The sequence below is a fragment of the Vicugna pacos genome, chromosome X (assembly GCF_048564905.1).
Source record: "Vicugna pacos chromosome X, VicPac4, whole genome shotgun sequence".
Taxonomy (NCBI): domain Eukaryota; kingdom Metazoa; phylum Chordata; class Mammalia; order Artiodactyla; family Camelidae; genus Vicugna; species Vicugna pacos.
Genome location: NC_133023.1, coordinates 106,018,808 through 106,157,627, shown reverse-complemented (window position 1 = coordinate 106,157,627; position 138,820 = coordinate 106,018,808). Strand labels below are relative to the sequence as shown.

Below are 138,820 nucleotides of genomic sequence, written 5' to 3'. Positions count from 1 at the left end.
TCTCCGGAGAAGCCTAGCTGATACAATCACTGAAGGTGAACCCTGAGCTCTTGGGAACAGTCCCAGAGCCCCCGGGGAGACAGGAGGCTATTTGTAAAAGAAACCAGAGCATAGCTGGGGCCAGGTGGGAGGAAGAGGAGGAAGAGGGAGGGGAAGAGGAAGGGAGAAAGGAAAGGGCAAGGGAGAGGAAAGAGAGGGTTTGGCTCGCTTAGAGATGATGGTACGATCTGAGCTGCCTGACCCCGTCCCTGGCCCCACATGTCCAGCACTGGGAATAAGCTCTCCGGAGGAGAGCTGACATAGTCCCTGCCTGTATTCTTGAGGGCCCGGGGGGAAGCCCTTTCAAACTCCAGTGGAGCAGCTGCAATGATATTTGAGCTTTCTGGAGGGCCACCTTAGGAGCAGAGAAGTGGGCTTTGTCGGACTCAGGAGCCTGGGAAGCAGGAACCATGGGTTTCTGCCCTGCCGGGGTTGCCAGATTGAAGTTGTATTTCAAATGAACAACAAATAATTTTTTAGTATATTTATGCTCTATGCAACATTTGGGACATACATATACTGAACAATTAATCATGGTTTATCTAACACTCGCATTTAAGTGGTTACCCTGTATTTTTCCTGACAACCCTATACCCTGCCCATCCTCCTCATGGTCTCAAGATTTGACCTTGAGCAAGTCTTTCCTTTCTTTGGGCTTCAGTCTCCTCACTGGATGATAGAGCTAATGATCCCCTCCCTATGGGGTGGCTGAACGTGAGAGCAGTCAAGTCCGCAGAGCTTTGTGGGTATGGGCCCGGGCAGGACCTTGCACGATTGACCTCAGATCAAATTCCCCTCTGACTGCCAACTGGCCTTGACCAGTTGGGGCTTCCTGGGCACAAGGACACTGAGTCCAAGTGCATGCTGAAGCACTGCCCCCTGGTGGCAAAGGACCCTACCACCTAAAGCCAAGCAGAGAGGGTGGAGAGACTTCCTTCCCAATCCCTGGGTCCCTAAAGCCACCCAGAAACCCTGACATTCACCACTTCAGTACGTCTGCCTCTCTTGGATTGGGCACCAAGGAAGGCTGGGCCGTGGGAGACTGAATTTTCGGTGTGACTTTGAAATTGTCCCTTGACATGTCTCTCTAGCATGCTAACGTTTTCTCTCCAACAGCATAATTTCTTTCTGAAATCACCCCAAACTCTCACTTTGAACACCAAAAATCCCCCACTGTCTAGTGTGACAAACTCGGGGGCCCGAAGGACTAGGGCACCTGGGGTACAGAGAGATCTTCCAAGGCTTATGGGAGGCAGGAGGATGGCCCCCGGCCAAATGTGGGTGCGGGGCTGCAGAGGCCTAGACAAGAGGGCCAGGGAGCCCGGAGGTCTTCCCAAGACAAAGGTTACACAAATGACTCTGGGAGCTGGGTGGAGGGGAGCAGGGAACATCTGGCTTAGCTGTGTGTACGTGTTCGTAGTGTTTTACACAAATGAGGTCATACATTTGAGGCACGTTCTGTTCTGCAACTTACTTGTTTTAAGTGAACAGCGTGCCTCGGAGCTCTCCCACGTCAGGGCAAATCCACCTCCTGGCTTTTGAACGCAGCACAGCATTTGTGCTGCAGCACTGCTTATTGGCATGCTCGTGGACATTCAGGCTGTCTAGAGCCTTTGCTTTCATAAACAACATAGCAGCGAGGAGTCTTCGGCATGCCTCTTTGCACACAAGTGTAAATGTTTTTGTAGAGCAAGTGCCTAGAAGGGGAATCGTGGGATTCTAGGGTATGTGTGCTGGCAGTTTTCACCAGTGCTGACAGTGTCCCCTCTGAAGAGGCTGCACCAAATGGGACCCCATCAAGGGGAAGAAAGTGCTGGTTTCTTCACAGCTTTATCAGTGGAAGCTATGATGAAACGTTCTAAAAGGCATCATCATGATGGGTGAGAAATGGTATCCATCTCATTGTTGCTTTAATTTATATTGCTTTAATTATGGATAAACCTAAGCAGTTTTTCATGTTTATTGATCTTCTGTATTTCTTTCCCATGAACTGTCTGCTGGAGGGCTTGGATGTTTATTAAAATAAGAGCTATTTTATTAACAGAAAGGCTTGGAGGTGAAAGCTCTCCCTCCCTTCAAGCTAAGCGACTCCGAAGAAAACATATCATCTTTTTCCCTAAAGGTAATCGTGAGCATACAGCCTCCACTGGGGACTAAACAAACCCAGTTAATTGCATCCAAGTTTGTGCTGAAATCTAGAGGGCACCCATTCCCTCCACCTCCGCCTCCCAGAGCAGGTGTTCAACTTGGGCTGTTGCCTGCCTGTCTGCCTGTCTTCCCTCATCTTATGTCTGTCTGTCTCTCTACCTGCCCAAGCACCAGCCTCAGCCAATGCCTTCCAACCACTGGCCTCTCCCAGCTGCTCAGCCAGCCATGTACTCTACCCGGATTCCTGACTGGCTTGGGGGTCTGACAGCCACATCTGCTACCTGCTCCCACCTCGCTTGCAAACCCAAGTAGGAAGTGGTGGGAACCCAGGCACGGGGTCAGTACACCTGGGAGTGACTCCTAGCTCTGACCTTGGGTCATCTTAGGCAAATTACTTCTTCTGCTCTGAGCTTCAGTTTCCCATCTTCACATGGAAGATTGGGCTACAATTCAGTTTCAAACTGTATTTTATGGTTTCAGGGAAATGTGTCGGGGTTATTCCAGCATCTCTCCACCCAGAGCAGTGCTGCTTTCAGCTTGTCCTTATATTAGGGTACTATGGAGGAAGGCATTCAAAGCCAACAGGCGTGATGGCCTGCTGCCTGCCAGCTCTGCTCGGAGCCCAGTTGCAGGCAGCTACAGTCGCAAGCCTGATTTTGGCTGCAAAGCCAGATCTTCCAGGCATCTGGGAGCTTCCTCTCAACTTGCTAATGAAACTTATGAACCTGTAAACAAGTCTGCTTCCTGCTTCTGGAAGCAGCTGGTACTGAGGTCATCCCTGGATACCCAGGGGCCTCCCCAAGCCAGAGGGGAAAGGGGAAGGGGACTCGCAGATCCTTGCAGCTGTCCGTCCATGCCTTAAAAAGACAGGAAGGACAGAAGAGCAAACTTCAGGGACTGCAGCTGGCCTCGGGAAGGAGGGCCACCTCATCATCAGAGGGAGGGAACTAAGTGGCAGGACCACCTGGGGCTGCCCTAGGGACCCGCCCCCAAGGGGGCAGGGCCATCAGCAGAAGGTTACAGAGCACTTCAATTTGCAAACGTGGGCTCCTGTCACTCAGTTTGGTTGTGTTGAATCAAGACTGCCTGGGTGCCAGGTGCTGGGGATAAGTACCAGGTCCCTGTCCTCATGAAGCTTCTGCTCTAGAGAGCAGATAGAAGCAGACAGACCAGAAATTCATGGGTCTGTGGGGACAGTAGCAAGGGGTTGTCGTGTGGCGGTCCTGCCCTTAATCCGGCCACATTCTGCCTCCCTGGGAATGTGGTAGGTGATCCCTAGAGTTCTGTCAACCTAAGAAAAAGGTCCTGATGGCTGTCCTGGCACCTGTAGCCTCTGGCTACCCACTTCAGGGACAGCTTGCTCTCTCCCTAGGGGGCTCAGATAGGTAGAAAAGTTCTTCCCTACTTTGGGTGGAAATGCTGCTTACAGCCCCAGAATTCTGGTCCAGACTGGGGAGAGCAGTTCTAGCAGAAGTGAGGTAAAGCCACTGACACAAGCCCCAGCTTTGGCTAACAAACCTGTGGGAGGAGCCCTGCTGCTGAGATGCTACGTGCCTTGGGGTCCCTTCAGATCAGCTCCTAAGTGGTGACCCTGCCAGAGGGCCAGCTGCCTGAACAGCTCAGGAGGAGCTTTGGCAAGTTGAGGATAATTGTTGCTGGCTGATTACCCAAGGGGTAATTCAGGACTTCCCTGCATGTGGTGAAGACGCTCGCTCTCTGCCTCCTGGTTTAGCCAGCTGCTGTCCACACTGCCCCTTCTTCCTTCTTGTCTCTCTGCTGGCCCAAGAATCCCTTCCACCAGAAGCTAGCAACTGATTTAGAAACCCAGAGGGGCATAGGTACCTACCTATCAGTCAGCTTTGCCTCTGGTCCAGGGAACCCCTGTAGTGGCTGGTTCCCCAGGGAGGGGGGTGGACAACATGACTTCGCAGAGGCTTGTGGGGTGACTCCAAAGATCATAATGCATCTGCTTTCAATTGTTCCCATGTCCAGTGATGGAAATGTGATGTGTATATAAAATTCAGGAGAATCAGAGGCCAAAGGAAAATGGCCAACATTAAAGAAGAGGCAGGAAAAGTGCTGCAAATGCCCGGGGTGTCAGTCAGTTCACTTAACAATTCAGTGACAGGGCTTCGGTGAGAACTGGTGTCCTCAGACTGGCGGTCCAGGGCTTTTGCTAGAACAGGAGGAGGTCCCAGGAAGGAGATGGCTCAAGAGAGTCCCAGCAAACATCCTCTAGCCCCTGTTCCACTCTGCCCTGCCCTTGACTCTCGGAAGGCAGAGCCAGCAAGCAGGTCATAACACTAATAGTATGCATAACACTTCAGGGGTGGGTCAGAGCCCAAGCTCTATGGTCCGGCTGCTCTCCTCCTCCCGCTGTGTGGTTGGAGTCCTGGCTCCCCACTTAGTGGCAGTGTGACCCGAGGCCATGCGCCCCAGCAACCTCACCTGAAAATGGCGGAGAAGGGGCCGTGGAAAGTAAATCCCTCAGCTCCCAGCAGAGTTAGTGTTCAAAGCTGGTGCTGCTCGGCTTTGCCCTGTCCACAAGGCCTTTGTTCGTTGCAAAGGATAAACTGTCCATGCTGTTGGCAGGGCTGGTGGCCCTTGTGCTTGGGCCCTGGCTGCAGCTCTTCCAGTGACCTAAATCTGCATCCCCCTGGGCCTTCAGCTCCTCCCCTTGCCAGGCTGATGTTCATCAGCACGGAAACACCAGCACATCTTTCTCAGCACGGAGATAGCAGTTCCACAGGGACATGCTGGCTTTGCTGACTTCTGTCTCCCCTGCACTTAGTGCGCTGCCTGACTTGTGGGAGAAACTCAAGTGTTGAATAAAAATGACCAGATTGTTAAAACAAAAAAAACTTCCTGAGGCCAAGGCCACGAGTGGCCTCCTGACAGCTTGATCCAATGAACGCACTTGACCCTTCATCTTACTAGACTTCTTGGAAGCATTTCATACCCTTGTCCTCTCTATTCTCCTAGAAACACCCTCCTTCCATGGTTTCCAGGACTCTCTACTCCCATGGTTTCCCCCACCTGTCTGACCTCTCTCCTGCCTATCCCCAGACTTCATTTTTTGTCTTTGTGGTAACTCATGCAACTTTGGAACCTCCTGTTTCAGCCCCGTCCTCCTTTAGTTCCCTTCAGACACACTTCACACCGTACACTCAACATGCTCCTTCCAACCCACTCTTCCTCTTGTGTGACTCTTTCCAGAGAGTGGTCCCACCACCTAGCTCACTGTCTGAGTCCCCAAAGCTGAAAGTCCTGTGGGACTCCTCCCCACCCCTTCTTACCCACTCTGCAGACCCAGTCACTCTGTGTGGCTCTGGTCCCTCTGTGATTGTTAACTTTGTGTGTCAACTGGACTGGGCCACAGGGTACACAGATATTTAGTTAAATATTGTTTCTGGATGTGTCTGTGAGGGTGTTTCCAGATGAGATCAACATTTTAATGGGCGGACTGAGGAAAGCAGATGGCATATTGCTGGGCATCCTACAATCCATGAAGGGCCTGATTAGAACCAAAAGGCAGAAGAACGGGAAATTGGCACTCTCTCCCTCTCTCTGCCTGACTACTTGAGCTGCACATTGGCCTTCCTCTGCCTTTGAGCTGATACTTACAGCACTGGACTTCCTGGGACTCCAACTAGCAGATGGCATATTGTGGGGCTTCCTGCCTCCACATTTGCAATTGCATGAGCTGATTCCTTACCATTAATCATCTCTTCCTGTATCTATCTCTCTATAGAAATAGATATGTATTTATATCTCTATGTCTATATCTCCTATTGGTTCTGTGCCTCTGGAGAACACTAATACGACCTCATAAATATAGAATTCAGTGTTTGGGCAAAATCTTCTCAGTGGTCTCCTTCTCTCTGTCTCCTCTGTCACCAACCTAGCCAATGGCCTCACTACCTCTTGCCTGGATGACCGCAATAGCCTCCCACCTTATCTCTTTGATCTTGTTGAGCCTGTTCTCCATACAACAGGCAGAGAGATTGTTTAAAATATAATAGGCCTAAGTCATGCCCTCTTGCACCTTAAAGTGCTCCTCAGTGGCCTCCCACTATCACTAGAATGAAAAGCACAACTTTGAGTGTGGCCTAGAGGGCCCTGACTGGACTAGCTTCCTGCAACCTTCTCAGCCTCATCGTGCACAAATCTTTCCCCTTCTGCTACCCCGGCTTCTTCTGTTTCCTTAAAAACATGGTGGCCTTGCTTGCCTTTACGCCTCCTCACACATTGTTCTTCTGCCCGGTCTCATCATCTTCCGTGCTCTTTGCCTGACTGATTTCTACTCATCCTTCAAGCTCTAGGTTGCGTATGGTTTCTTCAGGAAGGCTTTCTCTCTAGCCCCCACCTCCAGCCCACTGGACTCTACCATGAAGTTCTACATACTCTGTTGCTACAGCTTCTCTCTTGCCTCCACCAGGGGAGGGCCTTTCTACAGCTCCATGGTCTGGGCTGAGGCTGGGACCCTCTAAGGTTGTGGAACACTGTGCTCTGCCAGTACTTACCCTTAGAGGCCCTGTCAGCCCCAGGACCCTAGGGTGATGGGATCAACTCACCCAGCCATTGTGCTCCTGTGGCTAAGTGTAACCAGCCCAACCTGAATGCTACCCAGCTTCCACAGCCTCTATTTTTATAGCACACAAAGCCTGGTGAAACTGAATCCACTGTTATTGGATCCAGCAGGCTTGTGATTCATGAAAACATGGTTTGTCTATTAAAAAATCTTGAGGGAGCACAAACACTTTGTCTCTCCTAGAGGCTTTGGATTCTTCCATCACTCTTCACAGAGGGACCCTGGGAAAACCATTCTGAAGCCCACTTCTCCTCTCCCAGCCCTGGCTGCCCTGTGGGGATCTATGGCAGCCGTCCCAGACCTGTCCACTTGTAGCAGGGAACAATCTTCTCCAGGGCATGGTTTGAGACTGGCAAGGTGTCCCTGTCTCTGCCAGCATCTCAGAAGTCATGAGACCCATCCCCAAGCTTTTCTAGAGTGTGTGTGATGTGCTCAAGGTTGGAAGAAGGAGCAAAAAAGACTCTTTCCCCTGCCCTGTCACAAATACAGTCTTATGGGCTGAACAGTGCTCCCCCCACTCCCAAGTTCATAAGTTGAAGTCCTGACCTTAAGTACCTAAGAATATGGTTGTTTGGAGAGGTAGGGTCTTTAAAGAGGTAATTAAGGTTGAATGAGGTCAATAGGGTGGTCCCTGATCCAATATGACAGGTATCCTTATAAGAGGAGGAGATTAATACACGGAGGTGTGAACACAGAAGAAAGTCCTGGTGAAGACACAGGAAGAAGACAGCCATCTCCAAGCCAATGAGAGAGGCTTCATAAGAAACCAACCCTACTGACAATACATTTCTGTCATTTAAGCCACCCAGTCTATGTGACTCTGTTATGGCAGCTTGAGCAAGCTCCTGCATGGTGATTGGCGTATGACTGGAGAATAAAATTGGCTAATGTAGTTCATTTAATTGAACACTGACTGGGAGCCAGGCACTGGGCTGGGTTCTGGGGAAGAACTGGTGAGAAAAAAAGTTATATCTGGTCCCTGCTCTTGTGGAATTAACAGTTGGGCCAGAGAAGAGGCCAGGGCAGTGCTGGGAAGATGAACAGTCAGCACAAAAACAAAAACAAAAGCAAAGTGACCTCCAGAGGAGACCAGCAGTGCCATACGAGTGGCCGGGGGTCAGACAGTCTGGACAGACCTGGCCTCACATGATGAGGCGGGCATGTCTTCCCTGTGAGGCTTTGGTCAAATGGCACGCCTGTCTGGCCTTGCTTCCCTCAGATAGCTCAGGTCTCTTGGGAGCAGGTTCTCAGTTAATGCACAGACAGGGCCTGGCATACACTAAGTGCTTAACAAATGCTGGCTGTGATCATTTCCATGTACACCTCATGGGTCCTCTCCACTGTCCTTCAGTGCCTTCATTCTGTGTGGTCTCAGGCCAGCTGCTCTGAGGGTGTGGTCATGGTATTGGATGGGGCTTGGGGAAAGGGTGAAAAGAGGACTCCCACCTTCCCAAGCCCTCATGCTAACTTGGGACCCTAAGTGACTGCCAAGAATGCCAGTTTCTCGCAAAAAAAGGGCCTAAAGTTCAAAACCCATATTCAGAGCGTGACCCCATCTGTTTGCTGGAGTCTGCTTGAAGAGTCTTCATTGGACTTCCCAGCATCCCCGCTTGGGGCGAGAATGGAAGCCGAGGCCTTTGGCTGTCATTCTTGGCATTTTGCCTCCACAGCCAATCCTCGAAAGAGGCCCTGAATTTCACTGCCATTGTCTCATCAGTGCCATGGCTTTTCCTATTAAACGGTGGATTATTTCCATTCCTGGGGACTGGCACAACGTTCACCAGCAACTTCTGGTGGCCATATCTCACTTCACACCAACAGCTGAGAGTGTTCGGGGCTCAGAGCACACTTCCTCCAAGGGGAGGCTAAGGCATCACTGTACAGTCTCTGATTCTTGCCATCCTCAGAATTCAAGAAGTCAAACCAGGGCAAAACCTGAGTATTATGCACCCCCTACGTAGGTCCTGGGAAAATTTCTGTCTCCCACTTCCCCCCTAGCTCTGAAACCAAGCCAGACATCCTGTTAGCAAAGGACACCTCTATTAGTAACCTGGGATCAGGTGACAGGGAAGTTGTTAGCATGATTTGTGACAGACCTTACTAACCTCATCCCAGGGGGACAGGGCAGGAGATCATTTTACACATATGGGTCAAACTTTAGGACCCAGGACATCTCTGCTTCCTGCTTCTAAACTGGCTTGGGCTGTTTCCTTATCTACAGTCAGAGTTTTGGAAGAAAAAAAAAACAGTTTGGCCCACAACCATCCATGCCCCATGGAAGTTTGGGAGTCAGCAGGGATCCAGGATAGTTGAGGACAGGACACAAGTCGATGCCATTTGCTCTTTATTATTGTTCATTATCTTCTGGTACAGAACGAGACAAAACTTAACGGCTAAACTCAACAATTAGAAAAAGAGAGAGAGAGAGAAAGAACTCAGAAGGAAGTTTGTTGTCCCCAGGCTCTGGTCAAGTCCTGACATATTACTGAATATACAGATTTCCCAGCTGACATGGGTCAACACATGAATACAAGCACAGTTTAAAGTGGTACCAAAATGAATCCATTTCACAGTCATCATGTCTAGAAGCTCAGTTGCACATTGCAGCATTTCCACTGTCACAAATTCACGATCATAGAGTGAAGTAGCAGGTGTGGTCAGGCCTGGGAAAGTGGCGTCCATAAGGGGAGACAGATTGGGAGGCCAAAGCAGCTGTGGGATCTGTCCCAATCTTGAATGTCTGTGTTAATGCTGGGGCTGGGGGCGGGCACAGGGCGGGCAGGCCCTGTTCAGTGGTCACATATCTCAGTACAGTGGAACAACTGTTGAGGCACTGAGCCTGAGGGGGTGTGCTGTGCTGTTTGGATATCTTTGTCAGAGAAATTCTTGCTTGAGAGAGACTCACCGCCCACAGCCCATGAAAGGAAAAGCTCGCGACGTTTTAATATTTGGGGGCGAACAATGGGAGAGGCCAGTCAGCGAAACATCTGCTTTACAGACTATTTAGCAAGATGCACAGTTATATTACTTTAAATTGCAGTTTAGTTCACAATGATTTTATTTCTAGAGTAAATAAAGAAGTCGAATGAAAAGCTGCCCGAGCCAACATCCCCACAGCAGAGAGACAGTAAGAGATGGTCCTGTACACGAAGAGCCTCATGTATGAGAATTGCTGAGCCCCAAAGCTGAAGGCACAGTGAAGGGATCCTTAGCATCGTGAGCCTTTTATTTGAAAAAGGTACTCTTTTTAAACTAGATCCCGCTTAGTCATATGACCCTGAAGACTAACTAAAGAGGAGAATCTTTCAAATATTTCTACTGAGGAAGAATCGCAGATCCCGTGAATTATCTGAAGTTGTGATTTTTCTCTAAGTTTTGAATTAATGGGCTTCAAATTAATGGGCTTTTACCAGAGTTGCAGGGAGTCTGATTACAGTACTTTTAAATGAGCTAATTATACTGATTAGTATGAGTAGAGTTCAGTGGGGAGGATGTGCTTGTTTCTGAATCGGCACGATCTCGATGGAGCTTCGTTGCTTGTCAAGCTGAAAAGCAGCCTAGACAGCAGCTTTGCTGCCCAGCTCCGCATCTCACCTTGAACATGAGGGCACACACAGGAGACACAGTACACACACACACACACTCCCAGAAAGACAGAGCGTAGGTGAGCAAGACAGTCGCTCTTGGTAATCTCTCTCTCTCTCACAAAAGAACAATCTAGAGGCAGTGTTATTTTCTTCTTCTTGTGGGATGCCATTTGGTTGTGGAGATCAACCCCCAGCCAGAGAAGAACCATCTGGCTCCAACTCCTTCACAAAAAAGATGCTTTCCTTTCCTGAATCCCTCATATTCAGGCAACCAAAAAAGACAAAGTCCACCAAATCAGGCCGATTCCTATTTTCCGAAGCACCCTAAGGAATTCACACTAATGGCAGTGGGATTCGCAAGGAGGAGAAGCCCCTGGTCCCTGGGTCAGACCACGTGGCTGCATCGCATGTCCTTCAGCCAGGGTACAACGTGGTTGTGCTCGTGCCACACATGCTGGGCACCTGTGCCCTCCACTCATTCTCTTGTGCTGAAAACCCCAGGTGATGTGGAGGAGTGGGGAAGGGACAAGATTGTGATTCTTGTTTTAAAAAGTCTTAAAAAGAGTTTGGTTGAAAACAAGTGACAGTCACATTCCAAAGAATTGTTTAAAGCCTTTTCTTTTTTTTTTTTAAATGAAAACTATCTAAATAACTAGCCCCGCCATTCCCAAAGTCAATAGTCACACATCTGTCCATCAGGGAAAAAATAAAGCAGTAAAAAGACCAGGGGCACTCAGATTTCCTTCAGCTGCAGGCACCCAGAGACCAGGAGCTGAGGCTGGGGGCTCGGCTCCAAAAGCCACATGTGAGTGGGGGTCCTACAGCAGGGAGGCCCACAGGATGGGCTTCATCTTCTTCCAAAACTTTTCATGAGGTGGGGGCAGGAGGTGGCCACTTAGGAGGGCTCCCACAGCAAACCTCGGCTTTCCTCACTCAGAGCCCTGTCACCAGGCTGCCTAGCCCTGGGAGGTGACAGTCCTCCTTTCAGACCGGAACCCTCCTGGTACAAATATAGCCGCACACACCGGCTATTGTTTCAGATAAGCATGTGAGAAAAGGCAGCGTGCACACGTGTACACACACACACACACACACACACACACACACGTCCAAAAACAACAAAATGTGGCTACTGCAGATTTAGCATTGTATCAAATCCACATCCATACAAAGACAGAGTTGGAAAAGATATGTACAGTGTGTTCATAAAAGCCAAATGTGCACCGTGAGGAGTTATGACCATGGTGTACTGACAGTCTTTTTTTTTTTTTTCCTACGATATACTGCAAAGAACATCCCAGAGGCCACGGGGGCAACCCCACGGGAAAGAAAGCTGCAAAGCACCTGAACCAGGCAGCCCAGGCTGCTCTCCATCAGGCTGGGCTCCAGCTTTCCACTCATTCCTACCACCACCCGGCTGCCAATGGCTGAGTAGCTTGGCAGGGAAGGGTTCAAGGGGATCAAAGTGGGCAGGTATCCCCGGGCACCCTCCCTTTGGCTCCGGTCATCGGGGGCCTGCGTCTGGCTCTCTGCTCAGTGGGTAGGAGACTCACAGGGCTAAGCGTCCTCTCCTGTGCTCCCAGGTCACAGACAGGCATGGGCTCGAGGAAATGCCAGGAGAGCAGGGACTGGCCCCCAAGCCTCAGGCCGCCCCAGGTCCTCCAACATGGCCAAACAGGACTGACCCCAGCATCCGTCACGGAAAAAGCAGCAGCCTTCGAGGCCAAAAATGCCTTTGTGAGGAAGGGCGGGAGCGCGGTGCTAGAGGCCCAGAGGGAGGAAAAGAGGAAGGAAGGAAAGGTGGAATGCCACCTGGTCAGCACCTCTGGCATCAGGGAGCTCTCGGGGGAAAGAGGAGGGGACGAAAGAGTCAACTGGCAGGAGACTGACTCCCCAGGTTGACTCAACATCAGAGTCGTATGAAGGCTTATGATCAAACTGGTCCCTTATAACCTACATATTTCTAGAAGAATCTTCTTAAGGGCCAACTGCACTGGCTTCCTGATACCTCAAGCATTACACAGGCATTAGCTCTGTCAGCCTCCGGTAGGCCTGTGAGGTAGGGGGAAGGATGGAAAACCCCAGCCACAGGGTTGAGTTGTCCAAGCTGGTGGCCTCGCTGGGATAAGAACACAAGCCTCCTAACCTGAAGCATGTTCCCGGGCAAGTGCCCAGGACTGCGGGGGCCTTGAGAAGTCATGTGCGGCCTCTAGGCAGGGTGGCATTCCAAGAGCGAGGCTCAAGTGCCTGCCTGGGAGGGCTGTTTAGACAGTGAGAAGCTCGTCTTCTCAGTGGGTTTTAAACTGCTGTGGTTCCCAATAGACCCTGGCTGTGCACTCTTTTGGGCCCCCAAAAATTTTGCTACATTTTTTTAAGCACCACAGAAGAAAAGTGGTTTGGTGCTGAGGCCAGGAGGATGAAGGTGAGGGGTGGGGAGGGCAGTGTTGACTGTGTTTTGCATGGTCACTGACAGTTAAAGGGCGGGTCACCTCTGCCCTATTGCTGTCCGAAGCCTCACTGAAATGGACAGTGGACAGCTCCTGAGCCACAGAAAGGGGTTCCTAAAAATGCACTGGCACCTCACAATGACAGCCTTCAGCCCCAGGTCATGGGCTTCCCCATCACACCCCCCCCAGAGAAATTTCTAGAAAGGGACACTTTAGGATCTTACCCAAAGTAGGCACCATCATGAAGGAGAAATCAGCCATCTGAAAATCAAGTTCATCTCAACACACCTACTCACGAAAAGGGAAGGATCCTAAAAGTTCAATGGCAGACAACACAGTGCTGAGGAGGCCAAGTTTGTGGGTTTAATCATCCTATGGACCAACCTCAGAAGGAGAGAACTCCAGCTTTCTGCCCCAGCCTGTACTTCACCCGTTCAAAGGCCCTGGGCTCCAGAGGTAGGGTCATCAGCGGAATCAGTTTTCCAGGAGTTATGACTGGGCTAAGCCAGTGGGTGGCGGTTTTTGCACAGCTGGTGCATGTGCCTGGAGAGCCAGAGTCTGGGAGAGACCAAGCACACTGGAACCAGAGCCACCCTCCAGATGGCAAAGTCCACGTGGGCCCCTTGCTCCATCTCAGGGAGGTCAATCTGCCAGCCAGGCCCTGCCCTCGTGCCTCATACACCCCATCCTCCCCCCACGTTGCTCAGAACATCCCTCTGAATCTGGCCCAGAGTGTAGGGGAGAGGGTGTTAGGGGAGTTGAAAGTGGAGTGTCACAGATCTGTGCAAATAGTTTCCCTTGGACCCCTAGGGATGGCCCAGGTGATAACGTTTTGTTTTATGGTGTTCGTTATTTTACAACTCTTTTTGTTTTTATTCGGTCCTTGTCTCTGTCCTCAAATGTGGCAAGGACAGGAGTGCAGGGCTAGGGTGGAAATGGGCACTAAAGGGCTGGTTTCCCTCCCTCATCTCTGTGGCGGGGCTTCTAGACAATAGGTCTCAGCCAGCTGTGTGGCCCCGGGGCCCGAACCCACGGACCTTCCGGCCACAATCAACTCAATGCGGTGACTCCTTTGGCATAAGAGAAGCCAGTCCCTGACCGGAGGACGGGATGGCAGGGGTGAGGGGGCTGATGGAAGAGCGAGGTTCTTGGGACTGAGGCTCTCCCCAGGGGTTTTGATGCATGCGTGATCCCTACCCCCTCCACCTGTCTCTGACAACTGACTTCCTACAAATCCACGGTTAGGAAATTATTTGGCAACGAGGAGGCTAAGGCTGTTTTGTGGTGGCACAGTCTTTAAAAAGTTAAAAAGAAAAGAGGAGGCCCCTGAATGAGCCTTTCACACTGGACAGGACACAAGCCCCACTATTTGTCTGAGCCAGGGTTGGCATCCACTATCTCCTCATACTTTGGGGGCGGGTCACTGTAAGAGCCACTGGCCTCCTCACTGCTGCTCTCCTGGGGGGCAGTCACCTCCTCATAGGACGGGGGAGGGGTGGCACTGGACAGTCTGGAGAGAGAGAGCTCAGGGAGGTAGAGGGTGCTCTCGAGGTGGACCGTGGTTCTGCCCCCGCGACTGGGCCCCAGCACCACTTGTGGGTGGCCCCCTGTCTCCCGGTGCCCAGAAGACTCCCCCTGGCTATGCACAGTGCCCCGGTAGACCATGACCCGGGGGAGGCTGTGCCCCGCGCGACTTGCCAGGTACCGGTTCTGAGCGTACGAGGGGTGGTGGCGGGTGGCCTTCTGCAGCTGGCACCTCCAGATGATGAACAAAGCGATGACAATCAGCAATGCCACCCCCAGAAGGGGCACCACCACGTACATGGCGTCTGAGCTTTGTGCAGGGTCTCGGACTGAGTAGACTGCATTTGGGTACCCCTTCCAGAACTCCATCTGCAAAAGATGAAGAAGGGCAACTTTCACTTTACATACAAGAGCTCCGGTCCTACGTGGACATCAGAGCCCTTCAGCAAGGGTAGTTGGCAGCTGCCCCTACCCTGCCTGGTCTGACTGGCCTCTGAGAGCTATCAAAGAGGCCGTGGTGTAGCACAGGGCATTATATTCAATATCTTGTAGTAACCTATAATCAAAAAGAATATGAAACTATATATATATATATATATGGCTGAACCACTATGCTGTACACCAAAAATTAATACAACATTGTAAATCAGTTTAAATTACAAAAATTTAAATTAAAAAAGAGGCCCTGGAATGTAACAAGGACAAAGGACAACACTCGCAAGTCAGGAGGCCCCAGAGTCTGGCAGATGGGACTTCTAAGGATCGGTTGTCTGTTCTTCTAGGGCCTCAGTGGCCCTGCCTTGAACCAGGCTGCCTTTCCTTCATTGCTCCTGATTCGCCTGAAATACCAAGCCAGGGCCGGCTCTTGGGACTCCTGAGGCCGCCCTGCACCCAGAACCCAGCCCCAGGGCAGTACATGCCGTTTTCTCCTTGTCCTCAAACACCTCCTTGACCTCCTCATAGCTGCAGATCTCCTCCATGCACTCCCGCTCGATGGTGCCCTGGCGTAGCTCCTCCAGGAACTCATTGGCACGAGGGAACCGTTTCAGGACCGAATGGGCATTCTTGGCCTCCAGAAATACTGAGGAGAGAGCCACATTGAGGCCTGGAATGGGGAGGGGCCCAGAGGCAACTTCCAAGCAGACAGCCCAGGCACAGGGGCGCAATGATGGGAGGAAGCAAGACAGAGCCAGCAGGCCAGGCACCAGCCCAGACACGCCTGGTCCTCGGGGAAAGGGATGCAAGGGCTGGCTTCCTGTGATGCCATAAGGTATCTGCCTAGAGCACCAGGACCCAACCAGACTCAGGCCTCTGCTGCTATGGAGGAAAATGGGGCCCTTCTGAGAGGAACAACAGACATGAGAGACTTTGTCATCAGGGGAAAGATACCCAGCATCTTCTGCCTCACCTCAAAAAGAGAAAATCTGAGCCCTTATCATAAGAATGTATTCCTCTTTAAGGCTGATGTTGGCAACCAATACCAAACAGCCCCCTGGGACTCTACCAGGGTGTCATCCCTCCACCTGAATGGCCACCTGTGCTGTCAGATTGCCTGGCACCAACTGCCTGGCCCAAGGCAATATAGTACAAACTCAGGCTGTGGCAGATCAGGAGGCCAGATGCACATGACCTAGGGTCTATGTGCAGAGTCCAAACCTCTGTGGCCTGGGCACAGACACGGCCAGCAAACGTGTCATTGTGGGGTAGCCACATCTACTTATTCCAAAGGGGAAGTCCAGCTACAGTTGAGCTGACTGGCATGATGTGGGCTCTGCACCCTCACAAGCCTGAGCAGATCTTCAAAACATCTTCGAAACCTTTTGAGAGGGTGAAAGAAGAGGTGCCCGCCTGCTCCTGCTGCTGCCCTAGACATGTGACGTCCTAGTTCTCACATCCGGCAGCCCCTCTCGCTGACAGGCAGGCAGGGCTTTGCCGGCAGGCAGGCGCGCTTCCCCAGGCCCCACAGCCTGCTGCACTAGTTTCTCTCACGGGGGCCCAGGTAGGCGCCCATCTCAGGACATGCTCCAGAAGGGAGCCAAAGAGTTGAGAGGGGAAAGATGTTACCCGGCCAATCGAATAAGGGACACAGGAACACCCCAGGGAAGGAAAGCTGGAAGTGGCTTGGAAGGAAAACTTGCCCCTTTCCTGTGAGCCCCTAGGCATGGCCCTTCACCACTAAGCTGGGGGCCCAAAAACCTCACCTGCCATGGTGCTCCTTCAGGTCCCGTGTCTCACTTGCCTGGTAAAAGAGAAAAGCAGAGTCATGGTGAAATCATACCCCCAAACCTATAGGGCATCCTCTTGGTCTTGGAATGTGACCCTACCCTTCACCCACACTGGTCAAAAGTCCAAGCGGCATGGTATGGGACAAATCACCCACTGCACAGCCACTCACAGCTCTACTGCTTCTCATTCTTGTCCAAGCTTTCGCTCGGAGCTCCCTGAGGCCCAGCAGAGCTCAAAGCAAACCTTCCAGCTACTTCCTCCAAAAACATATTCTGAGAGTCTAGACCTAAGGGTGGATGCTTTTCTTTAAAAAAAAGAAAAGAAAAGCTTCTACAAGCTGAGGTTCCTCCTTCCTCCCTGGCTTCAATGAATCTTTGCACTGGAATCTTTTGAGCTGGAAAAGACCTTGGAGAGAAAGAGCACTTATGTGAGGTCAAGCAAATCTGCAACGACAGAGACCAGACCTGTTTTTGGAAGTAATCTTGCTCACAGAAGCAAGTCCCAGATACCTCTAATGACAAGCACGTTCCTGAAACCAAGCAGCACATGTTTAAGAAGTGGGCACTGGCAACAACCACCACCTGAAAAGTCACGGCCCCAACTCAGGTGACCTGTGTTCATCTTCCCCAGGCAGGATGGCAAGAATCTCCTGAAACAGTCTTCTCTCCATGTCGTGTACCTTGGTTTTGACGTCATCAAAACCAAGCCACTAGTTAGATGGGAGCATTGCCTCTAATGCAAACAATTGTCAGGAAGCTCAGGAATTATCTAGCCAATATGCCAACCATGGCGACAGCACACTGCCCCCCACCTACACACACTCTTACTCATGCACACATCCCAGAGCACTGGCCAAGCTGTCCACATCTGGGAGCAATCACCTCACTGCTCCCTTCCTCAAACAGCTCTAGTTTGATGTCAAACACAGGAACAGCGTAACCTGTTGTATTACCCTTTTCACCTAGGCTGCCAGGAAGTTCGGTGTTAACCTTGACCGGGAAGCCCAGGTGCTCTGGAAGCTCAGAGGTTAAGCACATATGCTTCTCCTTTGTGACATGGAATACACTTTTCTATTTATGTTTTCAGTCTCATGCATATTTAAAAGACATCTTCGAAACCTTTTGACCAACAGGTAGAATACAAATCATGAATAAAGTGAAAAGTAAAGGAAAAACAGCAAATCTAACAGCCATCTATAGAAACACCATGGTAAAGGAGCTTTTCTCTTTTGAACCCCACACCAATCCCACCCAAAACTGTCAATATGGGAATCTATCAACAGATGGGTCTGCCAGTGTGAGAAAAGTTGACCCTCAGTGTTTCTAAGAGAGAAGATGGAATATTCTCTCAAAATCCTGCTGCCATTACGGACCTCAGGGGTTCCCCTGGGGCCAGTGCCAGTCATGTATCTAGGGTGTGGGTGTGACATGCCCAACAGCAAGGTTTTTGATTGAAGAAAACTGGAGCTGTTATGTCAGGGATTGAAAAGAATGAGTAAAGGCTTGAGTAATAAGTGGAGATAGAAAAATCTGTTTCCCTGCTTATCAATGAGAACTGCAGTGTTTTTTTTTATTTTTACATGGAGAAATTACATAACAGCTTACATATAGCTATGTCTTGTCCCAAGCACAGCCCACTGTGGTATATGCACACCCACACATATCAGAGCCCTGGATGTGTTATCCTGACACCTGCATAAGTTATTAGTTCATTTTTAAGCTCCAAACAAGCCAGGAACTCCCCCAAATCTCTCACAGGCATGGCCCACTCCATTAACAATTCTGTAGCCACCCTCACTGCTGCTGCCGCTGCTGCCATAAGGCCTCCTCCCCCTCATTCCCCAAAATTTAGCGCCTGCTTCTTCCCCTATAAATACACCATCAATAGGCCGTTACTATGGCAACAGTGAGGAAGCGCGAGGTCTCCACCGCAGAGAATGCTGCTGCAGTCACGCATGTATATGTCCCTCCTGCCCCTGGTGGATACTGTACGGCTGATTGTAGGCCAGAGGAATTTTTAACCCACTCCCCACAGGAACACAGCTGAATCCTGAAGGCCTGGAGAGGAAGGAAGGCAGGGACTGGCCACCACAAAGACCTTCCTTAACCCCACCCCAGGCTGCAGCTTCCTAAGCCAGCTCTCTGAGACAAAGCTCCCAAAGTCCCTGACTGGTGGCCATCAGAGCATCTAGTGTCCCAAGACATGGCCTCAAAAACTCCTCGAAATCCTTGCCCTTTCCATTTCCCTCACTCAGAACTGATCACTAGGAAAGGCTCCTGCGATCTCCAAATCTCATGACTCATCAACCCACCTGGTGACACACGGAACTCCGAAATTATGCTCCTACTCAAACTCTGGGCCCTCCTTGTCCCCTTTCCACTCATGCCAGCCCTGAGAGTGTCTGTCCTCGCCCACCGTCGCCCGCCACCAGTGCCCGCCACCAGCGCGCCCTGCCCAAGAACTCCCACTTCTGGCCCAGCAACACTCTTCTCCGGGTCCGCTCAGGAACCCCCAGCGCCTTGGTCGGGCCGGGCCGGGCCTCTAGATCCTCCCCCAACAGTGCCCAGCGCCCAGCTCAGTGATCCTGGACACAGAACCGTGCCCTCGGGGCTGGGGCACGCAACCCCAACGGCCTCACCGTTCTCCGGGCCCGGGAGGCGGCCGCCCTGTTTGCGCACGCAGCCCGCCACCTCGCTGCGGCGCCTCTTCCAGCAGGGCCCCTGTCCCCGCCCACCTGCTCCCCGTCGGCCAAGCCCCCCGGCCCGGCACAGCCGTCTCCTCCCTCCCTCCCCGCCCCGCTGCCCTCCCGCCGCCCCCGGAGCCCCGTGGCTCAGCCGGGCCAGGGCCGAAGTGCGCCTGGAGCTCCCGCCCCTCGCAGCCGGACGCCCAGGCCCTACCCATTACCTCGGTACCCCCAGACCCTGCTCTCCTCTGGGGGATCCGCCGCTGCCCGCCCCCCACACCCCGCCGCGCCAGGTCTGGCCTCGCGCCCCGCGCCTTGCGCGCCACCCTCGAGCGCCACGACCACCGTGCCCCGATCGCCAGGCCGCGATCGTCGCGCCGCACCGCGCACCGGGCCGCCGGGCCGAGGAGAGGAGAAGGGGTGGGGGCGACGAGAGCGGGCCGAGGGGGGTATGGAGGGCGGGCCGGCAAGCTGGGCCGGAGGGGCGGTGGCGCGCACCGAGCACCGCGCGCCCGCGCCCCACTCCGCCGGCGCCGCCCCTGCCCCCGCCCGTGCCGCTGGGGGGCGGGGCCTGGCCGGCGCGCCCGGGGCCAGCCGGGGACCCTGGGCCCAAGGCGCGGGCCCCATAGTGTCCCCGGGCGCGGGCCCTCGGAAGCCCGGCGCCGCAGCGGGCTCCGGCGGCCGCACCCAAAGCCCGCGCGCCAGGCGTCCTCGCGCAGCCCAGCCCCCCAACTGTCCCCTACCCCGGCTCACCTGTCATTCCGGCCAGCCCGCCCTCAGTGCCAGCCGAGAAAAGAGGGGCGCCGGCCAGCAGCCCGGGCCTGCCTTGTCAGGGCTCCAGCGGGCCTGCAGAAGAAGGGCCGGGTCGAGGCCGCGTTCCGCCAATGACTGGATGACCTTGGCTTCGTCACTTACCTCCCCCTCACCCTGCCCTGGGACGGCGAGCTCCTCGCCTGTCAAATCTGGGAAATGGGGAGAATCTTGCCGCCCTCGCTGGGCTGCAGCGAAATAAAGGAAGAAATGGGCTTGGGAAAGTCTTAAGGCGCCGAAATGGGAGAGGAAAGAATCTTCTGGGCCTGCAAGAGGAGCGCCGGGTGGGGGTGGGGGGCTCTCAGGAGGCCGCGCTGTGGGAGGTTCAGCATGACAGGACAAGACGCTGGTGGCAGAGAGATGACCTTAGTCCGAGGAGAATCGCGGGAAGAGAGAGGGCAGGACAGTTCTGAGGGAATTCAGGGTCTGGTCCGCCAGTCTCCGAAGAGGACGGATGCACCCTGCTGGGTTTTCAGGGCTCTTTTTGTCCTCTGCACCTCTGGGGCCCAGCCTAGCAGGGGAGTTGGCGCCCCTCACCCCAATTTGGGGTTGTCGGGGCAGAATAACCCTGAGAAGGCACCCCTGGGACTACTCCCACCAGCATTCCAGGCAGACAAATACCAGCCTGCCCTGCGAGGTTGGGGAAAATAGGGAGGGAGAGCCTCCATCACCCTTGCTGCTTCCAGTTCAGTTCCAGGGCTGGCAGAAAGCAGCCTTGACCAGGGCAGAGCAGCCCCACTACCTCTTCCCCTTCCCCCTCACCCATTGGTGCTGTCCTCCCCATCCCTGCCTCTGGTTCTCAGCATCCTCCCCTGGCTGGCTTGCCCTCCTGAGGCTGCAGGAGCCTTCCTTGCCCAGGACAGATCCTCTGCACCCTCTCCAATGAAGGCAGCAGGGCTGGCCCCCTGACCTGTGGGGTGGGCTTCCACAGGAATAATCAGGTTCACCTAGGGATGAGAATGGGGCTCCCTTGGGGCCCAATGGGCTATGTATGTTGTAAAGACACCCTCAGGTCAGAGGGTGAGAGCCTGGACCCCGGTTGGTGAGGAAACCGTTTGGGGCTCTTCAGGAACTTACTTCCTGGGTCTCCTAGTCCACCACCATGTCCCCATCAAGACATTAACAACCACTGTCTTCACAGACGACTTCACACAGCTTTCAGTGTGAGGCGGAGTCTGTGGCTTCCACCCTGTTCCTGCACACCCAGCTAAAGCTTCTGGCTCTAGCAAAGCCAGTCTACTTCTAGTTCCCTCTCTGCCCAGAATGCCTTTCCTCCCACTATCAGCCTCTATGCGCTTGTATTCAAGCTTCCCAAAAAGCTCAGATGATATCTCTACTCTTGAGGTCTTGTGGTATTCTCCACCCTGGCTTGTGTTGACTGTTCCATTCTTGGCTCTCTGTCTACAGAGACTGTACACACGGGGGCTTATGCGGATGTCAAGGGCAGGAAGGATTAAGAACAGCACCTCTGTAGCCTGATGTCTGCTTCAACTCCTGGCAGTGCCACAGATCCATTCTGTGAACCTCGGCAAGTGACTTAAACTGTCTGCATCTCAGTTTCCTCATCTGTCAAATGAGAGTGATGATAATGGTACCTGCCTCAAACAGTGGGAAGAGGGCAGATGGGATAATCATGGCAAGTGTGCCTGGAGCTTAAGTATGAGCCTAATACATGTTGGCTTTTGCCCACTTCCAGCTGCGTTGTGATGCTCACTTGGGTTGCACACTTGCCTCCTCTATCTTAAAGCTGGGGACCTTGTCTCTCCATGGGTCCCTAGCATCCAACACAGAACGTCTCCACAGCAGGCTCACTGCATGACTGCAGAGCTGAGACAGGAGAGGCTGGGTTGCAGTGAGAAGCTGGAGTGGGGGTCAGCCTTCAACTTACCGCTAAGATACTGTCCTCAATACCTTCAGCAACTCTGGCCCCTGGAAGCTTTGGATTCCTCAGAGGGCTTTCTACCTTTCTTCAGGATGGCTCCAGGCACTCTCAAGGACTGGCTGGGGAGGGATGCAGCCTTCTCGCCACCAGCCTCCCTACTTTTAGATAGGAAGGGCTTGGCCACTGGTTTCTCTGCCTTGGCTGGGCACTAGGCAGTTTGGTGCACTTAAGAGGGGTTTTCTGTTTCCATCTAATTCACAATTCCTTTATAACCTCACCAAAGCTATTTCATTATCTGTTTCCTAGAGAGATGTTCTATTCTTCCTGGGAACCTCCACTCTGTCTCCTCCATCTCCATCACATTCAATGTGCAGCCCTCTCTTACTCCTGCATTGGTGATCTCAGCAAACACACCTTGGCACACATCAAAATCATACATGTAGGGCACTAAGGATTGTGGGAGGACCCATCTCCCAAAAATGTGTACGATAGAGTTGCTAATGAAAAAAGATGGCAAAGGAAGATCATAATTCAATAAAAATTCCCAATACAGTGCACGAAGATAGACCATCTGCCCCCACCTCATCCAAACTTCTAACCTGTCTCTGTTTCTGACCCAAATCCCATCTGGCAGGACCACCTTCATGGGTGCTGGGCCTATGAAGTTGGACAAGGCCCAATGTCTAGGGGACAAGATGACAGTATTTTTTAATTTAATTTTTTAAATTAGTCTTTTTTTGCAGGGTGAGGCAATTAGGTTTTTATTTTAATTAATTTATTTTAATGGAGGTACTGGGGACTGAACCCAGGACCTTGTGCATGCTAAGCACATGCTCTACCACTGAGCTGTACCCTCCCCCAATGGTATTTTTTAATATGGGAGAAATCACAGCATGGTAACGTGTGTGTGCTAATCAGCCAGTAAAGTGGGAAAAATTGATGATGCAGGAGAGAAATGCCCAGATGCAAGCAGGTGGGAGAGGTGATGGTGGAGCTTGGAGCAGTTCTCTTCTGATGGTATCCATTTTCTCAGTGAAATGGGAAGCCAGGCCACCAGCTGGGAGTGCAATGGGAGAGGGATGCGAGCGCTCTGAAATCGGCATCTGGGAGACGGGGAGGCTGGACATTCAGTGGAAATATAACATGATTGCTGGGCTGCATTAAGGGCTCACTTGAGGTTTAATGGCCATTAATTTAAAGTGAAATTACTCAGCATGTCTGTATGGTCTTCTCCAGCCAAGTTCAGTCTCAAGGATGCAGATCCAGACTAGGTGGAAAGTTGGATTTTATCAGGGTTGAGTTTGGCTCACTGAGTACAAAGAAATGACAGTGGTACACAGGAGTTTCCTGTGGATTCAAGAGAGAAATTATGATAATTGATCATGGATTTTAGGCTGGGTACAGAGGCAAGATGTGGATAGAGTCAGGGTTTGGTGAAAGACAGTGAAAAAACAAAAGCAGTAGGATTGTTGGTTGAAGGATCCTGGTGGTGCTCAAAGGATTGTTGGAGTCCTCGTAGTACTCAGAGGAATAAGCTGTCTTTCAGAGATTGGGATATAGTGGAGACTGTGGAGGGTGGTGGTGATAGATAAGGCAAGGTATTAGGATGTGACAACGGAAGACAGCGGCTGTGGTAGGAAGAAGGGAAAGATGACTGGTGGAGAATAAATCAGTGGACTAGAGGACCAGGGGGTTGAATCATCTATGTGGATGTTGAAATCACCAAGAACACACATATTAAGCAGACCCCTTGAAGCCCTACCTCCTCCCCAACCCTTTCCTCCATTTCTTGGACTCATCGTGAATTTGAGGGGCACCTCATCCCTGAGCTTCACCTCTTCCCAGAGCCTCACCTCTCCTTCAGACTCACTTGTCCTGGAGGTCACCCCACTCGAGCCTATACCCTAGTGAGAGCAACACTCCATATCTCAACCCATCATCCCTTCCCCAAGCCTTGCCCCCAAGCATCTATTGAGTACCTACTGTGCCTGTTGCTGGTGACATAAGAATGTACCAAACACTTATTTCCATTCTGGTTGGAGGAGAGAGACTAACCAGCCAACATGGAGAATACCTAACAAGGCAGTTGGTAGAGGTGCAAGGGAGGAAACCATAGTTGAGGAGGGGGACAGGGACACTGACTCTTACCTCATCCTGGTTCTAACCCCATCCTGGTGGGATTCTCACCCTAGGCCAGCTCATAGTGATAATATGTAGCTTCAATTGCTCCCCTGGAGTCTCCCCACTCCAACCCCTTCACCTCCTTCCTTGAAGGAGTTTGACCTCAGAACAGCCCCAATGACAATGTCCCTCATCTATTCCTCAACTTTCAACTGAGCTTCATCATTGAGCATCATCTGTTCCCTCAATTTCGCCTTGTCCAGAGGCTTACTTCTTCTGGAAGCTCCCTGATCCATGACCCTCAATTCTAGACAGAGCCTCTCCTTAGCTGCCCCTTGAACCAGACCCTATCTGGTCCATGGTCTGTTCCTGAGCCCTGCCCCAATACCACCTCAAACCCACTCAGACTGGACTGCATCTCATGCCTCTCTCTTCATCCTCTCCCAGCTCCCACTCTAGCTCCTATTCTCCATCACTTAAATCACCCTCAGCACCCCTGCCTGTCCCTCACTTCATCTTGCATCTTCTCACACCCTCCTCCCTGATCACATAACACAATCTCTAAGCTGCCTCTATATCCATTTCTTACACCATTTCTGGCTACAGGAGAATAAGCCCTGGAGTCAGACTGCCTGGGTTCAAAGTCAGCCTTTCTACTTGCTAACTGTGTGCCTCAGGCAAGTGACTTTTCCTTTCTAGGCCTCGATTTTCTCATATGAAAAATGGGAATAATCAGAGAGTCCACTTTCAAAAGTCATTGTGAAGACTGAATGACATAACGCAAGTGAAGAGTTTAGCATAGCGCTTGCTTCAATCAATGCTAAGTACACAAATACACTAGTCAAATACACTTGGGCAAATGGTCTGGTGCAGTGGGTGCTTCTGGGTTGATTTCTCTCATCCCAAGGGCGACATTTACCCAAAAAATATGTATACCATCACAAAGGAAGTCCTACCCTCACCAGCACCACCCCCACCCTGGGCTTCGGAACATTTGCAGCAAGCTCCAATTTTTTTCTTCTTCTTTTCTTTTTTTTTTTTTTGACAAACTCTGGCAGGAGAAGTGGGAAAAAGAGAGGCTGTTGATCTTGCAGTTGCAAGACTAGAGGCATCAAGAGCAACTTCTGCCTCCCCAGCTCCTATTTGACCACCTCTCATCAGTCGGCTCAGGTGCTGAGAATCCCCCTCCATGTGGCCCAGGGTGTGCCCTGGGGGGCCAGGGTCTCAGGGTCCAGGGTCCTGGGAGCTTGAGAACAGCTGAGGAAGTACCTGAGATTAGAGGCTGATCCTTCTATAAAGAGGAAGAAAAAGATCCCTCAGTGACTGAAAGGTCTCTGGCACCTCTGCCCTGGCTATGGAATTTCCTCCCTTGCACTGGGCAATCATTTTCCCTTTAGCCATCTGCCCAGATAGTAGAACCTCAGACCAGTATTTCTCAAAGACTGTGATGCACAAGAATCACCTGGGATGCTCCCTAAATGGGAATCCTTATGTATTGTTCTATATCCCATACAGAAATTGTAGGCCTGATGGGGAGCCTGTGGTCTGCTTGCTTACAGAATATTCAGCATGCTAGTGACTCAATGCTGTGGATGCAGGGCCCTGGGCGAGGCAAACTTTTAGAAACACTGCTGTAATCTTAACTTTCTGTTTAGGAAGTGCTTCCTGCCTCTCTCTCTCTCTCTCTCTCTCTCCCTCTCTCTCTCACTCACATGCACATGCACACACACACACATCACAGCACAGGACTCCCAGAGGATGAACTGTAAGAGGAAGCAGCCTGACCTCAGATTTGGGATGTCAAATGAACAAGCACATAAGGTGTTCAGAAAGTCTAGGAGCCAGCAAGGGTGTCTCAAGACCTGGGACAGGGCTCCTGAGAGGTCTGGGTGGGGTTACCTGGGCTGGCCAGGGTGTTTAGGGCTGAGGAACCAAAGCCAGACTGTCCTGTGGCCATTATACAGCTCCTCCCACTCCCTTTAGTCCAAACACGCACACACCCTAAGCCAGGAAAAAGTGCTTAATCAGGTCAGGTCCCAAGGACCTCCTCAGCCTCGTGCACTTCACTTCCCCTGCTGCACTCGCCTGGAGACTGTGGGCACTGTGGCTGCCATCACTATCCCTGGCAAGCACATTCCTTTCCTCTCTGGATACCATTATCACATAGTTGCATCAGCCATGCTTGAGGGCTCCAAACACAAGTGCAAACACATTCCTTGCCCTTGACTCAGGATCGGAAGTGGAGTGCCAGAATCATGCCGGCTTTCAGAAGGTATTGAGCCTCCTGGGGCCACTGCCTTGATTGGAATTGTTCACCAAGCATCAGAGTTGCTACCAGCCACCAGCCTCTGGTCTTCAGGAGTAGACACTTTAGGGAAGAGGATGCTGATGAAGGACCCGAGAGGTCAAATAACAACTGTGGTGGTCAGTGTGGACCTAGCATCTCTTGTCACCCTGCTCAAGCCACAGGGGCCTCCTTGCTATTCCAGGAGCATCACATGCCTCAGGATGTTTTCTCTTCTTTTTTGCTCTGCCTGAATTTCTCTTTGCTTAAAGTGGACAATGAACGTTTGTTGAGCAATCACTGTGTACATGTGTGTTCCAGAGGCTTGAGGGCACAGCAGTGTAAACCAAGTCAACTAAAGGCCTTGTCCTCATGGACGTGACAGCAAGGGACACAGACAACACATTAGTAAAGAAGTACAATATAGATTGTATTCCATCAAATCTAAGATGACATAATGAATTAATTGTGACATACAATGCTTTCTTAGCATACGCAATTTGTATTTTGTGCCAATGGAAAGAGCTCTTTTAGATTTCATCAGACATTGATTTTTTATCATAGATCTCTATGGTACTTACATAAAAATAAAAATATAAGTAAAATTAATTAGTTAAACTTGCTCACATTCTGAGGCCAATTCTCCTGAGTCACTTTTTGACTGAGACTTGTGGATGGCACTGATTTCCCACACAGCATTGTCCTCTGTGCCATCAGGCATGTTGGGGAGGCAGTCTTTCTTTTTGGGATGAGCAGATACTTAATATTACGTATAAAATAGATAAATAACAAGGACCTACTGTATAGCACAAGGAACTATATTCAATATCTTATAGTAGCCTATAATATAAAAGAATATGAAAAGGAATATATATGTATAACTGAGTCACTATGCTGTACACCAGAAATTAACACAACATTGTAAACCAACTATTCTTCAAAAACATAAAAATAAAAATAAAAAAGCACCATTTTTTTTGGAAAAAAAATCCTGCAGGCCCTAAAGCAGACTTTGTAATTCCTAGAGGGTAACCCACTTTAGACTCCTGCTTGGGGAATATGGTTAATCTAGCTGATAACATTGGATTAACTACCTTGGCACCACCTCCCCACGGGTCCCCATGGCAATTGATTCCTAGAAGTTAGAGTCTCTCATTCACTTTCCTGCTTCCAGTGAGGGATAGGACTTCCCACCATGCCCCCTCCCCACCTTAGGGTGCAGCTGCCAGCTATCCAACTGCTTGGTTGCAGTATGGAGTTGGCTCCTGTGCAACAGAGCACTCCATATCTTGTGATGCCTGTCACCTGGTCCTTGTGGAATTAGAGAAGCGAGGAGGTGACAGGAGCTCAGGGGGGAAGAGTGGGAAAAGATGAGTTTATTTATTTTAAAAGAGTTTCTCTAAGAAAATATACCTTTCATTTTTTTTCTCTCACATAAGGGTGATGGTTTCTTACTACATAATTAAACCTTTGCTTATTTTTTTTCACAGCAGACTTTTTAAAACTTTTTTTTTTGATTGTAGTATAGTCAGTTACAATATTGTGTCAATTTCTGGTTTACAGCATAATGGTTCACCCATATATGAACATACATATATTCGTTTTCATATTCTTTATTACCATAAGATACTACAAGATATTGAGGATAATTCCCTGTGCTATACAGTATAAACGTATTATTTATCTATTTTATTTGTATTAGTTAGTATCTGAAAATCTCGAACTCCCAATTTATCCCTTCCTATACCCTTCCCCCTGGTAACCATAAGTTTGCTTTCTATGTCTGTGAGTCTATTGTTGTTTTGTAAATAAGTTAATTTCTGTCTTTTTTTTTTAGATTCCACATATGAGTGATAGCATATGATATTTTTCTTTCTCCTTCTGGCTTACTTCACTTAGCATGATCATCCCTAGATCCATCCATGTTGCTGCAAATGACATTATTTTATTCTTTTTTATGGCTGAATATTATTCCATTGTATAAATATTCCACTGCTTCTTTATCCAGTCATCTATCGATGGACATTTAGGCTGTTTCCATGTCTTGGCTATTGTGAATAGTGCTGCTATGAACATTGGGGTGCAGGTATGTTTTAAAATTAGAGTTCCCTCTGGATATATGCCCAGGACTGGGATTGCTGAATCATATGGTAAATCTATTTTTAGTTTTTTGAAGAATCTCCATACTGTTTTCCATAATGGCTACACAAAACTACATTCGTACCAACAGTGTAGAAGCATTCCCTTTTCTCCACACCCTCTCCAGCATTTATCGTTTGTGGAATTTTTAATGATGGCCATTCTGACTGGTGTGAAGTGATATCTCATTGTACTTTTGATTTGCATTTCTCTGATAATTAGCAATATGGAGCATTTTTTCATATGCTATTGGCCATTCATATATCTTCACTGGATAAATGTCTGTTTAGGTCTTCTGCTTATTTTTGGATTGGGTTGTTTTGTCTTTTTGTTATTAAGTTGTATGAGTTGTTTATATATTCTGGAAATTCAGGTCTTGTCGGTCGCATCATTTGCAGATTTTTTTCCCATTCTGTAAGTTGTCTTTTTGTTTTGCTTATGGTTTCCTTTGCTGTGCAAAAGCTTATAAATTTAATTAGGTCCCATTTGTTTATTTTTGTTTTTATTTCCATTGCCTGGGTAGACTGCCCTAGGAGAACATTGCTAAGATTTTGCCTATATTTTCTTCTAGGAGTTTTATGGTATCTTGTCCTATGTTTAAGTCTTTAAGCCATTTTGGATTTATTTCTGTGTATGGTGTGAGGGAGTATTCTCATTTCATTGACTTACATGTGGCTGTCTAGTTTTCCCAACATCATTTGCTGAAGAGAAGCTGAGTTTAGATGAGGCCCCCTCTCCCCTCTCTGTGTTACTTCCCAACTCCTGGTTTCTTTCCTTTAGAGCATCTGCCACGTGACATTTTCCTGATTCATTCATGTTTCCTGGTGGTCTGTCTGCCTCCCCTACCAACTCCTCTCTAGCCTCAGCTTCTTCCTGCCTTTCTCATCTCGCTTCCCACCACATAGCCTAGGAATTGCACATTTTTTGGTACTTCTGATTATGAAAGTAATATGCTCCTGTTGTGGTAATTTTAGAAATAACCACTCACAATCCCAGTGAAAGCTATTATTAAAGTTTGTATATATTGCCTTCCTGCTTTTCACTCCATAAATTCAATTTTACATCATTTAGTTTATGCAATGCAAAGATTTTTTTAATTTACTTTGTTTTTTACCTGAATCTAAAAGTCATAGTATGCACTTAATAAAATCGTGAAGGCAACACATACATATATAAAATGGAAAGTTAAAAATCACACATAATCTTATCATCTGGTGAGAATCACTTTAGTATTTGGGATTTAGACTTCTGTATGCTTTCTTTTACTACTTTTTCCTCCTTAACAAGATTTCATGATCTCGTGGACATCTCTCCTTGTTAATGTGAGACAGAGCATGACTAAACCAGCACTTATCTCCTTCTTTCCCATGTCTTCCCCAGTTCCTATTACTTTCTTTCCATTGTAAGCAACTCCATTACAGCCTCACTGGAACACACATCCTTGGCATTTGACCACATTCTTCTTTTGCTTTTATTCTGGCAAAAGCCTTCTCCACCCTCAACATTTTTTTAAATGATACCGTTCTCCATTTTTATGTTTTCGTTAGTCAACATGTAAATTTTTAATCAGTCCAGAATTGAATTTGCTTGAATACCTAAGCTAGGGATTAGCTCTATTTTTCTAATTGTTTAATCTCTTTGTGGAACACTGTCATTTCTTCATAGAGGATGGAGAGAAAGAGTGGCTCAGGGGATTTAAGCCCTTAGCATATCCATTAACCATCCCCTCAGCATTTATTTGATATGGGCAACTAACATTCCCTCAGACTTCAAGAACCACCACCTTTACGGACCAGAGGGCCACCCTGAAGATTCATCTCTAAAGCAAGTCCGGAGCCACAGCTATGCCACGGACTGAGGTGCCAGTCCTACCATGCCTTTCTTATATATCCTTGGTTCTGCTTCTGGTATAATCCATTGATCTAACCCATCTCCTCCTATGCTGGTTACACATTGTTAAGACCAGTGTAGCTGAACACACCTGTAATGTTGGATGAGTCAAGTCCCTGTCACCCTTTGTGCCCAATTATATCCACTTCATTCCCCACATAACTCCATTATTGCTTATTTACTCTTCTATCAAAACTCTGGAGTAATTTCATAAAATTACAAAAGGAAAATAATACCATTGATATCATGGTTGGAACTGCATTACATTTATGCATTAAACTTGGGGAAACCTGATTATCTTTCCAGTATAAATCCTGTTAATCAAGCTCATGGTGTTTCTCTTTATTTTCTTAAATTTTGTGTGATGTTTCTCAGCAAGGTTTTCTAGTGTTGTTCTTATAGGTCCTACATATTTTAAGATATCTTATGTATATATATATATATATGTATAACATATATATGTTAACATGTAATATATAATGTTATATATAGTATATTGTATATATTAAATATAACATATATTTATTATATATTAACATATATGATACACCATAGAATGTGTATATATATATAAAATTATATATATGTATATGTATATATTTGTTGCAATTGTCAATGGGATCTTTTTTTCTGGCTAGTTATTGTCGGTTTGTCAGAAAAGTGCTGATTTTGGTAAAATTATCCTGTGTCCATCGGTCTTGCTACAAACGTTCTTTATTTTAACATTTTTTTATTGAGTTATAGTCATTTTATATTGCTGTATCAAATTCCAGTGTAGAGCACAATTTTTCAGTTATACATGAACATACATATATTCATCGTCACATTCTTTTTCACTGTGAGCTACCACAAGATCTTGTATATATTTCCCTGTGCTATACAGTATAATCTTCTTTATCTATTCTGCATATACCTGTCAGTATCTACAAATTTTGAACTCCCAGTCTGTCCCTTCCCACCCACTTCCCGTCCTGGTAATCATAAGTTTGTTTTCTATGTCTTTGATTCTGTTTCTGTTTTGTAAATAGGTTCATTTATCTTTTTTTTTTTTAGATTCCACTTATGAATGATCTCATGTGGTATTTTTCTTTCTCTAACTGGCTTACTTCACTTAGAGTGACATTCTCCAGGGACATCCATGTTGCTGCAAATGGCGTTAGTTTCCAAGTAGGTGATCATAGAATTTGCAAATAATGATAAATATGTCTTTCTTTCCAATATGCCTCCCATTTGTTTCTTGTTCTGATCCCACTGCAATGTCTTGTCCTTGGCTTTCATGGCCACACTTCTAGGGACTCACCATGCATATCCATGTTTCAGTTACCATTGGTTCAGATACATTTGTTATACTATGTTGAGGAAAAATCCTTTTCTCCTTCAATCACTTCTGTTTGTTATTTTAATCAGAAATGGAAGTTGTATTTTATTAAATAACTTGTTTGTTTGCCATATTTTTTAATGAGTAAGAATAATTTCATTTGTATGTATGGAGGTTTCAAAATGTTTTTCAGGGAATTGGAAACAAGTTGTTTCTATTTTTCATCATTGTAAATAATGTCTCAAATGAATATCTTTTAAAAAATAAATACACATCTTTTTTCTTACATGAGCCAAGAGACAAGTGAGTGACCAAGATAATCAAGCATCGCCTGTGGATCTGGTATTGGGGTTGGTGTGTCATGTCTTCTGGTCTTTTTGATTCATCCATGCTTGAATTAGCTGGTGAAAACCTCCAGCAGCTAAGTTTTGGTGAACTTTAGAATGAGTAGGAGGTAGTTAACACAGACAGAGCAGTTAATTGTTCTCTTTTAGACTTCTATTCATTTTTCAGCTTAATTCAGCTCAATAAATAACCAGAGTGTTTCTTGTGAATTAGGGATGATGTGGATTAAAAATAGATTCTACCCAGCCTTTAACTTTAAGGGTCTCTAGGTCACCATGTCCTCATGTGAGTGAGAATATGCATCTATCTCTTTCTTAAAAATAAAATTATGGGTCCCTAGCAGTAAAAATTATTAGTTAAAGAATATGAACATTTACAAGTTCTGATTCTGAAGAGCTGAGTTGCTATACAACAAGGTTCTTCCAAATCTTAGTGCATAAAAGTATTCATTTCACCTTAACTTTGTCAGCAAGAAATATTATAGTTTCATTTTCTTTGCAAAATTTATTACAATATTTCATTGTTTGAGTTTATATTTTTATCATGCTTGATTTTTCACTCACCATTTCCTTTTCTTTTCTGTGAATTATCTGTGTATTCTCATTTTTCTACTGCAATCTGAGTGTTTTTCTCATGGATTAACATGCTTTTTGCAGGTATTTACACACTCGTTTGCCTTTTGTTTTTTTAATAGAGGGACTGGGGATTGAACCCAAAACCTCCTCGTACATGGTAAGCATGCACTCTACCACTGAGCTACACCCTTCCCCACCCCGCCCCTCCCTTGCCTTTTATTGTTGCTTATCTTTTTGTTTTTCCTTTGTAGTTCCTTCCATTTCTTTTAAACATAGAAAACCTCATCCATCCAAGGATCAGAAAGATATTTGATATATTTTTCTCTTAGGTTTTTTTTTATGGCTTTGTAGTTGAAGGCTAAAATAAATACAGAGGCCTAGAAGAGGTGGAAGCTCATAGAGTTAGGTGGGCTATCCAACACTTCCATGGCTCCTGGGCCTTTGCTGTTGAGGTTTCCTCTCCCTGTAACTTCCACCATTCCCCCTTATCCAACTGCTGATGTTCACTTGGAGCTAAGATCCAGTGGAAGCCTGCACAGAAGCTCCCCTTCTAGCTAGAAAGGGTCTTGCTGTTGTTTTTACCTCCTTCCAGCCAACCACCACATACTTCCATCAGAGCATCTCCATTTCTTTCACCTTTTCCTCAATGTACATATAATGCTTGTCCACCCTGTTTCCTGGCTTCTGGAGATAGTGGGGAACCAATCTTGGCTCCCATTCTACGATACTTAGAGTTCAGATGTAGGGGCAGAAGTTAGTAGTTTTTTATTCAATATGTTTAAGTCCATATATTCACTTCATTATTCAACAAAATAATGTATAAGTACACAAGGAGATAATTTGTGTTGTTGTGTGAGTTTATGACAAGGGAGGGGATTTTAGCTAAAATAACATGGTAAGATTAGACCAAGAAACAATAGGTATATATATTGAAAATGATACATTAAAAAGCTGTATCATTATTTGCAAAGTCTATGATTGCCTGCTTAGAAAGCTAAAGGTGATTAAGAAATCTTTTTAGCAAGGCAGATGGATACAAGACAATTTTACCAACAGCGGCAACAACAACTTTATTCATCAGCAATAACCAGTTAGCAAATATAATGGGAAAAGCTCCCACTCACACTTGCAACTTCCACACTCAGGAAGAGATATTGAAACTGAGACCTAAAGGGAGAGATGGAGTCAGCCATGTAAGGGGGTTGAGGTTAGGGGATAAGCGTTTCTGGCAGAAGCAATAACAAGTGCAAAGGCCCAAGGCACCAACATGTTTGACATTCAAGGCCCTTCGGGGAGGCCAGTGTGGTTGGGGCATGGTGAGCAAGGGGCAGGAGCAGAGAGAGGAGATGAGTTCAACGAGAGGGCAGTGGCCAATCTATACAGGGCTCTAGAGGACTCTGCATGGGACTCACGATCTTTCCGAGTACAATGGAATAATGCATTGGAGAGTTTTCAACAAGCAAACAACATGATCAGTTTTATATTCTATAAAGAGCACACCAGATGCTGTGTAGGGGATGGACTATAGGAGCAATAATGGAAGTAAGGAGACCAGTGAGTAAGTCATAGGAGGGAGACATGGAGAGATGGTGGTGAGAACCTCGGGGGTGAAGAGCAATAGATGGAGTCCAGATAGATTTGGGAGGTAGAGCCAACAAGATGTAGCTACTGAGTGGATATGGAGGGTTTAGAAGAAGGAAGTAGTTAAGGCTGATCCCAAGCTCATGAGTACCACAAACTGGATGGCTGTCTTCATCAACTGGGGCTGTCCTAACAAATACCACAAGCTGGGGGGCTTAAGCAACAAACATTGATTTTCTCACAGTTCTGGAGGTTGGGAAGTACCAGACCAGGGTGCTTGCTGACAAATTTGGTTCTCAGTAAGGGCCCTCTTCCTTAGTTGCTGATGACAATCTTTTCTCTGTGTCCTCACATGGCCTTTTCTCTGTGTGAGAGCAGTGAGAGAGGAATCTCTCATGTCTTTTCCTCTTCCTATAAGGATACTGGTCCTTTTGGATTAGTTTCCCACCCTTATGACCTCATTTAACCTTAATTACTTCCTTAAAGGCCTCATCTCCAAATACAGTTATGTTGGGAGTTAGAGCTGCAACATATGAATTGAAGGGGTCAATAATTCAGTCCACAACAGTGTCTTAAATAAGAAATGTATTATCTCACAACTCTGCAGGGTAAAGGTCCAAGATTAAAGTGTGGGCAAGATTGGTTTCTTCCAAGGGCTGTGAGGAAGAATCTATTCCAGCCCTCTTCCCTAGCTTCCGGGGGTTTGCTGACAACCTGTGGCATTCCTAGACATGTAGAAGCATCACCCCAATCTCCACTTCCATTTTTACATGATGTTCTCCCTGTGTGTGGGTCTGTGTCCACATTTCTCTTTTGTATAAGGACACTGGTCATATTGTATTACAGAACCACTCTACTCCAGAATGACCTCACCTTAACTAGTCACATCTACAATGATCCTATTTCCAAAAAAGATCACATTCTGAGATACTGGGGGTGAGGACTTCACCATATGAATATTTGGAGTACACAACTCAGCCCATAACACCAGATTTCTTCCTTAGAAAACTAGGTGAATGAGGTGTTCCATCTACTGAAAGAGGGAAGACTACGGGGCAAGGAGACTTGTGGGGGTATCAAAAATTGTGTTTTGAACATTATTAGGCTTGAAATGCCAATTAGGTATCTAAGTTCGGGGGTTTAAAGTGGGCAGTCGCATATATGAGTCTGGTTCAGTGAAGAAATGTGGTGTATGTGTCTGTGTAATTTAAAGTTATGGGACTGAGTAGGGAGGGTGTAGCTCAGTAGTTGAGTTAGTGCTTAGCATGTATGAGGTCGTGGGTTTAATCCCCAGTACCTTCATTAAAATAAATAAACATACCTAATTACCTTCCCCTTTCAAAAAATAAAGTTATGAGACTGGATGTGATCACCTACGATGTGAAAGGAGGTAGAGAAAAATCCAAGACCCAAGTTGAGGAGTTAGGAGGAAGAACCAGCAAAGGAGAGTGAGAAGGAGCAGCCAGTGAGCTAGTAGTTGGGGAAATGGAAGGGAGGGGTCATAGAATCCTACAGAAGGGAGGTTTAACAGAAAGTGTTGTCCAGTGAATCAACACCACTGAGAGCCAGAGTAACACTAGGGCAGAGAAGTAAAGAGTGAACTTGACAATACGGAGTTCATAGGCAATCATGGTAAAAGCTATTACAGTGGAATGATAGAAGCTGAGGTTGGGTTCAAGTGTGTTGATGACCACAATGGGAAGAGAGAAGAATTGAAGACAGTACCTGCAGACAAGTGAGCAGAGAAATGTGGCACTTTCTAGGGAGGGATGTGGGAATCAACAGATGATTTTTTTTAAGATGAAACTATTACAATATGTTTGCATGGAGATGGGACTGGTCAAGTAGAGAAAGGGAATCCAACGATGCTGGACTGAGGGGCAAGTGGGCAGGAATGGGATCTAGAGCACAGAGAAGGCATCAGCCTTGGAAAAGAGAAGGGAGATGTCCACTGTTTTAGCTTGAGGAAAGGAGGGAAGGTTAGTTATAGAGGAAGGCAGGTTAATATGCTTGGTAATGGTATGATGAGGGGATTTCCAGTCCATATGTTCTAATTTCTAACTTGAATATGGATAAGACAAGCAGGAGGGAAATGGGAAGACATGGGGACTTTGAGGAGCAAGCAAATGACCATTCTGAGGCTGGGACTGGAAAAACACAAAACACAGAAGTCCTTCTGAGCAATGAAATGTGCCTGGGTGAGGTTGGAGGTCATAAATCTATAGCGGCGCACAATATGCCAGCTTGTGTGATTCTCTCTAGTAACACAGAGATGCTTAAGTGCAGACACACAGAGCACAACTAGTTGTGTTCATCTAAGGTTGGGGATTTGCCAGTCAATTGTGAATAAGGGCAAGAGAGGACAGAGAGTGGTTATATAACAGATCACTGAGGGCACTTGGACAGCAGAGAAGGGAGACATGCCAGGGAGCTGACCAAGGGCTAGATTGAAATCTTGAGAGAAGGTTTCTTTCTGGCATAGAGTCTGGTCCAGTGTCAGTGCTCAGGAAATATTAATTAAATTGGTCACAAGGGAGGACACTGAGGAGCTGCAATACTGCAGTCATACACCAGGGGGCAAGAGATGACAAGAAATGAGTCTGACCAAGCCCCACCTAAAGTTTGGGGGCTGTGTGGCCAGAGCTCCAGTGACCCTCCTGTCTGCTCTAAGCTTTCCTAGGGCCTGGGGGTAAATGATGCTACCCAAGATGGAGTCTACTGTACATACCACTAGGGGGCTGGTGGTAGTGTGTAGGGCAGGAACAGAAGAAACCGTGAACTCTAAGACAGAGATAAGGGACCGTTCTTCACTCATACCTTCTTGTGCTCCTGGTCCATGTCTGGGCTCTGGGTGATGCTCCAGCCCTGAGTGATCACAAGAAATGGGCTCTAAGTGTTCTTGGGCATCTTAAGGTACAAAAAACTGGTGTCAAGGAGCCCAACCTATGTGTTGGCCCTGAGGAACCATCAAACCTCCATCCTGAGGCTACTACCATGGTATACAGCCTCATAAGCTGGCCCCAACCTAGAGTTACATTCCCAGGGCCTGGAAAGGTATTTTGTTGAAGCAAGAGCCTGTGAAGTTTCTGGAGGAGAGGAGAGAGGTCACTGCTGAACACATGTTCCCTGATGCTACCTATATGCCCAGCCCATGTTGGGAACACAAAGCCATGTTGACTACCCAACCATCTGTTCATTCATTCACTCCCTCATTCTGTCACACTTTCCTTGCCCCCTACTGCATGTTAGTAGAGGAAACAGACAATGATGCCCAATAGGATAGACCAGGGAAAGGGAGGAGTTGAGACCAATGTCTATTAGCATAGGTGACTGAGAGGATGAAGGTACCTGTCCCTGAGAGGGGAGCTGGTTTCTGGAGATGCTGAAGAGCCTGTTTTTGGCTACATTGACACTGAGGTCCCTGGAGGACACCCACAAGGAGACGTCCAGTATGCAATTGGATCAAAGGGTCTGGAGGCCAGCAGGGAAAGCAGGGGTGGAGTACTGGGATTTGAAAGTCATGATCATTTCCTAGGTGGGGACTGGGGCTGGGGAAGGGAAAATGCAGTGGTCAAAGGTGGAGGCAGGTCTGAAGGGTAGCTTTGAGGGGGCTGCTGTCCTGGGCGTGCTTGTAAGTCGCACAGAAAGGACCCAGTTGGACTGTGGGCGGGGGTGAAAGCAGCAAGGAGGGGCAGACTCTGTAGTGTTGCCCATCCTCTCAGGGACCAGGAACTCCCTCTGTGCCTTCATTACAGCCGAGGAGAGGGCACAGGGGCCAGGAGGGCAAGGGACAGACTGGTATTTGTTTGCTCATTCGTCTATTGGTTCCTGGATTCAGGAGGGCACTTGGGTATGGCTCCACTCTGGAACAGGCCTCTTATCCTTGCCCCTATGTCCTGGAGAGTCCACAGAGGCATGGAGAGGTAAAATGATTTGCCCAGAGTTTCAGAGCCAGTGGGCATCCAACAGAAATCTAGAAGTTCAATGCCTTGCCTTCCTCGGCACCACAAACCTGGATGGAGGAGCAGTACTAAACCGGGAGTCACGTCTCCTCCTCAGGTCCCCTGCTGTCCAGACACCCCTCTATGTATGCAGCCTGGCTTTTCCAGCAGATCACATGCTCCAAGGTTTTGGGTATAAATCTCCCAGGGAGCCAAGCTCTTCCTGAGTCCTGTTCTCAGCTGAAATCATGCCCCACTTGGGTTGAACTTCCAGCCCCTCTCCCGCCTACCTTCCCCCAAGGCTGGCCGGCTAACCTCTAAATAGATTACACAAACACTTGAATGCGTGATTCTAAATACTGCAATTTGTCTGTACTGTCTGTTGACCTTTGCCTCAAGGCCTTTGACATGTTTTGCTTCTCCAGGGTTGTGTGTTTTGTTTCATCAACAAAGTGACCATGTGGTTAATTACTCTTTGACCTCTGGGGTCAGGGTCTCCATCTGGGCAGGAAACAGCCCTGGCTCCAGGAGTTTCTGGCCTCTTGGCATTTAGTTGTCACCACCAATTCCCCCTGAGCACCTTTCCCCATCTCCCTGCAGTGTCCCCGCTCTGCATGTGATCAAAGGGACTGGCCAGTGCAGAGCTTTGTGCTTCATGACTTACATGCCCTGCCTTCTCATCCACCAAATGCCTTCCCTCAGTCCCATAGGAAAGTGGCAATTCTCAGGGACCTGGACTGTACCCCGACTGCAGGTTGTCTACACCATCATCTCCGAGTTCCTCCCTGGAAGATGGCTGAGGAAGGTATAAGGTTCAGAAGCTGAAGAATGCTTGTACTTGAGCTCAGTAGAAGACGAGCAGAGGAGGAAGGCTTTCCTGGGGCCTGCAGCTGGGAGAGTGGGTTACTTTTTGGCCCCAGGGACGGCCTAGCCCCTCCCTGCTGCTGGGATTTTGCCCCAGAAGACTGGAGGGCGTCACCAGCTTGACTTCTTGCCTGAAGATCCTGCCTCAAGCCACTGCTTTTCTTTGTGAAATGTCTTCCAGGTGGCTGCTAGAGACATTGGTTATAAAGACCCTCACTGGAACATCTGCAGAGGAAGGCTCAGGTAGCGAGGTGTTGTTATGGGGCCCCCACATCCACTTGCTGAAACTCAGCTTGGAAGAGGCAATGCCACATGTGCAGCAGGAGCTGGGCAGAGACACAAATGCTCTGAGTGATGCCCAGGTAGGGGTGGGTGGAGATGGAGCTGAGAGAGACTTCCAGCTGGGCTCTGCCTCAAGGCCAAGAATCGGGAACACAGAGATAGGTCGGAAGGATGTTCCTGGTGTAGAGAAGAGTGACAAATCCACGAGGGCAGAAAAGCCAGGGCTCTTGTCAAACCCAATGGTTCCTGGAGGCTGAGGGCAGAGTGTACGAAGGGCAGAGGGCCATGCTGGGGTGGAGAAAGGGTGAGGCTGGACCATCCAGGCTGAGAACTGGGATTTGATTTGACGAGCGATGCAGAGGCATTCAACACTGTTTTGCTCAACCAGGAAAACACTCCAGTTATTTCCTATGCCTTATGGCACATTTCATTGGGTTCCAGTTAGAAACTAGAGTCTCCATTATGGCTGTTGGAGCCCTTTTGAGAGATGGGGATAGAATTTGCTGTGGTCTTTCCTGAGGTGAGAGACATGCTCCAGTCTTGGAGGAGCCACTTCTCCTCTCACCCTGGTACCCTTCAAGGGCAAAGCTGGTGCCAGCCAGGCAGCTGGGGTGAGGGTCAAGGCCACAGCAGTCCCAGAAGCTCTAAGCCCCCAGGCCCACCTTACCCACTTGTCCTCTGCCCAACCTTTCTCCCTCAACCTTTCCTTCCCAGGGAATTTGGCAGAGGTGAGCAACACTCACAGCCCAGAACGTTCTGAGTCTGCCCTCCCTTTCACTGTCTTCAAAGGACTTGGAACCCTCAAGACAGCACAGGGGGCATTTGCATTGTGGTACTGGGTCCCGCTGATGCAGGCGAGGAAGAACATGGACTAGGGTTGGGGTTTAATAACTCTTCCTTCTTTATTATCAAACTCATTTGGGAACAGGAACATGTATAAATTTTTGATGACATAAAAGCCACATGAATATTCAGCTGCTAGGTGTGTGCTTGGAATGTTCTATCACGTCCAGACTGAGTCCTGCTCAGTGAGGAGGTGGTGCTGCCCACCTGGGGATGAGCTGATGTGCGTGGGGGTCATGGCAGCTGTGTCTGGAAGCTTGGCTGAGTGTCACAACAGGGGCACCTCTGTCGTGTTCTTCCAACTTCCTCTGCCCTATCAACCCACCAAGGAATGCAATTCTTGTCCTTTTCCAGACAGAGCATGCCAATTTGGCTTCATGCTGGAGGATCAAACAAATCTGCAGCAAGCCCGCATCAGGTCTTGTGGGGTAATGGTAAGGCAACGATGCTCAGGTTCAGAGGCTGCCTGCTATGAATCTTGGGGCTGCCAACGGCTGTGCTGAGGGAAGGACAGTCAGGGTCTGGAGTCTTGGATCTACCATGTCTGGGCCCCCTTCTGCTGTCAGAGCCCTGTGCCCATGAGATTTCGATGCTCTGGCCACTCTACCTCTAGCCACCCCTCAAGGGCAAAGCTGGTGAAGGCCAGGCAGCTGGGATAAAGGTGAAGGTCACAGCTGTCCCAGTAGAAGTGTGTAGCAAGGCCAGGGAACTCTGGGGATCAGCAGCCCTCATGTCCCAAACCACATACCCAGCAATCAAGTAGTGTGTGGGTCACTGTGCTCAAGGCCTGAGGCAGAAGGCCACTGCTTCTCTGAGTCCACCCTGGAAGGACAGCCAAGTGGCCAAGGCTGAGTGATGGGAGTGAGCATCCCGGGAGCAAGGCCTGCTTTGCCTTGGATTCTCCCTTCCAGTGCTTTTCCCTGGGATCTGTGTGCCCTTGGGCTGCTGGAGGAGCCTCTCTATCTCACTTTGGGCTGGTCAACCCTGCCCCTCCTAAAACCTCAGTGCAGATAGCTGTCTCCCAGGCTACAGTCATCAGGAGACCCTTTGGAGCTGGAGGGAAAATGAATGAAAAGATAAGTGCCAACTAGCCCAGTTAAAACTACTGGTCAGCCCAGGCAGCCAAGTCTAAGATGTTGGCTAGGAGTCCCAGGAATGCCTCAGAGCAGGGATTGGGCCAGAACAACCCGACTTGGGGGGCTGAGCCAGGAGCTAAGCAGTTGATTGAGACAGAGCCATGGACTCCCCAGCTGTGGATCCTTGTCTGAAATCAGAGGGTGATGAAGCCAGAAGTTAGGCCAGATCGTACAAATCCTGACCCAGGCACACTGGAAATAGAGAATTGAAACAAGAACCCCAGCTGAATGTCTACAGCCTAGTCAGCTTTCTTAGTGCCTTTTCAGAAAGCTCTATGATGCCATTTACATCATCCGTTCTGGGAGCCAGGTAGCAAAGGCTTTGTCTCCTCCTCCTCTTTTTTGTCAGATTGAGAAACTAAGCCCAGAGAGCTTCGGTGACTTGTCCATGGCAGAACGGGGCCTCAGGTGCATGTCTTGGGAGTGTTGTGTAGATGGGGGTGGTGGGGGCTTCAACAGACTTTTCTTTCTCACAGTTCTAGAGGCTAGAAGTCCAAGATCAAGATGCCAGCAAGGTAGGTTTGATTCTGAGACCTCTTCTACTGGCTGGTAGGTAGCCCTCATCTTGTTGTGTACAGGTATGACTGCCTCTTTGTGCACACAAGGTGGGAGAGGGAGCAAGCTCTCTGTGTCTCTTCTTACAAGGGCACTCATCCCACTATGAAGACCCCACCCCCATGGCCTCATCTAAACCTGATCCCCTCCCAAAGGTCCCACCTCCAAAGACCATCCCACTGCGGGGTTGGACTTTAACATATGAATTTGGAAGACCCATTCCATCCATAGCACCTGGTAAAGATCAGGTTGCCTTAGAAACGTCAAGCTTCTCCTGTGGGTATGTGGCCTCCTTGCCTCCTTCACTTGAACTTGCTTGGATCTTCCTTTGCCTTCTTCCAGCAATGGTTCATCACTTTAAGACTGACATTCCAGGCACACAGTGGATTTGGGTTAGCTTATCCACACACCCCCCTACCCCTGCTTCCCTCCCCTGTCCAGACAGCTGGGAAGATGCTCTTTTGGGGGCTTGACCCGAGAGCTAACCACATTTCCTACAGGGAGCACACCTGCCCATAATGAGAGAAGGAACTCACATGCACAGCAAATGGGCACCATGCCCTGGAGCCACCAGGCTCAGCTCCGAATGGACACATGAGGCACGGGCATCATCTCCACAGAATGGGTGGCACCAAGCCAACTGTGTCAGGCCTCAGCTCTCCAGAGAGCCCAGGAAGGGCGGTATCGCTTCCAGGTTCCAAAAGCCAGTTATGAGTTCCTGGCGAGTTGTAGTAGAAGGCAATTTTTATTAAGCAATGAAGCTGTGATAATGTTAGCACAAAGTTAACCTGATCTCAGCTTCCCACAGGTGGGCTACTGTCCCCCAGGGGGTTCCCCAACACGACTGTGGAGCAGGTGCTGGGTCCCCAAGGCCAAGGCCTCAGAATTCTTGCAGCTGAAGACAGGACAGCTTCTTACTAGATTGCAATCCATGCAGGAAAATATTTATTGGCAGACAAAAGGTGTTTTAACTTGAGCAGATTCTGCAGCCCAGCTGCCCATGGTGGGATAGGTGTGTGCAAGGCTGAGTGGCGGCTGGGGGCTGGGGACAGCGGTCACCCGCTGTGGCTGGGCTGCAGTCACACTAGCACACTAGGGATCATGGAGATCATGGGCTGCCTTTGTGACACAACTTTCAAGAAACAGGTTGTGCTCGGCCAACAATTACAAAAAGAACTCATCGGGAAAGAAAAGTAACTATCTACCCCCACCCCTTACTCCTGGGGGCTCTGTGAGCCCCACAGCCTCATCAGCCCATCTCCCATTCTTCTCTCAAGGCTTCATGAAAGTCCTCCTGGCGCTGCTACTCTTCCAGCTCATCCAAGTCAGACTGCTCTACAGACATGAAGTAGCTGATTCTCTCTGGCCCAGAGAAAGTCTCTAGACCCAGAAAGCCCTGGTCTTCTCCTTCAGTAGCTGATTTCTGCTGGGAAAAAGGAGGACAAGGTGGAGTCCTTTGCTAGAGTCCCTGGGCCCATTTCCCAGCAGTGGAATGATGCCTTTAGTTCTAGTCAGCAAGCTGTCTTTGGAACACAAGCTTGCAAACTGCTGGTACAAGTGGGAGCTGGGGAAAATGGGGCTTCTCCCTGCTTCTCTCTCCCAACAGCATCTTGGCTTAAAGACCAGCAGCAGAAGCAGGCCTGGGCTCTCCCAAACTTATCTTAACACCTACGGCTACTGGGTCCTGTGACTGGCCCTCCCAGCCCAGGTTCCCTACCAGCCACGACTAACCTTGGAAGGTCTCTCCCCGCCCCTCCCTTTGGACCTAGCCATTGCTCTGCTCAGACTAAGTGACTTCCATGTTGAGCCTGATTGGCAGCTACCTGAGAATGTGGCAGGGAGAGGTAACAACACACTCTGGCTGTGGACAGGGAAGGAGGGACAGACACAGATGGCATTACAGAGAGTGGGCTGTGGGAGTCTTTTCTGCTGGAGAAGGAGAGATCCCTTGGGCTGGGTTTTGAAGGTAATACAAGATTTCAACAAGTGGAACTCAAGGGAGTGGAGGAGAAGGCAGAAGAGACAGAAGGAGCAGGACTGGGCTATGGGCAGATAGCTGAAGGTGTCTGGGCACCCGGGCGAGGGAGGGTGCAGAGGGTGGTAGTGCTGAACCAGAGTGGGGTGTGGGGAGCCCCTGGAGTCCCGTGGATGGGGAAGCTCTGACACAGGCCTACCCTTAGCCGCTCCACTGCGTTCTCCCATGCGGGGAAACTTCCAGGGTCCCGCCTTCCTCACTGCCCTGGAATATCTGCTCAGCCTTGTCTCAGTTTTGTGTCTCAGGGCCAATCCAGAGGGTTAAGTGCCTTGAGAGTGGGCAGGCACCAGGGTCCCCCCAGAGTCTGGCTTGGTAACTAAACCACAGGGCCCACTGGTCGTCGGATCTCTTCATGTGGACAGTCCCTCTAATGGATCAACTTTCTACAGGGCTGGTGGCCCAGTTGGTCAAGGTGCATATGTGAAATTAATTATACCTTTAAAATATCCAAATATTTAAAATACTCAAACTCCTTTATTCTGCTTTAGTTTACTGAGGTTATTTTTCTTCTTGTTAGTTTTTGTTTTTGTTTTAAAAGAGGTTAAGCTCTGCCTTGGAAACACGGCCCCTTCAGACAGTCCCCAAGGTGGAGTCTGCCAAATATGGGGCCCTCCACAGATGGGTACTGAGCACGTTCAACAGAAGATTTCTTGCTTTATGTTCAGTACGAGGAAACACACCTGCACTAGGCCTTGGGTTTTGTGTCAGAACTAAAGATGCAGAAGTTCCAAAAGGGGACTGGGCTGGGGTACTGAGCTCAGCATGTGGCAGGACTCCTTTTGCCCAGGTAACATATTTTTGAGAAGTTTCCAAGTCAGACTGCATTCAGTATCCATGAGGGCAGCTCCCTCTTTCATGGAAGCTTCTCCCCATGATGGCTACCTCCATGTGACTCACCACCCTCACATTTATTTGAGCTTTGAAGTGTGGATTTCCGGCCTGGAGCATATGGGGAATGGGTCCAGGCTCCGGGAAGACCCTCCCTACCTGGGCTGGGGGGCAGAAGAGAAGTAGGTGATATACCTGTGCCCAGGTGACCTGGTCCTGCTGGACGGCCTGCTCACTAGGAGCCCAAGTATTCACTCGGAGGGAAAGGTGACGCCGTGAACCATGCAGCTGCGGCCAAAGTTGGACGTAATCCTGCGGGGTCTTCAGGGTGACTAACTTTGAGTCACAGCTTATGGGAGAATGAGGAAAGCTTGTAGAAGAAAGCATCTCAGAGCCCGGGCTGTGTGGCAGTGGCAGTGGACTCATGCAGGGCCCCTGCTGGGCCTCAGGAAGGAAACTGGAATAGAAGAGACATGTAACAGGGACATGTATCTAGAAACAATGGCCCAGGAGACATTGTCTTGCTCATTGGTAGGGGCTTAGGGCACATCTGGGTTTGGTGGCTAAAGCAGGATTCACCTGCTCCTGCTCGCACTTCGGCCTGAATAAGACTCCATTTGCCAAAACAAAGTGGGTGTAAACGGTGAAGAAAATGAGTCAGTTGTAGCAAGTGGTTTTGTTTCTATTACTAGGACAGTCCTGGTTCTGCCACTGTGGTGACCTCTGTGGCCTTGTGAAAGTCACTGTACCTCCCCCAACATCAGCGACTCACCCCTTGTCACTAAAGGACTAGCAGCTCAGAGGGGCCACTGCTCCTTCTATAACCTGAAGTCTGGGGGTCCTGTGATAAATGGGCATTTCTGAGCATCATCTCAGACTCTGAATCTGCACTTCCACAACCTCCTCAGGTTGATTCGGATGATCAGGCCAGGGAGAAACATGGCACTAACTCACCCCATCTGTCAAGGTCACTGATCCTAAAGAAAGGCCCAGAAGGAAATCCGGAGAACTCCGGGCGACCTGTTTGGAGAACTGGCATTCATTCAAAAATATTTATTGGGTACCAAGTATGTGCTATGCAACCCTTCATTGCTGTGCAGAACCTTCTTTCTCTGGCATTTCGGACCAAATATTTTATCAGTGAGCAGAAAATGTGTTCGTGTCCTCACACTGCCTCCCAGGACTCGGTCCTTCTGTGTTCTTGGCTCTTTAGGGATCCGACAGCAATCTAGCAACTGTTTCACACCCACTTCCTCCATGGTAGATTGTCAATGCAATGGGAACCCTGTCACCTGATCTACTATGATCACCAGATCCCATGAAGTGGAAGAAGGAAGCCAGGAGCCAGGAGTTATCCAGCTGGGGACACTCAAGACTTCCCTATAGACACTCTGTGCCATGATACAGGGATGAAACCAAGTGATTTCAAGATCTGTATGCTAATTCCCTAGCTTGGAGACTTCATCTTCTCTTCCATCAATACATGCTTGGCTATGCACCAGGCACACGGTGGTGGGGGGTGGGGGGTCAGTGACCAGAGAGCAAGATGCTTTGGATGAAGGGACTTTTGGTGCCATGTGGGCAAGTTTCAGGCAGGGTGTCCAACCACAAGCCCTTACTACCATTCCAGGCACTTCTTACCTATGATTCCCATCTTTCTGGCCTCCAGGGTTTTCATCTTGATTGTAGCCAGAGGGCTGTTGCTCTGCTAATAGTTGGATGGGAACAATCATAGGCGGGATCTGCATAAATATAACAGTGTTACCACAGAGGGGCACAGAGAGGCCAGTTTGGCTTGGCATGTGCAGTTGCAGCGTCTGGTTTTCCACAGTGGCATTCTGTTCCTGCGGCTGCTCCTGCAGCCTCTCCTCCTGTGTCTGCTGCTCCTGCTGCTGCAGGTATTGCTCCTGCCCCTGAAGGTGCTGCTGTATCAAAAGGAAACGGAGAGGCATACTTCAGTGCCTGCAGGAGCCTCTCAGAAACCGACCCCTCGCACTCCATTCTCCCAAAACAGAAGACAACAGTAATCTGGCCTCTCTGGGCACAGTGGTCTGGGTGACCATCTACTTGTTTCACTGGGCATTAGTTGCAGTCACACTCCTGGCTGTGAGAAGCCACAGTCCCACCCAATATATACAGGTACCAGTGCATATGTGTCCAGGTCCAGTTTGCCAGGATTTTTTAAAAAATCTCTGGCAAACGAATTGAGCCAAATGAGTAGCTGCTGCCCACTCAGGGGCAACAGGGGAGCCCACAATGTCATGAGAACGAAATCCTCTTTCAGCTACACATGAAAAAGCTACAGATGAAACAGGAGTTCCCTACCTGGATAGAGGCAGCAGAGGGCTCCTCAAGCTCCTCAGGGAATTTGAGAGCAGGCGATGAACCACAGAGACGTGTGGACTCCCTGAGATCTGAAAAGGATCCCTTCATCTGTTCAGTGCATTGTTTCTTCGGTGGCGGCTCCAAAGACTGGGGCCCAGGACTGTCAATGGGGCGTGAGGTGGATGGCTGCATCTGTAAATATACGTATGACAAAGGTCTTATTCGAGGGCCACGGGCCCAGGACTGTCAATGGGGCGTGAGGTGGATGGCTGCATCTGTAAAGATACGTATGACAAAGGTCTTATTCGAGGGCCATGCCTTTCCTTTAAGGCACAAGACACGCTGGCCCGTAGAGCAAGATTGCCTATCAGCAAGCCCACAGGAAGCTTTGGTGACATGTGAGCCACATCTGCCACCCCCAGAGCTTAGCTGGGCCCATCTCAGATCCTGCAGCCAAGAGAAAAGGGGCAAAGCCTTAAGTCTGTGCTGGAGATCATTCCAAATGTCCCAGGCAGATTGGGGGCAGCAGCTGTCACTACTAGCAGGCTCTGTTGACTGACTCCTTGAAGACTGTTAAGGTCCCTTTTTCCTCTCCCTTCTGTCAGTTACATGGAACTGGTCTCTGACCTGAAGCTTGCAATGCTGCATTGCCTGAAGCTGCTCAGTCAACATCTCCAGTGCATCCCTCTGGCTTCTGATGTCAGCCTGCAGCATCTGAGTCTTCTCCTCCAGCTGTTCACTGAACATCTTCATCAGTGTCAGCTCACGTCTGTTGATGTATGATACAATTGACGGTGGTATTTGCAATGACTGTGGGAGGAATCACATATGGTTCATCATACATAAAGCCGCTAGGTGCTCCAAATTCTACCACATTGTTTTATTTCCAAATTTTGAAAGACTGAGAATGTGAATGATGGCCCTTCAACCCTGATTTCATTCATTACTAAACAGGTTGAAGAAATGGTTAGGGAATACAGGAATTCTATATCAGAAATGGATCATGGGGACTATTTAGTGTAAGTTTTCCCTCTAAGCAGAAAGCCTTGGAATTGGCCCAGAGGCATGAAGCAACCTTTCAGAAGTCCTAAGTGAAAGAGTCAGAGTGCACCAGGTCAGATCACAAGTGAGACATGTGGGAAACATCCATCGGATGCCCCTGACAGCAGTGCAAGAGGAAGACTGCTCAATGCGCACTTCCTGGATTCCAGGCACTCATCTAAGCACGGTACAGAATTCACAGATCTGACTTTCATGAGGCCCTATAAAGTAGGTACTGGCCACAAACACTTACAGTACTTGGAGGAATGCTCTCCTATTGGCCCTGGAAATCTAATTTTAACTTGAGTACCAGCCTCAGACCTGGAAATAAACAACTGTACAGGGTTATGAAATGAGAGAATGTGTTGTGGGACAAACTGATGCTTCAGGTTGGCTGGAATGGAGGGGATGAGGCAATCACATGTGGAAGGGAAGCCAGAAAAAGAGACTTGTACAGACCATAGAAATTAAGGTGGCCAGGGAACTTGGATTTTATCCATCGCTCACCTTGCAAATGATCAGGAGGAGTGTTCTAAAACACAGATCTGATTGGGAAAGTTACATGCTCAGATTAATGTTGTAGAACATGCTTTCTGGCAGCAGTGAACTGACAGGAGAAGGTAAGTTTGGAGTCAGAGAGAAACTACTTAGGAGGCTGTGGAGGTAATTCAAGGGGGAGAGACAGAGGCCTGAAACAGACCAGAGGCAAGAGACGGAAAGGAAGGGTCAGGGGAGTGTCCAGGATGGCATGGTAGGAGGACCTTGAGCTCACCTTCTCCCATGTGTACACCCAAATTACAATTATCTACAGGTCAACTATTGATGAGAAAGTCCTGAAGACCAGCAGAAAAGATCTTCTACAACTAAAAATATAAAGAAGGAATGATAAAGAGACAGGAAGGACAGGCAGTCGTAGTACAGTCAAGATCCATATCCAGGGGGGACAACCCACAGATAGTAGGATAATTACAATTGCAAAGGTTCTAGCCAAGGAGGGAATGGTCCAAACCTCACATAGGGCTCCCCAGACTGGGGATCCTGCACCAGAAAGACAAACCCCCAAAACATTTGGCTTTGAAGACTAGTAAGGCTTACTTTCAGCAGAGCCAGGGGCTTGTAGGAAATAGATATTCCACTCTTAAAGGATGCACACAAAATCTCACATGCTCCAAGACCCCAGGCAGAAGCAGTAATTTGAAAGAAGTCTGGATCAGACCCACCTGCTGGTCTTGGAGAGCCTCCCAGAGATGCAGAAAGCAACTGGAATTCACCCTGGGGACATAGAGGTTGGCAGCAGCCTTTTTGGGGAGCTCATTCTACCACGTGGACACTGGTACTGGCAAGCACCATTTTGGAATCTTCTCTCTAGCTTATTAGCTGGACCTGTACTGCCCACCATCTGTTGGCACCAGTACTGGGATGCCTCAGGCCAAGCAAACAACAGGGAAGGGACACCGCCCCCACCCACCAGCAGGCTCGCTGCCTTAGGAACATCTGAACTCCCAGTTATCCCAGGGCCTGACCCTATCCAGCAGAAGGCTCAGTACATGAACCTGACTACCAGTGACTCAGCACTAATCCCAGGACCTCCTGGGCCCCCACCCTGCCTACCAGCATGCCAACATCAGCTCTGGGACCCCAAGGACCCTGCAGCCAGAGACCCTGGGACCCAGATCTACCCACCATACGCTGTCACTAGCCCCGAGAACCCCTGGGCCCAAGCCTTACCCACTGGCAGGCAGACACCAACCCCAGCCCCACAGACTGCCCTGTCAGGACCTAGCCCACCAACCAGCAAACTGGCATCAGCTCTAGGACACCTTGAGCCCCAGCTCTGCCCACCAGCAGGCCAAGACCAACTCCAGGACCCCCAGGGCCCTGCAGCCAGAGACCCTGGGACCCAGCTCCACTTACCAGCAGGATGACACCAGCTCTGAGACATCTTAGGCCACTCAGCCAGACGCCCTAGGATCTAGCCCCACTCTCCAGTGGGCTGACACCAGCTATGGGACATACCAGACTCCTCAGCCAGCCATGTCAGGAACTGGCCCCACCTACCAGAAGGCTGATACTAGATCTGGGACCCCCAGCCCTGCAACCAGCTACCCTGAGGCAAAGTTCCACCCACCAGCAGTCAGCAGCCACTGCACGAGGCAAGGCCTGACGACCAACCAGACCAGGGGCCAGCCATACCTTCCAGACCACTCACAGAAAGTAGGTCACTATAAGATAAGGGACCACACAGCCCACATAGCGGGCAGCCCTGGGGAACATAGCTCTGGTGAGCAAAGGGGAGTATGCTGCTGGGACGCATAGGATGTCTCCTACAAAAGGTCACTTCTCCAAGACTGGAAAATGTAACCAGCTTATCAAATACATAGAAATAAAAAACAGTGAATTAGGCAAAATGAGGTGACAGAGGAATTTGTTCCAAATGAAGGAATAAGATAAAACCTCAGAAGAACTAAATGAAGTGCAGATAAGCAACCCACCCATTAAAGAGTTCAATGTGATGATGAAAAAGATGATTAAAGAACTCAGATATATCTTCCACTTAAAGAACAGGATGGCCCTGTAGCTATTTAGCTTAAGCTGTCCAGTCTCCCTTCTCCAGTGCTTCCACTAATGACCCTGTGATGTTTTCCAGTCCTTCTCCACCTTGCTGCCAATTTTATGGGTACACTCCAGTCCGTCAATCCATGGCACCCAGAAACAAGTCTATCACACCATCACATGCAGAGCCAGGTTACACATGCTCATTGCTGGTTATTTTGACTATTTTAAACTAAAGTTGAAGGGCTGGTACAGGGTTATGGGATTAAAAAAAAGGGTTATTATGGGATTATATGAAACCAGGTGTGTGAAACTTTGTACAATTGTAAAGCACTATAGAATTTAAAGAATCCTTCATTCAATTAAAAACTATTTTTAAAAAAGGTGATCAAAAATTAGCTTTAGCCTTCCAACCCTTAAATCCTTGCTCTACAGTGAAGAAAGAAAAAGAACCCTTAAATATTTATATATGCTCTTCAGGGCTCCTGTGTTACCAAGATGATTAGCAATATACCTCAATTTACACAATGTGTAAATTAATATGATATAGTCCTGAAAAATCAGATCTATTTTTGAAAATTAATTTCTATTTTAAATTCATTAAAGGAACCAGATATTTATGAAAAAAATAAAATTTAAATATAAATTAATTCAAAGGAGAAGAGAAACCTATCAACAGCAAAAGGGGAACCACAATTTCTTAGCATAAATGAGACATGAATAAAGATAAATGTATTTCTACAGAAATTTTCTTTTAAATAATGCAAAGCATTTTCATATCAGTCCAAAAATTCCTGCAAGGCAAGCAGACCATTTCAAGGTAGAGAAACTGAGGCCCAGGGATGTGCCAAGGCCACACTGCTGGGGCCTAACTGTTCTCTAGCCCTCACTTGTCATCAGAAGAGGATGCCTTTGGTACTAGGAATGAAGAGACTTGTCTAAGGCTTGGTAATTAACGAAAACAATTCCACATAACAGACCATAATCTCATTATCTTGGTTGCCAATCCTGATTATAATAATCATGTCTAAAAGAAAATATGATCATCCAAATCTGTTATTATGCACACAAATTTGGACGTAGAAGAGCAACAGAATGGTTAATCTGTTAAATTGTTTTGAACCATAAAGTGGTTCAAATTGGCCTTGAACCATACATTGGTGCTGACAGTTGAAGGTTGGATATATCTAACATTCTGAAAGGGGTGCTTCTAACCTAATAACAATTCCATTGGGGAAACCTAGCTCATAGTAGGGAAGTGTTGGTATAGGTAGGCAGGAAAGCCATCCTCCCATGAGACTCTTAAAAGCATGGCTCTTAAAAATACAGCCTTTTCTTAGTAGTTAAGCTTCTATATGGCTCAAACTTTCTCTCAAGCACAAAGTGTCTTTGCATGTTTTACATTAAGAGGAGAACAGGAATTTGGTCCTACTTAACGAACCTCCAATCTCCCTGTTGACTAGGGCCTACCGGATTCTCTGCTGCTCAGAAAATTCAGTACAACAAAAATGCTGATACAGTTTCAAAAAACAAAGAACATACTCTCTGCAAAGTGAAATTGAGTACAAGAGTGAAAATTCAGGACTTTGCAGGGTTAATAGTACAGACAAACATGTAGAGCAAGTCTCCCAAAGGTACCTCATCACTGATGTCAGTAATCACACTGGAACATGAGAAGATCTCCTGCTCCACACTGTCATCCTGATCTTCCTGGTCTACCTGGTCCACCTCATCCTCTTGCTCCATCTCAACCACCTCAACCACCTCCTCCACCTCATCCATATAATCCACATATTCCACCTCAGGTTCAAATTCAAAGCTCTGCAAAGATGATGTAGCTGAGGAAGAAAGGACAGTGGAATTCATGATCAAAAAAAGCAGAACTAAAATGATCAAACAGATTATACAGATTTCTGTTTATTTCCTGTTATGAATTATAAAAGCAGGAAAGTCCAGTTTTATTCCATGTTAAGGAACAGATGTGCCAGACACCAGGAGGAATTCAGAACTTTACTTAAAAATCTGTTCATATTTGAAAATGAAGTAAAAGGAGGGAATGTCTAACTTTACCTCCACCCACCCAAGTATAAGTGGGCCCCCACCCCATTCATGTTAGGTGTCTTTTCATTATAAAATTTTTTTGGCTATGCTTCTGGAAATTTGATACCTTCCAATTGATAAAACCAAATCAAACTTAGTCATAAATCACTTCTGAAAAACTAGTTTCCGTGTGGGAGGTGGGTATAGCTCAGTGGTAAAGCACATTCTTAGCATGCACAAGATCCTGAGTTCAATCCACAGTACCTCCATTTAAAAAAAAGAAAAGAAAAAGTGGGAAAAAATGGCAAAAAAAAAAAAACCCCTAGCTTCCCCAGAATGTGGGATCTTAGGAGTGCTTGAAGTGCTCTTAGAGTTGCTGCGGCATGACTTGTCTTCAGAAGCCCCAACAAGCAAAGTGGAGAACATTATTTGAACTATGCAAAACTGTAAAGTCACTTTGGGAAATAGTTTCGCAGTTCTCATCACACACACTTCCCTTATGACCCAGTAGTCCCACTCTCGGGAATTTACCCAAGTGAATTAAAAACATATTCACACACAAAAAACTCCATGGTGATTATTTCTAATCACCAAAAACTTGGAAACAACCCAGATGTCTTTCTTCAGATGGATGAATAAAAGAAAAGAAAACCCACTATGGTGCATTCATAAGATGCAGTACTACTCAGCAAGAAAAAAGGAATGAACCATTGATTCACACAACATGTATGAATCTTTTTTTTTAACATTGTTTATTGACTTATAATCATTTTACAACGTTGTGTCAAATTCCAGTGTTCAGCACAATTTTTCAGTCATTCATGGACATATACACACTCATTGTCACATTTTTTTCTCTGTGATTTATCATAACATTTTGTGTATATTTCCCTGTAATATACAGTGTAATCTTGTTTATCTATTCTACAATTTTGAAATCCCAGTCTATCCCTTCCCACCCTCCACCCCCCTGATAACCACAAGTCTGTATTCTCTGTCTGTGAGTCTATTTCTGTCCTGTATTTATGCTTTGTTTTTGTTTGTTTGTTTGTTTGTTTGTATTTGTTTTTGTTTTTTAGATTCCACATATGAGCGATCTCATATGGTATTTTTCTTTCTCTTTCTGGCTTACTTCACTTAGAATGACATTCTCCAGGAGCATCCATGTTGCTGCAAATGGCATTATGTTGTCGGTTTTTATGGCTCAGTAGTATTCCATTGTATAAATATACCACCTCTTCTTTATCCAGTCACCTGTTGATGGACATTTAGGCTGTTTCCATGTCTTGGCTATTGTAAATAGGCTGCGATGAACATTGGGGTGCAGGTGTCATCCTGAAGTAGGCTTCCTTCTGGATACAAGCCCAGGAGTGGGATTCCTGGGTCCCATGGTAAGTCTATTCCTAGTCTTGAGGAATCTCCACACGGTTTTCCATAGTGGCTGCACCAAACTGCATTCCCACCAGCAGTGTAGGAGGGTTCCCCTTTCTCCACAGCCTCTCCAGCATTTGTCATTTTTGGATTTTTGAATGACAGCCATTCTGACTGGTGTGAGGTGATACCTCATTGTAGCTTTGATTTGCATTTCTCTGATAATTAGTGGTATTGAGCATTTTTTCATGTGTCTATTGATCACTTGTATGTCTTCCTTGGAGAACTGCTTGTTTAGGTCTTCTGCCCATTTTTGGATTGGGTTGTTTACTTTTTTCTTATTGAGTCATGTGAGCTGCTTATATATTTTGAAGATCAAGCCTTTGTCAGTTTCACTTGCAAAAATTTTCTCCCATTCCGTAGGTTTTCTTCTTGTTTTATTTCTGGTTTCCTTTGCTCTGCAGAAGCTTGTGTTTCATTAGGTCCCATTTGTTTATTCTTGCTTTTATTTCTTCTAGGAGAAAATTTTTGAAATGTATGTCAGATAATGTTTTGCCTATGTTTTCCTCTAGGACGTTTATTGTATCCTGTCTTATGTTTAAGTCTTTAATCCATTTTGAGTTGATTTTTGTATATGGTGTAAGGGTGTGTTCTAGCTTCATTGTTTTACATGCTGCTGTCCAGTTTTCCCAACACCATTTGCTGAAGAGACTGTCTTTATCCCATTGTATATTCTTGCCTCCTTTGTCGAAAATGAGTTGACCAAAAGTTTGTGGGTTCATTTCTGGGCTCTCTATTCTGTTCCATTGGTCCATATGTCTGTTTTGGTACCAATACCATGCTGTCTTGATGACTGTAGCTCTATAGTATTGTCTGAAGTCTGGGAGAGTTATTCCTCCAGCCTCTTTCTTTCTCTCCAGTAATGCTTTAGCAATTCTAGGTCTTTGATGGTTCCATATAAATTTTATTATGATTTGTTCTAGTTCTGTGAAATATGTCCTGGGTAATTGGATAGGGATTGCATTAAATCTGTAGATTGCCTTGGGCAGTGTGACCATTTTAACAGTATTGATTCTTCCAATCCAAGAACATGGAATATCTTTCCATCTTTTAAAGTCTTCTTTAATTTCCTTCATCAATGGTTTATAGTTTTCCGTGTATAGTTCTTTCACCTCCTTGGTTAGATTTATTCCCAGATATTTTATTACTTTGGGTGCTATTTTAAAGGGGACTGTCTCTTTACTTTCTTTTTCTGTTGATTTATTGTTAGTGTAAAGAAATGCAACTGATTTTTGAAAGTTACTTTTGTAACCTGCTACCTTGCTGAATTCTTCAATCAGCTCTAGTAGCTTTTGTGTGGACCTTTTAGGGTTTTCTATATATAGTAACATGTCGTCAGCATATAATGACACTTTTACCTCTTCTTTTCCAATTTGGATCCCTTTAATTTCTTTCTCTTGCCTGATTGCTGTGGCTAGGACTTCCAGGACTATGTTGAATAGGAGTGGTGACAGTGGGCATCCTTGTCCCAGATTTTAGTGGGAAGCTTTTGAGTTTTTAACCGTTGAGAACTATGCTGGCTGTAGGTTTGTCATATATAGCTTTTATTATGTTGAGATGTGTTCCCTCTATACCCACTTTGGCAAGAGTTTTTATCATAAATGGATGTTGAATTTTATCAAATGCTTTTTCTGCATCGATTGAGATGATCATGTGGTTTTTGTCCTTTCTCTTGTTGATGTGATGTATTACATTGATTGATTTGTGTATGTTGAACCAGCCTTGTGTCCCTGGGATGAACCCCACTTGGTCATGATGTATAATCTTTTTTATGTGTTTTTCGATTCTATTTTCTAAAGTTTTGGTGAGGATTTTGGCGTCCATGTTCATCAGTGATATTGGCCTATAATTCTCCTTTTTTGTAGTGTCTTTGCCTGGTTTTGGTATCAGGGTGATGGTAGCTTCATAGAATGAGTTTGGGAGTATTCCCTCCTTTTCAATCGTCTGGAAGAGTTTGAGAAGGACTGGTATGAGTTCTTCTTTGTATGTTTGGTAGAATTCCCATGTGAAGCCATCCGGTCCTGGACTTTTATTTGTAGGGAGGTTTTTAATTGATATTTCTATTTCTTTTCTAGTGATCGGATTGTTCAAGTGTTCAGTTTCTTCTTGATTCAGTTTTGGGGGACAGTATGTTTCCAGAAACTTGTCCATCTCCTCTAGGTTATACAGTTTGGTTCCATATAGTTTTTCATAATATTCTCGTATGATATTCTGTATTTCTATTTTGTTTGTTGTAATTTCTCCATTTTCCTTTCTTATTTTGCTAATTTGTGCTCTCTCTTTTTTCTTCTTTGTGAGTTTGGCCAGAGGTTTGTCGATTTTATTTACTTTTTCAAAAAACCAGCTTTTAGTTTGGTTGATTTTCTCTATGGTCTTGTTAATCTCTATTGTATTTAATTCCTCTCTGATCTTTTTTATTTCCTTCCTTCTGCTGCTTTTTGGGGCTTTTTGTTCTTCTTTTTCTAATTGATTCAGGTGGTGGGTTAACTTGTTTATTTGAGATTGTTCTTCTTTTTTGAGGAAGGCCTGTATCGCTATAAACTTCCCTCTTAGCACTGCCTTTGCTGTGTCCCATAGGTTTTGAGTGGTTGTGCTTTCATTATCATTTGTCTCAAGGTATTTTTTAATTTCAGCTTTGATTTCCTCATTGATGCATTGTTTTTTCAATAACATATTGTTTAATCTCCATGCTTTCATTTTTTTCTCCTTTGTTTCTCTGTTGTTGATTTCCAGTTTCATGGCATTGTGGTCAGAAAAGATGCTTGAGATAATTTATATCTTCTTAAATTTGTTGAGGTTTCTTTTGTGTCCAAGTACATGATCGATTCTGGAAAATGTTCCATGTGCGCTTGAAAAGAATGTATATTCTATTTTTGGGGGGTGTAATGCTCTGAAAATATCCACCAAATTTAGTTTTTCTATTGTAGTGTTTAATTTCTCTGTTGCCTTGTTTATTTTCTGTCTGGAAGATCTGTCTAGTGATGTTAATGCAGTGTTAAAATCTCCAACTATGATTGTATTGCCATCAATATCGCCCTTTATCTCTGTTAGTAATTCTTGTATGTACTTGGGTGCTCCTATATTGGGTGCATATATATGAACGAGTGTAATATCTTCATCTTGTATCACTCCTTTAATCATTATAAAATGTCCCTCTTTATCTTTCTTTATGGCCTTTGTTTTAAAGTCTATTTTGTCTGAAATCAGTACTGCAACACCTGCTTTTTTGGCTTTTCCATTTGCATGGAATATCCTTTTCCATCCTTTCACTCTCAATCTATATGTGTCCTTCTCCCTAAAGTGGGTCTCTTGTATGCAGCATATTGAAGGTTCTTGCTTTATTATCCAGTCTGCCACTCTATGTCTTTGACTGGAGCATTTAGTCCATTAACATTTACAGTAATTAATGATAGATGTGTGTTTATTGCCATTTTGAACTTATCTTTGCAGTTGAATTAGTATTTCCTCTTTGTTCCTTTCTTCTTCCTTTTGTGGTTTGGTAATTTTCCTTTGTATTATCATGGATTTTATTTAACTTTTGTGACTCCCTTGTAAATTTTTGACTTCTGGTTACCCTTTTTCGTAAATCTATTAACCCATTACTATAACTGTTTTTATTAAACTGATAGTAACATGATCTCAAACCCATCCTACTGTTAAAAAAAATTTAAAAAAGAAAGAAAAAAATATTCTATATTTCCCTGCCTCCCTCTCCCACTCTCAGTGATTTGTATGTCTTCTTTTATAATTTCTTGTTTTCTTTATTTGTAAATCATGAGTTATCACCTTTCCAGTTGTGAGTTTCTCATTTCTGTAGCATCCTGCTGCTTTTCTATTTAGAATAGCCCTTTCAATATTTCTTTTAGCGTGGGCTTAGTGTTGCTAAACTCCTGCAGCTTTTTTTTGTATGTGAAACCCTTTATTTCTCCTTCTATCCTAAATGATAGCCTTGCTGGATAAAGTATCCTAGGCTGCATCTTTTTTTCATTCAGGGCTTTGAATATATCTTGCCACTCCCTTCTGGCCTGTAGTGTTTGTGTAGAGAAATCAGCTGAGAGCCTTATGGGGGTTCCCTTGTAATTCACTCTTTGCTTTTCTCTTGCTGCGTTTAGAATCATTTCTTTATCCTTGACTCTGGCCATCTTGATTATGATATGTCTTGGTGTGGGTCTATTTGGATTCTTCCTGTTTGGGACCCTCTGAGCTTCCTGTACTTGGATATCTGATTCCTTCTTTAAGTTTGGAAAGTTTTCAGTCATGATTTCTTCAAAAACCTTTTCAATCCCCTTGGATCCTTCGTCCCCTTCTGGGATCCCTATTATGCGAAGATTGGGACGCTTTATATTATCCCATAGGTCCCTTATGCTATTTTCATTATTTTTTATTTGCTTATCTTGTAGTTCTTCTGAATGGGTGCTTTCTATTGCCCTGTCTTCTAGATCACTAATTGGTTCCTCTGCATTATCTAGTCGGCTTTGCACAGCTGTTAGATCATTCCTCATCTCTGTCAATGAGTTTACCCATTCTACTTGGCTCTTCTTTATAGCTTCAATTTCATTTTTGACATATTTTATTTCTCTAAGCACTATCTCTTTTAATTCCTTCAGCAATTTGATCACTCCTTTTTTGAAATCTTGATCTAGTAGGCTATCGATGTCTATTTCATTGATCTTTCTTTCAGGGGATTTCTCTTGGTCTTTTAACTGGGAAAGGTTTCTCTGCTTCTTCATCTTGCTCATACCTCTCTGGCACTGTGGTTTATGAAGTATCAGTTGTCTATTTTGGATCTTAAGGATTTTATCTATTCAATGCCTATTTATGAATAGAACTTAGGAAAAAAAAAGAAAGAAATGATAAGAGAGAGAGAGAAAGATTTTTAAAAGAAGGGAGAAAGAGGGTTTGAAAACAGTGTATAATGAATAATAGAAGAGCGAGTTGAAGCAGAGTATTAATCAGGTTGAGAGGTCCTTATAAAACCTTAAAAAAAAGGGGTGGGGAGATGAATAGATGTATTTGAAACCTGTGTCTAATCAATAACAGGACATCAAAACCCAAGAGAAATAGAAATGAATTAAGAAGTAAAAATTAAGAGAGTAATTGAAAATAGAACAGGTAAAAACAGATTTAAAAACAAACAAACAAAAAAACCAAACAAACAAACAAAAAAAGGGTTGTCGGTGTTCTCCTGGAGTCTGTGTGCTTTTAATGTGAAGTTCCTTCTGTCTTCGTCCTGTTTTGGAAGCTCAGCTTGTTTTCAGAGGCCCTCCGTTGGCGCAGTCTTCTGTGCTGCTCCCAACACCTGTCAGCAAGCAGATCGCGCCTCCTCCTAACACGGGGTCAGGTGCAGCTCTCCTCTGCTGCGGGCGGGCGGGTCACTGCCCCTCCGGATGCCGCAGTCGGATGTTGCAGACTGGCCAGGCAGGAGGGCGGGTCATGCCCCCTCCCAGCACCTCAGTCAGGGGCTGTGTTCCTGCCCGACAGGCAGGGGGCCACTCTCCCTCTGCCTGCGCCACTGGTAGCTCCGCTGCTCTGTGAGGCTGCGCACTCCGCCCTGGTCGCGCTCCGCGGGTGGGCTCGGGGAAGACCGAGGGACATCCTTGTCCCTACTCCGAGCCAAGACCCAGCTCCTTGTTTGTCTTTGTGGAGCAAGTTCTCTGAGGGGCCAGGATGGAAGGATCCTATCTGCCCCGGGCTGTAGGCCCGTCTCAGTCTGGCCCTTGAGGCTGCTGAGCCCTTCGGTGTGGATGCAGGTTTCGCCCCCACCCCCGCCTGGGTGCTCAGCGCCAGAGAATATGGTGGCTGTGCCTGGGCCCCGCCTCTCTTCCCCTGAAAGTTTCCACGGGTTTTCAGAGATGGGGGTATGCACCCTTCCCCCGAGAGCACATCAACCTTGCTGTTTTATGGAGGGCCCAGGTTGTTCTGTCCTGTACACCCACAGCCCCGGCGCCCAGCCCTTGCAGTTCCCCGGAGCTGCCTCCGTGCAGCCACCCCCGTGCTCCGCCCGGCTTGTGCAGCCTGGCCCTGCCCGCCGCTGCCAGCCCGCGTCTCAGGCTGGGTGTCGGGGGGACGCTCTGTGCCCGTTTAACTTAGTTCTGTCAGACAAGGGTTGCTCTGTGCAGATCCAAGCCTCGGAGGCTCCCCCTCCATCCCGCTGGCCTCTCAGTTGGAAAAGGGAGACCCAGCGAGCGAGCGCCAGTCCTCCTTTGCCGCTCCCTCCCCGTGGGACCCGTCCTGTGCTGCTTTGTCTTTTGTTCTTTCTTTTTTTCCTTTTCTCCTACCATATTTTTGGCGTCTTTATCTTTTGAAGAGGGCGATGTTCTGTCGGAGTTCCGCAGGTGCTCTGGTTGTCTGAGTGGGTCTGTAGATGTGGGTCTTGGTGTATTTGTGGGAGAGGGTGACTTACGAGCGTCCTTCTACTCCGCCATCTTGCCTCTTCCTCTACCCAACATGTATGAATCTTAAATGCATTTTGTTAACAAAGCCAGACCAAAAAGTCTAGACATTGTGATTCCATTTATGTTACATTCTGATGAAAGGAAACCAGAGGTGGAACATAGATCAATGGTTGCCAGAGGATGGGGCACAGCGTTTGAGTTCAAAGAGGCAGACAAAGGAATTTGAAGGGGTGGTAGACCTGTTTGTAGTGGTGGATATTTGGCTCTTTGTCAAGAACCTGTACACTTCAAAGAGTGAATTTTCTTGTGTGTAAACTAAATTGCTCTTTTACATTTTAGAAATCCCACTCATGAGTTCATGGACTTGGCTCCCTCTCCACCAAAAACAATTGTTTTCAAATGATTTTTTTATTTTCTTTTTGGGGGTGAGGTAATTAGATTATTTATCCATTTATTTTTTTATGGAAGAACTGGGGATTGAACCCAGGACCTCATGCATGCTAAGCATGTACTCTACCACTGAGCAATATTCTCCCCCTGAAAGGATATTTTAAACAAAGCTTTGAGATCGACAGCAATAATGGGCAAATGTTAATTGGAATATTTCAAAAATAAAGGTATTATTTCTATGTATGGAGATTCCACACTACAAATTATCTATGATGAGAGCAGCGGATTAGAGGACATAATTTATATTTTGCATATACCACTGCTTTAAGTTTTGTACTTTTTATACCATTATATTTATGAAATGTCTTTAATATTGAAACTTCTGTAAGTAAATAACACTGTCTGGGGGCCACTATCTCTTTTGCTCTTTACTTACAATTCTTCTTATAGTACAGATTTTAAAAACAAGAGGTTTCTTTGGACTGCAACACTATGCCATAGCAGCAAAGGCTGCATAAGTATGAAAAGAGAAGATGCTACTCCTCCAAGGACTGAGCTCTAATACCAATCTTTAGCTTAAAACTAAATGAGAGAGAATAATACCATGCCCAAGCACTTGAACCATTGATGAGATATTCATTTTCATTGCTCTTAAATCATCATCTCAAACAACTTACAAAAGATGAAGCAAGTTAGAATTCACTCTTGTGATTTCACACAATTATACACAGACACCATCTTCATTTGAAAAACTGTAACTACTCTGTAGGCCACTATTTTTCTTCCAATAGTCCCCATCCAAATGTCTGAATGTACCCACCTGGCACTTCATATATACTTTCCAGGGAAGAGATGCGGGAGTCATTAGATGTATCAGACTCTATTTCAATTTCGTAACTGGATTCTTGTGATCCATACTGCTCGACTGCTACAATATCAACTTGATCCTAAGAATTTCCAAAAGGGAAGGATGACATTTCAATATGAAGATGAACACACATACACACACACACAAAACAGGAAATACAAGCAGAACACAAACTTTGAAGCATTTCGCATCATTTCTAACATCACTTCAATACATTCAATACGTAACATAAAACCATCATGAAACATGTACTTGAAAATTATTGCTGTAAGATAACAACAAGCAAAAATGATTTTGGGTGCCACAATGTCAAGACTGAGAAGAGAAACACAGTACAGATATGCTAAAAGCATAAGCATAAGAAAATTATTGCCAGTCAAAGGCTGTTTCAGAGATATTGGTGAGACGCTGGTTCAGACAGGTGGGAAGGCTGTAGGAGAACTACACCCCCATTGATGGGGCCATTTTTCTAGACATCCTACATGTGCAGCCTAGGCTTAGAGAAAGGAAAAAACTACTGGGGGGCTGTTTAATCACTGCTCCACATTTTTTATGCAAATTCAATTGAAAGTATTATTATCAAATGTTCTTTTACTATATAGCAGCAGAGAGATGGAAACGGCCCTGGAGAGCTTCTAGTGCAACCTCCCCACTTGAAAGCATCAAAGAGGAGACGCTCAGACAGCAGGTTAGGAGCAGAGCAAGAGATATAATCCAGCGACTTCAAACCCAGCACCCCTTTCCCTCCCCCAGTACCTCAATTTAAACCTTTTGCTGCTTTAAACCATATACATTATATTTCTATTTAGTGATCCACTTCATTTCCATAACAACTGGATCCTTTTTTAATAGTCTAGGGATCACTGCTTATATGAAATTTAAATATCTGGTTTAATAAATGAAAACTTTTAGGTCTCCACCAAAACATTAAGTTTGTGTGTTTGTTTGTTTGATTTGGACTGGATTAAGACATAGACCCATGCTGATTTTTCCTCAAAGAACCTGTTTGTTGCAGCACACTTGTCCAGATCAAATCCCAGCATTTGAATTTCAGGAAACTATGCAACTTCACTGTTCAAGTCACTGTATTTTTTACTCTTTAAAATAATATGTTGCTGGGGAGGTGGCAATCTTTTCCTTATTTAGAAAAGATATTCTGCTGGATGGTGTTCATCAAGAGTGGGTATGATCTTTCTCTGTCTTCTTGCTTCTGCTTTTTATCATAGCCATCTATCAATTTAATCACTAGCTCCTCCTTGTTTCCTGGCTGATTTTCAATAGAAATGTATATACTTGGGTATTAAGATGTCCACTTTTGTGCCTTTGTAACTTTTAGCCTATCAATATATATGCAGTGAGCTTAAATGATCTTGAATGATGGAATCATGGGCAGTAATGATACTTGGCCTGGGAAAAACACAGAGCAAAGAGACTATTTTGGAAGCAAAAAGCTACAGTCTAAAATGCAACTAGGATGAAGACCTGAAGACAGTCTTTCAAGAGAGGCAGCTAGAAGCTAAAAAGAAAGATAAAATGAGCATGCATACATGGGGACAGGAAGGCAATCAATAAGCTTTTACAAGTTCAGGAGGAGTTCTGGATTCACTTTTGTTCCATAATTGTTTCCACGGATAGTTTGCTAAAGGATTTGAAAAGAGAAGCATGGCCTTTGAGGCTAGACACAAAGTCGGCTTTAAATGCGACCTCCAAAGCCTGATGATTCTGTGACCTAGAAATGAGTGTACCTTGTTGGGGCAGCACTCAAGAAGTATGCCCCTCAGTCTTCACATTTTCCCCATGATTAGCTTAATGTCAAAAGTGCTCTGCCTAATTGTTAAGAGATCCTTGCATTTTACTGTTTTGGGGAAAAAAGTGCTACAGTGCATTCTAGTCAAGACGACAGATTGAATGGACGCAGGGGAAATGCTAGGTAAAATAGAATAGAATTTTAAAAATATACTCTGTTTAAAAATTCTCTCTGGGTCCCACCTCTCCTCCACCTACCACCCTGTTTATGTGATTCCCTTGACAGCAAAACTTTTCAAAGGGAAGTACTCAGTATCTCCAATTCCACTATCCTCTCTTAAACCTCAGTCAGATGTTATCTCTTTTGTCCCCATCTACACTAGGTCAAAACTTTTCTCAAGGTCACAGTGGTTTCCAGGTCCTAAATCTAATGGTCACTTCTGAATTGTCAACCCATCTAAACTATCAGCAGTGTTTGACACTGTTCACAACTCCCTCATCCTGGAAGTACTTTCTTCACTTGGCTTACCTTTTACCTCACTGGTCTCTTCTCAAGTCTCCATTGCTGATTTATTCTCTTCTCTCTAATCTCTTAACTTTGGGGATGCTCCAGGCTTAGTCCTTGGTCCTTATCTCCATCTATACTTACTCCCTTGGTCACCTCATCCAAGTTTATAGCTTTAAGACCATCCATGTTGATGATTCCCATATTCTTATCTCCAGTCCAGCTTTATATTTCCCCTCAACTCTCTAATAGGCATCTCAAACATTTTCAAAACTGAGACACTGTTATTACACCTCCCAACAAACAACCCTAAGCCTGCAAATCTTCCCACAGTTTTCTCCATCTCAGTGAATGCAACACTCTCCTTCCAGTTGCTCAGGTCAAGCACCTGACTCCTAGTCATCCCTAATTTCTCTCTTTTTCTCATACATCTCATCCAATTTCAGCAAATCCAAGGGCTCTACATTCAAATGTACATCTATCATCTGACCACTCCTTATAACTTCCACTGTTACTACCCTGGTCCCTGCCATCATCATCATCTCTCACTTGGATGGCTGAGATAACCTCTTAACTGGGCCCCCAGCTTCCACTCTTGCCCCTGCTCCCAACAGCCTATTCTCAACATAGTGACTCTTTTAATAAACCAAACATAATTGCATCATTCTTCTTTGCACAATTCTCCAATGGTTCCTGATTTCATTTAGAGTAAAACCCTAAATCCCTGCAATAGCTTCCAAGACCCTATTTGACCTGACTGCCATCACATCTCTGACTTTATCCATACCTACTCTCGCCTTTGCACACTCTGCTCCAGCTATTTCTCTAAATACCAGGCACACGTCTACCTCAAGGTCTTGCATTGGTTTATCCTCTTCTTGAGTCTTCCCCCAGATATCATCATAGTTAGCTTTCTCACTCCTTCAACCTTTGCTCATACTTAATACTGCGTTCACCCATCTGTTGCATTCCCAATCCTTCTCATTCTGCTTTACTTTTTTCAGCAGCTCTTCTCACCTTCTAATATATGATTTATTGATTTAATATATTTCTCTTGTTTATCATCTATCTCCCCTAGTTGGAATGTAAGCTCCTCTAGAACAGAAATTTTTCAATTTTGTTAACAAGTGTATCTATTCCACTCACCTAAAACAGTGTATGTTTAAAAATAGATATTGAATAAATATTTTTTCAATGAATCTAAAATGGCCTTTAAAATAACATGTTTTAAGTGTTCAAAAAATAAAGAAAAGGAAGTCATAAAACAAAAAATAAGGCAATGTGAGAAAATAGGGAGTTTTGCTTTGAAAGTAGATGCCTCACTGTATAGTAAGAAACATAGATATTGGGACCAGACAGGCCTAGGTTTGAATCTTGGCTCTGCCACTTATCATGTGACTTGGCAAGTTATTCAATAGCAACAATCCAAGATTCACTATCTGTAAAACTGGAATGTAATGTCCCATAGAGTTGTTGTGGAAGTCAAGCACCTAGCACACTGCTTGACACATAAGAAGTCTTCAATATACCTTAATCATAAGTACCATGTCACCCTTCCCACTCCTAGATTGTGTTAGGGCTGACCTCAGACCACTTTTTAGACACTTCAATAAGTATCTGTTCAATGAACACATGATGAAGCATCTAACATTTAACAGTTGTAAAATCAATGGAAGATGCTTTCATGATTGCTCCCTCAGTCAGGTTTGTCCTGTCCTCTTCATTAACACATAATCAGCTTCTGAGTCTTATATATACCATGGCTCTTCTGCCCCACCCAGCCCCAGGTACATGCTCGAAGCCAGCTGCTTCTGAAAAATTGCCTGCCACTTCCAGGCACAATGGATTTGAGTGAAAAAGCAACTTGATAATGTACAAACTCCAATTTTGCCAAAATGCCTGTGTATTGCGACACAATTCAGGAGCAACAGATCTCTAGGGATGGATGACAGAATGTCAGTAGCTGGCATCATGAGTCACCTGAACTCATCAGTAAAGGAAAATATTTGGGATAGAGTCAATTAGGAAGAATCTGCTTTGGATTGGCATTGATGTAACTATTTAAGCCACTGTTGTCCAAATGGTGAGGTGGTGGTTTTGTGGAAAGAACTTTGTTCTCAACACATTGCCTTGTTCTCAATTCCTTGGCAGTTAACAACTGTTATCAACAGAACATGCTTCTTTCAATACAGCATTGTCTATAGTAACTACAGACAAATCAAAATATGATGGTCCCTGGCAGAGGCCAGTGTATGCTTTGTGTGGTTTTCTTCATGTTTCTTTTGCTTAGGTTTCATTGAGATCCTTGGATCTCTGGGTTTATAGCTTTTATAAAATGCAGACAATTTTCTGGCCATCGTTATTTGAAATATTTTTCTGTACATTCCTCTATACTTTGGAGACTCCATTTATACATATATTTTGCCACTTGAAGAGTTTCTAACAGCTAATTGATGCTCTTCTTTTTTTTTTTTTTTTGTTCTTTTTAAACTTTTTCTACTTGTGTTTAATTTTGGAGAATTTTTATTGCTTTGTCTTTAAATCCCCTAACCTACTAAATCAATGTTTAATCTGCCACCAATCCCACCCAGTGTTGTTTTACTCAAATTTCAACTTAAGTTTTTTTTACCCATCTCCATGTCTCACTTAAAATTTTGAACATATGTAACACATATGTAACACATATGTAAATATCCCTGTCCACTAATTCTGAAATCTGTGTTTGACCTGGGTGAGTTTCCATTGATTGGTTTTTCTCTTCAATAAGAGCCATATGTTACTGCTTTTTTGAATGCCTGGTAATCTTTGACCAAATGCCAAATATTAATTTCACCTTGTAGGGTATTGGATAATTCTGCATTCCTATAGTCTTCATCTTTGTTCTGGAATGTAGTTAAATTATTTGGAAACAGTTTGATACTTTTGGTCTTGCCTTAATGATTTGATAGTCAGAAACAGAGCAATAGTTAGCCTAGGGCTAATTTTCCCCATAACTAAGGCAAGACCTTTGTGTGTACTCTTATTCCTCATGTCTTGCATATTATGAGGACTTTCAGTGTGGCTGGTAGACACAGGAAGAATTACTTGCCCTGTATTAATGCTGGCACTATTCCCTGTAATCCTCTTGGGTGGTTCTTCACCTCATAGATCCCTGGCATCCTCTATCTGTGTAGCCCTCTCCCCTCTGGTACTCTGCTAGCAACCTTAGACTACCTCTACTTTCACCTCAATTTACCCAACTCAGGAATTCCACTGGTATCCCTGTGTGTTCTTCCTTTTGGCTACATGGCCTGGAAACTAGCTAGGCAGTCAGCTATGGCAATAGTAGGGCTCACTTCATTCATTTCCCATCTCTTAAGAGTCCATGTCCTCTGCTGCCTGATGTCCATTATATTGAAGACTATTTTTATATATTTTGTCTGTATTATTTTTGGATGTTTTGGGTAGGAAAGTCAATCTGGTCCCTGTCACTCCATCTTGATTGGAAACAGAACTCCTCCAAATCCATAGTATATTGTTCAGTTACTGAAATTATTAAATTTGGGACTGTAGAAAGATGGAGTTTAGGGATAAGTGAAAGCCAAAGGGTATGGAGTAGCAGGTAAGCTGTCATTATGACTAAAAATATATATGTGATGGTGGACTGAGACTGAATGGAAATAAGCAAAATTAAATAGCAATTGTGCTATTGTGATAAGATTACAAATTTCTTTAAAAAATTAACCACTTACCTTTAACTATTAGTATTACTTAAGTTTTATACATTTTATAAAGTGAGAATTTTTTTAATTCAACTTTCCTCAAAACACCAAGTTGAAGGACTGGATTCTTCACACAAGGCACACTACAGATCCTGGGTAAATGTTGACTGCCTGATAAAGTAAGGCAGTCAGCTGTGTAGATGTTAGCCTGATGGCCAGAGCTATAGGGATGTCTTGGCCTCTTTTCCCAGCATAACTGAAATTAGCTTGTGCATAAACAGAACATTGCTCTGTTTAAATTAACCTTTTTCTACCTAATTGCCTCACTGTTTCATACTTGAACAGAATGCTAGGTTAAGCAGAGGTACGTTTTCAGAAAGGAGGAAGTTTTATCTACTACTTCTATGGAACCCGGGAATATGCAAATCTTTTCAAGCAAAATCACGTGGAAGCCTGAAAACCAAAGTGAGAGTCCACAATTCCAACCTGTTGATATTGCTTTTGAAATCCCTTTACCAGACATTTGAAGAGTGTTATAAAAATAACAGAGTGCTTTAACATCCAATACTCATTTGTGCATCTTACATATGTGAGCACCTACATGTGCGGCCAGCCCTGTTCAAGATATTTGGGGATGTGCTGATGAACAAGACAGCTCCCACTCTCAAGGAAGCTTCATTCTACTGCAGGAATATAGATAATATATTAATAAATGAGGTTCCACTGAGCATTATTATATCCTTATGAGGTAGCCTGACAGAGATTATTACCACTCCTGTTTTACAGATGAGGAAACTGAGGATCTCCATGGTAAAATAACATTCCCCAGGTCACATAATTGGTAAACAGCAGAATCAGGAATCGAACCCTTATCTCCTGATGTCTAGGTCATCTTTTCTCTCTCTAGTACTGTCACCACTGCAGTGAGCCAGCCTAGCAGCTACATTACATGCACTCACGGAGTGGCAGGTAAGGTGGAAGACTATCCATTGGGCAGGCTTTCTAGGATGCTTTTCCTGTTTTCTTGTATCTTTTTTTCTTAGTTTGATCTTATTGCCCAGACTAGAATTTCAGATCATTGAGGGGAGACCCAGGTTTCATATTTCTACTAATGTGTACCCTTATAAGATTCTCTAGAGTAACATCTCGTGAATGGATAATTGGCTGATACATTTGATGGTTTAAGAAAAAGGATGTGGGACAATCCAGATTAATTAGGGGTTGGGTTCTACTCATGATGGGATGATGCCATCTCTTGAGTCTAATCACCCAGCCTACAGTAACAGGCAGGTCAATAACTTTTCATTTCAAAATGCACTCACAAGCCAAAAAGACCTTCAACAATGTCTGGCATAATAAAGCTTAGCTTAGTTCTTTTTAAAGCTACTACAGGGACCATTCCAAGAGTGGCTGTTACTGGCTCTGAATGAGAAATGGCTACAAAATGGCAATGTGGAACACCACTTATGTGCTATGCCCATAGGGAATATTTCTTGAAATCAGAACCTTCCTATGTGGTCAAGGGAAGCAGAATTTGTCACTCCCTTGGGATAAGGATTATTTTGAGCTGATTATTTTAAAGAAACAGCAGCATAGGAGAAGCTGTGAAAACAAATAGAAGTTACCCTTTTGTAAAAGATACTTCTATTTAGAAGGAAAATCTCCATTTGTAAGGGTGTCTCCCTCTCTGTACCAGGGGAAAAAAGGATTTCTAAATTTCTAGAAACTGTTATCAATGCAGAAGGTAAGGACTTAAATTTACATAACAACCTTACTTTCATTCACTGTATCCCCACAACTAAGTCCCCACCCTCAACATATTCTTTTATCCTTAGCTGAAAATGGTATTTAAGATGGCCACTTGGGCCATTTTGGAAAGTTACTCAGTATTTCTGGGTCTCTCCCATGTATACAGGAGATGTATATGCTAATGAACCTCTGTTTGTTTTTCTCCTGTTAATACTGTCTTTTTATTACAGGGGCATCTCAGCCAGGAACCTAGAAGGGTAGATGGAAAATTATTTTCTTCCCCTACATTGGCAACACACATGAACTAAAATCACCATTATGGGAATAAAGGTCCAAGCTTTTACTCTATGGCTCTCAATGTACGTACTTCTGAGGCAGGAGCAGCAGGTTCAGCCTTCAGGAATTCTACTCCATAAATTCTTTGGCCTTGAATGCTTCTATAAATAGGCAAAAAGAGAAATGGTAAACACATCTCACTTGCCATTTAAATTTAAATTCTCTATAATACAGTAAAAATAACGTTCTGTTAAAGAGAAAAACCATAGGGTCCAAATGGCATCATCTGTGCTAAAGCCCATGCTACCAAACCTAGATGTAATACCTAACCTAATTGCAGTTTTGACGTAATCTTAATCTAGTTTGGAATTTCCTGATTAGCACCAATTAGATAATCTGTCATGTGGGCCCTCTCCATCCCTCAAAGGAAGAAGAGGCAACTTATAGGATAAAACTCTTGCTATTATCTTTCCTCCCCAAAAGATGTCCTGACCTAAAAATAATCCTTTATTTTCTTTTGCTAATAGCTCCCTTGCCCCATCCTTCCTCCTATACAAACCTTCCATTCTGTACAACCCCTGTGAATGCCCTTCTGGATCCTAGATGGGATGGTGCCCAATTCACAAACCACCTAATAAAACCAATTAGATCTTCAAACTTACTCAGTTAAATTTTATTTTTAACAGTTCAAACAAGAAAAAAAATTGTTTTATTTTTCTTAATAAATACTATCGATCTCTGAGGTGTCACTTTTTCTACAGAGAAAGATTTTCTGCACCATATCTATAAAGTAAATCATCTGGACCCTCATGAAAATGAAGTTTGCTGTAGGTTTCAATGCCTTTTTTTGACAGTGGTGAGCAAAGCAAGCTTCCCCCCACCAAAGGCCAAGGTGTATGAGTGAATGTTCTTAAATTTTAAACCAACTGCAATTACAGAAAATGCCTTCAGGCCAAATTGAATTTTGTTTCTTGTAATTAGAGAAACTCTCGATTCTCTGGCTCATTAACAATTCATTTCTATCAAAATTAGAATTTTGATGCCCAAGGTGAGAACGTAGCTTCATGGTGCACTCAGGTCTAAATACTAGCTTACTTTTCACCAAATAAGTAGAAATTGAGAGAGAAAGTAGTAGAGAGGGAGAAAATATGAATGAATAAAAACCTTGCTTTTAATACTAAGAATTACGTTTTAAGCCTGAATTTCATAACTTGAAGCTGAGCAGGATCCTGCAGGGCCTTCCCAGGTGCAAAAGTCTGTCTGTGTCCCCACCTGCCATCTCTTATTTGTAGAATAAGGCTTTCATCTCCTAGGTCTTCCCTGAATTCCAAAGAGCAGACTCAAGCAGTTACTAATTAGGGAAGTGAGGAAATGCAGAAACAAAGGAAGAGTAGTAAAGCAAGAAAAGTAATGATAGCCTAAGCAACAGTTCAGCTATAAAACATAGTTCTACTCCTCAAGGGATATGCATAAGAATCTGATGCATGCTTTTGAGTCATTCTGCAGAGACTAAGACACTCTACCCAGGAGGAGGATGGCAACTACATGCTGACCACAAGAACACAGAACCCAGATTGGTTGGAATCAGAAGGTTGATGGTCAAGATTCCCAAAACATCACTCTGTTACCTCACCACCAACCATGAGCTGCAACCCTCACCCCAAATGGTGCCTTTAAAAACCCTTCCCTGAAAGCCATCAGGGACTTTTGGTCTTTTGAACATGAGCTGCCCTTTCACCTTGCTTGGTACCCTGCAATAAATGCTGTACTTTCCTTCACCATATATATTTTGGTATCAAAATAATATTTAGAAAGCATTGATTTAAATAGCATACACAACTAGTTAATGAGCTCATTCAGTCATCTGTGTGTATGATTGGGCTATAAAAATGTCTAATATGTGTTTCTCACTGGTTTGACTTTCAGCATCAAGTAACTTAGACATAAACATAGTTGCTTATAAATTTAACCATACATCATTTAAAAATAAAATTCCAAAAATATTATTATTTACCTTTTAATTTTTTTTTCTTTGACTAAATTTATAAGTCACTTTAGTCTAACAGAATAAGTGTTGGTATTTCTCCAAGGTTGTTTTCACTTCCTGTTTGTTCTTTATATTATCTTCATTGCAGACCATATTTTGCCACTTGGCTTCAACTAGAGGTGACTCCAACATCTTTATCTCAAGACCTCTCCCTGACCCATCGACCCATATATCCAACTGCCTTTAGGACATGCAGTCTAGATATATAACAGATACCTCAACTCTACATGCTCCAGTTGGACTCCTCTGACTCCACCTCCTCCACTTCCTCCTCCTCCTGCTCCTCCTTCAGTGTCTCCTATCTTGGTGAATAGTTCCACCCCCCATCCAGTCACCCAAGACAGAAAACCACAAGTTATCTCTGACTTTTCCCTCTTTCTCAACTCTTTTCTATTTTGTATAAAAGTTTGTTACTTTCTGTCTACCTTTTCTACCTGGTGAATTTCTTGAAGGCAGTGTGCATCATTTGAAGCTCTTATATCCCCAGCACCCACCATGATGAAGAGCACTTTATTTTCATGAGTATCTGCTGAGTGCATAAAGGAATAAACAAACTGACCAGTCAATTCATTAAAATATTTGCATGTCCCTCACCCCAGGTGTGCTCAGCTTGACACAATTATTTTCAAGGACCAGCTGAGGCTTCCATCTGTTCCTTACAAGCAATTAAATGACTCCATATTGACTTCTGAATAGTAAATATCTTTATAACTGATAAACAGCATGTGAATGAACATCCATCTAATATGGTAGCCACTAACTACATGTGGCTAAATTAAAATTAAAATTCAGTAAAATTTAAAATTTAGTTCTTCAGTCACAGAAGCCACATTTCAGTACTCAGCAGCTACATATGGCTAGTGGCTATTGTATTAAACAGAACAGATTAAAAAACATTTTTGAAAAATTCTGCTGTACACTAGAATTTGACACAACATTGTAAAATGATTATAAATCAATAAAAAATGTTAAAAAACAAAACAAAAAAAGCAAGAGAAAAATAAATAAACCTAATTACCTCCCCCAAAATAAAAATTAAAAATTTTTAATTTTGAAAAACAAATAATAAATTTTAAAAACTCTTTAAAAAATAAATAAATAAATAAATAAATAAAAAACATTTCTGTTGTCACAGAAGGTTGTACCCAACAGTGCTGCATCAAAGGATGCAGTGGGTGTTTACTGGATAAGACACTAATTTTGACAATAAAACATTGTGAGGCAATTATGTTTTGCTCTAAATCCACTGTCTTGAATATAAAAAAATAGAAAATAAAGAAAAGCAGTTTTTCAAATTCTTCCATGAATTAACATTTCATGCTTCTCTATATGTTAATATAGATGGCAAATGTGTGACTCAAAATCAGAATGTCCAAGTAACAAATAAACACATACATACTTAAAGAAAAGCATTAAAGACTGTTCCATAACTAACCAGTCTATGCATGAATAAAATGAATTCAGGCTCAGGATATGAAGTGTAACAGAGGGTTTGCAGTCACCTCCATCACTGCTCTTTGGTTATGAACAGATACAAACAGAACTTTCCTTTTCCAAATTGCATCAGTTACTTTCAAAAAGAAAGAAAACAATCAAAGAACACTTTCCTAGCTGTATTTACATGAAAAGAAAACTTTCTAATTTTACAAAGAAAAGTACTTCTGTCTCATTATGTAAAATATCAAAATGTTACTCTTAAATTGGGCCCTTTATGTTTTTCACTCACTGTCCATTTTAAATCTTTTCCCAAGGTTTGATATTCATTGGTAAAGTAATCAACACTGCTGAATTACTTTAATGGAAGGTTGTTCTTGGCTCAAAAACCATCTACTTCCACTTGCTATATAAATGAAACTGTAAATATGAAAAAGACATGCAATGAATATTGTCCTTTCATGTGTCAATGCAGTACAAACTAAGGTGTGTTTTGAACAGTTGGGGCAGAGAATTAGGAAACTGATGACAGTAAAAATATAATCCTAAATGTCTTTGCTTGTTTAATTTATAGCTGAGATGATCTAATCTGAAGCGATGGAAGAAAGGAAAACCAGATTTCCCCTCTTGGTTGCAGGTTGTGACCAAAGTTTAAGGAGCTAATTTTTAAGATTGTTCTAACCAAAGCTAGTCCATAGGCTCACAGAGGAAACCCACTATCATCCCTTATCTAAAATGTGAAATCTTGGGCCAAGTTGTAAACATCCTTTTTTTTCCTTCAGGTCTAACTGCATCTCAGCCATACCTGACAACTGCTTAGTACTAGCATCTCCAGAGCCTACATCTCCTCAAGAGTCACTTTGCTCTTAAGTGGTTACTTAGGGATCAGGCCTGAAACAGCATCCTATTTTCCCCAGGCCCCACCATTGTGTCCAATATGTCAGAGCTGTCATGGAAGATGGACAGAATTTGGGTCACACATATTTGGGCTCAAACCTCCACTCTGACACACTTCCTAGCTGTGAGACCTAATGTAAGTCTGTTAACTTCCCTGAGCTCCAATGTCCCAGTGTTTAAAGTGAGACTCATAATGTGTACCTTGTAGGGATCTTGTAAAGATAAAATAATGTTTGGAAAAAGTGACTGGTAATTGTACAGTCCAACACCATCCTCTCAAACGCCCTCATTAGCCATTCTGCCTTTGATCACTCTATTCCTCTAAGTTTCTTCTCCACTTAAATATATGATTTGGGATGGATAATGCTGTAATTTGCTTTAAAATGGTTCCCTTGTGATTTTAATTCTCTCTCCTAGAAAGTGTGTTCCCCAAAGATGAGTTCTGCATACACGATCATTTATTCCTTTGGAGCCAAGAATCAGACCCTCCAGTGTTCACATAAGCAGGCTGGGAATCAAGAGTTGCCATTAATATGCATCACCTAGACCAGTACTCAGCTTTGGGCAAGGATGGGGAGAGGAAGAAGGGTGTTTTATGGCTACAGGGCTCTGCATACAATGCACCCTTATAAATATCCTCTGAATGAACGTACAAACTAATCCTTCCTAATACAAAATAACTACTCTTTAAATATTTCTTCTCTTTCAATATAGCACCTTTCAGTAAATAAATAATTGGAGAATGTCATCTTAACAGATTTACATTATCCAAAGATGGAGCTAGTTTATTTTAGGAACCTATCCAAAGAAGATGATTTTGATCAGTTCAGAATATCAATAACTTGAAGTGAGTGCTCCGTCATCACCCTCAGTTATCATAAAACAACTTTTATCCAACCCTACTCCCTACCCACTACCAATCTCACCTCTGATGGCAGGGGAGATATCATCATCTATTGAGTTACTACCATGTGGTAGGTATCTTACACATATTATCTTTTTGGATCCTAAAATAACTCAATGACGTGTGTTCTGTTATAATTCTCACTTTATAGATGAGGAAAATAAAGCTCCATAAATTGAATAATGAGTAAAGTCTGTTTAAAAAAAAAGTAGTAATAATAAACAGAAACCTGAATTAACTAGAGTTGGGAAACCAGAAGGGGGCGCTCTCACACTCTGTGATGATAGCAGAGCCCAGCAGGAAGAGGAACGATTCCTCTTCTTTCCTGGCAAGGACTCAGCCAATGAAAAACCATGGACTATCTGGTTGCTTTAGCTTTCCCCACTTTCATTTCCCCTCTATAAAAGTGTTCTTCCTTTGCTGTGCAGGTACTTGTAAGCGGTTCATCATGGTTGTAGACCTCGAATTGCAATTCTCTGCTAATCCCGAATAAACCCATCTTCGCTGGAGAAATATCTACTTGTTTCAGGTCAACAGTTTGCTTGCCCTGGCAGGGACCAGAGAAGACTCCTGGCAATGATAGCTCCATCATAGGTGAGCAAACAGGTGTGGTACCCACACTGTGCCCATTGTTGCTCACTGCTTTTCTCATCACCCTGAAGTTTGAAGGTACATCTTTCTCCTAGACCTGGGCTCACACCCTCTTTTCATTTGAAGCTCTCCAGGCTTTATTCAGGATCTATTTTAAGGTTTCATTTTTTTTCTGAAAAAGGCCTTGTTCTGTATGTGAGTATTTAGCACTTTGGTCTGATCTCGAGATCAGATTGCTTCAATCAAAGCTGGCTGAGAATGCCTTTGGCCCAATTCCATCGGGAAGGAGCTGTTTCAAATGAAATTGTGCTGGTTCAGCCTTCAGCCTATTCCTTTGAAAAGACTGTCTTCTAGAGATTGGTTTGAAAAGTGGGGGAGGGAGGGCTTCACACTGGCTCCTCCAAGATCACACTACTTCCTTAAGATTGGCTGGGATTGGCTTGCAAGCCATTTGAACTCAGCCATTTGTGTTGTAAGCTATTTAAGCTGCTTAATCAATTTGAAAATTGTTCTTTAGAGTAAAAACCTCTAAGAAATGGGTCCCAATTATATAAGTATTTTGAGGGCACCACTCGTCCCTGTCCTACAGGGACTCCAGCCCATTTTATGTTGAAAAACTCTTAGTCTTTCTTCATTCACATTTCTAACTAAATGGACTGATCTGACCAATGACCATTATGGGGAACTTATGAAATCCCCAAACTTAATTTCCTTAAAATTGAATTGGACTACAATAGCTCAAAAATTTTCCAGAACTGAGTGGAATTCCAATTTTGATTGCTATTTTGAAGTTTCCCAATGTTATCAGGAGTCTAAAATTGCCCCTCTGCAAAATGAAATTTTAAGATTAACTGAGGCAAACAGAGGATTAAAGACAGATAAAATGGCTCCCGAAGCCTCAGACTCTTCTTCCTTGGCTTCTTTGTCTTAGATTCTGCTTTGGCACCATCTTGTCTCTCTCCTTTGCCTCCTCAAGGTCAAAGCCTCCAGAGCCATCTTCCTCCTTCCCTCCTACTCCATCTATGCCTCCTTCATACCTTCAAATATCTCCCTTACCAATTCTCCCACCAAAATTTCCCTTTTCTCTGAAACTCTCCCCACTCCCTTTTCCTCTGAACTTACCAGGACCTCTCTCTTTTAAATTAAGCCCTCTGAGGATCCAAAGGCTAAACCATTAATTTCTCATATTCCTTGGACTAGAACTGAACTGAGAGCCACAGTCAAAGATTTCCCCAAAGTAAACAAAGATCCTCACAGATTTGCTGAGGAATTTAATAGAGTCATTCAAACTTAGCAACCTGATTTCTCTGGCTTACATCAGCTAGACAATATACTTGTTGGTGATAGCCAGCCCCAGCATTGGGTGAAAAGCACTAATTGGGAAAATCCTGAAAGGTCTCTAGAATTAGAACTGGGAGTCCAGCCCATTAACTTGTTATATGTTCAGGCTCAGTCAATTCCTAGGCAACTTCATCCAGCAATTCCTATGGCTTTTCCAAAGCCTGTTTATTGAAACAAAATTCAGGCTTGCACACAAAAACATGATGAACCTGTTCATGAATATTATAATTGATTTCAGATTATTTAAAAACAAATCTGGCCTTCCTTCAGATGTTGATTCCAGCTGGGTAGCTTTTAATTGTATGTTTATTAGTAGACTGTACCGGGATCTTTATTTCTAGTGAAAAAGGACCAGGATGGGATGGGGAACTATGTCCCCTCCAGATTTAGTTAATCTGGCAAACTAGCTCTGGCTCCCTAGATGAGTCACCTCCAAGGAAGACCATCAAAATTCTTAATCTTCAACCCCAGAAAATGAAGGCCCTTAAACAAAACCAAAACTCCCCTAGTTTCTGCTATTATTGCAAAGGGCCAGGGCATTGGAAAAGAGATTGTTACAAATTTAAGCATTTTAGGTGGCTTCAGCTGTCTAACTAGTCTTTCCAATGCCCTCCTAACCCCCTAGTGATGGGCTCCAAAGAACTACAGGGGGTCCTCCCATTCCTATTAGGAGGGAGGACTTCTAATCATCTTTGAAGAATATTTCTCCATATTTGGAGTTAATCTCTTCCAGTTCTGATTGACACTGGAGCCACAATTTCAGTGTTCAACCCTACTGCTATAAAACAGCCCCTGCCTCAGATTACTAAAACAACTCAAATAGTGGGGATCTCTAATGAACCTCAAGAGGTTCCTGTCACTGAACCTATTCCCTTTTGTTTAGGCCCTTTGAGAGACACACACCCTTTTCTCATTAGTTTCTCTGCCCCGTCCATTTATTAGGCTGAGACTTCTTAGAGAAGTATCACGCTAGAACTTCTTTCTCCTAAAAGGGGGAAACCATTCTAGAAATTGACAGTGGTCATCAAAGTAACCCACCGGGTGAATTAAATGACCCTTTGGCATCTTTTATTTTTCCATCTCTGTTGATGTTAGAGCAGATTCTGGAAACACTCACTGATCATTTATCCCTGTTGAATCAGCTACCACTTTTTTATGAGCAAAATCTCCAACTGATGTTGGCAAAATTTGCAGCACACTTCCCAACAAAATGAAAATAGACCCTTCAAAACTTCTTCCCAGAATTAACCAATACCTTATAAGAAACCCTTCAAAGCATAAAGCCTGTAATAGAAGATTATAAGGCTCGAGGTCTCATTATCCCTTGTACTGGCCCTTGTAATACTTCCATTTTACCAATGAGGAAACCTCAGGGCTGAGACTGGAGTTTTGTCCAGGACCTCTGAGCAATGAGTAACACTGTTATTCCTCTACATCCTGTTGTTCCTAACCCTCCTATGTTACTAACATCCATTCCCACCAAAAGTAAATTCTTTACTATAATTGATTTATGCAGTGTATTCCTTAGTGTTCCAGTTGATGAAGCTAGCCAATACCTTTTTGTCTTCACTTGGGAAGAAAAGCAATTCACCTGGATAGTAATACCTCAGGGTTTTACTGAGTCCTCTGCATTTCTCACAAATCCTGAAGGCTGATCTGAATGACATAAAGTTCCCTAGAGGTTCTATTGTGTTCAAATATGTGGATGATTTGTTTCTTTGTTCTCCTTCTCAAGCCTCCTCACAGGAAGGCAGCATTCTATTTGCTAATGCTTTTAACTTTAAAGGGACATAAGGCACCTAAGAAAAACTGCAGTTTGCCCAAACCCAGGTTTGATATTCAGGACATCTGATATCACAACAAGGGCTACATCTAGCTTCCCCAAACACAAAACTAAGCACCAACTGTGAGGTTTTCACAGGCTAGTTGGTTATTGCCAAAACTGAATTCCAAATTTCTCTCTTATGGCCAAATCTCTGGATGTTTCACTAAACAATAACAACCCTGACACAATTTTATTGGATGAACTGTATGGCACAGCTTTCAAAGCCTTACAATTTGATGAACCCATCTGCCCCCGGGCATCCCAATGATCAGATTCCTTTTTTCCCTTATTGTATATGAAAAGGAAGGGAATGCTCTTGGGGAACTCACCCCAAAACACAAGATGACCATTAACCCACAGGGTATTAGTAGCCAGCAACTAGACCCTGTGTCACAGGGATACCCCATTGCCTTAGAGTTCATCACCACCATTGCCCTTTTGGTTAAAGTCATTGAGAAATCATTTTGGGATCCCCTTTAAACATTTTTGTTACCTCATGAACCAGAAGCTCTTCTGAATTCTCATCATATTCAACATTCCTCAGCAAGGCACCTTACCTCCTATGAAGTCTTTCTGTTAACTGCTCCTCACACAATTCTTTTACATTGTAATAACCTTAACCCAACTTGTCTTCTCTCTTCCATCACTGACAAAGTCCCTCATGCCAGCTTAACCCTGACAGACCACCTCCTGACCCCTGGTAATGATCTACAGAAAATTCTTTTGGGTAATTTTGACTTCTCACGGTTCAGTAATGGTTTTTCTTTAAAAGGTGACAATGGCAAGTATTGTGCTGGGTATGCTATTGCAACGCCCTTCGATGTTGCTGAGGCAGCATCTTTACCTATGTCTACTTTGATCCAACAGGCTGAATTGTGTGCTCTTACATGGGCATGTACTTTAGCCAAGAACAAAACTGCCAATATTTGTACTGACAGTAGATATGCTTTCAGAGTAGCTCACGATTTGGAATACTGTGGAAGAAAAATGGCTTCCTTACTTCCAGTGGAAATAAAAATTTAAATGGCCCGTATATTCAGGAATTATTGAACATGATGATTTAACCTACCACTTTAGCTATTATTAAGATTCTGGGGCATTCTGAACTTGACTCTCTGGAAACTAAGAGAAATCACCTCACTGACAATTCTTCAAGGAATGCTGCCCTTCAAGGAACCAACAGCAGCCAAACCTCTGTCATGGTCCAAAGGGATATTTCCCCAAATGATAATTTAGAAAAACTGGCTAGAGAAGCCCAACAATTGGCATCAAAAAAGGAAAGACAAGATTGGAAGTTTAACAATTGTTGGTTTAATAAAAAAAAAAAAGGAAGTTGTGGTTTGGACCATATAACAATCCAGTCCTACTGGAGACTCAAAAATCCCCACTCCTCACCACTGTACATGGATTAAACCATTGGCCTAACAACAATGATAAGTCTTGAAGAACCAGTATGGGTGGGGAAACATCAATAAGGCCAGGAAAAGTGCCTACAACTCACTTGTCCCACTTGTTCTAAGTGCAACCCAGGGAATTCTGTTCATACTGCTCCTGGGCATTTTTAATTGCCTAATGGACAATTTCAAGTCCTACAAATGGATTTCATACAACTTCCTCCATCTGATGGATATAAATATGTTTTAGTCATGCTCTGTATGTTTTCACACTGGACTGAGGCCTTCCTTTGAAGACAAGCTACTCCACTCTCAGTGGCTTAACTTATTTTGGAAAAGATTACTCCTACCTAGGGAACTCCTCTTGAACTTCATAGTGATCAAGGAACCCATTTTACTGGCCAGGTGCTTTACAAGCTGTGCTGTTTGGCTGGTATTACACTTTCACTGTGCTTACCAGCTCAAGCCTCTGGTTTAGCTGAATGCACCAACAACATTATCAAAATTCAATTCTCAAAATTTGTAGAAGCCCTCTAAATACCTTTGCCAAAAGCACTGCCATTAGTCCTTCTAATTCGCAGATCCACCCTTTCTGGAACTCAAACTGTCACCTTTTGAGATAGTCACAGGACACCCAATGCACTTGGCTCCTGCTTCTTTTAAGTCACAACTGATAAAAGGAGAGATAATCCAAAATTGCAAAGGCCTAGTTGCTTCTATTAAAAATAAACATGTTTTGTTCAAGCAATCTTTTCACACTGTGCACTTGGGGGATGAAGACCTTAAACATTACATTTTGCAAACTGGAGGTTTCATCTATTAGAAGAATCACCTCCAGAAGAACTTTCTCCAACTTTGCTGGAAAGGCCCCTATCAAGTATTGCTAACCAACCCTTGTGCCACCAAACTGAAAGGGACAGACCCTTGAATTCACATGACACTCCTAAAGAAAGACCAGACCCTGACTGGGCCTGCACGTCATCTGGTGATTTCCCAGAACTGAAGCAGATGACATCTGATGAGACAGCTTTCCCAAGATATCCAGACCAGGCTCATTGGGAAGTCTGCTGCCAAACCTTTGATGATGGCATAAGGCTTTGGATGATCTCCAAATTGACCATTTGGCCGGAAGCTTTCCAAGAATTTGTTTTTGGTGAATTCACCAGGACCTGGCCATGACTTCTCTCAAATGAAAGACTATGAATAAATGACATCTTACAATTTGAAAAACACAAGTAGGTGAAAGATTTCTTTCCTTCCATGACTGTGTTATCCAGTGGAAAACTCAGAGTCCCATCAAAGAGCCCCTAGTCTATTCTCATTTGGGAAAGATCCTGATGAATCTGAAATTGTTAAAGATTATAGTTTCCTGCTTACAAAGAGATAACAAATCCACCCACTTTTTTTTAAAAAAATTAGCATTTGAATATAGAAATACTTTCTGAGTGGTTGCTTCTAGAAATATTTTTTTGGATTGAATGCCATTTTCAGTCTCAAAAATTTTTCTATCTTTCTTTTTATTGATGGGAGGAGTGAAATATGCTATTTCATTCAGATATCCTGGATGGAAGGAGTTTGTTATTTGAATCTACCAGTCTTCTCCAATAGAGACATTTATACCATTGACTATCCTATATTAAAGGCTCTGGTAATTTTTAGGTTTGAGTTCTGACAAAAAGAATATGTATTTTCTGACCTATCATACCAGAATCAAAAAGGACAGAGTAGGGAAATATTTGGGTTGTGTGTTTGAGTGTGTGTGTTTGTGAATACATGCATGCAAGGGTTGGGAGATAGGCAGAAAGTGAAATAAGGTGGCTTGGGAAACACTTGGCTTTTCTCTCAGATTCCCTACTCTGACCACCACATCCCTCACTGTTCCCTGGCCAAAATGCAAAGAAGATCAAGGCCCATGTTTGGATGATGTAGGGTCTGTAAGCCAAATGTACTTTACCAATAGCATCCCCCATTATTCCTGCTCAAGCCATGGACATAGATTCCTGTGGCTTTTATAATCATATTGTTTGTGTGAGCTGATACATAGCTGATAAATAACTGATATATCTGAAGCTAATATATCTGAACTGACACATAACTGAATTTATATAAAATAGCTCAGATGATTTTACATACTAGAATATGAAGATTTAAAACAAAATGTTAAAATATGGGGTCCCTTTTAAAATTATCTGGTACGTAATTACTTTTATCACATAGCTAAGAAAACTCAGTCTCTGTCTTAGTTATGTTAATAGACTTGCTTCCAACCACTACTCATACACAACTAAAAGGAACAAAACTCAATGCTTCAACCCTCATATATTTCAGTGTTTTACAAAGGCTGGAGTCCAAATGGTAAAATTTTCACCAAAGGCTTACTGCATCTATTTCATAGAAAACATCACTCTCTAAAGGGCCAGTTTGAATTTCTCTAATGTGGTTTTTTGGTTACACAAGTTTTCCACAAACACATCAAAAGTGGAAAAACATCTAATGGCACTCAATGGTATTTCCTCACCAGAATGGAAAAAAAAGAAATACACAATATTCATAATACCTTGAAAGTACATACAAATCATCAACATGGTAAAAATCCTAGTCTGATGACCCCCAGTACCTCAAGGGGCAAGTTATCTATGGTGAGCAGTGCCCTGATGTCAAAGAACAAAAAGAAAGCAGACAAACACCACGTAAACAAAAACTCTATTTCTTTAAAAATATGGTAGGTCATCAACCAAAATAATGTTTTTCAAGGTTTCATCATCTTGAAAAGAATACTGCTGTTATTGGCCTCTTCTAAAACAGTGTATAAATATTAAGCAAATAAGAAGGCACCGTTAGAATCTGATTAGTGTTCTGTGGTCTGCCCCTTTTTCAAATGTAGAGAAGGCAACATATAGTGTTGGTTGGTGAGTCACTGGAACATGCCTGGAACCCAGCCTGGATGCCAGCTGCTAACACTAAAGACATTCATAAGTAGAATGAATGTCAAGGCTACAGAGTTCTCCATTATATATTTGTGGAAAATTCATTCCAGGAGAAATTCATAAATCATACTAGAGACTATACTAAGACCAGCACTGTGTGGTAAGATATAAAGAGGGTTTGCTCTGTTCCCACTAACTAATAAGCCTTTTAGACCAAGCCTTCCAGCAGAGGACAGAGCGTTCTATGGGGATGCATCTCCTACTCCAAGAGAACAAAGTATTTGAAGGACTAGGACTGACAGCTCAGTCCTAGTTTTTATAGTTCATCTGCTACCGTATTTACTTGCAGATGTCATTATTTTCATAATATCACATATTTGATCATCAAAATATTAATCTATTATCAAATATTTCTTTCAGTATGAAATGGTCTAAGAACATTTTTATAAATTAAAATTCAGCACTGTTCGGTCAAAATGATTTCCTTGACACAGCACTTCAAAGGCTCCAGAGGGCCTGGTCTGGGTATATATGTTCATGATAAGGTTTTGCCAAACAGCCCATGTTTTATTTGGCATCTCAATCTTCCTACTTTAAAATTCACCGTCTCAATCATTTTTTGAAGGTGACATTCTGTGTTTCTTCTGTCACTTTTATATGACTATTATTGAGCCAGTTGTAGAAATAAAGCAACAGAAATCAGTCAAGTCCAAGCATATGCTAAAAGAAAAAAACTTTCTTGTGTCTTTGTTGCTTATGAAAGCACTGATGGCCTAAATGTTGGTTGTATAGATATGACATATGACTTTATTATTTTATTTTTTTGATGGGGGTAGATAATTAGGTTATCTATTTATTTATTTACTTAGGTTCATTTTCATATTCTTTTTTTAATTGAAGTATAGTCAGTTTACAATGTTGTGTCAATTTCTGGAGTACAGTATAATAGTTTTGTCATATATATATATACACACATATACACACACATATATACATTTTCACATTCTTTTTCGTTATAGGTTACTACAAGATATTGAATACAGTTCCCTGTGCTGTACACTATAAATTTCTTGTTTATTTATTTTGTATATAGTAGTTAGTATCTGAAAATTAGATTTTTTTAATGGAGGTACTGGGGATTGAACCCAGGACCTCATGAATGCTAAGCAGGCACTCTACCACTGAGCCATACCCTTCCCCCCTGAGATATGACTTTAAATTGGGCCTTCTTTTCCTTTTACATTCTGCAAATCAGTCCCCTTAGCTTCTAGTGGCAAGGTGGACACACAGCTAATCACACACTTGTATCCTAGAAATCACAAAGTGAGTTAGTTGAATAAGACAAGCTACTCTCTGAACTGAGGGAGACACAAGCTGAATGCAATTTGGATACCTCCTTCTTAGAGCTTTTGATTCTCTAGAAGAAGAGCTACATCAGTCCCTGTGATCTCAAGACAAAGTGAACAGTGTCACTAGGAAAGCAGAGAGGGAAGAGTTCTTCCAATCCAGGTGACAAGGCGGTAGGAAGGACTTCAGAGAGGAGGAGGAATGACCTGGTTCCTGAATGGGGAGGAGGGTTTAAGCACACAATGTATAGATGGAAAGGGCATTTTAGTCCCTGCAGAAAACAAGAACAAAGGCACAGTGAAAGAGGCTAGATGGCACTTACGTGGAATTGTGACTTTATTATCATTTCTGTTTTTCTTGTCCATCTCTGCACTAGGCAGTAAGTTTCTGATGGCAGGCCCAGAGCCGGACACTGAGAACACAGCCTCATGGAGTTGACAGTGTCATGGGGAATCCAGACCATAAACAAATAGTCCAAAGATAACTGTACATTTACAAATAGCAAAAAGCATGACGAAGTAAAAGGGCAGGGTGCCGTGGGAAGAGACCCCAGAATGGACCTAGGGGGGCATTATGAGCCAACCACGTGGCAACACGATAGAAGAGTAGTTCAAGTTGAGGACATAAGCACGTGCACAGGCTCTGTGTTACGAAAGAACTTTGAGAATTCCCAGAAGACAGTAGGCCAATATGCTGCTGGAGAAGGAGAGATAGTGAGTGTGGCACAAAATGAGATTGGAGGATTAGGTAGGCAGGAGAGCAGTATGGCTTACAAATCATACAAAAGGATGTTGGATTTTATTCCAAGAACCAGGGGAAAACACTGAAAGCTTTTGAGCGGAAGAACAAGACCATATTTCAACAAACAGCTTTGGAAGAGAAAGAAAAATACCGTATGATTTCATTCATATGTGGATCTTTAAAAAAAGAGAGAGAAAAGATAAAAGAAGACACTAATGAACTTACCTACAAAACAGAAATAGATTCACAGACATAGTAAACAAACTTAGGGTTACTGGGGGAGAAAGGGGTTTGGAGGGATAAATTGGGAATTCAAGATTTGCAAATGCTATTATATATAAAATAGATTAAAAAAGAAATTTCTTCTGTATAGCACAGAGAACTCTATTTAACATCTTATAGTAACCTATAATGAAAAAGAATATGAAGAGGAATATATGTATATATATATATATATGTACGACTGAAACATTATGCTGTACAGCAGAAATTGACACATTGTAACTGACTAGATGTAAATAAATAAATAAGAGGCAAAGAAAAAGGTATTATGTCAAAAGAGAACAGGAGCATGTCCCACTTCTTCCGATACCTAATATGCAGCCTGACATCTTCATTAAGCAATGATAAATGAATACCACGAAGAAAAAGTATATTATACTGTTAACTGTCTGAGTAGAACAAGCAGCTGCCAGCATATTTATCCAAAACCATTTTTCATAAATAGGCAAATACTGAGATAATTCATCCCAGATTTTTCTAAACTTTGATATTAATTAAACTTTTTTTCATTAGTGTCTAAACCCACAGTGATTTCAGGGTCGCTTCACTAAGTTTTGAGTACAAAACTTAGAGCTTTTCAAAAAAATACTAACAATGAAGTTGCTCTTATCAATCGTAAATCTAATAAGACAGTCTAAAGATTTTATGCTTTTAGAGGATCAAAGAAATTTGTCATGTAGCTGAAGATGGAATATGGGTTGGCTAAAGGTCATATAAACACAACAGAATCTAAAAGCCAGAATCCTGAGGCTGCATCCCTTCTTCTATCTTTTGTTTTATGTCTCCCGTTTTCAAGGACCAGACCCTGTACATACTAATAAGACAAATTAAATGGAAACCAAGAGGCTGGCTCCAAATCTAACCAGCACAGCAGCATGGGACTAGGCTCACGGGCTATTATTTCCTTGGATGCCAGTCTGCTGGAAAGCCCCAACTCCTCTCCTATCCACAACTCCAGGTGGCGGCATGTGCCTGTCTCTCAGGTGGGTGCTGAGAGCATGGATTTATCTGACTGTCTGTGGCCCCCAAGCTAGGAATTCCATCATGTTCAGACTGGGTCACATCTCCACCACCCAGCAAGGAGGCATGGACAGTTTTCATGGAACGGTTTGGGTCTTAATGGGTGTAGAACCACCTCACAAGGATGGAGGTTTAAAACGTACTGGCTTGAACTATTTACAATAGCCAAGACACGGAAGTAACCTAAATGTCTATTGACAGATGACTGGATAAAGAAGATATGGTATAAATATTACAATGAAATACTACTCAGCCATAAAAAAGAATGAAATAATGTCATTTGCAGCATCATGGATAGACCTAGAGATTATCATACTAAGTGAAGTAAGTCAGGCAGAGAAAGACAAATACCATATGATATCACTTATATGTGGAATCTGAAAATGATACAAATGAACTTATTTACAAAACAGAGACACACCCACAGACATAGAAGATAAACTTATGGTTACCAAAGAAGAAAGGAAGGGGAGGGATAAATTAGGAGTTTGGGATTAGCCAATACAAATTACTACATATAAAATAGATAAACAACAAGGTCCTACTGTATTGCACAGGGAACTATATTCAATAGCTTTTAATAACCTATAATGGAAAAGAATCTGAAAAAGAATACATATGTATAAATAAAACTGAATCACTATCCTGTACATCTGAAACTAACACAACACTGTATATCAACTATATGTGAATAAAACAATTTAAAAACAAAATACAGTAAAATCTTTTTATCTATTCTGCATATGCCTGTCAGTATCTACAAATTCTGAACTCCAGTCTGTCCCTTCCCACCACTGCCCTCTTGGTAACCACAAGTTTGTATTCTATGTCTATGAGTCTCTTTCTGTTTTGTATTTATGTTCTTTTTTTTTTAATTCCACATATGAGCGATCTCATATGATATTTTTCTTTCTCTTTCTGGCTTACTTCACTTAGAATGACATTCTCCAGGGACATCCATGTTGCTGCAAATGGCATTATGCTGTCAGATTTTATGGCTGAATAATATTCCATTGTATAAATATACCACCTCTTCTTTATCCAGTCATCTGTTGATGGACATTTAGGCTGTTTCCATGTCTTGGCTATTGTAAATAGTGCTGCTATGAACATTGGGGTGCAGGTTTCTTTTAGAAGCAGGGTTCCTTCTGGGTATATACCCAGGAGCGGGATTCCTGGGTCATATGGTAAGTCTATTCTTAGTCTTTTGAGGAATCTCCGTAGTGTTTTCCATAGTGGCTGCACCAAACTGCATTCCCACCAGCAGTGTAGGAGGGTTCCCTTTTCTTCACAGCCTCTCCAGCATTTGTCATTTGTGGACTTTGGAATGACGGCCATTCTGACTGGTGTGAGGTGATACCTCATCATAGTTGTGATTTGCATTTCTCAGATAATTAGTGATAATGAGCATTTTTTCATGTGCCTAATAATCATTTATATTTCTTCCTTGGACAATTGCTTGTTTAGGCCTTTTGCCCTTTTTTGGATTGGGTTGTTTGTTTTTTTCTTATTACATCGTATGAGCTGCTTATATATTCTGGAGATCAAGCCTTTGTCGGTTTCATTTGCAAAAACTTTCTCCCATTCCATAGGTTGTTGTTTTGTTTTACTTCTGGTTTCCTTTGCTGTACAAAAGCTTGTAAGTTTCATTAGGTCCCATTTGTTTATTCTTGCTTTTATTTCTATTGCTTGGGTAGATTGTCCTGGGAGAACATTTTTGAGATGTATGTCAGATAATGTTTTGCCTATATTTTCTTCTATGAGGTTTATTGTATCTTGTCTTATGTTTAAGTCTTTGATCCATTTTGAGTTGATTTTTGTGTGTGGTGTAAGGGAGTGTTCTAGCTTCATTGCTTTACATGCTGCTGTCCAGTTTTCCCAATACCATTTGCTGAAGAGACTGTCTTTATTCCATTATATATTCTTGCCTCCTTTGTTGAAGATGAGTTGACCAAAAGTTTGTGAGTTCAGTTCTGGGCTCTCTATTCTGTTCTATTGGTCTATATGTTTTTGTACCAATACCATGCTGTCTTTTTTTTAACATTTTTTATTGATTTATAATCATGACTGTAGCTCTATAGTATTGTGTGAAGTCTGGGAGAGTTATTCCTCCAGCCTCTTTCTTTTTCTTCAGTAATGTTTTGGCAATTCTAGGTCTTTGATGCTTCCATATAAATTTTATGATGATTTGTTCTAGTTCTGTGAAATATGTCCTGGGTAATTTGATAGGGATTGCATTAAATCTGTAGATTGCCTTGGGCAGTGTGACCATTTTAACAATATTGATTCTTCCAATCCAGGAGCATGGGGTATCTTTCCAGTTTTTAAAGTCTTCTTTAATTTCCTTCATCCATGGTTTATAGTTTTCTGTATATAATTCTTTCACCTCCTTGGTTAGATTTATTGCTGGGTATTTTATTACTTTGGGTGCTATTGCAAAGGGGATTGTTCTTTATTTTCTTTTTCTGTTGGTTCATCATTAGTGTAAAGAAATGCAACTGATTTTTGAACGTTAATCTTGTAACTTGCTACCTCGGTGACTTCTTTGATAAGCTCTAGTAGTTTTTGTGTGGACCTTTTAGGCTTTTGTATATATAGTAACATATCGTCAGCATATAGTGACACTTTTACTTCTTCTTTTCCAATTTGGATCCTTTTTATTTCTCTCTCTTTTCTGATTGCTGTGACTAGGACTTCCAAAACTATGTTGAATAAGAGTGGTGATAGTGGGCATCCTTGTCTTGTCCCAGATTTTATTGGGAAGCCTTTGAGTTTTTCACCATTGAGTACTATGCTGGCTGTAACTTTGTCATATATAGCTTTTATGATGTTGAGATGTGTTCCCTCTATACCCACTTTGGTGAGAGTTTTTATCATAAATCGGTGTTGAATTTTATCAAATGCTTTTTCTGCATCTGTTGAGATGATCATGTGGTTTTTGTCCTTTCTCTTGTTAATGTGATGTGTTACATTGATTGATTTGCATATGTTGAACCAACCTTGTGTCCCTGGGATGAACCCCACTTGATAATGATGTATAATCTTTTTTATGTGTTGTTGGATTCTATTTGCTAATATTTTGGTGAGGATTTGCTTGTTTGTTTCTTATTTTATTGGAGGTACTGGGGATTGAACTCAGGACCTTGTGCATGCTAAGCACATGCTCTACCACTGAGCTATACCCTCACCCTAGTTTTGTCTCTTCTAATCCTCTGTTCCTCTCTGCGCTCCTTTCTTACTAGTTATCCTCTGCTGAATCTGCACCAGCCACACTGGTTTCTCAAACAGACCCCAATGTGCTCCTGCTTCAGGGACTTGGCATCTGCTCTTCCTTCTGTCTGGACTATTTCCTCCCAAATACACACTGCTTGCTCCTCCATTCCTTTCACGTGTTAACTAAAAAGTTACCTTCTTGTTAAGGCCTTACCTGACAACCCTGTCTATTATGTTAACCACTGGGGACTTCCAATACTGCATCATCTTGTACACTATAAAAATGTCAACCACACATGGCAATATCTAATACAATTTAATGTCCCTCTACAACCTTCGCTGTATTTCTTAAATGCTTAATATTTTCCCCTGGTCCTCTTCACCATCTCACCTACTCTGGCTTATTTTATATTTTTCTTTTCCTCTACTAGAATAGAAGCTCCAGGAAAATAAGGATTTTTGTTCACTGCTGTATCCTCAGAGTCTAGAATAGAAACTCCCACGTAGTAGGTACTAAACATTTGCTGTATGAGTAAGTTTCACTGGGTTGGAGTGACAAGACTGTGCAGATTTGATATCTAGTGGTAGAGAAACCAAACCAAATGGCATGTGATACAGTCATGTATAGGGTCCTTCTTCAGCTCAAGAGGAGGCAGATACAAGGAATGTAATCAGTACAGAATAGTACAAAGGTTCTGTACAACAAAATCTCACTAATTAAGACCATTGAACATCTCTGCAAAACTCTCCTCACACTTTAATACAAGGTTACTCTTCACTGAAACAAGTTGAAAGGGGAATTAGCCAGGAACATTCTTTTTGGTGTGGTTGCTGACAGGTAGAGTCTCCCTGGCGACCAATTCCAGCACCGAAGCAGAGTTTCTGAAGACTGCAAGCAAAGGTAAGAGCTACAAGAACCCTTGGAAAGACTTGCCATTTGATTTTCGACTGTTCTCTATCTTTGTACAGTGTTAGGGCTAATCGGTGTTGTTTCCTTCCCTAATAATTCCTTTCTCCCCCTAAATTTAAAGTGAAATTACAGGGAAAAAGTTGTCTCTCAGTAATGTCCCAATCAAGTACTTCCCAAAGACTATTTGAGTTTTCTGCTTGGAATCCCATGCCAGCCACAGCTCCTGAAACTGTTTCCTAACAGGAACAAGCCCAGGATAATCTCGGTCTCAATTCTAGCTCTACTGCTTAGCCAACTTCATGAGTTTGGGTAAATTATACATCCTCTGTAACTGAACTTTCTCACCTTTACAATGGGTCTAAAATCTACCTTATAGATTTGTGGAGAGGAGTTTATAAAACATGAAATCACATCATGAAGAATAAAGTACAGAATGCACTTACATTAAGATAATGCTTTGTGACAGGGACATTGTGCTATACACCAGAAACTGACACATTGTAATTAACTGTACTTCAATAAAAAAGAAAGATAACACTTTGTATATGACACTAAAAGCATAGGCAACAAAAGCAAAAATCATCTAGTGGGACCACCTGAAACTAAAAAGCTTTTGGACAGCAAAAGAAACAATCAACAAATGGAAAAGCAACCTGTGGGAGAAAATATTTGCAATCTGTATATTTGATAAGGGGTTAATAACTAAAATATATAAAGAACTCATACAACTCAATAGTAAAAACAAACAAAAAAAAACAGGAAACAAATCCAATTTAAAATGTGCAAAAGACCTGAAAAGACATTTTTCCAACAATATATACAGATGATCAACAGGTATATGAAACAGTGCTCTCCATCACTAATCAGCAGGGAAATGCAAATGAAAATCACAATGAGATAGTACCTGACACCTGTTAGGATGTCTATTCTCAAAAAGAAAAGAGATAACAAATGTTGGTGAGGATGTGGAAAAAAAGGGAACCCTGTACAGTGTTGGTGGGAATGTAAATTGGCACAAGCATTGTGGAAAACAGTATGGAAGTTCTCCAAAAACTTAAAAATTGAACTCTCATGTGATCCAGCAATCCCACTTCTGGGTATATACCCAAAGGAAATGAAATCAAGATCTTGAATAGATAACTGAACTTCAAAAAAAAAAAAAGATGATGCTATGACAGAACTTTGGGCCTTACCTCTACATACATCTAGCCAAACTAACAAAGTAGCTGGGTGCTTCCTCTGACTCTAGCAGTAGGAAGATAGGAAAGGGGTACACAGTATTCAATTCTGTGCCTGCCCCTCACTAATTCTGAAGTATTCCTTATTTCTTTTATGTTCTGTGGTCCAAGCAAGCAGGACCTACTCCAGTACATCTGTAGCTTTCATGGAAAACCCAGTTGTTGAGTCCCTTTCCTGAAATAAAAGGTTCTCTAGCTTCAAATCTGAAATATGCAAGGACAGGACATCCTACATGGAAACAGACCCTTTCTTCTAAATATATTAAACACCCTTCTTTGTGTTTCTTTCATAAGCACAAAGCTTTCAAGCCTCTTAGCAGGATGCTCCTTGCTTTTCAAAGAACATTTAGCATTACCAAGGGAAGTTCCAGAAGCATTCGGGGAGCTCTAGGTCCCTATGTCTTTTGTGCCTGATTATTTTTTTAATCATCTCTGAGGGTATAACATGGGAGCCAGATTATCAATTACTGCTCAGGGTGCCTACAAACTTCATGCCTCACAGACCACAACCTCTTGTTATTTGAAAAGATCCCGAGGATAAAAAATGTCTATGACAAAAAATCAAGCAATACTGGTGCTGCACTCATCTATAACAATCCTGCATCAAGTTTGTGAGGTGTCATAACATGGAATGGATTGCCATCTTTTAATATATACATTTTTATTGAAGTCTACTCAGTTTCCAATGTTGTGTCAATTTCTGGTGTACAGCATAATGTTTCAGTCATACATATACATTCATACATTCGTTTTCATATTCTTTTTCACCATAAGTTACAAAAAGATACTGAATATAGTTTCCTGTGCTATACAGTATGAACTTATTGTTTATCTGTTTTATATATAGTAGTATCTGCAAATCTGAAACTCTCAATTTATCCCTTCCCACCCCCTTCCCCCCAGCCCCCAACTCTGTAACCATAAGTTTAGTTTGTTTTCTGTGTCTGTGAGCCTGTTTCTGTTTTGTAAATAAGGATTACCATTTTGATAGGCTCAGTCAATCAGTCAGTCCCTGAACAGATGTTCATTTCTGTCTGCTCAATGTCATGCTCTGTGCTAGATGGGGATAAGGCTGACAGGGCTTCCCTTGTAGACCTCAGGCTAGTAGACGACCCAGGCCCACCAACGATCCATCATGTGAAAGCAGAGGTAGCTGGAGCCAGCACAGTGGCAATCATGCTGGACGAGAGGGGAGGGATATGAGAAGGAAGGCAGGGATGGAATTAAACAGAATTTTCTTCATCAAATCCATCAATTCTTTCCTAAGTGTCACTTTTCTATCTTACTGTCTACATGATCAACAACCCGTTGCCTACTTCTTGAAGAAACTGTAGTAATACTTTATGAAAGTATTGAATATATGAAACTATAGTTCATTCATCCAACAATGATAATTTCTTACAATATTAGAAAGGATATGATTTTAAGCCTTAAGAAAACATTTTTCTTATATTGTGTGAAGAGCAGTGGCATGGATGTAGTCACTGGCTCATTTCTACACCAGAATATTTTTCATACAATTAAGTTCTACTTAAAAATAAAATGCAAGTCTCTTCAGTCGCTGAACTCTCACTCTCTGAATATCTGCTATAATGATCTGCTAATTTACACAAAATTCATTACCCAAACCTACTAAATAAACCTGTTTTAGGCTGCAGACAAGACTATGTTTAAGTCATGCACACTTAGGTAAAAGCATGTACTTTGCTGCTATTGTATCTCAGATATTCTGATAGAACAGTGTCTAGACTTTATGTTGTTTAAATGTGTTATGTTTTATAGATATCCTCTATCAGTAAAAGGTCTTCTAATAAAGCAGAGTAACTAATGAAGGAAATGGGTAAGACGCCCAAGTAAGTGCATGCACTACAAGAACAGCTGGGAATGATAAAGCACATTGAGAATTGACTATGTCTGCTAGTCTGTTTCTGTTCTGTAGAAGAGTTAATTAATGTCCTCTTTTTTCTTTTTTTTTAAGGATTCCACATATGAATGATATCATATAGTATTTTTCCTTCTCTTTCTGGCTTACTTCACTTGCAATGACAATCTCCAGGTCCATCCATATTGCTGCAAATGGCATTATTTTATTCTTTTTTATGGCTGAGTAGTATTCCATTGTATAAATAGACCACAGCTTCTTTATCCAGTCATCTGTTACTGGACATTTAAGTTCTTTCCATGTCTTGGCTATTGTAAATAGTGTTGCTATGAACACTGGGATGCGTGTATCTTTTCAAATTAGGGTTCCCTCCAGATAAATGCCCAGGAGTGGGATTGCTGGATCATATGGCAAGTCTATTTTTAGTTTTTTTTTAGAAATTGACACATTGTAACTGAATATACTTCAACAAAAAAAAGAATTGCATGGCTCACAGGGAATTATATTCAATACCTTATAATGGCCTATAATGAAAAAGAATGTGAAAAATATATATATTTACATATATAACTGAATCACTCTACTGTACACCAGAAATTAACAACATTGTAAACTGACTACACTTCAATTTAGAGAAAGAAAAGAAAACTCCCAATCCTACCACTTCATAATATGAAAAGCTACTTAAGGATTCTGAAAGCATTATTGCTTCTCTTATGAGTTATAAATTGAAGGATGCAAATGGAACTAAAGCGACAATTCAATTTAAAAAAGGGTTGAATGGCTATTAGTTTTAAGCTTGGCCATGCACGATGTCCTTAACACCTGTGAATCACAAATACAGTGGTGAATATTTACACCTTGCTGGGTAAAGTGAGTGTGATTATGGCAGGAGCAGACCTATCACGTTCAACACACAATCACAAATGCGGTCTCATGTTAGCAAGAGTTGTAGTACGCCACGTAAAGGGAATGCAAACAGACTGCCACCGTGAGCTCTGTTTTTCATCCCACTGCTCTGTGTGTAGCTTCAGACAGTGGTTCTTAGCCAAACACCTCTGAGCTCTCCTGTCAGGAAGGCAAGATTCTCCCCTGTTCCTTAGATCCAGACACAGATGAACCTCATACATTTCCAGTTTAACTCATTTCTTCACCAGCTCTTTCTTCCTTACCTCCTCCCACCAGCAAAGAGTAACAGAGACTACAGCTTCCAGCTCCCTCCTTTCATCACCAGACCTCACACAAATGTGCCTTCCATTTTAAGAAACCTCTCAAGAAGTCCTCTTGTTTATTTGATTTTGCTAGGTGTTACTGGCATGGAGTGCTCATCCTTAACATATTATTTTGTTATTTATTTACATATCCATGTACACTGTAACATAGAAGTAAAATGTAATCCATTCTCAATATTATATACTGAGCAGTGTCAAGTATTATGGTTTACTATGTACAAAATACCTACTAATGAGTTTATCAAATATTAAATAACTAGATAATACTGCAATTTACATTTTATCCAAATTCTTGGTAGATTGTTAAATAGGTGTATTAAGGAGTTTAGTGATATCAGGCAAGTTGGCATTTTCCTATGGGTTAGGAACGCATTTTTATTTTTCCCATTCAAAATAATGAAATTACTGGCTTTTGTTCTCTGAAAATTTGTTAACAAACAAATGTTCAAGAACAGATTAGATTCACAAAAAGAGGGACACCTGTATAATAGCAGTTACCATAATGCTTATTTGTTCTTCTACTATTTAAAGTGTTTCAAGAAAAAGAAGCAATCAAGTCTATTTGTAAATGTATTGTCTTAATTTGAAAGTCATTAAATGCCGGCAGCAGTTAAGGTTGCTCTATTTATTGCTTTTAAAAAAAGATAAAAAGCCAATCACTTATATTTATATTCAGTCTAGGAGATTGCTCATCTGTATTCAATTGTGTTTTTTGTTTTCATTTTGATGGAAAAATATTCATAGATGTTATTTCTGTTCTTTCAGTTTTGTTTAATAAAACTATGCCCTACACCTCCATTACTTACGTCAACATTAGCCTCTCACCTGTGGTCCAGAGATAGATATTCCTCATCCGAATCTTGTGTCAGCAGGGCATCTTTATTGGACTCCTCTGCAGTGAAAAGTTCCTGCAGAAAAACTGGCATTTTAGATACTTAAAATGTACTTAGAGTACAAAATACCTGACATTATTTGTATAGGATGTATCAACTTTGAAAGCAATCTCACACCCAACTCATCTATATATCAGTGTGAGAAAGGCACTTTATTTTACAGATGTGAAAACTGAGCATTATAGAGATAGAATGATTTGGTCAAAGACAAACAGCTAGTAGATGCAGAATCAAAGATCCTTTTCAAAGTTGAAGTCTTGAGGTGCGTGCTCTTCCACTGTGCTACAGAGCCACACTGTGAAAATCATCTTCCTCCAAAAACCTCTCTGTTCTCACAAGATTTGTTCTCTAAAATGACCACTAATATGGAGCAAATATCCTAGAAACCCTGAGAAAAACTGGGATAGATCACAAATAGAGATCTTGTGTCATGAGGACTAGGGTGAGGGGTAGTGTGACAAATGAGATTTTTCTCTTTCTCAGAGGAGGGAGATTTGGGGGGTGACCCTCTAGATGGGATGTCGACCTTCTCATGACAGTTATGAGAGCTTAAATCACAGTCACCAGAGAAGGATAATGAATGGGCCAACCAGACCAAGAACTTCATTCAATTGCTTTCTCTCCACCACTTTTCTCACTGTCTTAAATTTGGAAAAGTGATAACACAGATCACTACTCTAAAATTTAACATAAAGGAGTCCTTCACAGCTTCTGTAATGTGGTCAGAGGAAAAGTAAAGCAGGTCTTTTGCCTTCTCTGGGTCCCACCCATAACAGTGCTAACGCTAATACTAATAATAAGAATGACGACAATCATGGTGACTGTAAGAGCTCACATTTACTGAATGCTGACCAGATATGAGGTGATGTCTTATTTGCTCTTCATGACAACCATAAAAAGAGTTATTACTATCGCCATTTATAGAAAAGGAAACTGAGGCTAAAAGACGTGGCTTAGATAAGGTCCTGCAGCTGGTAGAGTCAGAATGGGAAATCAGGTGGTCTGGATAAAGAGGCCTGTCTTGTCACGTAGGTGAATGTGTTGTATGTCACAAGGTCATCACAACATGAACACAGCTCAAAGAGAGTTTTTGATTTCACCCCCAGTTCCTGTCCCCCCCGACCTGCCCAATCCACACTATCCCAGTCTTGCTCAAGTCACTTGATGGCAATTTCATTCACTGAGCTGCTCAGTACTAAAAACTAAGAGTCATCCTTGAGTCATTTCTCTGTCTTCTCCCATCCATTTGCATCGCATTAGCAAAGACTTTGGGCTCTACTTCCAAAATATCACGCAAATCTGTGTACATCTATCTCCATGACAACAATCCTAGTCCAAACCCTATCAGCTTTCACATCACTCCCCGATACTCCTCATCCCAGCCAGCAGCAGCCTGATCTTTTAAAAAGAAAATCAGATCATGTCATCCTCCTGCTTTCCACTGCACTTGGAATAAAACCCAAACTCATTACCATGGTTCTCAAAGTCCTACATCAGCTGGCCCCTGCCTACCTCTTGTACCTTATTTTTTATTACTCTGTTCTTCAGGGTTTCTGTTCAAAAGACAGGTCACCAGAGAGAGGCCTTCCCTGAGCACTCTGTCTGAACTCCCTACTCCCACCTGTCATTAGCACGTGATCCTGTCTCCATCACATATGTCAATGCTACTTGCCTATTGTCTGTTTCCCCAGCACTGAGCACAGTGCCTGGCATATAGTATGTGCTTATTAAATATGTTAATTAGGAAATAATTCATTAGCCTGAAGCTATCAGTTGGATTCTAAAGACTGATTTTTCTTTTTAGAGACAGATTCTGTGAGTGCTATATGATGAGAATACTAAGTCAGCAATGGGTGGGCAGGAGACCTGCCTGAACACTCACCTCATGACAGAAGCCTTCCTTTATCCTCCTGCCAAAAGGATCACTTCTCTTAACATGTCACAGCCCCAAGCCCTTGTGTACCTCTTTAAAATGATATCAGAGTCAGTGAGTGTGCATTTCTTCTAGGTGCGTCCAGATCTCCACTCACAAGTTCACCTTCTGAAACACAGGAGCTGATCTTTTCTCATTCATGTATCTATTTTAACACAACCTTCAGCACACATCAGGTGCTTTAGTCATGTCATCCAGTGGCCGAGGAACCCAAGGGGACATGGCCTTTCAAAGGAAGCTCACAGGGTCACAATGTGGGAGGCATACACACAACATACTCACCTGCAGAGTTTGAGCTTTAAGGGCACAAACAGTCCCCACCAGATAAAACTGATCCTTCAAAGGAAAATTTGTAGCAGACGACTCATAGGATTGTCTGGGAAAGAAGCTACGGAAGAGCAACAGGGGCTCTAAGGGAGACAGAGACACATGCAACAGTCTATTAGAGAGACAGGCCGATTATGCAAGAAGCCAGGCACATTTATTCATTTGTTATACTTTTAGATCTCAGTGGCAAAAAACTTAATTATATTGCGAGTTTATGGCATATTATGAACACAGATAAAGTTCCCACTCTCATTTTTATTTTTTTTCTCTCTGTCCCTTCCCTACCCACAGGCACCCACTCTGATCTACCACCTTAAATATATATCCTTGTAAAATATGTAGTCTGGTTTTATGTACTGTATGTTTTTGCAGTTTACGAAAGTGATATCGTGCTATATGTCTCATTCTGGTTTCTCAGCTTTTTTAAATCAACAATATGGTTTTAAGATCTAACCACGTTGTACTATGTATATCCAGAGTTTTTTGCTTTTAACTATTACAGAGTTTTCCATATTGTATATTTCCCAAATTTTACTTGGCCATTTCCCTAATGATGCACACCTAGAATGTCTCGAACTCCCACCTACCACTAACAACACTATGACATACACAGTACATGTTTCCTTAGACACAGATCTCACTGGAAGTTCACCTCTGAGATATTTCCACTGAACGATAGGACTGCTGAGTTACAAGATATCAGCAGAACTTACATTCACTCTGTTTTCCAGGATAGTTTCATGAGTTTATATTTCTCAACACTCACTGTATTAGTGCTTTCAATTTTCATGTCCTCACCAACATTTGCTATTATTCACACTTCTAAATGTTGCCATTCTGATGGATGTACAGTGCTACTGCTCATTGGTTTTCAAATTTTTTAAGTGAGTTTGAGCATCCTTTCACATTTTTGTTGGGCTATTTACCTCTGACTCAAGCCCTACAAGTTTTAATGGCACAAAATCAGTGTTTATGTTAATTTATCAGCTTGCAGCTCCTGAAACCTTAATAATTATAAATTCAGATCCTATATCCACATGACAGACACAGATGTGGTTTGTGATTTGTAAATGACACATTTTTTTTCTACTCAAACTCCGAGAGAGATAGCAAACATATTCCTTCTCTAGACCAGTGGACAGAATTTTACTGATAATTTTAAGTCCTAGGTTTTACGTGTTGGTCCTTGAATGAGTATTAGAACTCCAGATCCCAACCAGTGGAACCAATGAATGATTTAAAATTCACTGAGGCCACCACAAAATCAGCTCCCTCTTATCACTGGGTCCTGTACTTTATCCTTTAAGTTCTGGCACCCATGGATTTCCCTTAAGATTGGCTATGCATTAAACTTCTTAAATTAGGTTTAACAATAATTTCCTTGTATTTACAGAAAGGAAGAGCCATCCTTATCAGTTCAGCCATGTTACTATATAACTCCACCTTGTAAATTTCATTTTTTTTAAGTCTAATTAATGTCTGTAACTAAAACTTGTGGTCATAAGAGTGTCAGAGAGTTTGAGAGTACAGACAGTGGAAGGGCATTTATATTAGCAATGAAGAGCTGCATAACTCATGAACTTCATCTAGATCAGATTAAAAACTGAATTGCTCACCATTAGAAACATCTCTTAGACTCAGGATGAATTTCACATATTCATAAGAAGGGCTGCTATCACGTTCAACGTTTCTTCTTCTTAAATGACAGCAAAAATCAATATGTTTCCCTACTAAAAGAAAACAGATACAAAACAAATTGACATTGGTACTTAACTATATTCTGCAGATTATTTCATACAACTATTGTCTTACTTAGAGTAGATTTTACAAAATTACTATTTTCTTTCCATGAATGTTAGCATTTGCATAGCTATCTATGTTATATCTGTAGAGTGGGGTACCAACTAGAACATAATTTATATAACAGTAATGCAATTATGCAAAAGCTGAAACTATCAAGGTTCATGATAATGAACAAGATTTAATGAAAGAGAGATTCTTTAACACTAGAAATATAATTTATGAAATTATATTAAGTTAAATTAATATAGGATCAGCAGCTATATTGGCTCTCATGTCATTATTTTTATCTTTCTCTCAGTGATTGTTATCTGTCTCTTAAAACCTAAAACTTACTATTTGAAAAAAACAATCTGTACCTGAATTTGATAAAGGAAATTTGAAAGCAATCTTTTCGGAGACGTCACTTTTCTCTTCCTCAGGCAGAAGGCTTAATAAGTTTTTACCCACAAGTTCATCCTCAAGAGGGAAAGAGAGAATAAACTGTGTTATATGTGCTACTATATTCATTTCCTCTGTCTCCTTATCTACATTAAGCTTATCATCTGATCCATCTTAAGGTCATGCCCATTAGATTTCTAAAAGTCCCAATTCACATTACCCCATCCTATGACCATCACCTCCTAAATTTCCAGTACACTCACGCAAGTACCCCACCTCTCCAATGATTGCCCCACCCACTGAGACCTCCAGCCCATTCCTACCACAGTTTCAGTGTGCCTTATCACCTTCAAACTGTTACATCCCTCCTTATCCAGTTCAGATTCCATAGTCAATCATTATAATCACAACCATGAGCTTTTATTTCCCTGGGGAAATCCCAACTCTGCTTAAGTTCAACTCTTCATTGACCCTATACCTTCCTTATTTTGTGGTAGCGTCAGTGAATTTTAAATCATTCATTGGCTCCACTGGCTCCATCCAAGCAACTGAATGTGTATGGAGGAAAATCCACAACCATGCTGTGTATCATTTTTAAAGGGCACTTAGCTCTGCCTAGAAATCATTCCACAGTTCCCTAGACAATTTACTCTCCTACTCTTCAGTATGGTTTCTTGCCTCTTCTTCTTTCTTCAAACCTGCAAGCCTCCGACCCTCGCCACCATCCTCATATTCAGCTTTGGATCACATTTCTTATTTCAATGAAAAACAAAGGGAGAAGGAAATGTCAATATCTCCCTGCACCAAATCTACCAACCTATCTGCTCCTGCTTTCTTTCTTATTTCACTGAGTAAGCTTCTCCCTAAGTCTAGTGCACTGTCTTTCTCCTTCTCTCAACTGTTCAAGGACATCATTCCAGAAAGTCTCCCCATTCTCCCCACATCATCAAACTTTCCCTTTCTGCTGGGCTTTTCCCATAGTATGCAAATGCTATATCAGAGATGCTTTAATAACTGTCATTTTGCAAATGAAAACAACAGAAAATTCCCCAAATCCAAAACCTTCCTTGGCACTACATCCTTTCCTCCAGCTCTGTTTCTCTGGTTCACTTTAGAACAAAAATTCTTGAAAGGAATTACACTTGCTGTCTCTAGTTTCTTCACCTATCAGTCTCCCTCGAAACCACACTAATCAGATTTTTATCCTAACCACTCTATTTTTGCAAGGTTGCCAATGACCTCCACTTTGCCAAATTCAGTACTCCATTCTCAATCATCATCTTACCCAACATCTCAGCATGATACAACTGATTTCTCCTTCTCCCTTGAAACACTCTGTTTGCTTGGCTTCCAGGATACCATACACATATGGATATCCTTCTGCTTCAAAGGCTACTCCTTCACAGTTTTCCTTGCTGGGTCTTTCTCCTCTTCCTGAGTACTTGGCATTGGACTGCCCAGGGCCTCATCATTGGACCTCTTCTCTTACTGCACTGTCTCCCTGCATAGTCTCTTCCAGTTCCATCTCATTAAACACCATCTAACTATCAGTGACTCCCAACTTCTCATCTCTAGTCCAGACTTCTCCATGAACTCTTCTTGATAAACTAAATTTGGATGTGTAATAGGATTTCAATTTTAAGGCATCCAAAACAGTGCATCTGATATTTTCCCTCACAAACCATGCTTCTCCCTCAGTCTTACTCATTTCAGTAAAGGGTACCATTTACCCACATGCTTGTCCTTGATTTGCCTGTTTCCTCTCAAACCCCAAAACCAGTCCATCAGCAACTCTGTTGGTTCTACCATCAAAATACATAAAAAAGCTGTCTAATTCTCACCACTTGGCTTAAGCCATCATTCTTATCTTAGATGGCTGCGGTAGCCTTCCCTGATCTCCCTGCATCTATTTTTGTCACACTCTTGCTTCCACTCCATTTTCCACAGAGCAGCTAGAGTGATTAATTTAAAACATAAGTCAGACCAAGTCATTCAGAAAATGCTCAGCATTTCCCACTGGCTACCCAAGTCATTCAGAGGAAAAGCCAAAGTACTTCCATTGTCCTTTATAGCTCTGTTCTCTGGCCCTTTGCTACCTATTGACCTTGGCGCCTCCCACTCTCTCATTCACTGTACTTCAGGTACACTCAGCTCCTTGCTCATATCCAGATACACCAAGCAGACAGTCATCTTGGGGCCCTTAAACTTGCTCTTCATTCAGCGTGAAAAACTCTTTCTCAGATACTTACTTCATTGAAGTCTTGACCCAAAAGTATTTTAAACAGAATCAGTTCCCTGACATTTTCTTCCTATCTTTGTTTTCATACCACTTATCACTACCTGACATCAGAGCCACGTGTATATGTTTATCTGTTTATTACCTGTCTCCCTCAATAAAATATGAATTTCATTAGAACAGAGACTTTGGCTGTCTCATTCACTGCTACATTCTCAACACCTAGAACACAGCTTCACACAATTGAGCACTCAATAAATATTAGTTGAATAAATGATTAATGCTGTACCATGTAGTTGAAATATGGCAACATGTGAATAAACTATCAGACATTGAGTTAAGTAATGAGTTTTTAATGTGATAGGAACAAAATAATAAACAAAGTATTCTGTGTAGCTTAATAATGGTTTTGGGTGATGAACCACAGATTCAAATGATTTTAACTGATTAATATTAATAATCTACAGTAAAAATTCAGAAATATATTTTTATGGCCCATTTGTAGAAGGCAGCCTATGAGTTGGCCAATGTTCAAATTAGCAGATGGATCCTGTCTCAATCAAGAAAAAGCTTGGCTCAATTCAGGGCAGAAATATAACCTTAATTTAGCACAGCAAACATTATGAAATTAACAGGCAATAGATTTTGACAATGAAAGTCACACAGTAAGAAACTGACTTCCCAAAAGAAATATTTTTCATTAAACTCAACTTTTTCAATAAAAATGCTTTCATTGGTTTAGTTATAAAATACACTTTAGGTACCAAACCAAGTTATCTCTGGTCAGTAGAGACTACTCATTTATTCATTCATCTAATGTGTGATTAACAACTGCTCCATGTCAGAACATTGTTCTAGGTACATTTACACTAACTAGCTCACTTAATACCCTGTGAAAGGAAGAATTATCTTCTATTTCATTCATTGAGAAATTAAAGCTGGTCCAATTGTTGAAGGGTCACAAGTTCAGAGATGAGATTCACATCCAGCTGCATCCGACCCCATATTCATTTTTCGATCCACTACACCATTGCTGCCTTGAGTCCAATTTGCACCAAGAGCAGCCAATTTGCTACTGGGCCAGTTTTTGCATTTTAAATATTCTATGTGAAGTAATTTATTATTATTTTTTGGCTGAGACGTATGAGAGTTAAAAAAGATGAAATTGACATGTTCATTATAATTTAAATGAACACATAGTTCAGTAGGACAGACGACACATGCACAAACAATTATGGCCAAGTATAAAATAATACTCTAAGGAGAGGTACAAAGTGCTAAGGCTTACCAGTTCTTTCACTGGTAGAAGAATGGAGGATAGCATTGTCACTTAAAAAATTCAAAGTGAACAGTCTTCAAATATATGTATATATATGCATGACTGGGACATTATGCTGTACACCAGAAATTGAAACATTGTAACCTCAATTAAAAATTTTTTTTAAAGTGAGCAGTTCTTTTAATAGCATACATTCCCTTGGATGGAAAACAATGGCAATGAGTTTCTTGTTAATTAACTACATTCTTTAAGGAAGATGACAGTGACAATGAATGCTTTATCACTGACCACCAACTTAAAACAGTGGTCCTAACAATCATTCCAGTGACCTTGCTTTATAGTTAGACAAAGGGCAGAGACCTGAAAGCATTATCAACACCATGTTATTTTTGTAAATTTTTGGCATTTGCTCTCCTTATTACACAAGGCAGAAGGATCAAGGTACTTGGAGCTTAATGAAGCAAGGACAAATACTAGTGAAAAATTAAGGAGTTTTTTTAAAAGCCAAGTTTGCAAATACCTATTAGTTGTCCCACACATATTAGTAAGGTGAGTCTCACTTATGCCAAAAAAAGAATAAAGAAATTTACTCCACTCCTTGACATTTAATGAGAATTCAGGCAAGCAGTATCTTTTTTGCTGGCAGAGACATTCACATTAAACCTGCATTAGAGAACTGTTCAACTGTATAGGGCATCAAGAAGGATAAGAGCCTAGGTACGAGATTTGGACTACATCCTGAATCAAACAAGACTCATCATCAGTCTCTACTATGATGTAATCTTCGCAGGGAGAACAGAGCAAAACTCACCACAATTATCACAAACTAGCCATATAACCTATGTTCAAAATTTGCTAAAGTATTTTTATTATTATTATTGAAGTACAGTCAGTTACAATGTGTCAATCTCTGGTGTACAGCATAATGTCTCAGTCATGCATATACATACATATATTTGTTTTCATATTTGCTAAAGTCTCTTAAAAACTCCATGCTGAGAAACACTTTACGTGATGAAATGTGTATTTGAAAAGTTTCCTTTGTTTAGAAATTATAAAAGATAACAAGCCTGTGTTTTACATTTTTGAGGGGAGTGATGAGGTAGGGTGCATAGAAAGGCAGGCTGCTTGGACAGGAAGTAGTGAATATAAGTAACTGCAAGTTACCGCTACAAGTTACTATAAGTTTTTCCAAAGGGAAAACTGTCAATGAAATCAATAATTGGGAAAATGTGATGGCAGATTTCAGGCATAAGCTAAATGCCATGATAATGATATTAGCCATCATTTTAGTCATGGTATGTTTTATAACATCATAACTTGACTTTTCCCATCTTTTTGTCACACCTCCATCCAATCCATCAGCAAAACTTATTTTACCTCCAGAACACTGACTACTCCACATCCACCTTAATGCAACCCATCACCATCTATTGCCTGGATTATTGCAATAGCTTTCCAAGTGGACTCCCCACCTCCATGCCTACCCCCATAGCCTATTCTTAATAAAAGAGCCAGAGTGATTCTGATAAAAGTTAAGTTCAGGTCAGTTCCCTCATCTGCTCCTAACCCCCAAGTGCCTGGGAGGAATAGTCAAAGTCATTACAATGGCCCTAAACCAGGTGGACCTCTGTTACTGCTCTGACCCTCTCACCTCCTACTATTTTTCTTTTTGCTCACAGCACTGCCTCTTTACCATAGCTTTTCCACACCAAGTATTTTCCTGATTTCATGCCTTCTCCCTTGTTTTTGCATTTGACTGGAATGCACTTGCTCCAGTATCCACATGCCATTCAAGTCTCTGTCCAAATAATTAGATGGGCCCTCACTAACCACATCATTTGTAATAGCCCATTTCTGGTCACTCTCTAAGTAGTATTTTCCCCCATTTACCGTTGATAAACCAAAGCTAACATAGTAAGTGAGAGTTAAATTTTAATCTACAGATTTTTGACTCCAAAAACCAAGTTCTTTCCACCCCACCATGCTATCAGCTTAGAGTAGCCTAACAGACAGAGGTGCCTTGATTTTTACTGAAACTATAGACTCCTGGAGCCAAGCAGATACTCTAGAAATGGTTTGCTCTCCATATTAATGTAAGAGCAGTGACTCACAAAATGAAATTTTTAATCAAAGCCTAGAACAAATTGCATGGTTAAAAATTAAGATGAGATAGCATTTAATGAGGGGAAGTGTGAAATTGTGCCTCAGGAATAGTTCTTTTCAATCCTATTTTACAAGGATATATAAACTCATTCCCATTTAATGTTTATGTACAGATGCAATAACTATAGCTTTGTTTTTAAGTATACCAATCTCAGGTTACCAAGCCCATGGTTTAAGATTAGTAGTTCAAACCCACTACCTTAGGGTGACTGTGTATGCTATGTGTGTATGTACACGTGTGTGTGTCTGTGTGTGTGTGTATGTTACCTCAAACACTGAAGGGTGAAAGAGCCTCTTAAGAGTGAAAATTCTGAACCAAAATACATAAAGAATCAAGGATAATATTATAACATCATCACTGTGAAAAATCTTCATGTTTAGTAGGAAAAAGTCACCAGCCTCAATCAATGACCAATTTGGTTTAAGTAATATCTAATACCGTAAGAATTTGGGTAGTTTTCTGGTCTTCACTATAACAAAATTTAATCTGTAATTTAATCTGTAACATCTACAGTCTTTCTTTTAATATAGATTTAATAAAACCATTCTCCTTCTATAAATACTCCTAAGTTCAGTTCAATGAATATCTCTTATATTTGTATTTTATTCAGCTGTTTTGGCATCCTAAAATATAAATTAGATTTGAAAGTGTAAACTGTTTTCTAAAGGAAAGGAAGAGAATGAAAAATAAAGAAATGTATCATAGTATCTTTAAATAAAGAGAAAAGAATAGAAAAGCTCTCTGAATTTCCAAGTGGGCTATGCAACATGCTGGCCTGAAAAGCATTTTATTCTAGTGGAATAAGATCCTAATAAGCTCCACTTCTAACTTAACTAAATGGTAATTTAACAAAACTTCTATTACTTTACATTTTCAAACTTGAGTGCTATAGATCTGTGGGTCAGGGTTCGTTAAGTTCTTAGGACAACTCTGTGGAGTGAGGAATATGCAATGAAAGCAACAATCCAGATGTGATTAACACAACCAGCCAAGTGACAGATTTCAGGAGTGGTGGCAGTGGTGGTGGATGTCTTCACACAATATGAAGATAAATAGTACTTTCATATTGAAGTGATATATTTGTTAGGCGTGCAGACTGAAGATCCAGAAAAAAGTTTTAAGAAATCATATATTGTAAATCAATGGTGTTATGAAGAAATAGAAATTTTCCTGAGAGGGATAAAGTAACACCAAAGGGTTCAGAAATGAGTAACCAATTTTGAACATCAGAGACTCTAACTCATGTGTAGCTGTCTCCAGGGATACTTACAACATTGTTAAATTATGCGGTCATTTCTATTTTTTTCTAAATGATATCAGAGTTTCTTCTTCAATATAAAGAAACAAAAAGCAAATCCAACCTGGAAATGGATGCCATGAAGCAGCATGAACAAATCATGACATTCCTTGTTGAATGAGTATGTGGTGGACTCAAGACATGTACAAAATCAAACACGTTCATCCTGCTGAGGGCTGCCATGCAAAGTATTCTCCTTAGGGAGCCTCCACTGATTCAGAGAAGACTGTCATTTGACAAACCATGGTCTTCTTTGGAGATCCCCTTCAGGGTCAGTTTACAAACCACCCCCTACCTTACACATACACACACACTGTTTCATTACCTCTGATTGTTTTAGAAGTTTGTTTTTATACTTTTAAAATTGAAACCAATTGAGAGAACAACAAAACAGGTGCACATTTTAAACAACATTGAGAATGTCTTCTCTGATGAGTTGTGTGCTTCTGAAAACAAATAATGAACCTCTAAACCACACACAGAGTGATCCTTTCCCCAAAGCTGGAAGAACTTACTGGTATATGGCCAAGGAGAGAAAAGATGCTTTCAGCTGCGAAAATTATCACTCCATCTGTGCTCACGATTATCATAAAGCCATCTAATGACTAATGAAGAGAGAATAATAATGTAATTAAATAATGGAACAATAATAAAATGATAGCTTTATTTCTAAATCCACACATAATTATAATCACACACTGAAAATGTATTGTGGTCCTTAAATATCAATAAAGCAGGCATAGGCTTAATTAAAATTCCATTATTCTGACTCCTACACAGAATCTACTTAACCTTAAGCATGAGATGTTTGTCAAATGATGTGTCACTTAGACAAACAAATTTCAATGTACACCCAATTAGCACAAAACTCTCCAACACATGCTAGGAAGATTCATTTCCATGTGTAGGTTGTTTCATGTTTAATTCAAAATTAACTTCAAAACCAGTAAGAATATTTTGGAGGGCATTTTCACTTGTGGTTACTTTAACCATCTATTTATAAATACGGGTAGTGCAACCCCTTTCCTGCTATATAATGGATTAGATATCCAGACAAATGCCTCCTGGTAGAAAAACTTAAAATGATGAATAAAATATGTAAAAACCTTCTATTTCAAAACAGGGCCAAGCTTACAGTAAAGTAAGGGAAACAATCTGATATCAGAAATGACTACAGCATGAGAATTCAGAGGTAAGAGGATACTGGAGCCTTAGGAATATCTGCACCACACTGATGGCAGAGAGCTTGAGGGACAGAAAGCAAAGCTGGGGCCTGCATAAGGTGGGAGGTGAAATCACAGACTCCTGCATAAAGCCAGACCTCCCAAAGGGTAACATTCTCAGCAGGCAAAATAGAAAGGTCTTATCCAGAAAAGGGAGGCCGGGAATTTGTATCTTGCCCATCTTGCCTCAGCCTCAGCTCTGGCTAGAAAAGGAAAAGAAAAATGAGTCTCAACTGGGAATTGTTCAACAGAAGCCCACACTCACAAAGAGTCGGAGCTGGAATCAACAAACTACCTGTGTAGCTGTCAACACTCTACACTTATTATTGACTTTAAAAGCGTCCTGACCCCAGATAGCTAGTAAAAAGAAATTGAAAGCACTTCTAGAGAATAGTCTTAAAACCAGGGCTCAAAAAATTCATATAGGTAAATTTACAAATAACATGAGCTTGTAACAAATGATTAATAAACATGGGAGAAATGAAAAATCATGAACAAGGGGCAGTATAAATAATAAAATGCAGAATCAGATTCAAAAACTGTAGATACTAGAATTATCAGAGATAGAACAGAAACTAAGTATGCTTAATATGCTTAAACAAATTCTTAAAAGGATTGAAAATATGATGAAGGAACAAAAGATTCACAACTGACTAGGTAGATTTTGAAAAATCATCAAGAAAAATGCCCAGAAATGATATCATTAAGATAAAAATTCATGTATAGGTTAAATATCACGGTAGAACATAACTGGAAAGATCATTTTTGAACTGGAAGATAGAGCTGAAGAAATGATGCAGACTGCAACTCAAGGAGACAAAGAAATGGAAAATAAGAGAAATGAAATGCCATGGAAAAGAGAGGGAGAAAGCACACTTTATTCTCACAACTCTGTGAAATGGAGATGTTTTCCAGGGAAAGGAATCAAAGCTCAGAGATGGTAATTCTCTCAAGGACACATAACAACTAAGTGACATGTCCCTATGTGTCTGACTCAAAAGACCAGGGTCATTCATGCTTAAGTTTGTGGCCTTTGAAGTTAGTGAATCTTACCAGTTTCTTTGGAGCTAGAAACCACAAACATCTCATGACCTTGAGGAAAACAATAAGACTTAAAGGCTTATTCCATAGAGTCTAACAATCGGTGTTGAGTGAGTCTACCAGATAATTATTTAACTTGCTACTAACCTATGTAAAGAATTGTTCATTTTCATTGTCACTCGAGATCATTGGGTTCAGCTGGCAGAAGGATCTGGGGAATCTATTAGTAATGCAGGGTCCTGGCCTCAGCAGGACTGAGATTTTCATTCATTCAGTTTAAGGTGAGTCCTAAGAACCTGTATTTTTACCAAGCTACCGAGGTAATTCTGATTTGCGGGGTCTCCTAGCCACACTTTGGAAAACACTCTTCTTTATCTTCTATTGCATGTATTCCACATATGAAGTAATCAAAGAACTAATCCCTTCTTACTTGTAGAGTCATATGGTTGAATACTTCATAGCTTTGAAATGATGGAATCCAGCTAGATTTCTCTTGAGACATTTCTGGATTGACTTTGCCTTTTTAGAAAAAAGAAGAAATGATTAAAATTAAAACATCACATTAAAGTGATTATCTTATGGGTATTACATTTTTCAAAGTTATAACTGATTTTATAGAAAGACTCTCATGAGAAAATTCTGAGTGCTAATGAAGGATCTGATGTAGAATAACTAATTGCTTATAAATGATCATAAACAAAGTGTTTGGAATTGAAAAAGACCTTGAAGATCATCCAACTCAATTTCTACTATACACATTATGACCACTCTAACAACTTTTAAATTTTCAACCTCCAGTCTTTCTTTTCCTTGATTTCTTTAATGACTTCTATGTGAATTCTATCAAAACCCAGTATTCATCATATGCCAGATATGGTACAGGCTGTGTCATGTGCTGTAGATGTATTCAAGCATCTAAAATCTTCCCAATCCCTGGCTAAAACAGAGAATGCCATCATTTAGTTTCATCTAATTAAGCTTTTAGCAGGGGCCCTTAACTAGAAAATCTTTAAGCCTCATCTTGTAACTCTCCAAAGCTGTTGACACTCTTCTATCTGCCATATATCCTTCTTCATTCTTGAAGATTTTCTGGTTTTTCGAATGAGCAGTGTTTCAGCTCTTGTGCTCACTTGGAGCCTTTACTGTCAACATCTGCCCCTCTCTACCTCCCTCAATCCCATCTACTCCACTAAGTTCACTAATTCAGAGACCTCACTAACCAGCCCTCCAGTCTCCAGTTATTTTAATGTATGTTAACAAACGTTAGTTTCTTCTCCTCACAAAAATGTCACAGACCCCTGACATAAGACTTCGATCCCTATGAAAAATATTCAATCTCTTGACAAGGACAATTCTGAAAGCAGCACTTGCTTTCTTGGTGGGCAGGCATCTCCAATTCTTTCCCATGAGAAGATATGGATAAGAAGGAGGCCAAGCATGAGCAGAAGAGCTCCAGAACCCTCACTAAAGGGGGAATGGGAAGTAGGTGTGTAGTTAAGTGGGAAGTAGAAATAATATGAAAACTAAACCATGCCCATTGCACGACTGCCTCAAGATTGTGATCTTGATTACTGTCCCAGACTGGAAACTCAATTCACATCACAGCTCCTCAAACTTAGGAGACAACACATGACACTCTCCCATGGCTGATTTCAGAGGTCATTCTTCACTAACTTTCAGCTCCACCTAGTGACTTTCACCTCCTATACTCCCTGCAAAGAATCAAGAAGACAGAATAGAGTCCATATATTTTCAAGAAACAAAACCAATGTATTTTATAAATCAACTATAAAGGGCTTTTCTACCTTATATATTACCCATGAACTTGTTCTTGTTTTGCTTCTAGGGTGGATACCATATCCAATTCTTCACCCAAACCCTAGGGTCCAGCATAGTCCTTAACTCACAACAGGGACTCAGTCATTCTTGGTAAACTGAAAATCATTCATCATTCATTTATTTAACAAATATTTGCTGGGCTCCTACTATGTACCCTACTCTGTTTCAGACGCCCAGGACAAAGTATGAACAAGACAAATAAAGTGTCTGTCCTTTTGTATCATACAGACTGATGGGGGAAGTAGACAGATAACCAACACATAGACAATGGAACCGGTGATTTTATATCTCTTTAAGTACAGTAATTTAGACTGGTTGCTCAGGAAAAGCCTTGCTGAGAAGGTAACAGCTGAGCCAAGCTCAGGAATGACAGGATCACAGCCAGGTGAAAACCAGGGTGCAAACAAAGCATCTCAGGCAAAGGAAGCAGGAAGTACAAAGGGAAGCAAGAAAGAATTTGGCCTATTTAAATAACAGGAGGCCAAAGGGGCTACTGGAGGGTGACCAAGGGATAGGGTAGTAGGAAATGAAGTCTGAGAGATAGGCAGGAGCAGGTTATGTGGGGTATATGGTAGGGATTTGGCATTATTCTGAGTGGAACATGAAGTGCTTTTAAGCAGGAGAATGACATATGTTTTTAAAAGATCATTATGGCTCTTTGTGAAAAATAGGTCAAATTGGGGAGTGAGAGCCAAAGCAAGAGAGTCTTACTTGGAAAGCATCTTCAAAAGAAGCAGACAGTGGTGGCCTGGATGAGATGGGCACACCAAGGCTATGGAAATAGGCAGAAGTGGATGGATCTGAGATATCTTTTAGAGGTAAAGCCCAAAGGATTTGCTGATGGATTGGGTGAGGAGGTGAGAGAAATGGAGGACACAAAAATGATTTCCAGATTTTCAGCTTAAGCAACTAAAAGAATTGTGGTACCATTTACTGAAATTGGCAGAACCAGAGATGAGAATGTGAGGAATCAGGAGTTCCTTAATGGCCATGTTACCTTTCCTACTACAGATCCCTACAGATCCAAGTGAAGAAGTCATGTAGGGAACTCTCTCACTGATTGAATAATGAGTGTGAGCTGAACAACAAGGTTTTACTGTATAGCACAGGGAACTATATACAGTAGCTTGCAATAGCCTATAATGAAAAAGAATAGGAAAAGGAATGTGTGTGTGTGTGTGTGTGTATATATATATATGTATATATCTGAATCATTATGCTGAACATCAGAAACTAACACAACATTATAAATCAACTATACTACAGTTAAAAAATGAGTGTGAGTCTCAAATATGGAGCTGAGGTAGGAGGTCAAGGATGCAGATAGATTTGAAAAGTGGAGGGCATTGATATCCAGGTGGCACTTCAAATGAAGGGACTGGATGAGATCACCTAAGAAATGAGCATAGATATAGCAAAGGTCCTTGAACCGAGCCCTGGGGCGCATTGATGAGTAGACATTGAAAAGAGAAGTAGGGAATGCAAGAGAAGGAATGGCCAGTGAGCTCAGAGAGATATCAGAATACAGTTATTCAGTTATCCTGGAAGCCAAGAGAAAAATGAGGGAGTGGTTACCTGTCCAATGTTTTTGAAGGGTCATGAAAGATGAGGACAGTCAAGGAACCGATGGATTCAGCAACGTGGAGGCCACTGCTATTCCCGACAAAAGTAGTTATACTGTAGTGGGAGTAGCTCCAGCCTCAGGGAAGTGGGCTGAGGAAAGAATGAGGCATGAGGAAGTGGAGACAGGGTCTAACCCATTATTTCAAGAAGTTTTGCTGTGAAGGGGGCACAGAAATACAGTGACAGCTGGAGGTATCATGGGGTCACAAAAATATTTTTTTAAGGTAAGGGATGTTTACAGCACAATTACATGTTTCTGGGCATAAACTGCTCAAATTTTTTGATTCACACCTACTTAAGTACTATAGGTACTATTTTACACCCTTGGGGCCATGTTCCCTCATCAACATTTACTACATGGCTTCAAGTGCTTAAGATACAGCAGTTTGAATTACTATTACCCAGTATACGTCTACTAATTCTCATTTCTTTGTTCCACCTTTGCATGAAACTTAATAATATCTTCAGCATTGACCATAAACAAACTTATGAATTGGGAGAAACTAAATATCCAGGTATTAGAAGGTGCTTCAGGAACTCATCTCGTCATTAATCCCTCCCAAAGATATTTGAGGTAAAGGGAGAGATCCAGCTGTCTAACCCACAACTCATTTTCAATATGGCTAATTGAAAGCTATAAGGATATGTCAGGGTGCTCAGTTCTAACCTTCATTCTTCTGTGAAAGGGCAGCAGTGCTCTGTGACATTTTAGCTCTGTCTCCTTTCACAGGATAACCATGACTTTGCAGCATGGCACGCAGTTTTGTGAAGATGGCATTGATGCGTTCCTTCCTTTTATTTTCAGATTCATCAACTTTATCCCTAATTGACAAAAAACAATCAAGTTTTATTAATAATAAGGGGAGGGCTGGAATTCAGATGATGGAAAAATGGATGGGGAGAAATAAGAAGAGAAAAAGGGAGATGTTAATGTCAACATTTGAGCAAAAATCCAGTCCCTTGATAACTCATAAGAAAACAAAAACTGTCAATATTAAAACAAGCAAATGAAAGCCAATCTCACATCCTTTAGACTGTGAGGTTTTTGATGGTAGGTTAGGACCATATCTGTCTCCATATCTTCCATAGCAAAGCACAGTGGCCCATGAATTATATAAAATAAATCTAAATTGATTTGAATTTAATGATGGGTCTTTTCATCATATATTCTTACCTGCTTTTACAAGAAAACTTATTATTAAAGAAAATTATTTCTAAATGATCTATAATTACTCAAGAGGCTCTTTCAAAACCAGTGCTCCTTCTCAAAGAGAAGGCTGAGCAATAAAATGCTAATTAAGTTTTTTTTACCTTTATAAAAGACAGACTATATTGAAAAATTCTGACAAAAACTTTTTGATTAGTGTACTGGAATTTACTTGAGATTCTTGAATTGGAAAAGAAGGTAATTTATTTTCTCATATGTAAATTAATTTAAACTCAGCCAAGCCAAGGTTCCAAAACAGGCTTCTCAACCTATCAGGGAGTAAAACCCATTTATTTACTGTCAGCTCTGGGCAGCCGCTATGCAAGACATGGAGGACACGGTTTGATGAGGAGGCTGTCAAGTACATAGGTAATGTATTAAGTATTATAGTAGAGTTGGGGCTAGGGGTTATGGAACACCCACCAGAGAGATCAAACATCCCTGAGTGAGTCGTTTCCCCAAGGAAGTAGGATTTTGCTAGATGTGAAATGAGAGTAGAGGGCAAGGGAGAGGGCTTGGACAGAAATATCAGTCAGTTATGAATTCATACCTCTTCTCATTTTCTCTCTCATCCTCATCCATTATCTGGTGATGTAACAAAGAATTCTGAAATCAAAGTGGAGCAACATTTTACTAAGAAATCATTCCATGATGAATCGCATAAAGCAATAAGACTAATCAAAATTCTCAGTTGCATAGCATCTTTCCCTCAAGGAATGCCTACTTCTTTTAAAGATAGAATTTCATTAAGTACCAATTACCTTCTCATATGTTATGTAGATGTTGAAGACTTGCTTCATTGTGTGGTCCCTAATGAATGAATGTTTGTCACAATAACATTACAAATGAATATATTTGAAAAAGTCACAAAAACATTCTGTGAAGTTACATAACATAGCTCAAAAGTCAAATATTTGTAGGTTTAATTCCATACCCTTAAATTCCTCTAATTTCCACTAATTTCAAGAACAATTAATGAAACAAAGACAGACATGGGTTGAAAGCTTCAGATCTAGCCACAATATCATACCACAACAGACAAAATCTTCATTTACTGTTGGTATCATGGAAATCCTGGTCATATAAGAAATGACCCTGAAATCACCAAAGTTCTCTGCTTCAAATTGTATAATTAGACTCACATAACACCTCAAGGTTGAAATCTCAAGATAGAAGTTAATGATATTCAAATACATGTGTGTTAAACAAGAAGGAGTAGCAAACCTCTTGCAAATGCTCTCAAGAAAATAAGAGGAAGCTCAGGGGTCAAACACTGAGAAGACACTGAGAACAATTGGTGAGTATACCAACCTGTGCTATTGTGGGGATGGAAAAGCACAGCTATGCAACGAGGCAGCTTGGGCATTAGATGCCCTCCTGGGTGAAGGAGAATCCATGTGGGGAACTGAAACTAAAACCCACCACCCACTCCCTAGGTATAACCCAGACTTCTAGAGGCTACAGTTTCATTTAGAAAATCCTTCCACTAGCAAAGGAAGAAAACAAGGAATTTTGTACTTCTTGGTCTGTTCTCTGCATGGGGAGAAAAAGGGTGTCATTAGAATGAGTCAATCTTAAGGTTCTAGGAGAAGCAAAGACCAAACCATTCTAGAGAGATACTCTCTAAAGCCAGGTTCCACAGAATTTCCACAGATAAGGCACCAGCTGAAGATGAGCTCACCATCCAAAATTAGAAAACACATAAGAAAACAATCTACCATGTGCTAGAATTAGGACACACACATACACCCTCCTTTCCTCCAACAGTATGAGACCTCCAAGAACTTCATAATTGAAATATCTGAAAGCCATTATAAAATAATTGTTCAAAATATTAAAAACAAAAATATAAGGAACTGAAAATATGAAAAAAGAAAAAGTAGTTGTAAAAAAGAACAAATGAGAAATTCTGTAGAAACACGTTCAACAAAATTAATTTTAAAAGGATGGATCAAGCAATATATTAAGATAAGCCAGATGAGAAAATTAGTAAATGGAATACAGATATGAGGAAATTTACCATATTACCTTTATAGAGAGATAATGAAATGGAAAATATAAAACAAGAAGTTATGATGCATGAAGGATAGAATGGGAAGGCCTAGTGTATCTACGAGGACTTCCAGATGAAAAGATTAGCAAGAATGGAGATAGGCAGTAAAGAGCTAATAGGTGAATTTTTTCCAGAATGGAAAATGTGACCCAATCTGGATAAATTAAAATAATACCACATTTAGAAGCATCATAGTGAAATTTCAGAACACAAAAGACAGCTAGGCCATTCTAGGCAATAAAACAGATCAACAAATACCCGAGAATAGTATAATACAGACCATATGCTCTGGCCCTAATGCAATTGAATTAGAAATCATGAACAAAAAGATAATATAAAATGCTATACACTTGGATACTTAAAACAATAGCAATGACAACATTTCCTAAATAGCTTTAGAAATCAGCAAATATTTAGTACTAAAGATTTGTAAGAATACTACATAGTAAAACCTGTAAAATGTAGCTAAAGCAGTACTGAGAATTTATACCCATAAATGCTTACTAGGAAAAAAGTAAAAATAAATGACCTAAGCAGTCATCAAAACAAATTGTAAAAATTAGGGTAAAGGTAAAGAAAGGAGAAATAAGGAAATAATAAGCATAGGACCAAAAATATGACACAATCCAAAATAAAGACATAATAGAACAGATTTAAAAATCTGTTTCTAAAATAAAATTTAAAAAAACCATTCTTACACCAGATCAAGAAATAAGGGAGAAGATACATTTTGGAATGAAAGTGCATACCTATGAACAAAAGAGATGGTAAAAGCAGTATTACCAACTCTGTGCCCATACATTTGAAAACAGAGACAAAATGGAGTATTTCTTAGAAAAAAAGTATTTTACCCAAACATATTTAATAATACAAAGAAAATTTGAATAAATCCTATAAATGTAAAGAAATTCAGTAATTAAAAATTTATCCACAGAAAAACACCCTAACCAAACCCAGACAAAATAGCTCCAATGCTTTCACAGATGGATGCTTTCAAATATTTAAATAGCAGGTATCTCCAATTACATGCAAAACAGATAAAGAGGGAAGCCACCCATATAATTCAACATCATATCAGACAAAAAGAAAAAGAATGTGATCATCTCAATAGATGCAGAAAATGTGTTTTATGTAATTCAACACACATATATGACTTAAAAAATATCCTTAACAGAATAGGTATAGATAGGAACTTTGTTAAACTAATAAAGGGAATCAACCAAAAACATACAAACATTATACCTAAAGATGATACATTAAAGAATTCTTTAGACTCAGGGGAAGAAAAACAACCAAGAGTGGTTGCTAAAACATTTAATATACAGTGCTGAAGGTAGTAACCAATGCATTAATATAAGAAAAATAAATAAAATTAATAACTCTTGGAAAGGAAAAATAAAACTGTCCTCAGTCATGAATACTATGATTATCTGCACAGAAAAACCAAGAGATTCTGCAATTTATGAGAAATTATTAAATAGTTCAGAAATGTTTTCTTGTGTACAAAAATATTTAAAAATTAATTTTGTTCCTATATACCTGACAACCAAAATTAGAAAAAAAATTTTAAAAATACAATAGCAACCAAAATGTATAGGGACCTACTGCTTATGGCCATGGAATAACTGATATGGGACTAATCCTCCTGCCATAAACAACTAGGAAACTGGACAAATTGCAGCATACGTGGTACATCAGGCAGCACATGCCTGTGATCACTGAGATAAGACCGAAAAAAAGATGAGTGCTACAATATATCCCAGCTTTCTACCTAAAATTACATCCAGACCATGGTCCAGTGAGCAGAATCCTGAACAGTCTCACTAAGATTAGGAGACAGAAATAAGAGTTCAGGAAGGCCAAGATAGTGGGAATTTGTGGGGCATAATACCAGAAAGAAAGGACCTATAAAAAACAAACAAAAAACCCCCCCTAAAACTCCAGAAATCTGAATACACATTCGCTTGAATCTTTGGCTGAATACTAAGTTTGCCTGTGGAAGGTGACACACTATAAGACCAAAGAATACCTACCAGAAAGAACAAATACAGTAAATTCAAAGCTAACACTCACAGTTTACATGTGGATGGAAGATATTTGAGTTTCATTCAGCAGAGTGGAGAAAGAAGACTGAAAAAATGAACACAGCTTTGGTAAGGGATAATGTCAGGCAATCTAAAATATATATGTAACTAGATTCCCAGAAAGGGGAGATAAAAATTTGAATAATGGCCAATTTTTCCCCATACTGGATGAAAAATATAAACTCATATATTCAAGAAGCTCAATAAATCCAAGAAAAAAACACAATGAAAAACTAACCAAGGCACATCATAAACAAGTTGATGAAAGCCAGTTACAAAGAGAAAGTCTTAAAAGCAAACAGAAATAAAAGCACATTTAATAGAGAGGGAAAAAGAATACCCTCTGTCTGACTTCTCATCAGAATAACCCAAGCCAAAAGAAAATGAAACATCTTTAAAGTTCTGGGGGCAAAAATCAGCCTAGAATTCTATACGCAGCAAAAATATATCCTTCAAAGAAATTGAAGGTAAAATAAAGACATCTTCAGATGAACAAAATCTGGAAGAAATCAAGGCCAGCATACTAACACTACCAGAAATGATAAAGGAAGGACTTCAGGTAGAAGGGAAAAAATGCTAGATGGAGACAAAGATCTACATAGAGAAGTGAAAAGCACTGGAAGTAATATACATGTGAATAAATATAGAATAATTTTTCATTTCTAATTTCTTTTTTTTCCCTTCCTTAGATGAGTTAAGATAAGTTTCATACACAGAATATATGTCTTTCTTTTTGCTATGGCTGTCAGAGAACTCAAAGCCAATTTTATGACTTAATAATATCTTATGTACATATGTGTACAGTTGTGCTCTATTTCCCATGACCTTACCTTTGACCTATTTTCTTAATATTGATTTTTTTAACATTTTTATTGATTTATAATCATTTTACAATGTTGTGTCAAATTCCAGTGTTCAGCACAATTTTAAAGATAACTGAAATAAAAACAAAGTACTGTAGGGTTATAATATATGTAGAAATCAAACCTATGACAATAATAACACAAAAGACAGGAGGATGGAAAACAAAAATCTACTGTTGCAAGGTTCTTACATTATACATAAAGTGGCACCATATTAATTCACAGCAGACAGTAAGAAATTAAAAATGTATACTATAAACTGCCTAGAGCAACAAATAAAACACACATGAGATATAGACTATAAATCAAAAGAGATAAAATGGGATACTAATTACTCATTTCATCCAAAAGAAAGCACAAAAAGAAGACAAAGAGGACAAAGATCAAATGGGACAAACAGAAAACATATAATAAGATTGTAGACTTGAACCTAACCATATCAATAATTCTATTAACTGTCAATAGACTAAAGACACAAATGTAAAGCCTGGGATTGTCAAAACTGGGTAAAAAGGTAAGACCAAACTATACTGTCTACAGGATACTCACCTTACGGATGTAAAGGCACAGATAGCTTACAAGTAAAAGAATAGGAACATATATACCATGTAACCCTAAAGCTTGAATGGCTAATTAATATCAAAGACTCCAGGTGAGGAAAAGTGCCAGAGAAAAAGAGGACATAAAGGGGTCAACCAAGAAGACATAACAATCCTAAATAGATATACACCTAATTACAAAGTTTCAAAATGAAGTAAGAACTGAAAGAAGAAACAAACAAACTCACAATTACAGCTGGTGAGTTCAACACTCCTCCATCAGTAATCAGTAGAACACATAAACAGAAAATAAGTAAGGATATTGAACTCTTACTACACTTGGCCCTGTTTGTTTACAGAGCACTGTGCACAGCAACTATAGAACACACACTTTCCATTCTATCTATAACTGTCACTTTCCATTCTATCTGTAACAGTCATAATGATTCAAAATGTGCTGGGCCATAAGACCAGTTTCAGTAAATTTAAAGCATTAAAATCATACAGAGATTATGTTCTCTGGTCAAAACAGAATTAAATTACAGCCCAATAATAAACAAATAAACAGATATCTGGAAACACCTTCAAACATTTGGAAATTAAATAACATACTTCTAAATAATTTCTGGGTCAAAGAAGAAATCTTTAGAAAAGGTTTAAACAAAGAAAATTACACAATATTTCTAACTGAATGATTATAAATATTAAATTTTAATTCCTAAAACAGCAATAATCTAATGTAATTTATTAAAATTGCATTATATATATTTTGTAGTGTTATATATTTACATTAAGAAAAGTTAAATCTGTCTAGTTACTGAAAGCAATTTTTCATGTTCTCAAATAACATTTACATGTTTCTTCATACAGGAAAGAAACTATACAGTGCTTAGCATTTAATTTAACAAAAATGTGCAAGGCCATTACACAGAAAATAATGTCTTTATTGATGTATATAAAAGATCTAAATAAATAGAAAGATATGTCATATCCTTGGATAGGAAGTCCTAGTATCATAAAGCTATCAGATCTCCCCAATCAAATTCATGTAATCCCAGTAGATTCTTTTTGTCTTGGTTTGGTTTTCTGTATAACTTCACAAGTTATTTATAAAAGTCCCACGGAAAACAACAAGTCAGAAATATCCACAATACGTTCGCAGAACAACAATGGAAAAGGATGTGCTCTACTATACATCAAGGCTTATTTTAAAGCTATACAGTATTTAAGTAAATAAATAACAATGCAAAACTTAGGGATAGAATGAGACAGAAGAGACCCACTAAGGAACAGATCCATGCATAAATTGAAATTTGATTTATGGCAAAAGAAGCATTATAATTTTGAAATTTCTGCCATGGAGTGTGTGTGTTTGTGTGTGTGTGTGTTTTAATATAGCCCTTTTTCTACCTTGGAGGCAATGAGATTTGTTTGTAAGCTATTTAAATACAAGAGCCATGCTTTATATGTCTGAGATTTCCATTAGCAACTAACTCTACACAGAGAAAACACTCAAAACACACCATGAAATATCTGATAACTTTCCTTATTCATTGGACAAGGTAGGTACAGACATCTGTTGATTACTGAGCCTTTTCCACTCAGTAATTCTTTCTAAGACAAAGACTTAGAAACTTATGCCAGGGAAGAAACCTGCTAAGACTGAAAAAAGAATACACCTAGTTATAAATTCTCAGGCCAAAAGTAACCAGCCTTCCTATGCAAAGTAATAATTATTTCATTCAGAATAGAAGAGTTATGCACTGAGTGTCTTTCCAAAATCAATGGGAAATAATCTGAAGCCTCATCAAATTTTACTACTAAAGTATAATATATAAGTCAAAAGGTCAAGAAGGTCAACCTTGCAAAAATTTGTTCTTGTTGGGAGGCAAGGCAACTTTTAATTTTCTGCAGTGTGTGTATATGTGTGTGTGTGTAAGCACAGACACATACATTTTTTTTAGTTCACAAGAAAACACACTGAATAGATGGATAATGGGAATAGAATATGAACTGATTCGTGAAATTAATCATTGGTTCCCTGTGGTTGAGAATCGCTTATGCAGATACTTCCTAGCATGATAATTATAATGGCAAAGGTGGTCAGTGTTCAGTTGGGATAAAAGTCACAGTCAAAGAACTCTTCACTCAGTTTCTAAGTCTCCTAACTGCCATAACCAAGTAAGTTAACACAATCACAGTTCAGGCTACATGGCAGTACCAATCTTCCATGGAGACAAGTAACTTGCCAATCAAATCTGGGCTTCTGCTGCTAATGTTCTTGAGACATTATCATAGGGGCCATGTCTGGAGACTCTATGACACACACAACACCTGGTATCATCTCTCAATACAAATAGTTTAGGACGACAGGACACTAAAGGTTTAATTCTGAAGTAGAACCAAAGTGAAGACATTCTGAGAACTATTCCAGGACTCAGCTAGACCCAGTGTGTTCAAATTTCTATCACCCCTGGATTGCTCTTAAAGGGTCTCAGAGTTGTCGCACTCTGCAGTTGTGGAAGCCAGCAAACAGAGGCTGCTGTGCGATAGAGTAGCAAGATTATGACTTTCTCTGGATGTAAAGCTAAGGCAGCAGAAAGTCTTAGAGTAAAGACTACAACATTAGAATTTAAGGAATTTACTTACATATCTCAGGGCTGATGACTTTTCCAACAAATTCTCCACAAATTCAGTTTAAATACGTGGACTCAGTCACTCCTGTCTGTTCTGCTTGAGGCTTTAGAAAGTTTAATTTAAATGAAGTTTCATGTGAAATGTCTACACTTGTTGCATTCTTCAATTTGAAATAGAGTATCATTTGCCCAGGACTAGGAGTCCAAGTTCCCTTTTATCCTTCTTCCCAAGATTACATTTCTTGCTCCATGGAAAGTCTCAGCATTTGTAACGCACCACAGTGGATTTTTCCTGTTTTTTAATCAATGCAGAGGAAAGCATGTTAGTGAAGAATCTGTATTATGAAAATATAGCTGTTAGTGTATCAGCTGAAAAAGGTAACTATTCTATATTGTATTGTATATACTATATCAGCACAAGCATTTTAAACATGATCCAAAAGTGAGCACATAAAATACTGTGTAGAAAACAGGATTGGGAGAAAACATTCAAAGGTGTCTTTGAGTGATGTAAATATGCATGGTAATTTTTTTTCATTTTTCAAGTTTGCTATAATTAGCATGTGTGATATTCAAAATTAAGAAAGACCTCTCAAAAATAATATGAGAGCCAGGGTGAAACAGTAAAGAATCTGGACTTGGGAATCAACTGGACCTGGGTTCAAATTCCAACACCAGCTCTTGATAATTGTGTGACCCTTGGTGAGTTCCTTAATCTTTATGTCTCAGTCATCTCAACTGTAAAATCTGGATTATAATACCTACATGGCAAGGTTTTCATAAGAATTAAAGTTAATAGACGTAAAGTGGCTTGCACTATGTCTGGCCCATAGAAGCCACTCAATAAATTGTAGCCTTAACTAAAGATACTGATATTAACAGCCATATATACTCTAAAGGACTGTGAGGACATAGCATTCTTCTCCAAGAGGGAAGCAATGGCAAAAATTTTGCAATACAGAGAGGTTTCTTGATGTCACTTGCCATGACAAGAATGAGAGAACCCTGAGATGAGTCTCCATGCAATGGGCCAGCCAGGTACATCTAGCACGTCATGGATAAGTGGTGTCTCAGATCTGGGTGCAGAGGCAGGGCATTGGAACACCTAGTGGATGTCCTCAGCAGCAGCAGCAACACGAGGTAGAAGAGCACGACTCTGTAGTGGTACCCAGCTGCACAGAAGCCTCATCTTCTCCATCAGGACATTGCTGCCTGCATGTTGGAGTGGAGGAGAGGGATGATCAGATGGACCCTTGTTCAGAGTCTTTCTGGGCACCAAGGAGGACAAGAATCACTAAGGATATTGGCCAGAAAAAGTACTTGAAATATTGGACCATAATCAAAAATTAAGTAGGTAAACAAGTTGTGGGCAGGGATGGAAGAGGTTCACTGAGAAACAAGCACAATAGTCAAGTGGTAGGAATAAATTTGAGAGGAGGGCAAAGATAAGGGGTCCTCAAAGTACCACAGAAATGGCAATGGAAGAAGAGGAAGTTAGGGGCATCACTGGAGAGAACTGAGTTGAAATTGTCACCAGTAGTTTCTGGTAATACCAAACACAATCATAAAAATTATTCTGTTTCATGAAGAGAGACAGAAAGCACAAGAAAGACAGCATATCTTCAACCTTCCACATCCGGAGAGGCTGAAGTTAACTAATGAGTGCACTATATCCAAGGAAAAACTGCCCTCTCAGCTGGGCTACCTGAATCCCAGGCAGTCATTGGGAGGCCTAATGGGCTATTTAGCAGATTTAGCCTTATTTCAGCAGCAGCCCAAACTGTGCTCAGCTCAGTGCTCTGGTTTCCCCTCCCCCTGCCCTGCCAGCCTGTCAGTCAGCTCAGCTGGACTGACAAAGAGAAAGGAACCCTTCTGGCCTTCACAGTGCAATAATGGCCAGAAAGTGTTTGGCTCATGTAAACATCATTGAAAATGTTTACACGGAATTTTAAAGAAAACCAGAGAGGGTCTGAAGAAAAGCAGAAGGTAGAGGTGAATACATCTTTGGCTATTACTGTGGGCTGCCATATTTGTTTATTTTAAAGTAAAAACCTCAAAGTATTGAAAATGACATTGTGGAAGACAATCGCACCATGTATTTGTAGTTATAAAAGTTGTTATGCATTATCAAGGATCAACTTTTTCTTTATACAGAGACACACACATTTTTTTTTCATATACAACTGCTCCAGAAAAGTGGTGTTCCAAATCTCAATAGGATGTTAGTTTTTTCGGGGGGTTGTTTGTTTGTTTGTCTGGTTTTTGTAAATTTATAAGGGAAAAATGCATGATGGCATCAAGTTGGGTGAAGTCATCTTCTCTTAGTCATATAAGGTTTATTAAAGATATTTAATCAGTGAGAAAGAATGAAATATTTATAATTCTCACGGAGACAGTAATGATGTTAAATGTGTATGGCATAAATACATCAACTGAGTCAGTGGAATTTTCCAATTTATTTTCAATCAAAATTTTCTTCAAAAATTATAGCTCATAAGATTATATTTCATCAGTTATTCATCCATCTTAATGGAACATAATTTTCCAATAGATAAAATCAAGAATGGAAATTAGTCTAGAGTGGTTTATGCAGCATGTGTGCTAGGTACCATGCCAGATAAGCCAGGAAGGGCAAGTGGCATAGTCAAGGTCCAAAAGTGATCCAGAAACAGGATCAGGCTTTCTGATTCCTTTGGTGTATCCCTAATGAGAAGCTTTTATTGGGGTTTGGATATAGCTCAATGGTAGAGCATACTTAGCATGCACAAGGTCCTGGGTTCAATCCCCAGTACCTCCACTGAAAAAAAAAAAAGAGAAAAGTGCCTACTGAAGCTTTTCTTTTCTCAAACTTGACTTCTTTCAGCGAGCACAGGCCTGGGCGCTGGGCTGGATGAGGCAGCAGGGGAATCCAGGTAATGAGGGAAGTGAGCCCAGTTGCACAGACCTGCACAGGTAATATGCCCACTCTTTCCTAGACCGAAGGTGAAGCTGATTCTCTGCAGACTTTGTGGCTCCTTCTGAGGACAGGGCCAGGTCAGTTGTTTCCATTGTGAAATTTCCAGCACCCATATGTTCCTGGCAGAAAAAAAACATCCTGAAGAAGTGCTTGGTGAATGAATAAATGAATGAAAACACTGAGTCCTACCTGCCAAAGTGCTGATGAGCAGACAAAGGTTTTTGGATACCATTACCCAGCTAATCTTGTTCCTAAAAGACAGACAGGCTAAATTTTTACCAGACCTGCAGAGAAACAAAATTGGATCTAAAAGTCTATCTCTTATTGCTTTTGCACTTTGGGGAATTCTGTCTGGCATGTTCTCTCAGCCTGAGGCAACATGGAATGCTAAAAGGCAAAGGATTATTATATCCTGAAAGAGACCAGCAATCCATTAAATTCCTAATCCTAGTCTTATTCCATTTAAGTCTCTGGATATTCTATAAAACCCTCCCATGGTCCTGCCAGTTCTGAAATTTCAGCAATTCATTCAATCCCTGTTCCCACTCTACCTTGGCAGCTCAGAGACTTAGGGTAAGACTGACATCTACATAAATCCAATGATTCAAGGCAAGGGAATAATCACTGATAGACTAGAAGCTTCACAAACAGCAATATCAGAGAGAATTGTGTAGTGGACACAAAAGGCTTCAAACGGTAGACGGCAAGAACATCATAGGCAGAAAATAGAGCCTGACTAAGGGCACCAAAGGGAGGCCTCATGGTATGATTACATCACACGGTCCTTACTGCTCCCTAGCATGTGAACTTGGGCCTTTCTGAGCCTCAATGTTCTCATCTGTAAAATGAGAATAATAACAGTACCACTTTGCAGGGCTTTTGTGGAGAGTCACTGACATAATGGACATCAAAGTGCCTACACTAGTGCCTTATTAGAGTAAAGCCACACAAAACACTAGTACAAAGTATGATAAGAGACAGAAAGTAGAATAGTGGTTACCAGGGACTGGGGGCAGGGGAAATGAGCATATATTGTTCAATGGGGACAGAGTTTCAGTTAGGGATGATGAGAAACTCCTGGAAATGGAAAGCAGTAATGGTTGCATAGTAGCGTGAATGTACTTAATGCTGCTCAGTTGTACACTTAAAAATATAGTTCAAATGGTAACTTTGATGTTATGTATCTTTTACTACCCCAATAAAAGAATGCAAACAAAACAAAAGTGCAAGGCCTTGCCAGCAAGCAGCACAGTGTGAGTGAATTCAAGAATATTCAATAGCCTGTAATAACCTATAATAAAAAAGAATATGAAAAAGAATATATATGTATAACTGAGTCACTATGCTGTACACCAGGAACTAACAACTCTACTTCAATTAAAAAATAAGTTTAAAAATTAAAATTATTTTTTTAATTAAGAACAAAAAGAATACTCAGGAAGGTAGGTTGGGGCCAGAAGCCAAGGCCTGAATATCAGTCTGAGGAGAACTGTCAACCTGATCTACCAAGTGCTTCATGGAGACACTTGGAAGTGCTGTGACTTGAACTGATATTTTAAAATGATATAATTGATACTGATAATTTATAAATATCACCCTGGGGTGGATTAGATGGCTAGAAAGAAGTTGAGGCTGAAAGGAAGGATGCCCATTAGACTTCTGCTATTTAAAATGTGGCCCTCAGCTCAGCAGGATTGGTCCTACCTGAAATCACATTCACAAGCTGCCCCTGACCTGCTAAATCACATTAATCATGGTGCCAAATCTCCAGGTAATGCCTATGCACAGTAACCTTTGAGAAGCACTGGGCTAGAAGACCCAAGGAGTTTGGTTGGGAGAGTTTAAGGACATAGGGCAACATTTATGGAGTTTACTACATACACAGCTAGGGTTGAGTATTTCACAAACCATCATTTTATCCTCAAAACAGCCCTGTGTGAATGTTCATAGCAGCACTATTTACAATAGCCAAGACATGGAAACAGCCTAAATGTCCATCAATGGATGACTGGATAAAAAAGAAGTGGTATATTTATACAATGGAATACTATTCAGCCATAAAAATGAATAAAATAATGCCATTTGCAGCAACATGGATGCTCATGGAGAATGTCATTCTAAGTGAAGTAAGCCAGAAAGAGAAAGAAAAATACCATATGAGATCGCTCATATGTGGAATCTAAAAAAAACAAACAAACAAAGCATAAATACAAAACAGAAACAGACTCATAGACATAGAATACAAACTTGTGGTTGCCAAGCAGGCGGAGGGTGGGAAGGGATACAAGGGATTTCAAAATGTAGAATAGATAAACAAGATTATACTGTATAGCACAGGGAAATATACACAAGATCTTATGGTAGCTCACAGAGGAAAAAATGTGACAATGAATATATGCATATTCATGTATAACTGAAAAATTGTGCTCTACACTGGAATTTGACACAACACTGTAAAATGACTATAACTCAATTAAAAAGTGTTAAAAAAATTTACCTGAAAAAAAAAACAGCTCTGTGTGAAAGGGGCTATTCCTCTCACTTTCCACATGGAATACCATTCAGTCATAAATCTGAAGGAAATTCTGCTATGTGCAACATCATGGATGGATCTTGAAGGCATCATGCTAAGTGAAATAAGCCAGGCAGTAAAACAAATACTACATGATCTCACTCATACGTGGAATCTGAAAACAAACAAACAAACCTCATAGAAACAGAAAGCAGACCGGTGGTTGCCAGAGGCTGGGCACAGGGGAAGGGATGATTGGGAGTGGAGGAAATAGATGATGGTGGTCAAAAGGTAATTCAGTTGAAAAGTCTGCAGTACTTTCCAGTTCTATGTGCCTTTTGGAATTAACACTGTTTTAACTTGATGAAAGCCTTTTTAATTCAGGGGTTAAAATTAATGCTTTAAATGCCTCCCCTTATGGATGGTGAGCTATACAGGAGCAGAGACAATGTCATCCTCATCTCTGGATTTCCATGCTCAGAATTGTCAAGTCTGGCACATGTAGGCACTCCTGAAACGCATTGGGAATAAATGCAGTACCTTAGCTTTTCAAGTTATGATGCTTTCATATGTCCCAATCCTAAAAGAAATCACAAAGAAACTAGGGTGGGACTTGTTAGGAATCTGTCTTCAAGCCCCTTGCTATAAGAGTTCTTCCTTATAGATTCTCATTATGTTATTCTTATATTTAAGCAATAAATTTCCCTTGGGATAGGGCTCAGATTCAATCATATTTACTGAATTTAGCTTTAAAATAGTAGAAAGATAGAACAGTTTTCAGAAAAGTTAAACATAGAAATAATATGAGATGACATTTATTAAGCACTCACTACATCCCAGGTTCTATTATCATCCCCATTTTATATATGAGGAAAGTGGGGTCCAGAGAGATTAGCTAAATTTTTCAGGGCCACCCTGAGAGTGGCAGCATCTGATCATTCACTCACTAGTGTGCTGCCTCTCCATGACAGCACTGGCCCTCTTTCAACTCTTTACCCATCTGCAAATGTCATGTGTCATCTCCCACCTACCCTCCTTGCACCCTCCCCTCCATTCTCCATCTGTGACCTTCCAACTAACCAAGAATAAGCATGAACAGCTCATGTTTCTTCCAATTCTGGTTCCCTGGCTCATCAACAAATTACTTTGAAGTTCTGTAGCAATCCCATTTATGTCCAATAACCTTTCTGCAATTGACAATGTCCTTGAAACTCACCCAAAATCATAAATATGCTGACAAATTATCTAAACACATCAGTGCCCTTTGCTGAAAAACAGAGGAGTTTGGTTTCTATCCTGGTGAGAGCCCGGTCCCTTGACAGTGATTTGTGAGACATAAGATTTGAGTATTTGAGAATCTCTGGTCTATAGCAAAGAATGACAGTCCAGTGTACTTCCAGGCTCTAGGCAGCATCAAGGCTGAAGCACAGCGGCACTCGGGCTTTGTAGGTGGTAAGAATCTTGAAGTGCATTCCATCGATTCCTTCTCACCTCTCTCCTTTCTCCAGTAGTTGGAGATTATGGGTTTCAAGCCCCTGCTCCACCTCTTCCCACCCAAGTGGTCTCCCAGAATCCCTCTGGGTGTTTGTTGCTGTCATTATCCTAGTGGACCATGGCATCAAACCAAGGCTAAGACCCTTAGACTCATTCAAGATCCAAGGGTGAGTTGTTGAGAATAGTTTCTAAGGTCTCCTAGAGTCATATATTTAAACAGAAAAATGTCCCTGTCCACCCTTGATACATTACAACTATGTCCTATTTCAGCTACTCACTAATACTGTGCAAAACTGAGCTGGCTGTGCATTGCCTCTCTTTCCAAGCTTAGTCAATGGACACTTTCTTCCTCTACCCTATTCTATTCCTCTCCCCTTTTTCATAATTTAGTCCCCATGTTCCAGTATTAATTCATCTCCAAAGAAATCAATCTGAGAATTTACCAAAAATGAAGAACAAGAAACTCAGAAAGTATAACTGATAGTTCATCTGTAAGGAACAGAATAAAGAAAACATATTAAAGAAAATTCTACCTCCTAATATTCTGGCTGTCTTTACCAGATAGCTCTTAAGTAAAAAGTAGATACTCAATTTTAGAGGAAAGGTAAACTTCCCTTCATCAGATAACACATCTTTCCCAAAGAGTTGGGTGTAAGTTCAATCCTATTTATTCATTTGACATTTGATAGACATTTTCTAAGTGTGGCCTCTATGGCAGACTCTGGGGGATAAAGAAACGAAGTTGATATGGAATGTCTTTTGAGAAATCAGACTAGTAAATAGATAATTAACTAACTACAAGGTCAAAAGTGATGAGAGTTAAATTCATTTAGAGTACTCTGAAGGCTGAAAGGAGGGAATAAAGATAGAAGCACAGAAGGAACACAGGAATAGACAGAGGCACAGAAACTGGAATCAGATGTTCTAGGTAGCAAGGGAGCACCTGGGCTAAAGTAATTATGCCTTTTCTTAAATGCAACCCCTGAACTCTGCCACAGTGAAGCTCAGGGTCCCATGACTAATGGAAAGCTCAGTATGTCACTGTTAGAACCACAGAGAAAGTACACCTGAAACAGCTACAGAGGAGGGGAGAGCAAACCATTATCAAAGAAAAACTATATTGATCTATTATATTTCAATAGAACTTCAATTTCAATCCATTGAGGAAAACCAATGTGCATAATGTTGTCTAACAATAAAAATAATTGTAACACTTAAATACAGCCTCCAAAATTCTAGGAGAAGAGAAGCTTTTTTTTTCTGTGCAAGGAATAGCTGACCCCAAGAAGATGGCATGCTGGCCATGGGTGGCCCCTGTCTACACAGATCTAGAGGTCCAGGATGCCTGAAGGCTGGTGTGCAGGAGTCCAAACTGCACATGAGCATGCTGAATGACTCAGCTTCCAGGCTCTCCAGAAATGGTCCTCAGGTTGGGGGCCCATAGGGAGAGGCTGGACCTTCTGGGAACCACTCCGGGCTGCCAGGGTCCATTCTGCTCCTAAACTGAGTTTGACCATCGAGAAGTTCTTCCTTGCCTGCCCACCTCCCCTGAAACTCCTATACTTACTTTTGCCCCCAAATTGTTTTTGAATGAGTGAATAAATGAATAAATAAAGTCATCATGCTTTAATATTAGTTAAAGCATTAGAATTTGTAAATGATTACATAAATAACTAGAGTTAAATCAAGATTATCCTCATGCCAGGGGAGAAATGGGGAAGGAAGGGATAAATTGGGAGTTTGGGATTTGCAGATACACACTATATATAAAATAGATAAACAACAAGGTCCTACTGTATGGCACACTGAACTATATTCAGTACCTTGTAACAGCCTGTAATGAAAAAGAATAAGGAAAAAAATATATTTTATATATATATTGATATATATATATACCTATATATGTAAAAATGAATCACTATACTGTATACCAGAAATTAATACATTATAAATCAACCATACTTCAATAAAAAAAACAGTTATTCACTATCTACAAGAAAAAAAAAGATTACCCCATGCTACTTTCATGTCAATTTCTGTATGCCTCCTTCCCTAAAATGTCTAGGGCTTTTAGGTTTCCTACAGAGTTATTCCTCTGCTCCTTACAAAAGCTGAGTAATAACTTATCCTTTGACTTGGATCCTATAGATCTGCATAACACTTTAAAAACTCTTCCATTATTACTTATATAGAGGTAAAACTTCATTGCACATTACATAAGAATTTATAGAAGCTTAACGTTATTCTAGTCCCTTACCTAATTCAAAGATTTTATAAAAATGACCAATATACACTACAACTAAATAAAACAACTTTCAAGTTTTTTATTTTACTTTTAATTTGCTTTTACTGGCTCATAAGATAAACATTTGGTATGAAATCGTCCACGTTAGTTCTACCTTATATGCAATATAAACAGATGCTGAGTTTTAAAAATTGTGAATTAAACAGAATTCCAGTAATATTCATTGAAAAGAAAACTCACTGAAACTTGAAGCCAAGCATTTCAAAATTTTGCAGTGTGGGAAAATTACTTTTTACTGTTTCTTTAAAGAAAAGTTAATTTGTCAAACTATAGGCAAACTCATTTTTCTAAAGTGGAAAAAGATGGGTTCTCATAAATATGGAATTAGATTTGGTCTGTGGCTCAGCAAAAGATTCTTTAAAAAAAATCAAGTAACGTATTCTAAAATTCTATTCTTTAAATCTTCTCTGAAGCAACACATCCTCCCAGCTTCATTGGAAGAGGAGGAGTCTGTTTGTTTGCCACAGGTGTGATGCTGGTCCCCCAAACCTCCTCTTCAAAGACCTGGACTCAGTAACCACGGTCCATCCTCTCAACACCACTCAGTGAAGAGGGAGAGAGGAGAAAGCTCTGGTGAATGTCATGCCTGTGCAGCAGCAACTAAGAACAGAGGGAACTGTGTCAACAAATCTCATTCTCAGCCATACATATACATACATATATTTGTTTTCACATTCTTTATCATTAAAGGTTATTACAAGATACTAAATATAGTTCCCTGTGCTACACAGAATAAATTTATTTTTTATCTACTTTTATATATAGTAGTTAATATTTCCAAATCTCAAACTCCCGAATAGGTATGACTGGGACATGATGCTGTATACCAGAAATTGAGACAATGTAACTGACTACACTTCAATTTTTAAAAAAAGAATTTTTAAAAAATCTCATTCTTGGCTTGCAGGGTTGGGGTTGTTGTCTGTCCTTGTCTCTGCAGAAAGAAAGTGCTAAGCCTAGAAGGGCAGTTTCTGAACTGACTGGAGATACTCCAGCAGTTTTTGCTACCTCCAAACCTGCTGGAGCCTAAATCAATGCAAACATTCACAGCCAGTTGTGCTAAGAGTTTCAGTTTACTGCCACTATTCTTCTTGCTCAGAAATGAGGAGTTCTTGGGGAGTCCCGCAATACCAAGGCCAGATGCCATTGCTTACATATATGAAATGCCTAATACAAGTAACCCAGACTTTCCTAAAGGTCATTGCTCCTGCAGGACATTAACATCAAAGGGGGTTAGAAGTATGCAGCAAAAATAAAAGTAAAGTGTTCCTTGGTTGGTTACATTTGGAAAATGTTGAGTTAAATACAGTGAAGCAGACTTCTTGATTACAAGACATCTCAGGAATGTTAAAATCAACTTTGTATTCCTAGGATAAATCCAGGTTGATTATATTATCTTTTTGAATTGCTGGATTCAATTTGCTAATTCAGTATTTCAGGTTTTTAAATTAATGTCCACAGATCAAATTAATCTATAATTATATTTTGTCATATTGTACATGATAACTTTTACTATCTTACTATGAGTTTGGGGATTTATTTTTTTTATTTTATGTTTATGTGATATTAAAATACTTTATTTCTTAAAAAAATAGTAGAACTCACATTAAAGCCTTCTGGTCAGGGAAAAAAAAAAGACATCTCAAGGCTTTTCATAGGTTTAGGATCACTGGGAATGTGTCTCTGTTTTGCTTTACCTCCCTTCCTCAAGCACTTTCAATGGCCAAATGCATTTAAACTTAAGAATGACAGAAAGGAAAATTTGAAAACCTAACAATCAATATTCAATTAGCTCTGGGATAAACATACCAGTCTAGGATCCTCCCAAAGTTTATAAAGGATCCAGGGAAAGATGAATGAGGAAACTATGTACGTCACTTTTAACTGGCTTACAGGTTTCAGTCCCAGGTGCACCCCTAAGTCTTCAGCAGAGCCTGCCCATTAAGTTGGACACAACTCTATGGATAAGGGACTCTAACATAAACTTTTCTTTTTAAGAATTATTGCAAAGAGTGCTTGCTTCAGTGCTATTCTAAAATTTGAACGACACAGAGATTAGCATGGCACTTTGCAAGGATGACGTGCAAATCTGTAAAGCATTCCACATTTTTTATATGTCAATCAAGTTTCAATAAAGCTGAAATTTAAAAAAAATAGGAAAGACTTTCTTCCAATTTGAAAAAGAGTAATTGCAATGATTGTGCATTACATATGTTTCTCTCTCAGAATCATCTATGTAAGATAATGTTATCCTTTCTGCAAATAGTAGAAACCATAAATTAATATGCCTTAGTCTCTGACATCTAAGTAACTTTGAAGCCAAAACAGGGTAAAATCTGTTCACCAGGTGTACCAGCACATTGGGTTTCCTATACTAAGGAAATATTCCCAGTATGGAATTTCAAGGGTGCACAAGGAGAATCCATGCATTTGTTGAGATACTTCTATAAAATGAGCAACTTGACATGAGAGACATCTAGTCCATGCAATTTTTGAAAATATAGTTATGGAACTGACCAGTTACATATTTGGGAAAATGCCCCCTTTGAAAGAAATGGGTGAGAATGAGTAAAACTGTTACATCCTAAGATTTATAAACCCATTTTCATATTCGTTCACATTTTCATTATAGAAGTATCAACGTTCCCAGAGAACCTAAACACCAAATTACATTTATTGCAATAAATATATGCCATGCTTTATTTTATACATCACAGTTTAAAGGAAATGTGTAGGTTGATTTTTCATTTATGAGACTTTATGAGTATATGTAAACCTACATAAATACAAAATTAGATGCAAAAAATTAGCATTAAAGTTCAGCTCTGTTTGCACTTGTTCTACAATTAGTTCATATGTGCACACGCACACACACATACACACACACACCTGTCATTGATGGAAAATCTCCACTTATTAAAAGCAAGACATCTTTTCTTTCCTTCACTTGATTTTATAGTTATTTCAGGGAAATGGGTAGAGAGGTGCCTTTAAAGTGTCTAATTAGAATAAAATATGATTTGCATTTTAAATCTGTAGCTGGTAAAAATCAATGACATCTCTAACAGATATTTTTATTATTTGTGCTAAACAATTTCACATGTATTTAATTGTTTCAAAACACAGAGGACTCTTACTTTCATTAGATTACAAGCATGGAGTAAAATATAAAAGGTAAGTATAAAAGAAAAATCTAAAAGATAAAAGGCATTTTCTTACCTAAGAACAAGAATTGAAGAAACTGATTGAGTGCTGTCTGTGAACACTGGAGAGTCTATCCAGCTGACCTTAGAAGAAAGAGATATTTCTTGATCAAAAATAGCCTCTCTAGCAACACAAGGGAAGTCAATAATGATGTAACTGCACATTTAAAGCAAAGATTAAGAGAATCCTTTTCAACTACCAAGACTTCCCAGGTTAGAATTGACTTTTTTACACAGTGGTATGATTCTCATAGCAATGCTATGGGGTGGAGAAACTGGGATTGCTCTTCATCCAAAAATGTTCTTAAACTGATGCTAGCTTCTGTATTAAGTCAAATTTCCTTAGTTCCCAGCCCTACCCAATTTCAGCCCCCTTCAGTCACAATGACAGCTTACTTGGCCAAGGGCACTGAGCTTTCTGATGCTATCTTGTCCAGTCGCCTTGATACAAGCTCTAGAGATGATGTTAAGATTTGCCACAATACAAACTCTACTTTTCATGCAATTAGAAAAAAAAAAACCTTTACTTATAATCCTTTACTTGGCTTATAGGTATAGAAGTGATGCTGATGTTCACGAATTTCTTCTAACAAGTAATTACGGACTTTCTTTGCATTAAGCAGGGAGTATTCCTGCCTTCTCTGAGGGACACATAATCCTTGTACTACCTGAATGGTACCAATGTTGAAGCCAAATAGCATGGTCCCCAAATAAAAACTTGTTTCTGATGTTTGGCAAACATATTCCATAGCACCTACAAGGCCTGAAAGCATCAGGGGATCTGGATATATGAATCTGTGTCCAAAAAGATATCATTGTTCTCAAGGTTTTCCATGTTTCTCTCCTCAGATTCCTCCTACCTGAGTCCTTTGTCTACTACTCTCTCAGGGCACTTGCCACTTTCTAGGGTGTATGATCACTATTCAAGCCCTTGTCAGTATCCCTCACTTGAGAATGAGCACAAGGCCAGAATCTGGTCTCATTGGTGTGGTGCCAACTGGTGCCTGACGAGGCCCTGAGACCCCCAAACTTCCAGCCCTTAAGCATCTGCCTGCTCCTCTTCAGAAGATAAAGTATACCCTTTTCTGACATGTGTTTGCTCTAACAAAACTGATAGCCCTGGCAAATGGCTAGCCTCACCGTAGCTCAGGCTGACTTGTCTGAGCCCACATCTCCTCCTGATCAGTCATAAATCCCACTACCTTGCCATACATCAAAGCCCTTTACTTCACTTATAGCCAATCAAAAATCTGTTCCCCTATCCCTTTGTGTTCACAGACCCTTGCCCAATAAAAGACCCTGCACATTCACCCCAGCGCACACACACAGGCTAAGGATAGGCCCGAGTTTAGGAGGTAGATGTTGCCAAAGGAAAAGAAGAAAGTTGCAAGAGAGGATGGATGTCAGACATGCCACAAAGGAGGCAGAGTAAAATGAGAAGAAACAAAGAGTGAGTTACAGGGCAGATGTGATGCTACCATTAAGGGCCTGGGAGCAGTGACTGGGTTGAAGTGAGTGAAGGTTGTAAGGCCAAAAGTGTCCTTTACTGAAGGGAGCTGAGTTATGGAAGAGTCTGGAGAGAAAATTTACCAGCTTTGGATTCTCGTGTGTTTAAGCATCAATGAAACATGCAAGAAAACCCACCCTCTATTTGACAAGAATCATCAATTTGACCACGTAGACATGAGAGACAGTTGGACACATGACTTGGAGATGTCTTCTAGGATAGAGAGTCCATTATTCCACAGGACAAGCACAAAGAATATTTGAAATTCGACTCATCACTGGAGTGCCTGAAGGGAGTGACCAGAGGAGGAGAAGATAAAACCTTGGAAATATTCAATGAGAAGGATGGAGGGTGTGAGCAGCAGCAAGGAGAGAGAAGAGAGCCAAAGCCAGTGAGGAGGAGAGCACAGAGGGAGCAGCTTCTCCACTCGGAAAAATACAAGGAATCCCAGGATCAGGAAGGAAACCGGGAGAGAACCAGAAACAACAGATAAAGATGTCATATATTTTGCATCATGTCAAAGGACAATAATATCCACACTCTCAAACTCTATACCACTCCAACCTGTTCCAATTGAGGAACAATTAGTTCTTCATCAATAACATCTTAAAACATAAGAAGTTTCTGTCAGAGTTTAATTTATTAGCAATAGCATTTTCCAAAACCATTTCAATCTGTTTTTCTTCCTAGAAACACCTAGCCTGGGCAATCTCCATCCCAGCCCCACCCAAAGCCCATCTGTCCAGAAAGGGTTAGTTGGCCTCTGTCACAGGGGCATTTGGACAAAGAAGATGGATTTGCATAAAGGTGGTCAGCTGAGTGCAGCTCCTATTTGAGGCTGTACAGTTGAAAGGGCCATTCTCCAACCTGGCAGTGTAATCTTAATGGAGAGCTTTTGTCCCTGAGGCTGTGGTGGGCTGTTTTATTCAGCTGACAATCCACAGTAAAAAGAATGAATGAACCACCTCCTTTGGGTAGCTAAGGCAGCTGGCAGCCCACAGGCCCAACGGCTTACCCAATCAGAGGCGGGACAATTGTCAGCCTCAGACCCAAAAGGTGCTCCGTGAGGGAGTGCCCACTGCTGGGGCTCCTGGCTGCATGCTGGGCCCTCATCACTCGAGACAAAAGTCCTGGAGCTCAACCTTCACAGAGGAAAGGGGCTGCGGAGCTGGGAGCGCGGCAAAGCCATTCCCGACAATACATCCTGAAGAGATCAAAACCTTTCATCCCGTGCAGCCCCTTCGATAGTTCTGCATAACTCCCTAATCATTTCCCATTAGAACACTGGGAACATCCAGGTCTCTGGTTGCTTTTTGTGATTTCATTTTTGAAAAGAAATTTCTTCACGTCTTCCTACCTTTGAGAGTGTTAAATTTACAAAACAGAACGGAGACACAATGCCAACATAATTCTACCACTCAGAGGTAAATACTGCCGTTTTGGATGAGTTCTTTCCAGTCTTTTTTATGTAGATGTGAAAATTCTGTAAATACACTTTGTTCTCAGGGCAAATCTAACTGATTCCTATTTTTCAACTAAGGAATAAGCCCTTTAGAAGGTAAGTGGTTTCTCCTAACTTGATTCATTTTAACTCCTTCACCTTAACGTAATTCTCTGGTCTAACCCCCAGTTTTCTTGAATCCTGTTTCACTCGTCTGTGTCCCCTAGGCTCCCTTATCCAAAAGAGCAGGGAAAGTGTCTCCCAGAATCTGTTGAATACTTTTTAAAAGGTGGCCATATACACTAATGAAAACCCATATTCAACAAAAATAATTTAAGATCAATATGTGAATTATGTGTCAATATTACATGAAAGATCAAAAACCTATTACCACTTTAGTAAAAAGGTTCTCAATTTATCAGGTACACAGTTCTTAAATTAGAAATCAGGGTAAAGAAACTTTGCATTTCCTGAGTGAAAAACTGTGACTCTCCTCACTTGGTCTCCCACATTGTCACTGACTCTTGGCGGCACCCACGCCAGACGCCCTCCTCCCAGCTCAATTCCCACACAACTCCTTTTCTCAATGCTGACAGCTAAGACATAGCCACATGAAAGTGATGGTCTGTGAATGCCCCTGCTGACAGCTGCAATATTCTCTCTGCTCAATACACTTCAAATCCCTCCCATGATCACATATGTTGGAACTTTGCATGAAGGCTTTCCACTTATTTCTTATGGAAGGTGTAGAAAAATGAAACAGCTTGTCCTGAGAGTTTCCAGATTCTTCATGTTGACTGACTTTGTTTGTGGATTTCACCTAAAAGGACAATCCTTTGGGGCAGACAGACTCTTCAATTTCCCAGTCAAACTCTTGCCTGTTACTTTACAGCTTCCTCATTTCAAAGTGCTGTGTGGTCCATGCCAGAGAGCTGAGCTCGCACTTAAGGTTTCATGAGAAGAGCAGCTAACAGAACTGATACTAGAGAAAGCAAAGAATAAACAGCCTTCCCTAAGTTCTGTCTCTGCCGTACCCACGAATGTCTCAAAGTGGCACTGACC

The 138,820-nt window shown here is 41.9% G+C and overlaps 2 protein-coding genes and 1 pseudogene across 5 annotated transcripts; 1 reads left to right on the top strand and 2 right to left on the bottom strand.

The window, feature by feature from the left end:
• Positions 1-9,109: 9,109 nt before the first annotated feature.
• PRRG3 (proline rich and Gla domain 3) lies at positions 9,110-19,791 on the bottom strand. Of its 2 annotated transcripts, none has more exons than XM_072956146.1 (4): positions 19,467-19,791; positions 16,538-16,575; positions 15,257-15,417; positions 9,110-14,705 (listed from the first exon to the last, which is right to left on the bottom strand). In XM_072956146.1, exons 2-4 carry the CDS (start codon positions 16,542-16,544, stop codon positions 14,178-14,180), a joined length of 696 nt encoding a protein of 231 aa, XP_072812247.1. In that variant the 5' UTR covers positions 16,545-16,575; positions 19,467-19,791; the 3' UTR covers positions 9,110-14,177. The 2 variants fall into 2 exon arrangements, with proteins under 2 accessions (XP_072812247.1, XP_006216263.1); XM_006216201.4 differs by lacking the exon at positions 19,467-19,791 and adding an exon at positions 19,201-19,306.
• A 22,980-nt stretch (positions 19,792-42,771) lies between these two features.
• On the bottom strand, positions 42,772-120,026 carry PASD1 (PAS domain containing repressor 1). 3 transcript variants are annotated; one of them, XM_072956502.1, is made up of 17 exons: positions 119,953-120,026; positions 114,716-114,771; positions 113,626-113,780; positions 109,927-110,015; positions 107,748-107,837; positions 100,232-100,331; positions 99,689-99,802; positions 98,028-98,155; positions 95,745-95,827; positions 69,786-69,855; positions 61,670-61,796; positions 52,232-52,431; positions 47,627-47,809; positions 47,000-47,191; positions 46,316-46,599; positions 44,870-45,131; positions 42,772-43,237 (listed from the first exon to the last, which is right to left on the bottom strand). In XM_072956502.1, the coding sequence occupies exons 2-17, from the start codon at positions 114,745-114,747 to the stop codon at positions 43,115-43,117; spliced, it is 2,232 nt and encodes a 743-aa protein (XP_072812603.1). In that variant the 5' UTR covers positions 114,748-114,771; positions 119,953-120,026; the 3' UTR covers positions 42,772-43,114. The 3 variants fall into 3 exon arrangements, with proteins under 3 accessions (XP_072812603.1, XP_072812604.1, XP_072812605.1); XM_072956503.1 differs by having other exon boundaries at positions 42,772-43,234; XM_072956504.1 differs by having other exon boundaries at positions 46,316-46,416.
• Positions 120,027-133,620: 13,594 nt separating this feature from the next.
• On the top strand, positions 133,621-133,718 carry LOC116279166 (U6 spliceosomal RNA; annotated as a pseudogene).
• Positions 133,719-138,820: the final 5,102 nt, after the last annotated feature.

Excerpts from the sequence above, each read along its gene's own strand:
- PRRG3 (XM_072956146.1), bottom strand. Across the intron at positions 14,706-15,256 it reads TTGAGGACAAGGAGAAAACG|ATGGAGTTCTGGAAGGGGTA; the intron begins GCATGTACTGCC and ends CATCTTTTGCAG.
- PASD1 (XM_072956502.1), bottom strand. The coding sequence starts at position 114,747 with ATGGATGAGGATGAGAGAGAAAATGAGAAGAG. Across the intron at positions 113,781-114,715 it reads GAGAGAGAAAATGAGAAGAG|GGATAAAGTTGATGAATCTG; the intron begins GTATGAATTCAT and ends TTTGTCAATTAG. Across the intron at positions 45,132-46,315 it reads CAGAAAGATGGGAATCATAG|TTTCCTTCCTGAGGCCCAGC; the intron begins GTAAGAAGTGCC and ends CTTCTATTCCAG.